Source organism: Haliotis rubra, unplaced genomic scaffold, assembly GCF_003918875.1.
Source record: "Haliotis rubra isolate DU_JTF1 unplaced genomic scaffold, ASM391887v1 Scf3, whole genome shotgun sequence".
Taxonomy (NCBI): domain Eukaryota; kingdom Metazoa; phylum Mollusca; class Gastropoda; order Lepetellida; family Haliotidae; genus Haliotis; species Haliotis rubra.
Genome location: NW_025766968.1, coordinates 5,533,676 through 5,644,240, shown reverse-complemented (window position 1 = coordinate 5,644,240; position 110,565 = coordinate 5,533,676). Strand labels below are relative to the sequence as shown.

Here is a 110,565-nt window from a genome sequence, read left to right as displayed (position 1 = left end):
TCATCACATGATGTGCATAAGTCACTAACAAATTTAATGTCGCCATGGAAACATGTTGAGTCATGCTGATTTCAATGTGCGTGCTGCACATGATCTGAAGCTCTGTCGGGTTAAATCATCGGTATGTAAGTGCTGAACCTCCAACCTTAAGATTTTTGTATATGTATCACAACTCAAACTGTTAAACGTTTATCAATGCGTGAAGGTATTCTAATGAGATGAATCATGAATAATAATGCTCGGTAATGAAAAATATAGATCTACTGAAATTACCACGTGGCTTTCGTATTAACGTAAATTATAGTAGCTGTAACGTAAAATACAAAGATTGTACTGGCGACAAATGAACAGAAATGCCTATAGAATCCAACGTTTGTCGCTAAACGTTTGTTAAAGATATGTAATAAATTTATATGCATTTGCAGTGTTCTGAAAATGGCAAAACCTGCAGCCGTCATGTTCGACAGCATTTACGTAACAGTTGTATTGTATGTTCATTACCTTACAATGATACATTTTATAACTACTGTGGGACAAATAGATATGTTTCCAGGTCACATAACTCCATGATGATGTTCTTTAAATATAGAAATGCCAGTGAAAGGCTTTCAGTATTACTTTAGATGAACTAGAGATTCTATTTGGAAAACCTGTTTGAAGTTTCAACAATTGTCAATATAACGGTCAAATTCTAAATAACATCTGATTACTCTTTTGATTTATTTGTGTTGAAATTAACTTGAGTTTGATAAAGGATTTTAGCTGCTAGTCACTGCCGTTTATTAACAAACCATAAGACATTGTGTCCTATCATTCTGCACATAGGGCAGGTGAATATACTTGTTGTCATATCGAAGAAATTGTGTTGAGATGCAATGTTTTTCTTCCGATTTCTATGATCACAGATGTGCACGCTGACTGAGAATCGGTGATTAATGTGAAAATGGGTTTCAGTCTTTTATAATGTTATTCACTCTAATTTGTTAATAAATGGAAACATGTCATCTCAGATTTCTGTTCAGCTGGGTTGTAGACAAGGTGATCCTCTCTCAACATACATTTTTTTAGCTGTGTGCTGAAATACTTGCAAACTTATAGTTCCAAACAACAAAGATATAACTGGAATTACCACTGACCAAATCACTTGCATTTTTTCCCAATATGCAGATGATACTGATTTTATGTTAGACGAAGGGTTAAAAATTAATTATAATAAGTCACAAGTTGTTTGCATTGGTTCACAAAGAAATAGCAATGGAAGGCGCAGGGCCCAGTCGATTTTGGTGACCTTCCAATAGTTTTCAAGGTCACGACGACACTTTGAAGATTTCAGCATGTTAAGCTGCATGTTTAGCTTGTCAGCGAGATAGCTCAAGAACCGTTTACTGGATTTTCATCATATTTGACACTAAGCTTCATATAGGGAAGGTGCAGGGCCCAGTCGAGTTTAGTGACCTTCACGTAATTGTCAAGGTCACAACGACACTTTGAAGATTTCAGTATGTTAAGATTGTCAGCCAGATATCTCAAGAACGGTTCACTGGATTTTCTACATATATTTTCAAGACTTCTCTTGAATGTTTTTTGATAAGCAATTTCTCTATTACCATTTTTTGCATATTTCATACACCATGACATTCATGTGAAGGTCAAAGTGTGTTTGAACAGCTAAAGAGCAAGATATCAAGAGAGGTTGACTGGTCATGATTTTGTTGACATTTAACTTCATCTTAAACTACGACCTTCACTTTCATTACTCTTTACGTTTGATTTGATAATATGCGGCGGGGGATTATGTCACCTTAGTGGCAACTGCTTGTTTATATTATTTTTATAATCCAATATTGTTATTGGTAAACTGACTTTCTTTAACAAAAGCATCAGCGAAAAAGGCATAACTCAAATAATTGATATTCTTAATGATCGTAATACTTTTGTGTTTTAAAGATTTTAAAGAAAGTATTTTTTTGGAAGATTATGGTGTGATAAGTTCTGTGAAAATTTTTCTGAAGAAAAAAAGGAATTTGATTTACCAAGTGATCCTGCTGCCCCTGGTGAAAAATAAGTTTCAACAAACTTACATCTATTAAAAAGGGCTCGAAAAGATATTATTTCATATTGCTATATTAAATCACAGATAAAATGGCAAAACGACACAATGTTATTTCAAACTTTGGATTGGCCGAACACTTATCTAAATCCTTTCAAGACTACATAAAATTACGATGGCTTCAATATAGACTGCAGCACAGAATAATTGCAACAAAATATTAATGTATATCTACTTAAAATTGGTAAGTCAGAGTCCTCTGAGCAGTTTCTGTAACTCGGAAAAAGAAAGTGTTGTGCATCTTTACTGGCAGTGTCATGAAGTCAAGGCCTTTTGAAATAATTTGCTTTTTGGGACTACTGTTAGCTGTGATCACATTGATAACATGAATTTAAGTGCAGAACTCATTTGTTTGGTATAAAAGGAAATGTAATTACTGAGGGAGTTTTTGATTTGATTTTACTTCTTTAAAAGTGTTTTTTATTTATTAATGTAAATTGAAGAAGGTGAAATTATCCCTCAAGATTTTTAACATGAATTAAAAAAATAGATATACAATATGAAAAACACATTTTCAGTGATAAATGTGAACAGAATAAATTTTATTCACAGTGGATGTCCTACCACTCTCTGTTATAAGACTTCAGTTAAATTGTAGATAACTGAATTTTTTATATGTTTTTTTTTACTACACTGCTTCTGCCAGGTCTAACTTTGGATATTATTCTATATATAGAGTTGACATATTTTCCATTTTACTTGCAAAAGTGTGAATGTGCGAATGGACGTTTTGTAAAGATTATAGAGTCTCTGATCCTCTTCATGCTCTATCATTCATTTCATTGTATCACAAAGTTCAGGCACACGTTTGTACAACAAGAATGAAAATCAATCCTGTTTAGCTCCAAGAACACACATTTCCCTGGGTGTGTGCCTCAAACTGTAACAGGGACTCTTGAAATAAATAATGTCACTTACAAAAATCAATATCCCCCGCAATGGTAAAATACTCTTCATGAATATGTTAACTAGTTATGACTATGTCCAATGTTTTGGTGTGTATATGGCAAATTCTTTATGAAAAGGTTTTAGATCAGAAACACTTTTGAAAGCATTTTTGTGACTTTGTTATTTCTGAATCTTCAATACCTATGTTGGATTATTAGATAAGGGCACTTGTAACAGATAACAACCTTGTACACTCCTCATACATTCTATCTTTTCTGAACCAGGTTTCACTATTTATAACATTCATTCATTCAGTTTGATCATTATGTGGGTAGGTTTCCAGTTTTATACACTACCACTTGTAATGGATATGTGTGAAGAGTTAGTACACATACAGCACCGCACAAGCATCTCAACCCGAGGCTCAATCAGCACACTACATATGCTTGTATGGTGGATAATCTTCATTGGCATAAAACACATTTTGAAATATCTTTGCAGGAATTACCATATAAACTCTAAAAGGCAAACATTTGAAAAAGAAACAAAGAGAATGAGAGATATTGAGCTTTTATTAGAAAAATGAAGAAGGGTTTATTTTTGTATAAAGGCCATACGACCCATCATACAAGGTGGTACAATAGTGATTTTGGTTACCATTTTCATACAACAACGCTAACAGGAGCAGAATAAACATGTTCTAAGAACTTGACAAAATTATTTATGATGTTATTGTCGGATGATGTACATATGCTGCGGTGTGAATAATAATATCCATGGACCGTTTTCGGAATGTAACGCCGACGCATATCCTCATAGCGTTTACAAATATAGACAATATGGATTTCATCCTCAATACTTTTACAGTGTTTACATAATACAATATCATCATTGCAGGAGGCAGTACCTCTTCTAATATATTTGATACCTAGTGCATTACACCCTGATCTAAATAATGTGAACAGACGCTTGCACTTATTACTTATGTTCAATGATAAATATTTTTCACAGGTCAACAGAGATTTATGGGACTTATATAAGGACAGCGAAGGAAAAATGGACATATGTAAATACTGACCAATTTCAGTTAAAGTCAAACTTGTTGCCATGGAAACGCCAATCAAACTTGTTGCCATGGAAACGGCAAAAATATTTTATTCAGAAATCCAAAACTACCAAAAGGCATTAGTTCACCACCAGATCTATCTATGTGCCAAGTTTGGTGAAGAAACATTTAACGGTTCTAGAGTTCTGCTCCGGATAAAAACAACAATCCGGATAAAAACAACAATATGAGCAATGAGCATCGAACTACACATTTGGGATACGATGATGTGTGTCAACCCAGTCAGCGAGCCTGACCACCTGAGCCCCTTAATCACCTCTTACGACTCTTATGACATGATAATTCTCATCTTGACAAGAAATAAGGATTGGTTTGTCCCGAGGTGTCAGACCTGGCTGATTGCGTACCACTCAGTTAAAGCAAACTTGCTCACATCATGATTTGTTGTTGCAGGTTGTGGCAGGACTCTAGTATACTATTCTGCACTGGCAATGGTGGTGGACTGACCCTGAACTTGCAATCTAGATGCTAATGAATTGAAACAAAGTTGACAAGATGCCATGTGAAAGTCGATGTAGGGATCAAAGAACTTCTGTACTGTAACCCCCTTCCCACAAAACATGGGGACTGAAATGGTCTTCAGCAGCATATAACTGCAAAATTAAATAATAATAATAATAATGGCAATTTATAAGCCCAAAACAGTGAACTGCCACCACTAATTGAAAGTGATGATCAAAGCCATTACGCAACATATTGTTGAAGTTGTCTGTGTTGATAACTCGAAATATCAACATAGAACGATCTTCCAACTTTGTAATGTACATTTTAACTGCATATACATGTTTTGCATTTAATATAGAAAAGACACCAAATGATGTTTTAGAGATCCAGAAGATTTTTATTTAAGACTATGCACGTTAAAAGCAATTTAAAAAGTAAGTTTGCAACCAAATCCATTAAAAAATGACACAAGTAGGTGAATAAGTTTAAGAATTCAAATTAGCATGGCACTGAAAATTAAAGACTACCAATACAAAATACATTTTTTCGGTTAAAAACCTGTCTACAAAAGGCAATAAAAATAAGTAGACGAATCACAGATTTATATACCAGTTACCAGAAAGAGATATCACTATACACAAGAAGACACAACAAAGATTTGGAATGTAAAAATATTTTAAGTTTAACAACACCAAATGACCCACATTTTCAAAAAGATGATATGAAATACTATAGCTTGGCATGAAATGCATGTGGACCCAGTTTTTTGTAAATATCTCTTCATCCAATCGATCTCAAACTGTGCAAGTGGATGTTTTGTCAGACAACCTAATCACATTGTAAATCACCGATTTTATGCATTTGTATTATAGAATCTGTCTATGTAACTGTCAAAAAAATAAACAGCAGAAGACAGACGGCTTGCAGAGGGAGGGAGCCAATGACCTGTAACAGCGGCAGTGTTAGGTCATAATGGTCAACGTTCGTCAATGTAGGTCAGCTATGCACGAGACAGGTATGAAGAGGTGTCACAGGTCGTGAATAAGGTAAGGTGGGTGCCAACTGTTAACCATCATACGGAGTTTGTTTCTCTGAGTTGTTCAACATTAACCACAAAACCCATTAGTGAGAATTATTCTGTAGGTTAAAATCTTTAAATTTGTAATGTTAATGTCATATTTTGTTTATGCAGTACCTAAGTGGAAATGCATTTAAAAAACACAGAAAGTATATTTACACTAAATCATTAATCGGACCACCTATGGTTAGAACTCAACAACTGTTAAAGCCCGGTTCCCTCAGACACAAGCACACACAATCATGCACACTCATTGAAGAAAAGATAGAATGAAGACAAAAGTGTTATGTTTTGATATGGTTCACATTCCAAATTAAGCAATGCATTTCTAATAGCTTTAAGCATATAGATAGTTAATATTTATATTTTCATGATAATTTTATGTGAAATGAGTGTTTCATGTTACACTATAAGTCGTTGGAATTAGTCAGTGCTGTCATTGTTAAAAGAAGTCATATTTCTTTGAGCATATCTGGCTGGATACTATTATTATCTGTAAATATAATAACAGTATTAAACTTCATCAAGTTCACTCCATTCTCTTCCACAGAGAGTCATCAGTGTCCAGACGAATGACAACTGGATTAACTGTTTGCTCCTTCAAAGCCATCTTTGAGCCAGTACTCTTTCTCCACCTTCTTGACATGTTCAACACATGCATGCCAGCGTGCAATGTCAATGTCACATATAGCAGTGTTGACAATGTGCTTGACATCATTCAACTTGAATGATTGATTTTTCGGGCCACTGTACTTTTAAAGGTCTCCCCAGATAAGTTCGATTGGGTTGAGATCACAGTGGTGCGGTGGTAATCTCAAGACCTTATGGCGTGTTGGGTAGCATGTTGTCAATATTATATATGTGGGTGGAGGTTTGTTAGGTTTAATCAAAGAATACAACTGTGGTTTAGTGGCCTTAATTGAAAATTGTATATTGTTATTTGTTAGCCATTACTGCATATCTGACTTCCATGTATTGGAAGTTGGGCACCTATTGTTTGGATCTCGAACACTGTGATAGGGAGCATTGTCCATGACAACAAGACTTTTGTAAGGCAGAGCTGGCAACAATTGTTCCTCAACATACTGTGTGAAAACCGTTGAGTTCATTTCTGTATGATAGTCCCTACCATCTGTGCTCTTTGACCGAAATACCAGATCACACCCAGGTAGGAATCCACGGTGGGAACCTGCATGAAGAACGATTAAACGTTCACCTTTGCCTGTTGGTATTTTCCTACCATCACTGGGATCAGTGGGTAGCCACTGTCTGGCAGCAGTATGGTTTGCATTGACCCAGGTATCATCCAGATATATGGGTTCGAACCCATCCTCTCTTGCCTGCTTAATTTCTCTCAGATAGTTACACCTTATTTTCACAATATCAGATCTCTCACACATTACAAGTTTCTGGTTTGCTACCTTCTTGTACTTGTCCAAATTTGAGCAGTAGTTTGCTTAGCATAAACCTAGAAACATTAATGTCGTGATCCTCTGCAAGGATGTGTTTTAACTTTCTTGTGGCAAGGTGTTCATTTCTAGCAAATAGCCCGCGAATGACATCTCTGATGACCCTGATGTCAAAAGAATCTAACTTTGGATGCCTACCTTTTTGTACAAGGTTTTGTTTATTGGTTGTTGGTTTATTTTTCACAATTTTTAGCACGATGTTCTTTTCATGCCAAGAGCAAAAGTTTATGCGTTTCATGTAATCCGACACCTTATAAATCGGTTTGCTACGTTTGCTTTCTTTAAAAAAAAAATTCAACACATTTCTAATTAAACGTTTAGCATCATCTGAATAAGCTTTCATGATGACAGCTAGAAGTAGTCAATGTGAATGATCCAAACGGTCTATCACTGTGCAGTGCACAGGTAACTATCATGAACTGCACGTGCATTTACCTTTATGACCCAACACTGCCGCTGTTACAGGTCATTGGCTCCCTCCCTCTGCAAGCAGTCTGCGTTCTGCTGTTTATTTTGTTGACAGTTACATAGACAGACTCTTTAATACAAATGCATAAAATCGGTGATTACAATGTGATTAGGTTGTCTGACAAAACATCCACTTGCACAGTTTGAGATCGATTGGGTCATTGGATGAAGAGATATTTACAAAAAACGGGTCCACATGCATTTCATGCCAAACTATATACCCTGTGATGGAATAATCAATAGCCAAAGAAGACATGCTTGACTGTGATTCTGTCATGACAAGGGATACAGAATGGAAGATCTTCATCCATCCGTTTGTAACCACTTTTTGGGATAAATGGTGTGTCAATTTCCTTGAATGCAGCAAGTGAATAGTCATTATTATTCTCATTGTGCTTTCTGGGCTTCAGCACCTTCCGCATCCCCAGAAACACCACCACAACCACCACCACCAGAAACAGCAACAGGATACTGATTAAGCTGCAACAAAAAGAGCCTCACATTAGATAATGTAATTTTCTGAATAAAATTGATATTTTATATTTATCATGACTCATGCTTTTTTGCTTGTCTTCTTCTTCTTCTTGCGAACATAGTGGAACACTTGTATCTCCCTAATTGAAGCTCCCTTCAATGTAAAATCACTAATTAGTACACACCAAGAGTTGCTTCCCTTTCCGAAATGCACGGGAAAGGAGGCGCCACCTCTTCCCACATGCTTCACTCTCTCCTGTTTAACGAGCCCAACACTTGAATTTACAGGGAAATCCAAAGTGTTATGTGGGGAGGATGGGAGGGCTTACCTCATGAGTCAGGATAAGTATAAAATATCAATTTTATTCAGAAAATTACATATTTTTCCTTATCCTGACTCATGCTCTTTTGCTTGTAGAATCCTACGGAAACGGAGGTGGGACACAGAATACTTTGGATTTAAATAATTAGTGATTTATATATGTAATAACCCCCTACGGGAACTTCATAATGGCACTGCAAATAAGATAATTCCTGCTGCTATAATACATAAGTTCTACCAGCTGCCATAGATGGGGGTACTACAATATTTAGATAATATGATAATAATAATAATAATAGTATAAAAGCGACTCCAAAGTGGAGAAGCGACCCAATGTACATGTAACATCAGTACTGGGCTTAAGACTAATGTAGACTTAAGATATGTATATAATTAGCACAAAACTCTGTAGAGTTATAAGCTAGATAATACTGGTATGATATATACAGAATAATCTTGTGAGACTATGTCTCATCGTCTACGAGGGACTGTCAACTGCTGTGCGAGGACCATGGGACCGAAATGGTGAATACCTGAGACGTCCTCAGTGGTGATATCTCTCAGATAGTGGTTAGCAAACACCATGTCGGATTTTCCAAAAGCAGCCCTCCATAATGGTATTCAACGAGCAATTTCCGTGTAGAGCGAGTGTCGAAGCCAGTGCTCTGATTTCATTTGGATTAGATGCTCTTGGAGGGTCGAGTCCTGCAGCCTTGTAGGCACGAAGTATGACAGTTCTGATCCATATCGATATCGTGGTACGAGAGACTTCGGTCTGAGTCGCTGTCGATAGAGGGGTGAATAACCGCTTGAGTTGTCGTCGCCTCGTTTTGGATCGTTGTAGATAGATTCTGAGTGCTCTCACTGGGCATAATGATAGGTCAAGCGTATCATGAGGTCCGAGAATTGAGGAAAGTGCAGGGACATGGAATAATCTGTCTGGTTGACCTGGCAATTGATTCTTGGTGATAAAGTCCCATCGCAGTCCCATACGCACTATGTTTTGATTGTCATCGAAACGTGTTCTCTCATAATCTAGAGTGTGAATTTCTGACATCCTGGCTGCCATTGCTAGGGATAACAGGAACAATGTTTTCTGTGTCAGAAATTCAAACGATGCTGATTCCAGTGGTTCATAGGCCTCACTTGTGAGGTGTTGGAGCACTACATTTAGATCCCATGCTGGAGCGCGAAATCTGTTTCTGATCCTCCAATTGGAATGAACGTAGTAAGGCCAGTAACTCTGGCGTTTTCGTTAGCTTGACACCCGTTCTCATAGTTATCACAGAACTTAGAGCTGCAAAATATGTTGACAATGTTGAGCCTTTTAGACGTTTAGTTTGTCGTAGGTAACAAAGGTAGTCAGCCACTTGTGGATGAGTAGCATTTCTAGCTGTAAATCCCTTTTTAACAGCGTATGTTTCAAAACTGTGCTACTTGTCGTCATACAAGTTGCTTGGCATGAAGATTGCGATAAAGCAAAAGCGTGACTGCTTTCGCGCTCTGGCTGAATAACCTCTCTTGTTTAGACACACTTTAATACAGTCCATACGTGAAGTTGGAATGCTTCTGGGTTTCCGCGCGCTTGTTTGGTGTGAGGATGTACTAGTAGATTCGAGCGCTTTGGTAGTTGTAGTGTTGGTTGTCTGATTTCTTGAATTAGAATGGGAAACCACGTCCTCGCTGGCCAGTAGGGCGCGACCAAAATCAGTTGGAGGCTCTGCGTTTGTCTGATTTTCTGTAACACCTTTGGAATTAGCGCTGGCGGCGGAACCGCGTACGCGTTGAGGTTTCGTTGAGGTTGACGATAGGTTTCGTTACTCTTGTGAACAACCAGGGGGCCGATGATATTCGAAATGACAGTACTCTCCATTGGTAATGCAGCCCGTCTAGTGTAAACCGTAGGTATTTCCTGGATTCGGGATGTATCGGGATATGTAGATAAGCATCCTGCAGACCTATACTGGCCATGTAGTCCATGGGACGAACTAGGTGCAGTAGTTGAGGTAGATGTATCATGCGAAACGTTGGCGGTTTGCGTAGATAATCTCTGTTGAACGTGCTCATGCTGTAGATGAGTCGGAACTTTTCCTTGGAGTTTTTCTTGGGCACTAGGAAAACTGGGGAGTAGAAGCCTGGTTCGATGTTTACTTGATCCAGTACTTCTATGGCCTGCTTGGTTAGGAGAGATGAAACAGCTTCGTAACTTTGGTAGTTGTTGGGCCTGGAAGTCGAACTTGTGAGGGTTGACTGTAGCCGGGCGTGGCCTGTAGTTGGATTCGATATCCCTGTTGTAGGATGTTGGAGACATATGGATCCTGTAGAATTCCCCAGTTCTCCCAGTGCAGTTGAAGGCGCCCACCCACTTGTGATGGTTGTACTGGAACAGCTGGGGTGGAAGACTCCAGTCGTTCGAACCCGTCTTTCATCGTTTATAGTTGCGAGGAGCCTCTGGGTGCCCTGCCTCTTCCAGATCCTCCCCTGCAGTTGCCGTATGGGCTTACTTTAAAAGAATCTTTTCTCCTCTTGAACCGCCATCTTCCTGTCCGTGCTTTCTGTAAGCCATTAAACTTTGATCTTCCTGAATATCTCTGTGATGTCTGCCTGATGCGCTAGCTAGCGTGTCCATCGACTTTATCATAAGGACTTCCCTTGAATCCTTGGTGACTTCTTTAGAGACTTTATCTATTCCTCCAGCGAAGATTGACGCGTGAGACAACGAGGCTGTGTAGAGTGAAGATGTGAACTGTTCACCCCAACTGCAGGAAGCGAGGAGACCTTGACGACGAGCCAGAGTTAGCGCGCGAGGAGACTGATGTAAGATGATCCGTTAAAAACTGCTGGTCCTTCTTCTGCATAAGGAGGGCGAGTATATCATTCTGTCGTCTTCTGATGTAGAATCTCGAAATCTGGTGATGAGAGTTTCATTAATCGTTCTTGATCTTTTAAGGCCGAAGAACATTCTTCTTGTCATGGTTTCGATCTGAACCAGCTTGCGGTCGTCTATCTTGTACGTCTTAGTCTTGGCATCGTTGATGACTTTGAAGTTATCGTCGATTTCTTGTGCCCTGAAAAATGGGTCAATATTATGGGCTGAGAACTTTTTGGCGTTGAACTGTGGTAAGTGCGGCACCTGGGCTTTAGTGGCTTTATGGAAGGCTGTGTCCAGATTCTGTGGGACCGTTGTTATCGGGTCGATCGGAGGTAGGGAGATCGACATGGAGAACGGCCTGGCGAGCTGCGTCTGTATGGTGACCTTCGCGAAGCTCTTGGGGAATCCCTTGTTGACCTTCTAGACGAAAATGACTTGGAGCCTGTAACTGGTGCCCTTCGCGAAGACCTTCGCGAAGCTTCATCTGAGTCCGGTCCTGGGGAGTGACGACTTGACCTTCGCTAAGGCTGGGGGTCCGAGTCAGAGTCCGGGGATGAGAGGATCTTCCTTCGCGAACCTCTTCGTGAGCATTGATCATCGGAGTCCGAGGTAGGTGACGATCTAGATGTCCTTCGCGAAGGCTTTCGCGACGGCGAGCGCGAACGCTGAACATCTGGGTCCTTCGCAGAGGTGGGCTGTGACGTCCTTCGCGCAGGTGGGTTCCTCAGCGATGACTTGGTAGCAGCCGCTACGTTGACGGGGAGTCCCTCTGGGGTGACGTCTACGTTGGAGCCTTCGCTCAGGCTCAGGCTCTGGGCTGGTTGTCTCTCCAGTCCGTAGCGGTCTTCCATCATCTTCATAATCTGAAGAACCAGGTCGTCTGGGACGGTCCGCGAAGATGTAGTTGCTGCCCTATCTGCGTTGGTAGCGACGGGACCCTCAGGAAGATCGTCAGACATCAGCGTTAGTACATCAAGCTGTGTGTAGATCTGCGCTGACGTCAGTGTTGCCGACACTGGTCGTTTCTCGTGATGCACATCAGGTATGATGATCGGCTGATCATCATACAGGCCCAGTTCTGCGGCGGGAACAATCTCAGCTGAGAAAGTCCTTGTAGACTTCTGGCCGATTTCCCCTTGGAGGTAGACGCTGCCCTGGGGGTGCGGAGTCTGCGTTGAGTTGGAAGTAGAAGCCCTCTTAGTCTTCGGCTGCGACGAAGGGATGTCTGGGGATGCAGGACGCTTCTTGGAGACGGCGGACAGCATCCCACGCCTCTCCTCGGGTAACTCTAGCGAACACCAGGACGGGAGGGTCAGTCCGACAGCAGTTGACTGGCGAGGGGTTCAGATGTATCAGCCATGGCTAGACTCTGCTTATGTGACCTATCTGCTGCGCGTCTCAAAACGCAAAGTAAATATTTGTTAAAACCAGAATTAGACAAATTATTACAGTAACTGCAATGTGAAGAAAATGAACATGGTGCAGTACAGCTAGGGCATATTAAATGCGGATCAGCAGCAGAAAAAAGTAACCTGCAAACAGTACAGATTTTCATCAACGTAAACTACTGAACAATCATGGCGTCCCGTGAATAAACAGCAGAAATACGAATAAATATCAATACATAATGTTGAAGGATACTAGCTAAACCTCTATAGATGACTAAAAGAGGTAACTAAATAAGAATAATCAAAGGATATAGTGTGTAGGGAGACACAGGCCCTCTCACATCCTGCTCACTGGGCGGAGAAGGAGAGAGTGAAGCATGTGGGAAGAGGTGGCGCCTCCTTTCCCTCGCATTTCGGAAAGGGAAGCAACTCTTGGTGAGTACTAATTAGTGATTTTACATTGAAGGGAGCTTCAATTAGGGAGATACAAGTGTTCCACTATGTTCGCAAGAAGAAGAAGACAAGCAAAAGAGCATGAGTCAGGATAAGGAAAAATTATAGACTTCTTCACCAGCCTGATAAGCTACCATGTAGTACAAAAAGCATGTGCTTACACTTTGAACTTCAATAAAAGCATTTATAAGAGATATATTGAGGTTCTTGTGAAATGTTTCTCTATTTTACTGGTGACAGTAGTCAGAACGCACTGTTCTTCACAAAAACGATTTTATCCAATCACACACAATCACTAGTACAATGTTTATAGAAGTGAAAAAAATGTTATATTTAGTTTTGTGGCATTAGCGTGTTTTACTTGTGTCAGACCAAACGCTTACGCCGTATTGTCAAGTTGTTAAAATATATTCGCATCAAAATACAAGTATCTTAACAAATTAACGTTTAGGAAACTACAGTTAATATAGATAACAAATGAGATTAAATTATCAGTCATTTGGTCTCCTTTGGAAATATCATGAGTAAAAAGTTTAAAAGTGAGAACTGTAAAACAATTGATTCTTTTATTGTAAAATTGCAGTCAGAAACAGAGGTTCCATCTGCTAGTTCAACTAACACGAATTCCAATAACTGTTTTTCGTGCTCTGTCAAGGAAGAAGGTGCAACTTGTAAGACTTCACTAGCATCAAATTCACCAAAACTATCTTACAGTTTCTCTGGTACTGATATTGGCTTGTACAGAGAAAGTGAACTAAAATCAGAACAAATTCGTTCTACTCTCCTGAAACATTTACATTCAACAGATGTAAGGGCTGACAAAACACTAAAATATCCTTAAATGGAAATTAGAGGTGTAAAACAGAAAATTAATCCAACACATCTTGATATCAATGATTGGCTGAGATATTCTCCTTCAAAAGATGGCGTCGTTTGCTCACCATGTGCTCTTTTTGCTCATTATTATTCTCATTGTGCTTCCTGGACTTCAGCACCCCCAGAAACACCACCACCACCACCACCACAACCAGAAACACCAGCCCTCCCGGCACCAGGATACTGATTAAGATTGTAGTAGGCCCTGCAACAAAAAGAGCCTCACATTAGACATATAGACTTCTTCACCAACCTTATAAGCTACCATGTAGTACAAAAAGCATGTGCTTACACTTTGAACTTCAATAAAAGCATTTATAAGAGATATATTGAGGTTCTTGTGAAATGTTTCTCTATTTTACTGGTGACAGTAGTCAGAATGCACTGTTCTTCACAAAAACGATTTTATCCAATCACACACAATCACTAGTACAATGTTTATAGAAGTGAAAAAAATGTTATATTTAGTTTTGTGGCATTAGCGTGTTTTACTTGTGTCAGACCAAACGCTTACGCCGTATTGTCAAGTTGTTAAAATATATTCGCATCAAAATACAAGTATCTTAACAAATTAACGTTTAGGAAACTACAGTTAATATAGATAACAAATGAGATTAAATTATCAGTCATTTGGTCTCCTTTGGAAATATCATGAGTAAAAAGTTTAAAAGTGAGAACTGTAAAACAATTGATTCTTTTATTGTAAAATTGCAGTCAGAAACAGAGGTTCCATCTGCTAGTTCAACTAACACGAATTCCAATAACTGTTTTTAGGTGCTCTGTCAAGGGAAGAAGGTGCAACTTGTAAGACTTCACTAGCATCAAATTCACCAAAACTATCTTACAGTTTCTCTGGTACTGATATTGGCTTGTACAGAGAAAGTGAACTAAAATCAGAACAAATTCGTTCTACTCTCCTGAAACATTTACATTCAACAGATGTAAGGGCTGACAAAACACTAAAATATCCTTAAATGGAAATTAGAGGTGTAAAACAGAAAATTAATCCAACACATCTTGATATCAATGATTGGCTGAGATATTCTCCTTCAAAAGATGGCGTCGTTTGCTCACCATGTGCTCTTTTTGCTCATTATTATTCTCATTGTGCTTCCTGGACTTCAGCACCCCCAGAAACACCACCACCACCACCACCACAACCAGAAACACCAGCCCTCCCGGCACCAGGATACTGATTAAGATTGTAGTAGGCCCTGCAACAAAAAGAGCCTCACATTAGACATATAGACTTCTTCACCAACCTTATAAGCTACCATGTAGTACAAAAAGCATGTGCTTACACTTTGAACTTCAATAAAAGCATTTATAAGAGATATATTGAGGTTCTTGTGAAATGTTTCTCTATTTTACTGGTGACAGTCGTCAGAATGCACTGTTCTTCACGAAAACGATTTTATCCAATCACACACAATCACTTGTACAATGTTTATAGAAGTGAAAAATATGTAATTTTCTGAATAAAATTGATATTTTATACTTATCCTGACTCATGCTCTTTTGCTTGTCTCCTTCCTCTTGCGAACGCTAGGGGAACACTTGTATCTCCTATTGAAGCTCCCTTCAATAAAAACAGACGTAAAATCCCTACTCACAACGAGTTATCTGTGTGGCCGTTTTGGCGGGAAAGCAACGACACCGTACTCCCATGCGTCACTCTCTCCGAATTATGAGACCAACACTTTAATTTACAGGGAAATCCAAAGTGTCTAGCGGGAGGTTGGGAGGGCTTACCTCATGAGTCAGGATAAGTATAAAATATCAATTTTATTCAGAAAATTACATATTTTTCCTTATCCTGACTCATGCTCTTTTGCTTGTAGAATCCGACGGATTTGGTGGTGGGTCAAGCTACTTCTGGATTTCATGTAGTGATTTACGTCTTGCATACCCCTATGGGAACTTCATGGTAGCACTTCTTTTACTGCTAGGCTCTGCTGCTGCTGTAACCCTTCACTTCCAGCTTTCTCTGATGGGGGGACCACAATTGTTAACTTTTGGTACTTGCTTCTGTTAACATTTCATGTGGATTTTGCAACTCCATCTCTTGATGCGAGCATCAAGTGGAGAAGCGACCCTTTCCTGTGTGCAGTATGTCCTTACAAGTACTGGGTCATATCACTTATGCTAGTCTGTCCTAGACGTGCATATAGACTCTAAAGCTGAAATCTCCAGAGTGTAGGCTTTTGCAAGTCATGTGATAAAAGGGGCGAGACTCCGTCTCAGCGCCTTTGTGGGGCTGTCAATTGTTGTGTTACAACAAGTGGGCCGAAATGGTGAATGCCAGAGCCGTCCTCGGTGGCAATGTCCCTCAGGTAGTGGTTGGCAAACACCATGTCCCATTTCCAGAAGCAGCCCTCCATTATCGTCTAGATAGAGCGATTCCCATGTAGAGCGAGCGTTGACGCCAGAGCTCTAACTTCATGTGGGTTGGAGGCTCTTGGAGGATCAAATCCTGCTGCTTTGTAGGCCCGTAGTATGACAGTTCTGATCCAGATTGATATCTTAGTGTGGAAGACCTCCGTCTGTGTCGCTGTCGATATCGAGACGAAAAGACGCTTGAATTTCCGTCTCCTGGACCTGGATCTTTGTAGGTAGACTTTCAATGCTCTCACTGGGCACAAGGATAGGTCCTGCGTATCCTGTGGTCCAAGGACTGATGATAGTGTTGGGACGTGGAACTGTCTGGCTGGATGACCTGGCAGTTAATTCTTTGCTATGAAGTCCCATCTCAGTCCCATATGCACGATGTTTTGATTTTCATCAAATCGTGTTCTCTCGAAGTCCAGAGCATGTATTTCCGACATCCTTGCTGCTGTTGCTAAGGTTATCAGGAACAGCGTCTTCTGCGTCAAGAACTCGAATGATGTTCTCTATAATGGTTCGTAGATGTCACTAGTGAGATGTCGTAGAACTACGTTGAGGTCCCACACCGGAGCTTTAAATCTCTGTTGTTGGTCCTCCAATTAAAAGGGCATAGTAAGGCCAGTAACTCTGGTCCTTTCGTCAGTTGCACACGTCCTCATGGCGATAACTGACCTCAATGCCGCTAGGTTGTTGAGAGTGTTGACCCTTTTAACCGCTTCGTTTGTCTAGGTGACAAAGGTAGTCCGCCACTTGAGGATGTGTCGCTTTCATGGCTGTGAAGCTGGTCCTCGAAGCGTATGTCTCGAAGCGTCGCCACTTGTCGTCATACAAGTTGCGTGTAGACTTGCGTAAAGCTAGTGTGACTGCTGTCGCTGCTCTGGCGGAAAATCCTCACTTGTTCAAGCATGCCTTGATACAGTCCACACGTGTAGCCGGAACACCTCTGGGTTGCCGTGCGCCTGCTTTGTGTGAGGATGTACTAGTAGATTCGTCCACTCTGGTAGTTGCAGGTGAGGCAGTCCTAGGTCTTGTATGAGAATAGGGAACCATATTCTCGCTGGGCAGTAAGGCGTGCCCCAAGTAGTTGGAGGTCTCTCGTCTGACTGATTTTCTGCAACACCCTCGGTATTAGAGCTGGTGGTGGAAACGCGTAAGCGTTTAGTCCTTACAAGGAGATGCTTAGCGTGTCCGTTGCCCATGCCGATGGATCTGGTATTGGTGGGGCGAATGTTATCAGTTGACCCTTGTGGCGAAGAGGTCTATTAATGGTGCTCCCATCTCTTGTATGATCTGCTTGAAGATCTCTGGATGTAGCATCCAGTCTGTTGAGAATGGCTGTGTTTGACAGGATAGTGCATCTGCTATCACATTCTTGGCTCTTGGAATGTGGCATGCTCTGATGTGGACATTCAGGTTGACTGTTATGCTGACCAGTTGAAAGCAGAGGTCCAGAAGGTTCGCCGACCTTGTTGATCCTTCTGTGGATGTAGAACGCCACTGTGGAGGTGACTGTATGTACCCTCAGATGAGCATTCTTCAAAATGCTGGTCCAGTGGAGTATGGCATTTATCACTGCTTTCATTTCCAGCATGTGGAAGTGCAGATCTTCTCTGCTATGGTCCATATCCCAGCTGACACATCGCTGTCGAGGTGTGCTCCCCAATCTTGGAGAGATTCGTCCACATAGAGATGCGTCTTGTACTCCGGCTCTGCTAAATAGGTGCGTCTGCGACCATCCGATCTCTGAGTCCACCATATTGGATATGGATTTAATCTGTCCGGGAGTCGAAGGAGTCGGATGGTCAGTTTGTACATTCACGAAGACCTGTAGTGGGTAGTTGTAGACTCCCTCTGCGTGTCATGTCTTGTGCTGGCGTGAGAGAGGAACCAACAGACTCTGCCACCGTAGTAATAGCGGAGAGAGTAGTGCTTGAGATACAAGGACTTGTATCTATATCCTACGATCTTGAAACCTTTGCCGTGTTCGTAAGGGAAATGAAGCGATGTCCGACTCTGTGACTGCGATCGTTGTGAAGTCTATATAAAGTCGTCTGGCTGCCGTCACCCAAAGTCCGATAGCGTATGTTGCTGCAAGCCGACTGATGAATCGTCTTCAATGATGACGGGAAGGTCTCTAACCTCGTGAAGGCAGCCAAATCCAATGAGGTCCCGTCTAACTGGACTGTAATTGAGGCCTTCCTCTCTCGCTGACAGGTTGTTGTCACTAGTAACCCATTTCTTGACCTGTGAACTACGTCCGACCTCTGCGCAGGTCGTTGTCTCTCGTGGTCCAATAAAAATAAAGCATTTTGATTCCTTTGGCTTGCGGCTGTGGCGTCACCGGTGTAGCAGGAAAAAGGTCCTTGTAGAATCTAGTGCCGCCGTTGATATCTGATCACCTCGGTCTTGTCCGTAGCCTTCCAGAGTTACAGTGACCCGTGTATCGAGGGTTGAATGGTAACCAGCGAAATATTTTAGCGTAATACTGATGTAGGTAGGCTGTTTTCCTGGCTGCTGTGACTGTTACTTCAGTCCTGAAGATAATGTCGTCGCCCTTTATACAGATGATCAGCTGAAATCTGCACGTTGTCAGTGCTGCTCTTGTAGACTGCATACATCTATCTCAATGAAGCGTCGTAATTGTAGAATTAATGCTGAACTTTGTTGGAAATTCTACTCAGGGAATCGGTGACGAGTATGTAGTTACCTAGCCTTAGCAAGGCTGCTGTTGAACCACGCCAGTGAGAATATCTGCAGATCTGTACGGAAGTGAAGATCTCTATAAGGCCATGAGTCTTCTAAAGTAGATATATCAATCTATGTGAATCCCGTCCTGGATTCAGTCTGAAGATCCGTGCCGGTGATGAATTCGGACAAGAGTACCCCTCTTGAACGTGTAGGTAATCGTCTCGTAGTCCGGGATTGCCTTCCTGGCAATATATTCCGAAATGGTCAGCGAGGCGTCGTTGATGCCTTGATGTAGGTAGTCGGCCTGAAGATCCTTTATTAGGCTCATCATCTGTTATTAGGCTCATTATCTCTGAAGATAGCGCCGTCCTTCGCGCAAGTTGTAGACGACATGTAGCGTTCTGTTGAGAAGCTAAGTACTGCGACGTCTCTGCGTTGTAGATGGCCTGTGCGAATGCCTTCGCGCAGGCTCGGTGACGACATGTAGCGTTCTGTTGAGAAGCTAAGTACTGCGACGTCTCTGCTTTGTAGATGGCCTGTGCGAATGCCTTTGCACAGGCTCGGTGACGGCATGTAGCGTTCTGTTGAGAATCTAAGTACTCTGGCGGCGTTGTAGATGGCCTCTTGCCGAATGCCGCCGCGCAAGCTTGTTGACGGCATGTAGCGTTCAGTTGAGAGACTAAGTACTGCGATGTCTCTGCTTCGCTGGGGATCTGCGTGGAGACCTGCGTGGAGACCTGCGTGGAGATCAGCATGGAGAGGAGCCGGGTGAACTGCATCTGTAAGGTGACCTGCGGGGAGACCTGCGTGGAGGTGAGCATCTCTTGGTTCGCGAATGCCTCGGTGAATCCCTTGACGATCTATGCGATGTTGAAGATGTCTTTGAGGCTGTGTCCGAAGTCCTTCGCGAGTGCCTTCGCGAATGCTGATCATCTGATTTGGCATCTGGGTATAGGCATGTCGTCCTTCTCGAGTGCCTTCGCGAATGCTAATCATCTGATTCGGCATCTGGGGATAGGCGTGTCGTCCTTCGCACAGGCTGGTTGACGACCTGAAGCGTAGATCTGTTCCCGGTCGTCACGTAGCTGGAGGGCCTCTCTGAAGCATCGTCTGCATTTGATCCTTCGCGAAGGTCGGGTCCGTTCTGCGGGCTGGTTGTTGATCATGCGATGCTCTTCTCAGTGTGAAAGCCTCTCCATCATCTCCAGGGCTGCATGAAGTCCCTGGGTTGAATGTCTGCGGTGAGAGATGAGCTGCCCTCTCTGCCTTGGTAGCGATATGGCCCAGGGATCTCTCATCTGCCGTCAGTGTAGATACTTCGGACTGTGTAGACAACTGTGCTGACGTTACCGTTGCTGAGGCCCGCTTCTACTGGTGATGTCGGGGATGATGAGCGGCTCATCATAGAGTCCTCTTTCCGTCATCGGGACAATCTCGGCTGAGAAAGTCCTTGTAGTCTGCGCAGGCGTCCCGTAGAGTTGGTGCGTCATCTGAGGGGTGTGTAGCCTTCTCTGGGTAGAGGATGGCTTCTTTTCTTAGATCTCGCGAAGATTGTAGAGCTGCCCTCTCTGCGTTGATAGCGATATGGTCCAGGGATGCGGCTCATCTGTCGCCCTCGGACTGCGTGCTGTATCTCTTGGATGATCAGCAGCGGCTCATCATGAAGTCATCTCACTGCCATCGGGGCGATGTCTGCGAAAAGGTCCCTGTAGTCTCGCGCCAGGAGTCCCTGTAGAGCTTCTAGGCATCGTAGGGGTGTGAGGCTTCATTCTGCGTAGAGGATGGCTTCTTCTTCGTCTGCGTTGAGGGGTTGTCCGATGTAGAAGCCAACGTCTTCGAAGTAATGGCGGACAACATCCCACGCCCATCCTCCGAGGACACCTCCGGCAGGTCACTTGATGGTAGTAAGTCGTCTGACAGCAGTAGACAGCTCGTGAGGGACTCAGCCAGTTTATCCATGACTTGTAAAGTCACCTGGATTTGTCGGTAGTGCATCTAAGTACAGAGAAAAAATTATTTATTAAATTGAATTTCTGTTCAATGCTGATAAAGATTACAGCTATAGCTGGAAATACATGTTGTTGTGCAGCTAGGGGACAGTCAATGCGGGTTTGCAGCAGCGAACCTAAACCTACAACGAAAATAGGTTTTCATGAAATGTACACAACTGAACAAACACGGACAATTCCGTGAATAAACAGTGCTAAATACGATTAAATATCAAACCATATTGTTGAAGAATACTAACTAAACCTCTATAAAAGTAGTATAGAGGAGAATAACTAAGTAATTAAAGGATATAGTGCCGTATAGGAGACACAGGCACTCTCACAACCTGCCCAAAGAGGGAGAAGGAGAGAGAGTGAAGCATGGGAGTACGGTGGCGCCGCTTTCCCGCCAAAACGGCCACACAGTTAACTCGTGGTGAGTAGGGATTTTACGTCTGTTTTTATTGAAGGGAGCTTCAATAGGAGATACAAGTGTTCCACTAACGTTCGCAAGAGGAAGGAGACAAGCAAAAGAGCATGAGTCAGGATAAGGAAAAATATGTTATATTTAGTTTTGTGGCATTTGCGTGTTTTACTTGTGTCAGACCAAACACTTACGCCGTATTGTCAAGTTGTTAAAATATATTCGCATCAAAATACAAGTATCTTAACAAATTAACGTTTAGGAAACTACAGTTAATATAGATAACAAATGAGATTAAATTATCAGTCATTTGGTCTCCTTTGGAAATATCATGAGTAAAAAGTTTAAAAGTGAGAACTGTAAAACAATTGATTCTTTTATTGTAAAATTGCAGTCAGAAACAGAGGTTCCATCTGCTAGTTGAACTAACACGAATTCCAATAACTGTTTTTCGTGCTCTGTCAAGGAAGAAGGTGCAACTTGTAAGACTTCACTAGCATCAAATTCACCAAAACTATCTTACAGTTTCTCTGGTACTGATATTGGCTGGTACAGAGAAAGTGAACTAAAATCAGAACAAATTCGGTCTACTCTCCTGAAACATTTACATTCAACAGATGTAAGGGCTGACAAAACACTAAAATATCCTTAAACGGAAATTAGAGGTGTAAAACAGAAAATTAATCCAACACATCTTAATACCAATGATTGGCTGAGATATTCTCCTTCAAAAGATGGCGTCGTTTACTTACCATGTGCTCTTTTTGCAAATGACAATCAAAAAGGTGCATTTGTTACATCGTACATTCATGATGGGCAAATATTGGGACACTTTTTAAGAGACATATGAAACTTGATTCCCATCACTTTTGTGGCGAGAAATCTTTGAATTATAGAACAATTGTCAGTCATAAACAGGATGATATTTGTTGCCAACTTTCTAACGCACACAAGAAAACTGTTGAAAGAAATCGTTCAATTCTCAAAACACTAGTTGAGACACTAGTTTTGTGCCTGCTTACCTTTTTCGATGGACAAGATTCCCCTAGAGCTATTCACAGATAGCACCTGTCCATAGTCACTGTTGGTCGCTCTACAGTGGTATTCTCCCTCATCAGATAGAGCTGCCCCAATGATGAGAATACTGGTATAGGAATTGTTCTGCACTGTTTTACCAAGGTCAACTGGAATATCATTCTTGAACCAAGTGAAATTGACCCGTGGACTTGTGCTGTTAATGGAGCACTCCAAAGAAACATTCATGCCTTCTTTAATGGTCTTGTTTTTAGGCGATGTCAGGAAACCTTCCAGTTCTGAAAATTATTAGGAAAAATTCAACAGAATGTGAATATTAAATGCTGCAAGTGGAAGCAGCTTAAAAATCAAAGAAGCTTTCATGCTTGGTCTGAAGGAAGTAATTACACATTTAGACTGACTGAGTGAGTTTGGTTTTACGCCGCCGCTTTTAGCAATATTCCAGCAACATCACGGCGGGGGACACCAGAAATGGGCTTCACACATTGTGCCCATGTGGGGACACATTTAGACATTTGTTGTGAGAAGGCAATGTGATCTAACAGTTTTTTGACACAGAATAACATGATTAACTAGAATGCAGGGCCTCATTTCACAAAACGATCATAACTCCCATACTTTAACACAGACTCACGATAGTCATAGTGGTACAATCGCTTTATGAAACAGGGCCCTGGGTCCACTTCCACAGAACGATCTTAGCGCTACAATTATTGTAAGTCCTTAAGATCACGATCTTAGGCTTCGGCTACAATCGCCATCCACTTGCACAAAGCAATTGTAGGCTAAGATCATTGTAAGTTACAATCGAAACTTAAAATTGGTCCGGACCAATTGTAAGGAGCTAAGATCATAGTAGTCTGTGACAAAATGGCGTTCAAGTTAGTGTCTGTTTCACGCAAATAATCAGTTTTACGTTTAGAGATTGCTTTTATATTGCATAAAACTGTGTGGTTCGCCTCAACACTTCAACAACACAGAGAATGCAAAACCGATTTACATCGGATACATTGTTATTTGCTGTAGTGAACCACAGAACTATCGAGTCGATATCACAAAGTACTATTCCCACCCGATTCAATGTTGGAGTAAGTGTGAAACAACATACCTTTCTGATAATCAAGAAAAGGATAATAGCGAATGGTGTCCGCATGCGATTAACAATGGCTGTGACCTTTTCATTTACTCAAGAGCAGATAATTTTAGTTTATGCGTAAGATGGGAGTGGTTTCCCCTGGCCTTTGCCGTTGCCGTAGAATCTGTCATGCCCAATCACAGAGCTCAACATATTTTCTTTTCGGTCATGGAGTGATTTTGTCTCAGTTAATCATTAAAGTAATCAAAAATTAGATACAAGTTAACGTGCAAAATCAAAATTCAATTTTAATTTCACTTTTAGAAAATATTTATCAATGCATTAGGGTTATATCATTAATATACTGTGAATAAGTATTTAACGAACGCTCTCTCGAATGATATTCGTATTTTCCTGTCAAGCCATATCACATTTTCTTATTATATTGTGAGAAAACCAATACTTCTAGGATAAATTTAGGATTTTACACAAAAAAAACCCCAAACAGCTGTGCATTAAACAATGTCTCATTGACAACCATTGGCATTGGCAAATCATGCATTTAGGTGTTATATCATAAGGAAATATTGTCTATATTTGATATTTTAATTTTAATTTTCATAAGTATTAAGTCACTAAATCTAGACCCAAATTTATGAATGTATTTTTCGCAGGTCAATATTTTCATAAAACATGGGTAGGTATTTCCGTGGTTGCAATATCACATTCTCAGTTCATAAATCAAGACAGTTTGAATGTAGAAAAATATATGCTATAGTCTCGTAATCGTTTCCTTCAAAGATTTCTGGGAATGTTTTTCATGAAAATTCTGCAAGGTGCGATTGAGGGAGGTATGTATTGTGTGCACCTTGTCGAAATTTAACCTGATATGAGGTTTCGAAACTTGTTCTTCAAAACCTAGGTTTAGAAATGATCAGTGCAAAGTTACAGCAGAGGTCTACCTGATTCTGGAAGGAACCTACTTTACTACAGACAAAATCGGAGATAGGCTTATAAGTATGGAAGAAAACCAAAAGCTTAATGCAGCCAGGGTTTATATTAGAAATGGATATGGATTCAAATGACCACTACAATTGGGCCATAGAACGATATTTACAGAACACAAAGTGAATTCACAATGAGGAATGCTGAGAGCCATTTATGTTTATAAACTCACAGCCAAAGGTGACACTTATTTGTTCTACAGAAACAAAATAAGTAAGAAACCCTTGTGACGAACAGCTGTGTCTCCAATTGGTGCATATCACTTAAGGCAAAGGAACAGATAACTAGGTAACTGTTGCATGCTAGGGTGTGGTTGGATGTGTTTGGGTGAATGTTCTACATTGTTGTACACTGTTTTATGATCATAGCAAGAAGGAACACCACATGCTGTTGTGGATGGATCTATACCAGTAATTCCTTTCTCTTGTCTCAGATACAAGCTCGCAGCTGAGTACCTTCATCAAACTGTCTCACATGACCCAAAGCATGGACTTTTAAAATATATGATTTGAAAGTAGAAAAAGTACCATGATTACAGTTTCACAGTTATGTAGAAAATACAAAGTCATCTGATTTTAGGGAGCAAATTGACTAGTGAAGAGAAACAATATATCTTACCTGGTGTCCGGGAGTAGTAGCAGGTGAATGGGCATTTGTTCCTGAATTCTTCTGCTGGTGGTCGTTGTAGACATTCCGAATCATATTGGAATGTTATGCAAGCTTGGTTTTTGTCAGTGGTGTTTTCTTTTGTCAGTTCTGTTTAACAGAGATATGAACTATCTTTATGAGCAACCTAAAGGTAAATTCTGGACAGATGATGTTACCTTGGAACTACATAACATGGAAAGAGAGACTGGTTTCTGATCAACCTATCATGACCAAGTATTCACAAACCAAATGTTATCAACATCTATTGCTAACTGTCAAAGAGGACAATGGCTGATGCATCAAAGATGTATGCTTTACTGATTCATGTTAGGTCCCGATGACTTGAAAGATGTTATAATACATGCTAAAGTGGGGTGACCGACCGACATAATTCTTGAATGCAAAAAAACATTGCCACAAGAATATTGTATCCTGGACCATTTCTTTCTACCTACCATACATTTTTAAAAAGCATGGTATTGTGTTAGTACTTACTATCACAGATGCAAGTCCTCTGGCAGTTTTTAAATAACCATGGTACTTTCTCATTGATATCCTTATCAATCCCTGGTTTGCAAAATTTATCATCTTTATATCTTGAGCAGTTTGATTGTAAATCCCAGCAAACTGCAAAATAATACAAAAATACCTGATTAACATGGTAAAACAAAGTTTCTATGTAAGTGTACCATATATTGCCATGATTACTGCGAGTACAGGATACATAAATGTGAATTGCCTTTGACAATTTCTAAAGGGAGCAGATTATAGATCTACAGTAATAATAAAGGCTGACTATCGATGTAGATCATAAGAATCAATAATCATTAACTAAATATTGATTGATTAGGAAATAAAGTTCGCTCTACCCCAATGTGTTTTGTAATAAAGTATAGTTTTGCCCTGAACTATTATAATTAAAACTACGAGGACGGTAGTAGTTAGTGCTTTGATGTTATAATAGTTCAGGGCAAAACTATACTTTATTACAAAACACATTGGGGTAGAGCTTAACTTTACATCTTTCTAAGATGCTAAATTTAATACTTTCTAAGGATAATTGCAATTAATTTAAGGCAGAAAACAAACGACGGTGTCGGTGACCTAAATTAAGAATCCTCGCACAGGGCTAACTGGCGCGCTGTTCTATTGATGTGTCTGCCCCCCTACGTTAAGACGAACGTTACCAGAAAAAAAGAAATGATAACAGTTTGATGACGGTTTACGTTCGGATTAAATATCTTCTCTGAATTATTTTAAGTACATCTGTCATTAACGTAAACCATATGGGGCAATATGAACGTTGCATTTCTACTACCAGCGTAAGTTTAGATCAGTACATCCAGAGGAAGTTGAGTAGTCAAGCGACATTCCACAATTGCATTGTGGGAATGTAAACATTACGAACGTTACTGTGTCGCTGAAAACTTGTGAGTCGAAATTACACATTTTAACTGTCGTAAAACATAAAGGTAATGTTTCCACCAGTGATGTTAGCTGCGTGAAGCAACAGCAAACCAAGAAACTGGATGCAACGGTGTAGTATACTGTAGGAGGCCGTACGAGGCGATGACAACTGACATGCATCGTGACGTCGCTTACATTGTGACGTAATGTAAAATGGTTCGATTACGAGGGGGCACACTAGAATGGCGCAATGACGGGATAACGTCATTCAATTGTTACGTCATCAAAAAACTATACCTTTATTGTCTGATAATGTATTTTTTTTCCGATTGTTCTCACCGCTAGGCATCTTAGAATTATAGATAAAAAAAAATAAAAAATCAAAGAAGCTTTCATGCTTGGTCTGAAGGAAGTAATTACACATTTAGACTGACTGACTTTGGTTTTACACCACTTTTAGCAATATTCCAGCAACATCACGGCGGGGGACACCAGAAATGGGCTTCACACATTGTGCCCATGTGGGGACACATTTAGACATTTGTTGTGAGAAGGCAATGTGATCTGACAGTTTTTGACACAGAATAACATGATTGACTAGAATGCAGGGCCCCATTTCACAAAACAATCATAACTCCCATACTTTAACACAGACTCACGATAGTCGTAGTGGTACAATCGCTTTATGAAACAGGGCCCTGGGTCCACTTCCATAGAACGATCTTAGCGCTACAATTATTGTAAGTCCTTAAGATCGCGATCTTAGGCTTCGGCTACAATCGCCATCCACTTGCACAAAGCAATTGTAGGCTAAGATCATTGTAAGTTACAATCGAAACTTAAAATTGGTCCGGACCAATTGTAAGGAGCTAAGATCATTGTAGTCTGTGACAAAATGGCGTTCAAGTTAGTGTCTGTTTCACGCAAATTAATCAGTTTTACGTTTAGAGATTGCTTTTATATTGCATAAAACTGTGTGGTTCGCCTCAACACTTCAACAACACAGAGAATGCAAAACCGATTTACATCGGATACATTGTTATTTGCTGTAGTGAACCACAGAACTATCGAGTCAAGTCAAGTCAAGTCAAAGTGTTTATTGTATTTAAGGCCTCCGGCCCACATACAAGGAGAATACATGATATTCATATATTAATGATCACAATAATACAAGGATGAAAGGAATAAAGTTAATCAATGCTTAGCAGTTCATTTCTTAAAGATAACGCATGTTTTACATATAAGGCAAGTTGGAGAATAACGTTTTCATTATTTCAGGATAAAATTGACACAAAGGCAGTTTCGGGATATTTTGACTGATATTGCACTGGTATATATTTGGTTCTTAGATCAACATAAAATGGACAGACAAATGTAAAATGGATTTCATTTTCAATGGCTGAATGACAAAGGACATAATCTTAAACATTTCTCTATTGACAATCTTCTACCCTTATTTACAAATAGGTCTGAAAGACCAAGTCGATACTGAATAAAATTGCGCCTGAGATTTTTGGATGTTAGCACAGATAAGTATTTTTCTGGTTGTATGAGACTCTTGAAGGATCTATATAGATCATAAGGTGAACTTGTTTCTAATGTGAAATGCCATTCTTGATGATACATGTTAATTGATTGTTCTCGAAATTGGTTAAGAAATAGGGCAACATTGCCAAATGTTTGATTTAACCAGACAAACCCAAAACCGTGAGAAAATAAAAGGTTTCTTATATGTGAATCCCATGTTGTTTTACCAATATTATCTAGATTGAGAAGCATATTATAAGCTAATTTTGGAATTCGTCGTTCTTGCATTCCGAGAATCTTAAACCAATACTTTAAGCATCTTATTTTTGAGTTGATAAAAAGAGGGTATCTACCACACTCGCCATATATCATGCAATTTGGCGTTGATTTACCAACGGATAAAAATCTTTTACAAGCTAAAAGATGCAATTTTTCATTACAATCATGTTTTTGGAACCCCCAAATTTCTGAGGCATATAGCATTATGGGTTGAATTTGAGAATCAAACAATTTAAAGTATATACTAAGTGTTAAAACGCCTAAGTTCTGGGATACAGTCATGAGGCTGATTAATGCTTTCTTGGCTCGTGATGTCAAATCAGTAACACTTTTCTTGAAATTCATTGTATGGGTAAACAGTACACCAAGATAATTATAGTGATTAGCAATAGTAATCAACTTTCCATTTAGGGACCATTTCTCATTTTTTGCAACAGGGCCTCCTCTTCTAAAAATGACATTTGTTTTGTCATAATTAACTGACAGTTTCCAATCATGTGTATAACGTTCTAGGATGTTAAGTTGATTTTGTAGTCCAACAATAGTATCTGATACTAGGATAATATCGACGGCAAATAGCAAAATTAATATTTCAATCATGTCAGGAAACATTTGTATTCCATGTTTACGCATGAATTTGTAATTTCAAAATACAATTCACTTATAAAGAAAGAGAACAAAATTGGACTTAAAATACAGCCTTGTCGAAGTCCAACTGGGCAATCAAAATAGTCGGTGGTATCATCCCCACAACGCATTACCGCGTGATTTTATATTGGAATACATAGATTTTAGAATATTATACATTTTGCCTTTAAAACCAGCCTTTAAGTAAACATAACCATAATTTATGCCGATAAACAGAATCAAGCGCCTTTTAAAATCAACAAAAGCCACATACAATTTATGTTTACGGTAGCGTTAAGCATTTTGGATAATTGCGTATAAGGTGAATATATGGTCACAAGTAGAATAGTTTTTTCTGAAGCCAGCCTGAGCCTCTGGAATTAGATCATGCAGATTAGACCATTTTGTAATTCTTGTATTCAATATTGATGTAAATATTTTTCCAAGGATGCTCATTAAGGAGATTCCTCTATAATTATCTGGATTATCAAAACAGCCTTTCTTGTGTATTGGAATTATAATTGAGCACGACCAGCTTTTTGGAAATATGCAACTTTCGAATATGGTATTATAACATTTTTGGAGAAAAAGGTAAAAGCTCTGTCGTTCGAACATTTTATCATTTCAATTATAATTTGATCAGGACCTGGCGATTTACCATTCTTTAAGTTAGATATAGCTTCCCTTATTTCGATTTCTGAAATGGGGGTGTCTAAAATATGCATATCTAAATCATTATCGGGGTCAGGCAAATCGTCCATAAAATCATGCTGTGTATCAATGCCATTAAAAACTGATTCATTCGAGAAAACATTCTTGAAATGAGTAAGCCATTCTGTTTTCGAAATGTTTGATCTTGGACTTGGCAATTTCCAAAATTTAGAAGGAGAGTGTATGGAGTCAGTAAGTTTTTGCACCTTTTGTATAGAAATATCAGTCTTATATTTTCTGTAACAAGCTTTATACTTGTTTCTCATTTTGCAAAAATGTTTTCTGTTATGGTCTGTTCGTCTACACTGAAAAACCCTCAAGGTTTTACGGGCGTCTCTCCTGGCAGTTTTACATTCCTTACTTAATTGTATTTTACTTGGGTGCTGAGATGACCTGAGTTGTTTCTTCATACAATCTGCTGAGTCTAATAACACATGAACAAGATCATCAATAGCTCCATTAACATCAAAATCAAGTTTCTCGAGGATATGTTCATAGCAAGGAGTTATCAGTTTCTTTAGGTTACTCAAAAATGTTGTTGAAAATGAATCGCTCCAAAAAAGTTTTTCTTTGACATTGTTGACTGAATCATTGACTTTAGAGTTGACATTACTGAATTGACAAGTCATTTCCAAAGGAAAATGATCAGAATCTACTCGATCTCCAACATTAAACATGTTTATAAATTGGGAAAAATCTGGTGAACAAATAAAATTGAAAATTTTAACTATAAATTGTATATTTATATACTTATCCTATCTCACGACTTGCACCTCTCTGTCTTCATTCGACCATGAGTGGAAACGAATTAAAACTTTGCTCCAAGGCCTACCTTGCCCCTCTCCCGTGCTGTGCGTGCCTTCTGTGTCAGTCGTGCTCACTAGTCCATGACAGCACGAGGCATGCGCAGTCCTCACCCACGTGATCACCTCACATACTCATTCTCGATCTTGGAGCCATAAAAGGACAAAACCGGAACGGTGGTAATCTATGTAGTGGGGAGGTAGGGAGGGACTTTATCGCGTGAGATAGGATAAGTATATTAATATACAATTTATATTTAAAATTTTCAAATTTTTAAACTTATCCTATCTCACGACTTGCACTTATCCCACGGTAGGAAGGTGGGTCATAGATTACCCGAAATTCAAGCGATAACAGCTAAGTGTTATGCCCAAACAACCGTAGGAAGCAACTACAAGGTAGGCCAATAACTACCAAGTTACTACCTCGCGAGGGTTAGTTCGAACCCATTGACTTACTAAGCACAATTACTCCCAGGGACCGGATTCCGAGCAATGTGGTGTTCAGTCACTACCTTCACAAAGTGAAAGGACGAGCTTAACGAGTGTAATCAGTCGCATCGCCACGCGATTTCCAAGGTACCCCGTAATAAAAGTCTAACGACTAGTATCCGGCCAGCCCCTGCTTCAAACAACCCCCACAGACACCGGCCCCGAGGAGGGTGAAAGAGAAATTGAATCGGTAAAACTCACAATTTTAACGCTCAGTACCACAACATCATCTTATGACTTCCATTACTTACCACAATAAGATCACATAGATGTGCATAGGCACTTAGGAGCATGAACGCCACGGTGTAACACTCGAAGGACTCACTTCACTGACTTAATTACTCCGCGGAGCAGAGGACAGTAAGTGAGGTGGCGACTCTCTGTAGTCTCAAACAAATGAGAGGAGAAATCTAAATCCCGAAGACGTAAATCAGAAAAAGTTTTCAGATTTATTCAGATTGTACACAAGCAGAAACGATCGCGACTTGGGATCAACTGCACAGTGGGATCCATATAGCATCGGAGCACAAGGAAGTTCATTATCTCGCGATGTTGTGCCGCTGATAACTGCTGGGCAAGGACGAAAGTGGTCCAAACTGATGAAGGCCTTGAATATCCGTCACCGACACATCTCTGAGGTAATGAGACGAAAATACTGTGTCAGATCGCCAAAACAACCCTCCATTATGGCAGTTAACGAGCAGTTGCTATGCAACGCCATAGTAGAAGCCAATGCCCTGGTTTCATGAGGGTTGACTGCCATAGGTGGTGGCAAACCCGGTAAAAGTGTAGGCTCGTAGTATTGTAGCTCGTGAGCCAATATGAGAGTGTTGTGCGAGAGACTTCCGCCTTGGAAGCAGTAGACAAGGGTATAAACAGTCTCTTACGCAGACGGGCGGCGCTCTTGGCGATGATTTAAGGTAACGCCACGAAGTGTAACACTTCGGGGAATGACTCACTTTACTGACGTAATTAATCCGTGGAGCAGAGGACAGTAAGTGAGGTGGCGACCCTCCAGCGCCTCAAAAGCGGTGACCTGCAATGGTCAGTTCGAACCCATTGACTTACTAAACACAAGTGCTCCAGGGACCGGGATTCCCGAGCAATGTGGTGTTCAGTCACTACCTTCATGAAAGTGAAAGGACGCAGCTTAGCGAAAGTGTAAACAGTCGATTACCACGATTTCCAAGGTCTGACGACCAGTATCGGGCCAGCCCCTGCTTCGACACAACCCCACAGACACCGCCCCGTGGAGAGTGAAAGGGTAATTGAATCGAAACTCACAAGTCCCAGAAGAATCGAAGACACAAATCAGAAATAAAATTCAGAATTTTATTCAGATTGTACACAAAGCAGAAATGATCGCGAACTGGTGATCATCTGGCGCTGAAGCTGATGGTTGTCCCGAAAGTGCCTAACAGGCGATAATGACAATGCTGAATTCCAATTGTTGTGATGAAGGGCCCTTTCTCCTGATGACCACTGCTAGGCCACTTGATGGAGAAAGTGAGCTTCCAGCTTGCAAGATGTGCCAACGAATAGGTGTTGAGTCGGTATGAAGGGCACCCTAGAGACTCCAACACAAAAATTCCACTTGTTGAGCCACCAACGAAAGACTGAATGTAGTTGTGCGGAAGACGAATCAACTCCCTGGGGTTGTCGTCCCCGATGTATGGGCACAGAACCATCTGAAGAGGGCAAGCTGCAGCTGGCCCCTGTCAGTCAGCACTTGTGCCGACGCCAACCACCCTAGTAACTTCTGCCACTGGCTTAAAAGGTGTGGGTTGGACCAACACTAGTGGTGCGTTGCACTGAATCTTGTCCCACCTCTCCTGGGGCACAAACATCATGACCTGGCGGTTGAATATTGTCCCAATAAGAAGAAACAGCTGGTCGGTGTTACCCCTGATTGTTCGAATTTAGCAGCCATCCTAATTGCGTGGAGCAACTTGATGATTAACTGTCTGTGGAAAGGAAGGACGACTGGATCCTGCTGGGCTTGAACACAGTCGCCGATATTGTTGTCAATTGTCACGCTTCGACAATGCAGGTACCAGGTTAACAGAATGGGTATCTGAGTAAAACCCACGGGCTGCGATATGCCCATACAGCAGGATCCTCCATTGGTATCAATGACCCATAAAAGTAAATCGAAGATACTTCCAATAGTCTGGATGTATCCGGATGTGAAGGTAGCGCTCTCACAGGTCGAGGGACTGACTGACTGACTGAGTTTAGTTTTACAATCGCCTTTAGCAATAATCCAACAAAATCACGGGCGGGGCACCAGAAATGGGCTTAACACATTGTGCCCATGTGGGGATCGAACCGGGTCTTGGGCGTGACGAAGTCAACGCTTTAACCACTAGGCTACCCCATCGCCATCGCGAGGTCGAGGGAAATGAGAGGTCTAACCACTCTTACCTCTGACAAAAGATATCTCCTGATATAAGAACGTTCAATAAGTCGAGCAACTACGCCAGTTCTGACGGAGTGCTCAATGTAGTATGTTCGGGCGATGGAGATTGTCAGTCAATCTACAAGAACGCTCACATTATAAACAAATTGTAGAAATTGTGAGGATCGGTGACCTCAGGAACGCTTCTTTGGCCGAACAAAATAATGGTGCGCCAGGTGGAGTGATATAGGTAGTAGATCGCTGCCTGGTGACAATCCTTGCATAATGCAGTGACCTCTGAACTCGGTGCTTGACTAGGCAAACCGCTCACGGGTGTTTCTGTCCGTGACCCTCAATAAGCAGTCTCTCTCGACTGGCTGTCAAAATCCCGACACAGTCACTCTTATCGGAATGGCAGCGCTCGTTGTTACTTGCATTTATAGGCTGGACTTGGTATCCGATTCGTGGGACCAAGAGAATTCTGCAAGGGCACTTCATAGTCACTCTAATCATCAAAATTCCGTAAACTAACAGTAGTCCGCCATTTGCAAACGCTACACACGAAAGTGACAAAAATACGGACAACATGGTCTTTGGTTAACCGGGCGAAGTCGCAACTCATAAATTCGGCTGAGCTATGCTGGCTATTTGACAAAACATTGCCGGTACCATGCGCAAGAACTTCATCCATTTGTTATCTGTCCAGAAACTTGCTTATCATGTAAAACAAAGGGAGCTGAAGATGACGAGCCGTCTGCAACAATTGCACCAAGGGATACACAAACACGCTGTTATGAGTAGTCTGTAGTAACAAGACTCATCGGAGCCGTCAGAGAGTATTCCTGGCTCGCAAGTTTATCTAGTTATGCCATATCGGTGGTTGCAGAACTGATATCTACAATCAAGGGTAGAATCGTTGAACCGAATCATTCATCAAAAGTGAAGATCGGATGGTAGATTAAATCTGAATGAGATGAGCTCCGTCACGGAGGACTCTTGAGAACTGGGATCGCCAGGCCGCCAAGTGCCGAAAGCGTGATATCTCTAGATGACTGCGCTACTAACAACACATGTAAATCAAATCGACATGGTGAAGCACATAGCTACTACCTCTGTACATTGATCTTGAACGCCAGGTGAACTGGTTCGACGATAGGGAGCTTTCGACCTGGTGAAACGATACGAGCCGGCTGGTAAATCAGTTCAGGGTGGTGAGCCGGAAAGTTGACGTGATCTGAATCAGTCTGATGTGATCTGAATCGCGGACTGATCTGGATCGGTTCGGTAATCCGAACGGTTAAATGATCTCAGCTGATGGAGAGATCTAGAACGCCAGATGAACCAGTGAGGCGAGGTGAAATGTTCCGCCGAGGTGAATCGCTTCGGTGCTGTGAATTGAATCGATGATGTGAACTGTTTCGCGATAAGAAACAGTCTTAATATTATGGCAAACTGAGTCAATGTCGATTCACATAACGGGCGCATAAACGGTTCGGTCTGGTGAATCCATTCGTATGGCTTAACCGATTCAGTGTGGTGAATTGGTTCGGTCTGGTGAATCCATTTGGTATGGCTTAACTGATTCGGCGTGGTGAACCGGTTCGGCAATTTGATGGTACGGTCTGGTGAAACCATTCGGTATGGCGAGCCGATTGGGTGTGGTGAATCCATTCGGTATGGCGAACCGATTGGTGTGGTGAATCCCTTCGGTATGGCAAACCGATTGGGTGTGGTGAATCCATTCGGTATGGCTAAACGGTTCGGTCTGGTGAATCCATTCGAGATGTATGGTATATGGCTTAACCGGTTCGGCGATTTGACGGCGTAGATCGATGTGTGAGTCAACTGGCAACACAGAGCGCTTTGATGAGGCGGAACCACGAAGAAGACATCTAATGATGCTTCCATTAAATTATCACCGTCCGACATGGGAAACTGCGGACGACGACGAGCAGTTAATACCGGTCGTTAAAAACGGGGTTTGTCGGGTGATCAACTGTTGAAGTGTAACGAGCTCTGTCTGCCAGCCATCGGGAGCAAGTATGTCTACATGCTCTAAAAACGCCCTTAATAAGGGAGCACATTCCCGACAACGTTTGCTCCAGGAACATGACGATTGGGGATCCGAGGAAGTAAATATTGTTACAGTGTGCTCAAAATTACGCTACTGAGTCTAGACTGACAAGACGGGATATCCTGATTCACCTAAAGTGAATGAGACCGACTTCGAGAATCACTCTGACGAAAACACACCTTACGGCTAGGTGAACCGGATCGAAATGGCCAACCACCTCGACCAGGCGAGACTGAACGACTACGGGAATCAAAACGCTGATGGTGTGTCGAACTGAAACCTATGTTGAGGTGAACTGAGTCGGGATTTGTGAACCTCGGTCAGGTGAACCCATTCGATCACGTGCATCAGTTCGGTCAGGTGAACCCATTCGAAGATGTACTGGTGAGCCGGCTCGGCCGTGTGAGCCGGCTCGGCCATGTGAGCCGGTTCGGCATGGTGAGCCGGCTCGGCTGTGTGAGCCGGTTCGGCCATGTGAGCCGGTTCGGCGGGGTGAGCCGGCTCGGGAAAGTGAACGAGACCTAGAACAACTCCTCCCAGCCGTGGAAATAGGAGAGCGGGTACGTTCCAACCATGCCGATCCCCGCTTCAACGATGAATGCTTAGAAGTTCTCGAAGTCTGTGATCGTTCCGAAGAAGCAGACCTACGAGATAATGTAGATCGCAGGTCTGGCGAGAGAAGAAATATCGGTCATTACCACCCTGGTACGCCTCATGAGAACTTAAACTGGGTGAGGGAAGCTCCCCTAAAAGCCTTCTAACGTTCTCAGATAAATAGGAATCCGACGAAGCCTCCATAAAATCTTCGTCAGGCGAGACGGGCGATTGAGAACGGTGAGCAGTGAGGGTGGGGCGATCTAAGCATTGTTTTTTAGCGGGAGATGGATCAGACCCTGCAGAATTAGTCCTAGCCCTATCTGCCAAACGTCTGGCACAAGCATGTTTGTAAAATTTAAACGCCTCATTAGACAGACCTGAACACTTCGGACAGCGTGTGTCCCAGTCACAAACACCCACATACTCAACACACGATGTGTGTGGGTCCCATGCTGAAAATACTTTATTACAACGGGCGCAAAACATCCGTTTACTGGCCTGAACAGGCTTAACCATTGAGCAAATCTCAGAGGAAAAAATTTTCACGTCCACTCAGTGGAGCGACAAGAAAGAAGAATGAGTATGTGAGGTGATCACGTGGGTGAGGACTGCGCATGCCTCGTGCTGTCATGGACTAGTGAGCACGACTGACACAGAAGGCACGCACAGCACGGGAGAGGGGCAAGGTAGGCCTTGGAGCAAAGTTTTAATTCGTTTCCACTCATGGTCGAATGAAGAGAGAGAGGTGCAAGTCGTGAGATAGGATAAGTTTAAAAATTAATCATTCACACTAGACCCTTGTTGGCCACAATATGTAAATTCACCACTAATATCACCGTATACTTAGGAGATAAACCTAGTGTGTTTGAAAATCAGAGACATGCTTTACTGAATTGATGGCGACTAAATTTCAATTGGAACCGAATGCGTAGCATGAGGTTTCAATTGATATATTTAGTCGCCATCAATTCAGTAAAGCATGTCTCTGATTTTCAAACACACTAGGGTTATCTCCATTCTACCATGAACCATTTAAAATCGAACTTCCTCGCTTCTGCGGAAGACGCCTGGCGTAATCGGCATGGGACGAGAGGTAATTGAACTCGTCTGTGAAGGGAGCGGTAGGTGCCGTTAAGTATTTTCTTAACATTACAACATAACAATATTCTGTCCAAAGAAATCAAACTGCTGTTTATTCAATGCAATTATGTAATACCCGAGATCTTGGGGTTTTTTCATCCCAACTCCAAACGACTAAAACCAGCCTATTGTTTTGTGTGCCGTGAAACTGTACCCCCCTGGCCACACTATAATGGAATCGTCTGACCTACTTATTTTCTTCGAAGTAGACAGTTACGCAACAGTTTAATGGTGGACGAGCCAGTGTTTACATTTTGCGAAAGGTTGAAATTTGAAGTGACAGTGGGCAATACTTGACTGACTGTCGAATCCGAACCCTGCAGAATCGAAGAATAGATCCTTTCCTGATCAACCTCACGACCTGTAACTCACCAAAGACTGTTGATTTTTATGACCGGCCGATCATCATGATTTCACGTGTACTGCCTCCACCCCGCATGCGACAAAAGGGTGACAGTGCTGCTGCTTAGTGTACATGCGACTAACTTGTGATTCCTTGGAACTTTGTTTTCATCGTTTGGGACTGGACTGTGTCCAAGCGTTTTTCAAAGTAGATGAACATAACAGTGACAACCTTGAGGGGAAGCTGGCAGAGAGCAGAATTATTTTGTGAACGATGCAACGGGATATGATGGAGTATGACTATGAGTGGCATAAATGTGGTGTTTCGCCAGACCGTTAGATCTATCTTGCAAATTTCCCATTCTAAACGGAATTAAATATACCATTTACCAGGTAGGTAAATGTTTACTAATGTTTTGCTGCATATTTTGTATAGATAGGGATGTATTTTTACAAGGCTTTCTGATTTATATGTTAGATATTGTTTTGTTTATGTTTGGGGCTGTGTATTGTAACTGAGTTTGAATATTTTTATAATAGAAGGTAATATGATAGTGAGGTTCCCTCATAATTGTGGGGGGAAAATCATATAATTGTATTTTTCGAGTTTAAATAAATGTTTTATCAGCATTTCCATCACGTCTGTTGTGTTGATATTAGTCATGTTGGTGGTCAAGCTGAAGTAGTGCGGCAGTGTTCTATTCGTGCGCAGTGAAGCGCAATGAAATCAAACGCATTTTTAATCCAAAAATTTCCAATTGCCTATGTGGAATATTCGAAAGTCAGCGTCAAAATCCATGGAGTTGTTGTTATGATCCGCCATCATTGTGGTCAAACGGAAGTAGTTCTCACAATAAGATTTGTCAATGCGCGGTGAAGCGGCCTTACAATCAGATGAGCGTCAATCCACAATTGATGCCGTCTGATTTTTCTGAACAACCAATCAGAATCTAGTATTTTCTTGATTCATGGTAGAATCTACCATTCACTATATACAACTGGAGTGCATAACACACATCTAATAGCATTTGACCAAAGCTGTTAACAACAGTGTCATGAGATTTACGATCATCAATAGGATAATATTCTTCATCAATAAAATGCATGTTATTGTTTGTGTTATCATCATCATCATCAACTGTGACAGGTACATTGTTCAACTCACCCGTACGTGCATTCATATCTCCACATAAAACGTTATATGAATAAGATAGTTCTTGTATATTGTCTAAAAAGAATTGTTCAAGCTGTTCGATGTTACATTTGGAAGTTTTGTTCTTATAATACGTTGAACCTGTTGGTGGGATATAAGTGCAAAATAGATTGACATCTTTGTTAGTGGAAAACAATTGTTTTGACAGTTTTAACCAAATAAAATTATCTACGTCACATGTCATTTGTTTGTACATCTTTCTAAAACGTTTATGAATACATATACATACGCCACCTGAAAGACGTCCATATTTAGACAATTTGATTGCAGGGCTATAAAATATATCATAACCATCTAACTAATTAATATTTAACATATCCTGGACAAATGTCTCCATGAGACAAATAATATGAAACTTGCGAAGATATGAAATAAAATCAGTGTCATCGATTTTATCAGATAACCCATTGATATTCCAACACAAAAACGTGAAGCTTGAGTCGTTATCATCATCCGAACTATAGCCAGTGTTACCGGTGTTCGCGTTCTGCGAGCCCTGTGATAAATTATCCGGGCCTAGGCCGCTATCCTATTGAGTCCAGTTCATGCTAGTGCCAGTTTCTTTTTGGGGTCGACGTTGTGTCGTTCTAAGTGGGGGACGGACTGAACCCTGGTTATTATCACTTTGAACTGTCACAAGCTTTCCATTCTTAAAATAGCCGAATTGTCCTGTCTCCTTAAGGGCTTGAAGTTGTTGGCGTTGGCTTAATTGTAAGGTCGCTTGATATGCCGCACTCCAATCTCCCTTAGCACCGGTCTGGCTTTGAGGGCTCGAACCTTGTCCTCGAAACTTGCAGTTTAACGATAATAGGGCGTGGCTTTGTCGCACCATGACGCTTAATTCCAAGGTGGTGGGCTCTAATGACGTCAGAAGTTTGCCAGGTTTTAAAGGTCAAGTACTTAGTAAATAAAGACATAATTGTGTCCTTACACGCCATCGACTTTTCGCCTTCTGCTTCAGGAACACCGTGTATTACAATGTTGTCCACGGCGACTAAAAGATTCGAGTTTATCAATTTCATCATCCATCTTGGATAGACGTTCCTGAAAACTCTCAACTCTTTCGAGACAGCATCGAGATCATCGTACATAACGCCATAGTCATGTTTGGTTGTTTCAACAGTTGTTTTAGTTCTTTCACAGAATCTTCCAACCTGTCACATCTCGATCCTATAGTTTTCACTTCACATTTCAAATCGTTCATTTGCGAGGATAGATCTGATTTAACGTCACGTAATTCTGACAAGATAGCGTCCCTAACTTCTTCAAGTGAGGTAGGCCCGGTGTTCGACTCAACATCGTTTGCACACATGATAATCTGTGTTACAACACTCCCTGGTCGCGTGTCACCTCCGAGGAGACACATTCCACGTGCAATCCGAGTGTGGTGTATAGACAAAACCGGGTCACAGGTGGAAGTGGTGACGTCACATGGGGTACACAAAAGGATATTTTCTTTGGGTAAAAATCTGCCAAAGTTCACTTTTTCAAGACAGTCAATTACAGCATATGATGTCAAAAGATGTATAGAAAACAGAAATGCACAAATGAGTATTCTGAAGTGGACATCTGTCCCCGACACGAAAGGCAAGTACTCACTCTCATGTTGTAGCATTACTTGTCGAGTTCCCCTGGGGTGGGAGAAAGATCCAATTCTGGCCCGATAGACATCAATAGACACCATTTTTGCACAAAGAATGTTCACTGTGCACCAAGAGCAACTTTGTCGTCAGTTTCAGTCTTCATAAATCATATATGAGAATATATTTTTCGAAAATTGTCCTCAGCTTTGAGATCGTTTTGTCGTTACCAAGGGACGTTACTCTCTCTGAGTCGATATCACAAAGTACTATTCCCACCCGATTCAATGTTGGAGTAAGTGTGAAACAACATACCTTTCTGATAATCAAGAAAAGGATAATAGCGAATGGTGTCTGCATGCGATTAACAATGGCTGTGACCTTTTCGTTTACTCAAGAGCAGATAATTTTAGTTTATGCGCAAGATGGGAGTGGTTTCCCCTGGCCTTTGCCGTTGCCATAGAATCTGTCATGCCCAATCACAGAGCTCAACATATTTTTTTTTCGGTCATGGAGTGATTTTGTCTCAGTTAATCATTAAAGTAATCAAAAACAAGTGTTTGCCACTGATGTGGCAATGTCCCCCGCCGCTAAAGAATGGAATATCTATATTTACTAATTTTTATTTTTGGGTCACATACAAGATGCCTGAAATGACTGGTGTCTGCATAATCACCCAATGTAGGCTGTCAACATACTTGAAAACATTGGGTGAAATGTTTTATGAGACATCGCCTTTAAAAAGTGGCAAAGTATCGTGGTGACCTTGAAGATAAGGTCAAGGTCACCCCAAATCAACTGGTGTCTGCGTAATCCCCCAATGTAGGCTGTCACCAAATTTGAAGACACTGGGTACAACAGTGCATGAGATATCACGTTAACAGTTTGAAAAGTGGTCAGTGTTGTGGTGACCTTGAAAATTAGGGTCAAGGTCACCAAAATCGTCTGGTGTCTTTGTAATCCCCTAATGTAGGCTGTCACCATATTTCAAGACATTGGGTGCAACAGTTCATGAGATATCGCGTTAACAAGAATCGTGACGTACGGAAGCCGCTGAATATATAGTCCCCCGTTCTGCGTTGCGGCGGGGGACAATTAGATACAAGTAACGTACAAAATCAAAATTCAATTTTAATTTCACTTTTAGAAAATATTTATCAATGCATTAGGGTTATATCATTAATATACTGTGAATAAGTATTTAACGAATGCTCTCTCGAAGGATATTCGTATTTTCCTGTCATGCATTCTTTACAACACTTCTGTAGCCATATCACATTTTCTGATTATATTGTGAGAAAACCAATAATTCTAGGATATATTTAGGATTTTACACACAAAAAAACAAAAAAAAACCCAAACAGCTGTGCATTAAACAATGTCTCACTGACAACCATTGGCATTGGCAAATCATGCATTTAGGTGTTATGTCATAAGGAAATATTGTCTATATTTGATATTTTAATTTTAATTTTCATAATTATTAAGTAACTAAATCTAGACCCAAATTTATGAATGTATTTTTCGCAGGTCAATATTTTCATAAAACATGGGTAGGTATTTCCGTGGTTGCAATATCACATTCTCAGTTCATAAATCAAGACAGTTAGAATGTAGAAAAATATATGCTATCGTCTACGTAATCGTTTCCTTCAAAGATTTCTGGGAATGTTTTTCATGAAAATTCTGCAAGGTGCGATTGAAGGAGGTATGTATTGTGTGCAGGGACCAGTATCACTTTTTATTTCCGCAGCATGCTTTGTGCACTTGCAGACAACTGTAGACAGGAGTCGAGTTTAAGAAATTCGTACCTCCACCGTTAAAGAGTTCGATCTTAGCTAAGATCGCGATCTTAAATACATGCCGTCTTACAATCGCACTAAGATCGTGTTTGTGCAAGTGGATTAGCGTAATTGAATGGTGATTGTAAAGTTGATTGTAGGGGCCTAAGATCGATTGTAACTAAGACTGTTCTGTGCAAGTGGACCCAGCGCCCCGTTCCTCAAAGCGATCGTAGCCCTACGACAGTCGTAACTCCCATACTTTAACATTGACTTACGACTGTCGTAGCGCTACCATCGCTTTGAGGAACGGGGCCCTGAACTGCAAATATCAGTGGTGGAGGGGGATGAGGACAGTGGAGCAGCAATAGAGGCAGGCTTGGGTGGGGGGCACACAGGCTGGTGTTGACCTTTAGCCTGACAAGGTAATCTCTAAAGAGATCAGCAGACAGGGGAGGATACCCAGCACATCGCTGGTCCACGGTGCCATCGACTCGTCAACCAGATCAAAGACTGGGCATCCAAGGGGACATTCTATGAAAGTGTGGGAGGCCATCATAAATGGCTGACACACGACATCCATAGTATTTATCAAAAACAATAGCATGAGAAATAAGTAAAGGATAAAACACGACTCCGAGGTTTTGGTAGCAAATGTAAACCCGCAGAGGAGGTTTACATTTGCTACCAAAACTGACAAGTGTTTTATCAGACTTATGAACCGTCATATACGTATTATTTTCAATTTGTGCAAATGTTTTGTGTACATGAACTGAGCAGAACAACATTGATAGAACAGCCAGCAAATGATGGAACAGCCGATGTCAACTGGGATGTGACTGGTAGCCAATACAGTCATCCCTCGCAATAACGCTCTTCGCGATACCTCGGATTCGGTTAAACCGTGGGGTAATCCGTGGCTCCCAAAAAATAAAGTCTGGACCAGACAATCCAGTGATCAACAGAATGAGCATTGATCTGCGGAATTGGGAACCGATGACATGTGTCAACCAAGCCAGCGAGCCTGACCAGCCGATCCCATTAGTTGCCTCTTACGACAAGCATGGGATACTGAAGGTTCATTCTAACCCGGACCTTCACAGGCTCGAGGGATTGAAATGAATTCACACATTGTACCCATGTGGGGAATTTAACACAGGCAGGGCAGAGCACTAAGTGAATGCTCCATTTGTACACCCTTTTCAGAAGTCCTCTGCTGCATTTACTTGTGGATATGTTTGTTTGTTGTGTAACATCATACTCAGAAGTATTCCAGCTATATGGCAGCAGTCTGTAGCAGGTCTGGACTAGACAATCCAATGATCAACAGCATGAGTATTAATCTACGCAATTGGGATACAATGATATGTGTCAACCAAGTCAGCGAGTCTGACCACCTAATCCTGTTCGTCGTCTCTTTCGACAAGCATGGGTTGGTGAAGACCAATTTTAACCCGGATCTTCACAGGTAATCTTCGTTACAAGCCATCATACATCTATTGTGGAATATAGATCTGTACACCCAAACCAGGCAGTATGCGTTTGAATTAAGCATTTGACATCCTTGCCCTGCTTATGGATAAGAAAATGTAATTTTTAGAGTAAAATTGATATTTTATACTTATCCTGACTCATGCTCTTTTGCTTGTCTTCTTCTTCTTGCGAACATAGTGGAAACACTTGTATCTCCTTAATTGAAGCTCCCTTCAATGTAAAATCACTAATTAGTACTCACCACGAGTTGCTCCCCTTTAATCCCTCTGGCGGGAAAGGTGTCGCCACCTTATACCTCGTGCTTCACTCTCTCCTGATTTTGCGAGCCCAACACTTGAATTTACGGGGAAATCCAAAGTGTTATGTGGGGAGGATGGGAGGGCTGACCTCATGAGTCAGGATAAGTATAAAATATCAATTTTACTCTAAAAATTACATATTTTTCCTTATCCTGACTCATGCTCTTTTGCTCGTAGAATCCTACGGAACGGTGGAGGGAGTAATAGAATACTTTGGATTTATAATTAGTGATTTTGTATAAATATAACTGTAATAACCGGTATGGGAACTTCATGAAGGCATTGACTTAGGATATTTCCTGTATATAAACCATAGGTTATATAATGCCATAAATGGGTATTACATTGATATATACTGAAAAACCATTACATATATTATATATATATATATAAGTGACTCTGATAGAGTCGCTGTACAACTAAACATAATGTCAATATATACTTAGGGGTGAATAACCTAAGCTAAATATATACATAGCTCTAGAACTCCTTAGAGTTATAAGCTAGCTAAATTATGTATATAATACATATTAAACTTGTGATGATAATATTTAGCTTCTCTGAGGGACTGTCAGCTGTTGAGCAAGGACCAAAAGGGCGAAATGGTGAATGCCAGAGACATCTTCTGTGGTGATGTCTCTCAGGTAGTGATTCGCAAACACCATGTTCGATTTCCAAAAGCATCCTTCCATAATTGTGTTCAAAGAACAGTTACCGTGCAGGGCGAGGGTGGAAGCCAGTGCCCTAATCTCATGCGGATTTGATGCTGTTGGTGGGTCCAAGCCTGCTGCCTTGTAGGTGAAAGTATGACAGTCCTTATCCAAATAGATATGGTAGTACGCGAGACTTCAGTTTGATTCGTTGGCGATAAGGGGATGAATAATCTTTTGAGAAATCTTCAGCCTTGTTTTGGATCGTCGTAAAGTAAGTAAACTTTGAGAGCTCTGACTGGACACAGTGATAAGTCTTGTGTATCTTGTGATCCGAGAATCGAGGATAGCGTTGGTACATGGAATAACCTGTCTGGTTGACCTGGTAGTTGATTTTTGGCGATGAAATCCCATCTTAATCCCAGGTGCGCTATGTTTTGATTGTCATCAAACTGTATCCTCGTAATCCAGAGCGTGAATTTCAGATATTCTTGCTGCCGTGGCTAGAGATAGCAGAAATAGTGTTTTCTGTGAGAGAAATTCAAAGTTTGTCGATTCCAAAGGTTCATAGGCCTCACTAGTGAGGTGTTGTAACACTATATTCAGATCCCAAGCTGGAAGTGGAACTTCCGCTTTGGTCCTCCAATCGGAAAGCACGTAGTAAGGCCAGTAACTCTGGAGATTTTGTCAGCTTGACACCCGTTCTCATAGTGATCACAGAGCTAAGAGCGGCAAGATATGTTGATATCGTCGAACCTCTTAAATGTTTGTTTTGCCGCAGGTAACACAAATAGTCTGCCACTTGAGGATGTGAAGCATCTCTCGCTGTAAATCCTTTATTAGCTGCATAATTTTCGAAACTGTGCCACTTGTCGTCATTACAAGCCACGAAGTCGAAAGTGTCGTAAGGCAAAGCGTGACCGCTTTTGCCGCCCTGGCAGAATATCCTCTCTTGTTTAAACACATTTGTATACAGTCCATACGTGAAGTTGGTAAACTTCTGGGTTTCCGTGCACCTGTTTCGTGTGTGGATGTATTAACAGGTTTGAGCGCTTGGGTAGCTCTAATACTGGTTGACCGATTTCTTGAATTAGAATGGGAAACCATACTCTGGCTGGCCAGTAGGGCGCGACCAAAGTGAGTTGTAGACTCTGTGTTTGTTTGATTTTCTGTAATACTTGAGGTATTATTGCTGGCGGCGGAAACGGCGCACGCCGCGTTGAGGCCTTCCCATGATATATACTTAGAGCGTCCGTTTCCCAAGCTTGTGGATCTGGGATTGGTGACACGAATGTCGGTAGCTGATTGTTGAATCTTGTGGCGAATAGATCTATTAGCGGCGCTGCTAACGGCTTGATTATCTGTGCAAATATTTCCGTATTGAGCATCCATTCTGTCGGTGATGGTAAATGAGGCTGAGAGAGCGCGTCTGCTAGTACATTTCTGGCTCCCGGAATGTGAACTGCTCTGATCTGTAGATTTAGATCGTGGGTTAGATCGAATAGTTGAAAGCTTAAGTTCAAAAGGTTCAGTGATCTCGTTGAGCCTTGCTTGTTCACGTAGAATGCTGTGGAATTGTCGGTATGAATCATAAGGTGCGCATTTTGTAGAAATGTGCTCCAATGTAGAATGGCGTTGATTACAGCTTTCATCTCTAGGATGTTTATATGGAGTTTGCTTTCTTGTTGGTTCCATAATCCCGATGTCGTCTGGTTGGCGAGATGAGCTCCCCAACCTTGAAGTGACGCGTCCACATATAGATGGGTTTTGAATTCCTGCTCTGCTAAACAAATCCCTTCGCAGACATTCGATTTCTTTGTCCACCATAGTAGATGAGGTCTGATATGTTTCGGTAGACTGAATGGCTGTAAATCGTCGAGATGTGCATTGATGAAGACATGTAAGGGATGTAACTGTAACCTGCCTCTGACTGTCATGTCTTGGGCTGATGTGAGGAGACCTAGGAGGCTCTGCCATTGTCGAAGTGGTAACGGAGAGAGTAGAGCTGGTGGAATGGTCTGTTGGATCTTGATCCAACGGTCTTCTGGTACGACGATACGGTTGAGATTTGTGATAAATCGAATGCCTAGGAACTGTAGGTCTTGTGACGGTACTAGGTCAGACTTGAGTAAGTTTACTAACCATCCTAGCTGTGTTAGTAGCCTCTGATGTAGTTTAACTGTAGTTTGAGATGCTGTGGATCTTGATCTACTTGTATCCCGTTGTCGAGGTAAAACGCACTGCGTAACCCTTGATGATGAAGATAGGTGATAATCGGTTTCGTTATCCTCGCATTGAAAAGCCAGGGGCTGATGATATTCAATGGGAGCACTTTCCACTGGTAATGTTGCCCGCCTAAAGTAAACCGTAGGTATTTCCTGGCTTTGGAGTGTATCGGGATGTGCAGGTAAGCGTCCTGTAGATCGATACTGCCCATGTAGTCCATGGGGCGAATCAACTGCCGTAACTGAGGTAAATGTAGCATGCGGAACTTCGGAGTTTTGCGTAGATAGTTCTTGTTGAAAAAGCTCATGTTGTAGATGAGTCTGTATTTCTCCTTGGAGTTTTTCTTGGGAACTAGGAAAACTGGGGAGTAGAAACCTGGTTCTATGTTGTCTTGGTCTAGTACTTCTATGGCCTGCTTTATTTGGAGTGATGTAACAGCCTCTCTTAACTTCGGTAGTTGTTGTGCCTGTAAGTCGAACTTGTGAGGGTTGACTGTCAGCGGAGGCTTGGCCTTAGTGGGATCTGAGAAATCCGTGGACGAAGAATGTTGGAGACATAAGGGTCTTGTAACATTCCCCAGTTTTCCCAGTATAGTTGGAGGCGTCCACCCACTTGAGATGGTTGTACTGGAACGGCTGGGGGTGGAAGACTCCAGTCGTTCCAACCTGTCTTTCAGCGTTTATAGTTAAGGGAACCTCTGGGTGTCCTGCCTCTTCCTGATCCTCCTCTATAGTTGCCGAATGGGCTTATTTAAAAGAATCTTTTCCTCTAGAGCTGGCTATCTTCCTGTCTCTCGTGCTCTCTGTAGGCACGTGAATTTAGATCTTCCTGAGTATCTTTGTGAAGTCTGTCGAATGACGCTGGCTAGTGTGTCCATCGATTTAATCATAAGGACTTCTCTGGAATCCTTAGTGACTTCCTTGGAAACTTTGTCTATTTCTCCGTTAAAGATGGATGTTGAAGACCACGGGGCTGTATACAGTGGGGCTGTAAAGTTCTCACCCCAGTTGCAGGAAGCGAGGAGGCCTTGACGACGAGCTAAGGTCAGTGCTGCTGAAATAGATGTAAGATGATCTGTTAGGAACTGCTGGTCTTTCTTTTGCATAAGTAAGGCAGAATAAATCATTCTATCATCCTCAGAAGTAAGTCGACACGAAATCTGGTGATAAGAGTCTCATTGATCGTTCTAGATCTATTTAAACCAAAAAACATACGTCTCGTCATGGTTTCTATCTGGACTAACTTGCGATCATCAATCTTGTAATTCTTGTACTTGACGTCGTTGATCAACTTATAGTTCTCATCGATGTCTTGAGCTTTGAAGAAGGGGTCCATGTTATGCGTGGAGAACTTCTTGGCATGAAAGTTTGGTAGATGTGGTGTCTGAACTTTCGTGGCTTTGTGGAATGCTGCATCTAGATTCTGTGGGACTGCTGCAATCGGGTCGATCGGTGGTAGTGTGATAGCATCTGCATCGTCTTCTTTCATCAGATATGTCTGCGCCACATTGCCATTTTTAGATGGTGATGAGAGATCTAGGTTATTGACCATCCAATACCGTATCTCAGCATCGGAGAAAATAACTCCTCCATCATCCTCTTCACCATCATCATTGATGAGAGGTTGGTGCTGCTCTGGACTGCGTGCTTCTGTCTCTACGTCCGGCGATGCTTGTGCAGCTCTGTATGGTGACCTGTAAGGTGATCTATGTGGTGATGAACGAGGAGGAGATCGTCTAGGTGATCTACGTCTATGGGTTGATCTTCTCGGTGACCTGTGAGGAGAACGTTGATAGCTTCGCGAAGCTCTTGTGTAGTCCCTCGATGTCCTTCTAGATGATGCTGATCTGGATTCAGCTGCCCTTCGCGAATGCCTTCGCGAAGCTTCCTCTGCGTCCGGTCCGGGGGAATTACGATAAGACCTTCGCGAAGGCTTTCGTGATGTCTGATGGTCCGAGTCCACATCTTGGGATGAAAGTGACGAGGGTGATGATCTATCCCGCCTGCGCGAAGGCTGTACATCTAGGTCCTTCGTGGAGGTGGTCCGTGCCTTCCTTCGCGAAGGTGACATCGTCCTGGCTGCTACGTTGACGGGGGGTGCCTCTGGGGTGCTGTCTACGTTGGAGCCTTCGCGAAGGCTCGGTCCTTGCTTCTGCAGTCTATATCGGTCTTCCATCATCGTCATAATTTGCTGCATCAGGTCATCAGGGATGGTCTGCGACGATGTCGTCTGAGCCTTCTCTGCGGTGTTAATGATGGGGTCCACAGCAATAACGTCTGACATCAGTGTAGAGGCATCAGGCTGCATGGAGATCTCTGCTGAAGTCACTGTCGCTGACACCGGTCGCTTCTTGTGCCGTATGTCGGGGATGATAATCGGCTGGTCATCGTAGAGGCCCATTTCTTCGGCTGGAACGATCTCGGCTGAGAAAGTTCTCGCTGTCTTCGTAGACTTTCCTTTGGATGTCGACGCTGCCCTGGGGGTACGAAGTCTGTGTTGAGAAGACGTCGAGGCCCTCTTGGACTTTAGCTGCGATGACGGGATGTCTGGGGAGGCCGGTCGCTTCTTAGAGGTGACGGACTGCGCCCCGTCCCTCTTCCGATGGGGTCTCTAGCAGAACACCAGACGGTAGGGGGTCGTCGCCAGCAGCTGACTAGATGGAGTATCTGGAGTATCAGCCATATTTAGCCCTTGTTTGCGTGACCTATCTGCAGCACGCCTTAAGACGCTTAAAAGATAATATTTATTAAATGCAGAATTAGATAAATTAATGCAATAACTGCAACGTGAATCAAACGCGACACGGGTAGAACAACTAGGGCATATTACATGGATCTGAGGCAGAAAACGTAATCTACAAATAGTACAGATTTTCATCAACGTAATACTAGCTGAACAATCACGAATACACGTGAATAAACAGTAGAAATACGATAAATAATCAATACAAATTACTGAAGGATACTAGCTATACCTCTATAGTAAACTATAAGAGGTAATAAACTAAGAAATATCAAAGGATATGTTGTGTAAGGAGACACAGGCGCTCTCGCATCCTGCTCACTGGGTGAAGAAGGAGAGAGTGAAGCACGAGGTATAAGGTGGCGACACCTTTCCCGCCAGAGGGATTAAAGGGGAGCAACTCGTGGTGAGTACTAATTAGTGATTTTACATTGAAGGGAGCTTCAATTAAGGAGGTACAAGTGTTTCCACTATGTTCGCAAGAAGAAGAAGACAAGCAAAAGAGCATGAGTCAGGATAAGGAAAAATGTGGGAAATACATACTTAGTCAAATTATTTCGAGAGTGTTTTCCATCATCTGCTTTAAAATTGTAATGTGTATTGCATTTTTACAAGCCTATTTTGAACTGGATATTACACTTGTGAGTTCATAACAAATATTCATGATCTCTAACTTTTCATCAATAGTAATAACTGTCTACCATTTTCTGTACACCTGCTATGAAACAACATTCATGGTCTTGACATTAACATTAATTAAAAAAACTGAAGACATAACTAAAAACATTGTGACTTGAAATTAGAACAAGCATTGTCACTAAGGTGACATAATCCCCCGCCGCAAATTATCAAATCAAACTTATAAAGTAATGAAAGTTTAGATGAAGTTAAATGTCAACAAAAACATGACCAGTCAACCTCTCTTGATATCTTGCTCTTTAGTCGTTCAAACACACACATATTTTCAAGACTGACTTTGACCTTGACATGAATGTCAAAGTGTATGAAATACTGTAAACATACTTATTTTCGCGGAATTGACAGTTTAGACTACATCGCGTGGTCAATTATTCGAGCAATCAGTAATTGCCGGAACTGCCAGCTGTCTCTTTGGCCGCCACTAATAGCAGTGAAAACAAACAGAGTGGCTTAACCTGTCAGGCGGCGTTTATTGCTTACTCACAGGAAATCCTTATCTGTGCAATATACTAGTACACAGTAATCTGTTTACTCACGGAAGAGATGAAAAACACATCAGTCTTATGTTCCGAATTCTGACGATCTGACGAATTAACTTCTACTGTATATGAAGCTCTTTGTGATTTCAAACAAGCCGGGTTGTTGTGAATGAGATGATTGAGTGTTAAGTGACTATTCGCTTCATGATGTACTGGTAAATAAAATCTTAATGAATAAATATAATACTGCTGTATTATTTCTTTCCGAAGTCGCTTCATGGTAATCTGTTTTGTATCAAACCATCTGTCATGTGACCAATTTCCATGGTATGCCACAACACACATTGCTGTTTTTCGCTAATTCGGCGATGGGATTTCGCTCATTATTTAATTATGTTTTGGGAAATCCATTACAGCGACAGTTAAGTATGATTCTTTATGCTACTGTCAGTCGTCATTTTAAGATTCCCGTAGATTTCTGTCTTCAAACTTGATGTGTTATGGTAACAACTCAGGGGCGAGCGTGGCTAGACTGAACGAATGACAGGTTTATCCGCGGTGTATAAATTTCCGCGTTAAAATGTATGCAACAAGAAGACAAAGTCATCAATATCCCCTGCAATGGCAAAATACTCTTCATGATTATGTCTACGAGTTATGATTATGTCAAATATTTAGGTGTGTATGTAGAAAAGTGGAAGGAGCCAAAAAATATTTTATTCAGAATTCCAAAACTAGCAAAACACACCAGTACACCTCCAGATCTATCTATGTGCCAAGTTTGGTAAAGAAACATTGAACGGTTTTAGACTTCTGCTCCGGAAAAGAGCACTACCACTAATTTCAGTTTAAGTCGAACTTGTTGCCACGGAAACGCCAAAAATATTTTATTCAGAATTCCAAAACTACCAAAAGGCACCAGTACACTACCAGACCTATCTATGTGTCAAGTTTGGTGAAGAAATATTGAACGGTTTTAGAATTCTGCTCCGGAAAAGACACATGTGCATGGACGGACGGATGCACGCACGCACGGACGGAGTCCATTTTAATACCCCCTGCAAAACGTGTTGCGGGGGATAAAAAGAATCACATGTGCCCAAGTGCACTAGACATGTTTTTCAGGTGTGCCATTTTTAAGTGTGCCACGTCTATTTTACCCAATAATTAAAGCAAAAGGCAGCTAAATACATTAGATCAAAGTTTTTGTAATAAATGATAGGTTTGGGGGCAGGGGGATGTCTTTCCACTGTCAATGACAAAGTTGAACATTCGATTGCAAAAATATCAACAATAAGACAGATGATCTCCTTGTTTACAGATCAACATGACCAAATGTAGTAGAATAATCAGTATATCAATACGTGTTGCCTACCAAATGTACCAACAAAGCACTCTTTGTTATATTCTTGGGTGCCATTATATATTTTATGTGTCGTGGGCACAGCAGCACTAGTAATTTTAGCAACATTAATCTTCAATTTGTTACCACAAAAAAACTGAATAAAGGAATACACAGTAGTGTGATACAAAGAAAGCACATGTTGAAAGTTGAGGGTTTCACAATACTGTGTAAAGTAGGTTCCATAATTATTTCTGATTTCCTATAGATTCAGTTAATTCCTAGCTGTTTTTAAGTTATCTCACCCTTTTGTGGAGACGGTCCTGTCACACTTGGAACACAGAAGAGCGCCCAAATCACTATAGCACTGAAAATATAAAAACATCAGTGATATATACAATAACTGAGGAAGATTCTTCTCTGGGATGACTCATTTCATTTATTTTCTAAAATTGTATGCTTGTGACAGACCTGTATTAAATAGTTAGAATGATATAACCATTAAAGAGAGAAAAGCACCTTAGTGGCATTATTAACAATGATAATTCATAACAAGAGTCATCAGGAGATGACATATCAGCCTGGTCTGGTGCAATGTGAAAATGGAGTTTGGCTACTTATTACCCAGTGTTGGCACTGAATTCCTTCAGTATTTTCAAAAGATGAAGGTAATTGAAGGCACCTGTTCACCACTACAATGTTCTGTAAAGCTAGTTTAAACAAAAAATATTTCAGCTGTTTAGGAGTTCTTCTGGAGCTATGAGCACTATCCTCATTTTCAGGAAAGTTGTCAAGAAAAAATACATCACACACCAAAAACTATCCTAACTCATCAAAAGGCACCAGTTCACCACTGGACTGATGTCTATAGAAGGTTTCAACTAAAAATATTTAAGGACATTCTGGGAAACAGACAGGGCACACACTGATACTCTGATTGTCACTACTGTCATTTTAATCTCAGTCTAATCATTACCACGGAAACTTAAAAAATAGATGTTTTCCAATACTCCAATACTATCAAAAGGCACCAGTTTACCACTGGACCCATCCATATTCATCTATGTGATAACACACATGATACAATGTGAAAACAAAGAAAAAAATTGGAAATTTTAACTATAAATTGTATTTTTAATATGCTTATCCTATCTCATGTTATGCACTTCTCTCTCTGGGATACGGTGAAAACGTTTTTAACTGAATCACCGGTACATTGGACCAAAACATCTTAACTGAATGCTATTTCCGGCTTGGTTGAATAACAGGTAGCATAACAGGAACAACAAATGAATTATCATGTCTAGTGATGTTTGATTGCAAGGTTCCTGTACATACATCTATTTTCATTTACAAAGTTTGTTTTTTTCACGTCCAACAATACGATACAGTTTCGACAGGGCACAATACACGAAATAGCAGTTTTGTTATGTCCATGGAAAATACGAATTTACCATAGGTGCCCGACTCTAATATATCTATAAGTATGACCTAGAAAATCTATATATATAAGATATAAGAAAGGCGTGTCAGTAAATCAAAACAAAATGGCGGCCCGGCTCGGCTCGGCTCGGCTCGGTTAGGTTTCGGTCTGACAAATGCTTCCATCGCTTTGACCGTTGAACAAACTGCACAATTTATACTCAGTTGACCTCTGTAAAGTACCTTGCGTATAACTAACCTGGTGATTTTATTCATATTTAAAGCTTTCAATAATTTTGACGTCCATTAAATTAAAAAGTCAGGACATATGCCCGGAAGTAAACAAATCTCAGGCTACAGACCCGCACTGAATAGTAGAGAGAGTTTCTGATTGGATAATATATTAGCACGTTAAAAGAGGTGGGAATAGTAGAAGACTATATCCAATCAGAGACTCGCTCTACTATTCGGTCCAGAGTGTCCTGAGAGGGGAGTTTTGGAGGGCTGACCTTATGAGTCAGGATAAGTATAAAATATCAATTTTAATCAGAAAATTACATATTTTTCCTTATCCTGACTCATGCTAAATGCTTGCAGAATCTGTCGGAACCAGTGGTGGGTCAGGCCAGTGGATTCACTGGCTGTTGTTTTACGTCCTGTATTACCCCCCATGGGAACTTATGATGGCGCTGTGACCATCCTGTACTTCTAACTTTTATCTGATGAGTCTGGGGGGACCACAGCTTGTCAGATTTCTTCCGAAAATTCTCCTGTCATTTTCGTGTGGATTTTAGATATACTAATGTTCCATTAGTTATCTATTGCAACTCCATATCTTGATGCGTGCATCAAGTGGAGATGCGACCCTTCTTCATATACGAGTAATTCCTATACAAGTACAGGGTCTTATCACTCATGCTAGTCTGTCCTAGATGTGCGCATGGACTTTCAGCCATTTACTCTCCAGAGTGTTGGTTTTCACAAGTCACGTGATCAAGGGTGAGATCCTTCTCAGCGCCTTTGTGGAACCGTTAGTCGTTGTGCTACAACAAGTGGCCCAAATTGGTGAATGCCTGAGACGTCTTCGGTGGCAATGTAGTGGTTGGCAAACACCATGTCAGACTTCAAAAAGCATCCCTCCATTATAGATGAGATCATGCAGTTTCCGTGCAGAGCGAGTGTGGACGTCAGTGCTCTGACTTCGTGCGGGTTGGAAGCTCGTGGAGGTTCTAGTCATCCTGCTTTGTAGGCCCTCAGCATAACGGCTCTAATCCAAAATGATATTGTCGTTCTTGAGACTTGTACAGATGTCTCTGCTGACAAGGGGATGAATAGGCGCTTGAATTTTCTTCTCCTTGTTTTAGTCTTTTGAAGATATATCTTCAGGGCTCTGACAGGACACAAGGATAAGTCCTGGGTGTCCTCTGGTCCAAAGATCATACATAGCGCTGGGACGTGGAACTGTCTGTCCGGTCGGCCAGGTAACTGATTCTTTGCAATGAAGTCCCTTCTAAGTCATAGATGTACTGCAGCACGGTCTCCCGTGTCGAATCTAGTTCGTCCAAAGTTCAGCACATGTATCTCTGACATCCGAGCTGCTGTGGCTAGGGCAAGGAGGAACAAAGTTTCCTGAGTGAGTAGCTCAAAGGTGGTCTGCTCTAGTGGTTTGTAAACATCACTCGGGAGATGTTTGAGAACTATGTTCAGATCCCAGGCTGGTGCTCTGAATTTCTTCTGCTAGTCTTCCAGCTTGAAGGAGTGTAGTAAAGCAAGTAGTTCTGGCACTTTCGTCAGCTTGATGCCTGTCTTCATGGTGACGACTGTACTGATAGCTGCCAGGTATGTAGATTGTGTCGAACCTTTCAATCGTCTCGTATATCTAAGGTGACACAGATATTCCGCCACTTGAGGATGGGTTGCTTTCATTGCTGTGAAGCCTTTCCGCGCTGCATACTGTTCAAATCTCTGCCACTTGTCGTCGTACAAGTTGCAAGTTGATCTGCGTAGAGCTAGAGTTACTGCTTTCGCTGCTCTGGCGGAGTACCCTCAAGCTTGATACAGTCCATATGTGTAGTTGGAACAATGCCGGATTCCCGTGAGCTTGCTTGGTGTGTGGATGGACGAGCAGGTTCGACTACTCTGGTAGTTTCAGGGTTGGACTTTCGAAATCTTGCCTGAGGACGGGAAATCATACGCTCGCTGGCCAATAGGGCGCGACCAAAATCAGTTGCAACAGTGTCGTCTGCTTGATTTTCTCTATCAGCGGGGATCCTACTGTCTGTATGATGAACTGAATTACTTCTGGATGTAACATTCATTCCGTCGGGGATGGTTGTAGTGGACGAGATAGAGCGCCTGCTATGACATTCTTTGCTCCTGGAATGTGACATGCCTTTATGTAGATGTTCAGGTCGTCAACGATGCTGAACAGGAGAAGGCTGAGCTTTAGCAGACTTATTTATCCTTGTCTGTTGATGTAGACTGCTACTGTGGAGTTGTCTGTGTGGACCGTGAGCATTGCATTCCTTAGTACGCTCGACCAGTGTTGTAAAGCGTTGATCACTGCTTTCATCTCCAACAGGTTGATGTGAAGAAGTTGACCCTGGCTCGACCACTTTCCTGCTGCCACTTCGTTGTCAAGGTGAGCACCCCATCCCTGTAGCGATGCATCCACGTAAAGATGAGTGTTGCAGGCCAGCTCTGTTAAATAGGTTCCTCTGCAAATATTCAACTTCTGGGTCCACCACAAGAGATATGAGTTCAGGTTGTCCGGTAGTACAATCAGGCCCATACTGTTCAGGTGAACATTCACAAATCTTGTAGTGGGCGCAACTGTAACCTCCCTCTGAGGGTCATGTCTTGAGCTGAGGTCAGTAGACTGAGAAGACATTGTCAAGTTCGTAGTGTCAACGGAGAGAGTATTGCTTGAGATACCTTGGCTTGTATCTTGACCCAACGATCCTCTGGGACGACTGTGTGATTCTGGGGTGTGATGAGCCATATTCCCAGAAATTGAAGATCCTGTTTTGGTTCCAACTCCGATTTAGGAGATTACTAGCCATCTACTGCAATCATGTCCTACGTTGTAGGTAAGTGGATCTAGGAACCCTTGCCATGTCCATCATGGAAGTGGAGAGATGATCGATTCTGGAATCATGGCTTGAAGCTTGTCTCATCAATCTTCCGTTAGTACGTAATGACGATGTTGTCACCAGAATCCCAACAATGTGCAGCGATGATGCATAATTCGTCGTCTCTAGATCAGCAAAATCTATGATGTACTGGGACTGCAATCGATGTGAAGTCTATTTATAGTCGACTGGCTGCCGTGAGGAGAAACTGTCTAACGCTTGTCAATGCAAGTCCCCAGATAACCAATATTAAATCTGCTGACAGGGGAAGTCCTCTATGACCCGTGAAGACAGTTGAACCACGCTGTACCCTGCTAACTGGACTGTAAATGGAGCCTTTCCCACGTTGAAAGAGTTGTTTACAACTGTCAACGACTTCCTGAAGCGTGACTATGACCGAGTTCTGCGCAGGGCGATGTCTCTCATGGACCAATCAGATGTGACGTCACCGTTTTGCAGGTAAATGATCATCGTAGAATCTTGTGCAGTCATTGATTTCTTCACCAACACTCGGCCTTCTCCGTAACCTCTCTGTTCGGCTTGTGCCGGAGTTACACGAGTGAACACGTGTATAGATGGCTGAGTGGAAGCGTGCGAAAACTTCGTCGCGTAGTACCGATGTAAACAGACTGTTCCGTCATCTGTTGTGACTATTCTTCAACTTTATAATCTTTACTGCAGTCGTCATCCTTCCTTCAGCCACGCGTTGATCCAACATAGCCAACATCTAGTTGTAGTGTCCAGTTGCGTTATCTTCTTATCTTCCACCTTGAAAGATCTACTACGGGATTCACTGATGATCTTGTAATCTCAAACCCTGATGTTGTCATGAAGGGCTCCGTATGATGAAGGGGAAATCTGTGAGCGTTGAACGGCGGGACATGCTGACTCTGATATTCTGTTGCATTATGACAATCTACGCTGAGACTTGTGAACACCTTATTCATCCGAGACCATCCTGTCAAATATCTCCCGATCCGGAGAGCCATGTCGACGTGTATTTATGAGCGGATGTCTGCGCTAAGGTGAGTGCTCCTGAAGCGTATCCCTCCTACAGTCTTCCATACCAGTATGCTCCAACAGGTGGTCCCTCCAAGAGTCCTGCTCATGCTCCCTGCACTTTCACGAAGGCTGTTCTTTTGATTATATTCCTCCCCGTGAGTGCCTACGCGCAAGTTGATGAAGGTCCAAGTTCGAAGATCCCTATCTGCACAGTCTGTAGAATCCTGGAGAACGACTGGATCTACTTCTGTGTTAGAATCCTTCCTGCTGAGATGCTGAAACTGCGTGGAGGCTCTATCGTGGACTGCTAATGCTAAGCTGGCGTTCGTTGAATCCTCCAGGCTTCTAACTGCTGATACTTCTGACGGGAAAGATCTTCGCGAACGTACCCGTTCGTGCAGGCCTTCATCCGAGAGAGCATGCATACCGTATATGACCGTCTATAAGCCGAATTTTGAGGACCAAAAAAAGCAGTCTGGAGAAGGGGGTCGTCTTATCCATGGGTTACGCTTTCGTCAAACTTTTTTCCAGGGGTAAGAAAAGAACATCGTATCACTTCGTGTGAACAAACAACAGAAGACGACTTTGTCAGTAGAGACGTCAAATTTGCAATTAAACATCACAAGACAAGATTCTTTACCTTTTAAGTTACTAGTATAAGTTGTTTTTGCTGGGCATTGTATTATTTGCAGGGATTAAGATTACCCGTATGATTTGTCTCGCATTACACAAAGCCGGAAATAGCAATCAGCTGTGCACACGTTTCCCGGCGAACAAGTTCAAACATGCACAATAATATAACGGGATGAATTCTGACGCAGTCGTCAGTAAAATATAATACAGAATACTATTATTTAACCAAAAGAAATATATCCTAGCATTGTGTAATTTTAGTTAGTTTTTGCTCTATAAATTAATTAAGATTACCGTGTGTATTTGAGCCGGAAATAGCAATCAGCTGCATTTTTGCACATGTTTCTCGCTTAACAAGTTCAAACATGCACAATAATATAACGGATGAATTCTGACGCAGTCGTCAGTAAAATATAATACAGAATACTATTATTTAACCCAAAGAAATATATCCTAGCATTGTGTAATTTTATTTACAGTTTTTATGTAAAATATATATAATCAACACTAAGGTTATACGGACCATCATGAACGTGGTAAGCACATGGAATGGGGTAAAATACGGACGCTATTTAAATTCACACATTTTTACCGATGTTACTGTAAACTAGCAGTCAATGGAAAACGAGGCGGTAATCAGTTCGTGATTGTTGAATGGGGTAAAATAAGCTGACTGACTGAGTTTAGTTTTACGCCGCTTTTAGCAATATTCCAGCAATATCACGGCGGGGGACACCAGAAATGGGCTTAACACATTGTGCCCATGTATGGAATCGAACCCGGGTCTTCGGCGTGACGAGCCAACGCTTTAACCACTAGGCTACCCCACCGCCCTGGTAAAATAAGCAAGCCAGTTTGTTGCTACAATAAATATGATATTTAGAGAAGCAAAATATATTATGCATTTTCTGTCAACTACACTTCGTTTCGATCCGTGAGTAGACACAATATATATGACAGTGAATTCTTTGAATAATGTGGACCAAAGTTATAACTATTGGTAACTGCCAGTTGTCTGTGGTCTGTGTTTGCCGCGATTAGGACCCCATCGCGGGGGGATCGACTTATGCACGAAACATACCATTTTGACACTGATTTTAAGGGTCAAGTTTGGGGGTCGTCTTATCCATGGGGTCGTCTTATAGACGGTCATATACGGTAGCTAATATTCCTTCGCGCAGGGCGACTGTCATCAGAGGGGTCTGCTATGCTGAGCTTACGTTAGTAGAGTTCTCCAGACTTCTAACTTCAGACGGTGAAGTTGGACATTTCCCTATCTGAGGATCCATAATGACGTGAGTCTCTGTATGTAGATCTGTACGTAGAGCTGCGTGCAGGTGTGACCGTGTATCCCTCCTGGAGTCTTGAGATATCTCTCTAGGCCTTCACAAAGGCTGATTGACGTAATCTCTCCTCTGTGTGATGTGGAGTGCCTGCGTGCAGGTTCCTGATGTGAGTCTAAGTCCAACGGTGATGACGATCCATATCTGCGGCGTCTGTAGGGTTCTGGAGAACGCTTCGATCTGCTTCTGTGTGGATAATTCTTAGAGGCTCTTTCAGGGACGTCTAAGGCTGAGCTGATGTTGGTAGTGTTGTCCAGGCTCCTAGCTTCAGACGGTGAAGATCGTCGGGTGCGTGAGCCTTCGTGCAGACTTCCCTCTTCATCCAGGTGCGTTGGAGAGGCTGCTGAACCTTCGCGTAGTCATCATAGTGGTCGTCGTAGCAGCTTTCTCCTGTGCGAAGCGACGTTCCATTATCGACATCATCTGATCTGTAAACTGTCGCATAAACAGCCCCGGGTTGAAGTTCTGCGACGTATGTTGAGACTGCCGTAGGGTTGATGATGCTTCTGAGAACGTTGAGGCCTCTTCTAAGAGTTGACACTGCTGCTATCTCTGGTACCCGATGTCTGTGTTGATACGTCTTCTGTCAATGTCTGCGCTGATATAGTTGCCGATGTAGCTGTTGAAGCAAGCTTCGTCTTCTTGCTGACGACTGTGACTTCATGTATGAGGATGGGGGAATCATCATACACGTCTGCTTCTTCCGGAGGTACAATCTCGGCAGAAAAGGATCTCGTCTTCTGCGTAGAGCTGTGAAGAGACTTCGACGAAGTCTTAGGGGCTGTAGACTTCTTCTGCATTGAAGACTATCTAGTCTTCTTCATCTGCGAAGAGGACAGCTCTGTTGACGACGATCTCTTCTTATTCGAGACAGAGTTCATCACTGGAACAGCGACCTGCCCTCGTAAAATGCTCGACACTTCACTGGCATTATGAACACCGGCAGCAGTAGTTAACACACGGTTATCAGCGCAATCACTCGATGTACCAGACATGACTTGTGAATACCTTCTTACCCAGTCCTTTGCACGTCTATGAAGAGAAAAAAAGGTAGTTATTAAATTCAATAGTAGTTAATTTCTGACAATGTTTACAGCCAGCTGGAATAACATGTAGTAGTGCAATCAGGACATAATATATCAGGGTTCCCACAGGCATGGCAGGCCAAAATTCCCTGACTTTTTCCTGACAAGTATTGATTTTTCCCTGACCATTTAAGTGTAAAAACTGGCCTCCTTCCTCCCTTTCAGCCAGTCCTAACCACCCTGTTAAGATATTTCCTTCACACATATCATAAATACACACAGTATTTGTTAATTTATTACATTAACCAAAACATTGATATTTGTGATGAAGAAAATACTATTAGATACATTTTACCGTGACCATCAAATATATATTCTCAGGTGAAGTCAGTAATATATCATCTGAAAACCATGGTATTTTATATTAAAGGCTTTTGACAAAGAGCATAAATGTGAAACTAATGATTTAATTGAATTGTTTCATTCAAAGTCAGGAACACATTTCTTCATTATCACAAAATGTTGTAATTATCAAAGGCGTATTTGGAAAGAATAAACATGCAAGATATAACTTTACATTGAGTACAACCATGACAACTAGATTATGAACACCATTAAACCACTTTCAATTTTGTGAATAAACAGCAAATGTCAGAACATAGGGCATATTATAAACCTATGCTGTACTTTAACAATGAAACTTATATGGGTATTTTTGGCCAAAATGGGCTTTCACAATTTGCAAGAAACCACCATAGCCATCGTACTACTTATAATATTTTGGAACGGTATACAAATGAATGGAAAATTATCTGTGAACATAGTTATCTTTAGAAGAGGTGGATCTGTTGCCTATATAGAAAAATGTTTTTGAATAGCAAACAATTATCTATTGTTAATCACTATGCCTATCTTGGACTAGCGTTTTTCCATACTAAACAAGAGTCATCAGAAGATGACAAATCCCCCCGGCCTCTACAAACATGAAAGAGCAAATCATCTGACAGTTACTTAAAGTTGAACTTCATTTTTTAGACAAAGTCCAAAACGTTTCCATGGAAACCAAGAAAAAAAGATATGACAAATATCTGTAAATAGCAAAAGGCATCACTTAAGGTTCTCTTTGATATATCTGCTAAGTTTCGTTGAAAGATATTAAACGGTTTTCGAGTTGTACTCCGGAAACAAAGCCCACCACTCTCTTTTAAGACTCAGTCAGCCGGTACCTACAACGAATACAAGTTTCCATCAATTGTAAACAAGATGAAAAACATGGCAAACAACGTATAATTTAGACATAATTCCAAAACAAATTGATCATATACAATCAAAAAAACGTATACAGCTGCAATTTAGATGTAAAAGGTCCAAAATAGAAAAGGATATGTGCCGTATAGGGACCCAGGTGCACTCACAACCGTCCTCAAGGGCGAAGAAGGAGAGAGTGACAAACATGGCTGGTCAGGTGACTGAAAAGGGCGCCAAAGGAGGCAAGGGAGACTACTCGTGGGTGAGTGATGATTTTACATCCGCTTTTTAGAGGGAAACTTCAAGGGATTTCAAGTGTTCCACTATCATTCGCAAGAGGAAGGAGACAAGCATTTAGCACGAGTCAGGATAAAGAAAAAGCATGAAATACTAGTATTTGATAGAGTTCTTATTTATTCTGTTTATCTATTTAGTACATGCATCATATTTATTATCAATAACAACAAACTATGTAAAGAAAATATAATATAATATGTGTGTGTGTGTGTGTATAATACATAAATACAACTTGTAGATGTTCAACTTAAAACTTTGCCATGACTATGTTATCATTGTTGTTGCCTTTTTATTATGATATTGATTTTAAGATGATCAAAAACAAAATACAATACATGTAGTTTTCTGTTATATATAATGAGGGTTTTCTCTTGGCCAAGAGGCCATTCTCTCTAGCAGCGGTGGCCGTTTTCTTGAGGGCAGTGGCCGTTTTCTCGAATTTTGTTTTGGCCGTTTTCAATCATCTCTGGAAAGCATGCTAGGCGCTCAGATGGTCACGTGACATCCCACTACTGTCATTCTCGTCTTGGAGCTCCAAGGAATCTGAGATGTTGGGAAGCTCAGGTGGGAATCCATCGTGTGAGATAGGATAAGTATATAAATATACAATTTATAGATAAAATTTCTTAATTTAAAACTTATGCACGGTATGCATTATCCCACGGTTGGATGGTTGGCCGCAGATTACCCTATGTCAACACAACAACCGTGAGGTCGCATAACACAAGGAGGCCTAGAGAAAGCACCAACTCCCGACATGCTTACTCCAATACTTGTGATGGGTTGCTTCTGATTAATAAACCTCTCGGCTTACATAGCACAAATACTCTAGGGAGTGGGCTGTCCCGAATTAATGTGGTTTTCAGATGCAACTTTTGGCAAGCAAAAGGTGACAGTTTGGCAAGTAAGCCCCGCCTCCCCACGATTTTTCAGAAACCCCAGTGAATTAAAGTTGAAGACCTTAATCTGGCCAGCACCTGCTTCGAAACTATCTCCCACAGACAAACACTGGAAGGCGGTGAAAGGGAGAACAGTCCGGTCCGGTTAACTTTCAGTACCAATCCACCATCTTACCAAAGGTGAGAAAAGAACTTAGGAGCGGAACACTTTGAAAACCATATAGGTAATCGGAAATCAACACTTCGCTGACGTAATAGCTCAAAGAGCAGAGGTCAAGTGGAGTGTCGACCACCTCTGCACAAGTAGAAGACTGGCCTCACAGTCTACCGAGTCATGGGTATGACAGTACTAACAAGCCCTAGTCAAGCTAGGTGAGGTTACCTAGGAAAACTTTGGCATGTCATGTCCTCTCAAACTGCACCCTGTTGACATCCAGTGCGTGAAATTCGGAAATGCGGGCAGCTGTCGCAAGAGCTATGAGGAAGAAAGTCTTAAACATAGCATGCTCAAAGGCTTATATTCCCTCTGACGTGAGATGTCTTAAGAACCACAGAAAGATCCCAAACTGGTGGCCAGAACTTCCGAGATTGATCAACAACCTTGTAAGATCGCAGGAGAGACTGGAGTTAAGGGACAGTCGACACTTTGACACCCGAAGCCATGGCAATGACCGTGTTAAGCCCAGCTAAATATGTGACTTCTTGGAAGCACGTAGATGCTGGAGATATTCAGCTACCATCTGTGGTGATGCTGTAGTAGGGGAAGTAATGCCCTTCACCTTACAATATGCTTCAAAGTTCTTCCATTTATCATCGTAGAGTAATCGGGTGGAAACACGATGCGCTGTGGCAATTGGGTGTGGATCCGCCATGTTTTGCAGGTCTACAAACCAACTTCCGGACGACCAGTAAGGCGCAACCAAAAGCAGTGTCATCCGCTGCGTCGTTCGTAACTTGAGCAGTATGCGTGGAGGTAGCGCCACTGGTGGAAACACATACGTGTTGAGGTCTTCCCAGAGGATGGCTAGTGTGTCATGTTCCCATGCCAGAGGACCTGGAATCAGCGACACAAACTTCAGAAGCTGGGTGTTGAAGCGGGTTGCGAATAGATCCACTGTCGGGTTTGACATCGGAAAGCAAAGAGTCTGGAAGATCTGCAGATGCAGTTTCCACTCTGTCAGGGAAGGCCGAGCTGAGCGGGACAGTGAATCGGCAATGATGTTTTTCACACCTGGAATGTGATTGGCCTTGACCGTGATGTTGAGCGAGTCCACCAAGCGGAATAACTATTGGGTCCATTGAAGGAGCTGTGGGGAGCCCGTGGAACCCATCTGATTGATATACAATACTACTGAGGCGTTGTCTGAACGAACCAGAAGGCTGGTTGATTGTAGAAGTCATTGCCAATGAGTGATCGCCAAAATGATTGCCCTGAACTCCAAGATGTTGATGAGACACGTTTGGTCTGCGGGAGACCACAGCCCTGCCACCTGCTGATCTAGTAGGTAAGCTCCCTCCCCGTGTACAGAGGCGTCTACATACAGATGATGAACTGGAGAAAACGGCTTTAAAGAGACTCCGCCGCAAACATTCAACTCGTCCAACCACCATTGGAGATGGGGATGGAGCACTGGAGGAAGAGAGATCAACGCGTGAGGGTCGCCGATCCTGATGTGCAGACACAGAAAAAACTGGAGAGGCCATAGTTGAAGCTGTCCCGAGAGTCAAAGCCTGTGCTGACATCAACAAACCCAGAAGTTGTTGCCACTGACAAAGAGTCCTGGGTTGCGAGAATGCTAGGGCTACCAACCGCTGAATTTTAAGGAACCAATCTCTTGAGACAAAGAGTTTGTTGAGATTGGTGTTGAACACCGCCCCGATGAACTGAAGCCGGTGCGTGGGGACTAGTTCCGACCTGTGCAAATTCACGAGCCAACCTAATTGGCGAAGAAGCTGTATCGTGAAGTCATGTGATAAAGGAGATGACGTTGATCTGTCTGCGCTTGGATGCAATCATCGATATATGCCTTGAAGATGATACCCCTGCGGTGAAGAAATCTTGTGATTGGCTTCGTAACCCGTGTGAATAGCCATGGGGTCATAGAAATGCCAAATAGGAGGACACGCCACTGATGGTAGGTGCCCTCAAAGATGTACATGAAGGTAGGCATCCTGCAAGACTAGACTGATCATGAAGTCGTCTGGCTTGATTTCAGTACGTAACAGCACCACCGAAACCATCTGGTAGTGGGGAGGTTGTTGGAGGATCATCATCGCATTGAATACCTTCATATTGAAGATTAAACACAGCTTGTCTGAGTCTTTCTTCGGAACCAGGAATATTGGAGAATAGAACCCCGGACCGATGGGAGCCGGACCAAGATTTTAGACCGCAAGCTTCTGTATCAATGTGTCGATCGTGGTTTGCAGGACTACTGTCAGGATAGCAGCTGAAGAGTCAATGGAGGAGTACCAACCAGAGGGAGTTGAAATCCCAAGGTCAAAGTGGACTGAACGTAGGCGTCTTCCAAAATGATCCAATTGGGTGCATAGGTTCCAAATCTTCCGCCTACCGGAGAGTCTACTACTCAAAGGGCAGAAAGTCCCAGTCGTGCGGCGATGTCATCAAGTCACTGTTTCGCAGATCCCGATCTGGCAGAGGAGCGTGAAATGGTGAAAGAGCAGCTTTGGCATTCGGGATGTCCTCGAGGGTAACCTTTACCTCGAAAGGAAGTGGAGGACGTGGAGCGTAGGTCAGGGTTGTTGGGAACGTAGTGAGGCAGTAGTCGCAGAGAATCTTCAACCTGAATGTGTTGAATTATGTCATTTTTAATTGATATTTTATACTTATCCTGACTCATGATCTTTGCTTATCTCCCTTTTCCTTGCGAATGGTAGTGGAACACTTGAATCCTTTGTGGTTCCCTGAATTCACTCTCCCCCGAGTTACCTCCCTTTTCCGGCGTAAACAGCCATGTGACTATCCTTACTTGTCACTCGCTCCTTATTTTTCTGCCCATGCACCTGGATCTACTGTGAAATCCGAAGTGTTTACAGCGGGGAGGTTGGGAGGGCTTCTCCTCATGAGTCAGGATAAGTATAAAATATCAATATTTTTCCTTATCCTGACGCATGATCTTTGCTTATAGAATCCTACGGATTGGTGGTGGGTCAAGTCACAGCTCTTCATAGATACGTCCTGTATCCCCCCATGGGAACTGCGTAATGGCATTTCCTAGATCCTATTCTTCCAACTTCCATTATAACTCGGGGGGACCACAATCTTGTCTTACTTCTCTCTCAGACAAGTGAATCTTCTAGATTCATGTGGCCTAAGATATACTAGCATCTTCTTTTTACTAGTTATGAGTTACAACCCATGACTCTTAATCACTCATGCTAGCCTAGTCTAGATTGTGTGCATGGACTTTCAAACTAGAAACTTTTCCATAGTAAAAGTTATCAACAAGTCAACGTGATAAAAGGTGAGATTTCAACTCAGCGCCTTTGAGGAACCGTTAGTTGTTGTGCTACAACAAGAGGCCCAAACTGGTGAATGCCGGAGACGTCTTCAGTGGCTATGTCTCGGAGGTAGTGGTTGGCAAACACCGTATCTGACTTCCAGAAGCAGCCCTCCATAATTGATGATATAGAGCAATTTCCATGCAGAGCAAGAGTTTACGCCAGTGCTCTCACTTTGTGTGGGTTGGAAGCTCTTGGAAGTTCTAATCCTGCTGCTTTGTAGGCTCTTAGTATAACGGCTCTCATCCAGAACGATATTGTCAGCAGCAGAAAAGTTACTCCTGCATTCATCACAATGTTTTCTTTTCCTTGACGAACGACTACTTTTCCCCCATGATGAATACAATGGAGATGAGTGGCAGACAGAGGTAACATCACACATCCACCTCGGTGAGCAACAAGAAAAAGAATGACAGTAGTGGGATGTCACGTGACCATCTGAGCGCCTAGCATGCTTTACAGAGATGAATGACAGGTCCAGCTATAGGAGAGGGGTTAGAGGTCGGGTGGGTGTGAGGCCAGAACATTGGCTTCAACTTAGCCTACAGCACATTTCCACGCCTTGGTCGAAGTAGAGAGAGAAGTGCATACCATGAGGTAGGATAAGTTTAAAAATATTCTATCATAAAAATGAAATTCAATAACTATTAATAGGCAAAAACTAGATCAAACTGTATCGGTGTGCCATCTTCAGTGAAGAAATATTGCACACTTTAAACAAAATCTGCTCACTGTTTTCAGTTGTTTTGTTGTTATGGAAACTCGAAATTTTTACACATTGTGGAAAATAACAAAATGCTGTATCTGATACTAGTGATAGCTACTATTTGACAAGCCTATATAAGAAGTCAATGTAAGTATAACGTACACAACTTCATGCTAGTTGGGGCATGGAAACTTGACAAATGGAGACAGTACTCGATCTCTAATAGTGGTTATGTATATACACACCTGACACAAGAATTCTTTGTGCCTCTCTTTGGTGCTTTTCTGACTGGATCCACTGAATCGCAACCATCTCCTGATTTGATGAATTTGAGAAAGTTATAATGTAAATAAGACATGTAAATGTAACTGTAACAAGCACTATTCAACATATGCAAGTTTGTGAAAAATACAGAAACATTTTTTCAGTGAACAAGCCACTGTCTTGAACTACTATTCAGTATTTAAGTTGCATTACAATGAATTTTGAAAATTACCAGCATATTACTGTTTTTTCATATTGGTGAAGAATCTATACATGCAAATGAAATAAAATCATATCTACCACTGTCAGAGTTAATTTCACTCGCAACTGCTAGGCTGTCTTCAGGAGTGTGGCCTTTAATGAAACAGAAAAGGAAAAGATCATGGCACACATCTTCATGTGATGAATTCATATTAGCAGCACATAACAACCTAACACACTTAATCATCAAAACTGATAAATTAATTTCCGTCCTCGACCAGCAATGTCATGTCACTTCATATGAACTTAAGATACTATCTGAAAGGGAGTCACTCGTACCAGTGACTGCCTCGCCACGGTTGAGTTGAGTTTTACACCGCGCTCAGCAATATTCCAGCTATATGGCGGGCCTCACCAAGGAGTTCTGCATGTCCGACAAAAACGTGTCTACAAATGTTATTGATGAAATTCATGAAGTAAAATTAAGCACAATCATTAATACAAAGCCAAAAAGAAAACTTAAATGGTTTTAGTGGTAATTTCTGTGCAGTTTCACATTAGTAAACTATGTTACAAAGAGAAAGACAATTGTACCCGAGCTTTCCACGTTATCCTTATCTACAGTAGGAATGGAATCTTCAATGAAACCTTTGCTTGTTGTGTCGGATGGCTCATCTGAAAAAAACCCATTCAAGTAGTTGAGTCAAGTAAAATTTGGTTTGGTTTGTAAGCTTGCCTAAAATGTAATTTTTTGAGTAAAATTGATATTTTATACTTATCCTGACTCATGCTCTTTTGCTTGTCCCCTTCCTCTTGCGAACATAGTGGAACACTTGTATCTCCTTAATTGAAGCTCCCTTCAATGTAAAATCACTAATTGGTACTCACCCAAGAGTTGCCACCCTCTGGCCTCATGCTTCACTCTCCCCTGCCGCAAGCGCGGGAACAGGTGTCGCCACCCTCTGGCCTCATGCTTCACTCTCTCCTGATTTTGCGAGCCCAACACTTGAATTTACAGGGAAATCCAAAGTGTTATGTGGGGAGGATGGGAGGGCTAACCTCATGAGTCAGGATAAGTATAAAATATCAATTTTACTCAAAAAATTACATATTTTTCCTTATCCTGACTCATGCTCTTTTGCTTGTAGAATCCACCGGAGTGGTGGTGGGCATAAACAGAATACTTTGGATTAATAATTAGTGATTTAAATAACTTATACTGTAATAACCCCTGCGGGAACTTCATAAAGGCATTGACTTAGGATATTTCCTTTATAATAAGCCATAGGTTATATATACCATAACTGGGGTATTACATTACTAATAGACTAATATACCAATTTATAGATATAACAAGCTACTCTGATAGAGAAGCTGTACAACTGAACATAAAACTCAGTATGAGCTTAAGGTTGAATAACCTAAGCTAAATATATACATAGCCCTAGAACTCCGTGGAGTTATAAGCTAAATAATGTATGTATAATATACATAATAATCTCGTGGGGGTGAATATTAAGGCCCACGAGGGACTGTCAATTGCTGAGCCGAGGACCAAAGGACCGAAATGGTGAATGCCAGAGACGCCCTCGGTGGTGATATCTCTCAGATAGTGATTAGCAAACACCATGTTAGATTTCCAGAAGCATCCTTCCATAATTGTATTCAATGAACAGTTACCGTGAAGGGCGAGGGTGGAGGCCAATGCCCTGATTTCATGTGGATTTGATGCTGTTGGAGGGTCCAGTCCTGCTGCCTTGTAGGCGTGAGAATGACAGTTCTTATCCATATAGATATGGTGGTACGAGAGACTTCTGTCTGATTAGTAGGCGATAACGGGATGAACAATCTTCTGAGCGATCTTAAGCCTTGTTTTGGAATCCACGTAAATAGATTTTGAGAGCTCGTACTGGGCATAGAGATAAGTCCAATGTATCTTGAGATCGAGAATCGAGGATAGCGAGGGACGGAAATAACCTGTCTGGTTGTCCTGGTAGTTGATTTTGGCGATGAAATCCCATCTTAATCCCAGGTGCTGTGTTTTGATTGTCATCAAACTGTATCCTCTCATAATCTAGAGCTGAATTTCAGATATTCTGGCTGCCGTGGCTAGCGATAACAGGAAAATTGTTTTCTGTGAGAGAAATTCAAAGGTTGTCGATTCCAATGGTTCATAATCCTCACTTGTGAGGTGTTGTAGCACTACATTCAGATCCCAAGCTGGAAGCGGAACTTCGCGCTTTGGTCCTCCAATCGAAAGCACGTAGTAAGGCCAGTAACTCTGGTGTTTTTGTCAATTTAACACCCGTTCTCATAGAAATCACAGAACTAAGCTGCAAGATATGTTGACAATGTCGAGCCTTTTAAATGTTTGTTTTGCGTAGAAGTAACACAAATAGTCTGCTACTTGAGGATGCGTAGCATCTCTTGCTGTAAAACCCTTGTTTGCTGCATAATTTTGAAACTGTGCCACTTGTCGTCGTACAAGTTTCGCGTTGAGTATCGTAAAGGCAAGCTGACCGCTTTTGCCGCCCTGGTAGAATATCCTCTCTTGTTTAAACACATTTTAATACAGTCCATACGTGAAGTTTGAATACTTCTGGGTTTCTGTGCACCTGTTTGGTGTGTGGATGTATTAACAGCTTTGAGCGCTTGGGTAGCTCTAGTGCGGTTGACCCGATTTCTTGTATTAGAGCCGGAAACATCACGTTCTAACCGGCCAGTAGGGCTGACCAAAATGAGTTGTAGGCTCTGTGTTTGGCTGATTTTCTGTAATACTTGAGGTATTATTGCTGGGGGCGGAAACGCTGCACGCATTGAGGCCTTCCATGATATGCTTAGAGCCGTCCGTTGCCCATGCTTGTGGGTCTGGAACTGGTGACACCTAATGTCGGTAGTTGATTGTTGAATCTTGTGGCTTAATAGATCTACTACGCGGCTCCTATTTGCTTGATTATCTGTGCAAATATCTCTGTATTGAGCATCCATTCTGTCGGGTGACGGTAGATGTGGCCGAGAGTCGCCTGCTAGCTAGTATATTCCTGGCTCGGGAATGTGGCATGCTTTGACATGTAGATTTAGATCTTGGATTAATTCGAACAGTTGAAAGGTTAAAGTCAAAAGGTTGGCGATCTCGTTGAGCCTTGCCTGTTCACATAGAACGCCACTGTCGAAGTTGTCGGTATGTATCATCAGGTGCGCATTCTGTAGAATGTTGCTCCAATGTCTTATGGCGTTGATTACAGCTTTCATCTCTAATGAGTTTATGTGGAGCTTGCTTTCTAGCTGATTCCATAACCCTGATGCCGCCTGGTTGGTGAGATGAGCTCCCCAACCTTGAGGCATCGCGATCTACATATAGATGGGTTTTGAATTCCTGCTCTGCTAAACAGATCCCTTCGCAGACATTCGATTTCTTGGTCCACCATAGTAGATGAGGTCTGAGATGTTCCGCAGACTGAATGGTTGTAGGTCGCCGAGATGTGTGTTGATGAAGACCTGTAAGGGACGTAACTGTAATCTGCCTATGACTGTCAAGTCTTGGGCTGATGTTAGAAGACCTAGTAAACTCTGCCATTGTCAAGTGGTAGCGGAGAGAGTAGGGCTGGAGGAATGATCTGTTGGATCTTGAGCCAACGGTCTTCTGGTCACGACGACTATACGGTTGAGATTGGTGATAAATCGAATGCCTAGGAATTGCAGATCTTTGTGATGGTACTAGGTCCGACTTGTGTAAGTTTACTAACCATCCCAGCTGTGTTAGTAGCTTTATGATGTAGTTTAACTGTAGTTTGAGATGCTGTGGATCTTGATCTACTTGTATCCCGTCGTCGAGGGAAGAACGACTCGTGAGCCCTTGACGATGTAGATAGGTGACAATCGGTTTCGCTTATCCTCGTGAATAACCATGGGGCTGATGTTATTCGAATGGGGAGTACTTTCCACTGGTAATGTAACCCGTCTAGAGTAAACCGTAGGTATTTCCTGGATTCGGGATGTATAGGGATGTGCAGATAGGCATCTTGTAGATCTATACTGCCCATGTAGTCCATGGGACGAATCATGTGCCGTAACTGCGGTAGATGTATCATGTGGAACTTCGGTGGTCTGCGTAGATAAGTCTTGTTGAAGAAGCTCATGTTGTAAATGAGTCTGTATTTCTCCTTGGAGTTTTTCTTGGGTACTAGGAAAACTGGGGAGTAGAAACCTGGTTGATGTTTCCTTGATCTATTACTTCTATGGCCTGCTTGGTTAGGAGTAATGTAACAGCCTCTTAACTTTAGTAGTTGCTGTGCCTGTACCTCGAACTTGGGAGGGTTGACTGTTAGCGGAGGCTTGGCCTGTAGTGGGATCACGAAATCTGCGTTGAAGAATGTTGGAGACATAGGTGTCTTGAAGTATTCCCAGTTTTCCCAGTGTAGTTGGAGACGCCCACCCACTTGTGACGGTTGTACTGGAACGGCTGGGGTGGAAGACTCCAGTCGCTTCGAACCTGTCTTTCAGCGTTTATAGTTGCGGGAACCTCTGGGTGTCCTGCCTCTTCCTGACCCTCCTCTATAGTTGCCATATGGGCTTAATTTTAAAAGAATCTCTTCCCTGGAACTGGCTATCTTCCTGTCTCTTGCTCTTTGTAGGCCCGTGAATTTAGATCTCCTGAGTATCTTTGTGAAGTCTGTCGAATGACACTGGCTAGCTTGTCCATCGATTTAATCATCAGGACTTCTCTGGAATCCTTGGTGACTTCCTTGGAGACTTTGTCTATTCCTCCGCCAAAGATGGATGGGGAAGACCACGGGGCTGTATATAGTGGAGCTGTAAAGTTCTCACCCCAGTTGCAGGAAGCGAGGAGGCCTTGACGACGCAGAAGCTAAGGTCAGTGCTGCTGAGACAGACGTGAGATGATCTGTTAGGAACTGCTGGTCCTTCTTTGCATCAGTAGGGCCGAGTAAATCATTCTACCATCTTCAGAGGTCGTGTGTTACTAAATCTGGTGATAAGTGTCTCATTTATTGTTCTAGATCTATTTAGACCAAAGAACATACGCCTTCGCCATGGTTTCTATCTGAACCAATTTTCGATCATCAATCTTGTAGTACTTGTTCTTGGCATCGGAGATCAGCTTGTAGTTCTCATCGATGTCTTGCTCCTTGAAGAAGGGTCCATATTATGAGTGGAGAACTTCTTGGCGTGGAAAGTTTGGCAGATGTGGTGTTTGAACCTTCGTGGCTTTGTTGAATGCTGTATCTAGGTTCTGTGGTACCGCCGCAATCGGGTCGATTGGGGGTAGTGTAATAGCATCTGCATCGTCTTCTTTCATCAGATAAGTCTGCGCCGAATTGCCACTCTTGGAAGGTGATGAGAGATCTAGATTATTGACCATCCAATATCTTATCTCCGCATCTGAGAAAATAATTCCTCCATCATCTTCCATTCCGTCATCATAAATGAGAGGTTGTTGCTCTTCTGATGTAGGACTGTGTGGCTCTATCTCTATATCGTTTGACGCTTGTGGAGATCTAGTTGTAGGCTTATGTGCAGACCTGTGAGGTGATCGACGTGGTGATGTACGTGGAGATCGGGCGTGGTGATCGGCGTGAGGCGATCGTCTTGGTGATCTACATCGATAGGTTGATCTTCTTGGCGACCTATGAGGGGACCGTTGGTAGCTTCGCGAAGCTCTTGTGTAGTCCCTCGATGTCCTTTTAGATGATGATGACGATCTGGGTTCAGGTGTCCTTCGCGAACGCTTTCGCGAAGCTTCCTCTGCGTCCGGTCCTGGGGAACGGTGATATGACCTTCGCGAAGGCTTCCGTGAGGTCTGATGATCAGATTCCGTATCTGAGTATGACGCCGAAGAGGGTGATGATCTTTCCCGCCTTCGCGAAGGCTGTGCATCTGGGTCCTTCGTGGAGGTGGTCTGTGACTTCCTTCGCGAAGACGGCATCGTCGTGGCTGCTACGTTGACTGGGGGTGCCTCTGGGGTGCTGTCTACGTTGGAGCCTTCGCGAAGGCTCGGACCCTGGGATGGCTGCTTCTCCAGTCTGTAGTGGCCTTCCATCATGATCATGATCTGCTTCATTAGATCGTCTGGGATGATCTGCGGCGTAGTAGATGGTGCCCTCTCTGCGCTGATAGCGGTGGGGCCCTCCGCGATCTCGTCTGACATCAGTGTAGAGGCATCAGGCTGCATGGTGATCTCTGCTGAAGTCACTGTCGCTGTCACTGGTCGCTTCTTGTGGCGTATGTCGGGTATGATGATTGGTTGATCATCGTAGAGGCCCAATTCTGCTGCTGGAACGATCTCTGCTGAGAAAGTTCTCGATGACTTCAGTAGATTTCCCTTTGGAGGATGACGCTGCCCTGGGGTACGAAGTCTGCGCTTGAGAAGAACGTTGTGGCCCTCTTGGACTTTATCTATGGCGACGGGATGTCTGGGGAGGCCGGTCGCTTCTTAGAGGTGACGGACTGCATCCCACGTCCCCTCTTCCGATGGGGTCTCAAGCAGAACACCAAACGGGGAGGGATCGCCGACAGCAGCTGACTGGATGGGGAATCCGATGTATCGGCCATGTCTACACCTAGTTTGGCGTGACCTATCTGCAACACGCCTCAAGACGCAAAGATGGTATTTATTAAAGGCAGAATTGGTTAAATTAATGCAGTAACTGCAACGTGAATCAAACGCACAAGGCGTGTAAGTACAACTAGGGCATACTACATGCGGATCTGCAGCGAAAAACGTAATCTACAAAATAGTAGTTTTTCATCAACGTAATACTAGCTGAACAATCAAACTAACTCACGGAATAAACAGTAGAAATAATGATTAATTATCAATGCAAATTAATGAAGGATACTAGCTATACCTTTATAGTAAACTATAAGAGGTAACTAACTAAGAAAACCAAAGGATATAGTGTGTGTAAGGAGACACAGGCTCTCACATCCTGCTCACTGGGCTAAGGAGGAGAGAGTGAAGCATGACGCCAGAGGGTGGCGACACCTGTTCCCGCCAGCTATGCAGGGGAGGCAACTCTTGGGTGAGTACCAATTAGTGATTTTACATTGAAGGAGCTTCAATTAAGGAGATAAGTGTTCCACATGTTCGCAAGAGGAAGGGGACAATCAAAAGAGCATGAGTCAGGATAAGGAAAATAATAATCCATATAATAGCCAGTACAGAATAGATGCAGCCAATGCTGCTTTTTGGCTTAGGCTGAATGATCAGTATACATGCCAAACTTAACTTCTTACAGTATGCTAAATGGGCAATTTCTGAGAAATTCACAGAGGGACTACTTTGGTAACTAAAATGTGTTTTAGATATGTAGTAGTCTCCCCCGTACTGTAGGCAGCTATCTACCACAAGCTGTGGTTATTACCTCCCTTTGCTACAAGAGCCCAGGCACTTCACCGTCATGTTTTAACCATGCTATGCTCACACACACAAAAAAATTGTATTGTCAAATCTCTCTTTGGTGCTTTGCTGACTGGGTCCACTGAATCGCAACCATCTCCTGATTTGATGAATTTGAGAAAGTTATAATGTAAATAAGACATGTGTAAATGTAACTGTAACAAGCACTATTCAACATATGCAAGTTTGTGAAAAATACAGAAACATTTTTTCAGTGAACAAGCCACTGTCTTGAACTACTATTCAGTATTTAAGTTGCATTACAATGAATTTTGAAAATTACCAGCATATTACTGTTTTTTCATATTGGTGAAGAATCTATACATGCAAATGAAATAAAATCATATCTACCACTGTCAGAGTTAATTTCACTCGCAACTGCTAGGCTGTCTTCAGGAGTGTGGCCTTTAATGAAACAGAAAAGGAAAAGATCATGGCACACATCTTCATGTGATGAATTCATATTAGCAGCACATAACAACCTAACACACTTAATCATCAAAACTGATAAATTAATTTCCGTCCTCGACCAGCAATGTCATGTCACTTCATATGAACTTAAGATACTATCTGAAAGGGAGTCACTTTTACCAGTGACTGCCTCGCCACTCTGTTGAGTTGAGTTTTACATCAGCTCAGCAGTATTCCAGCTATATGGCGGGCCTCACCAAGGAGTTCTGCATGTCCGACAAAAAGCGTGTCTACAAATGTTATTGATGAAATTCATGAAGTAAAATTAAGCACAATCATTAATACAAAGCCAAAAAGAAAACTTAAAGGGCAAGTGTACACGAATAAATCACATTTATTCTTATGTGAACCAAAGTGAACTGTTTTAATTAGTTAATACCAATGTTTGAAAATATACACTCATTTTTTCTTACAAGCGTAAGTATAACCCTCAAAATAAGTGCTGAAATGTTATGCCAATATGAGGTATTTTTTGCCGAGCTAAACAGGCCAGAGTTACAGCACTTTGATTATGGCGTAATTGGTGCCACTTGAATTTAAACTGGTCTCCCTGTCTAGTCCCAAATCAAAAGATAATAATACTGATATTAATCACGTGAAAAAAAGTTAGGTTGAAAATCTGAAGAAGCATAAGAACAGAAAATGTAAGCAGCAGGGCCGGATTGGTCGCGTGTGTATGTTCATTCATAACCTCGCCTCAATGAAAATACCAAATATGTATAACAATGTTGACGTCCATTATGACATCACTATCGGAAGCGACTTTTTCAAAATGGCGTGTTCACTGACACGAGTTTTCGAAGGACATTTTTCGTTGTTTCAAGCAACGTATATGCATAAATGTGACATGTTAGTAGTCGAAACTTCTGACAGTCTGCTGGTTGTTATTTTCTTTTGTTTTCATTGTGACCAAAGGGAAATAGTCAGAAATTAAGAGAAGTACCGATCATCGTTGTGCGTGAGTTTTGCGTCAGTTATGGCGTCATGCTTTCAAAAACTATAATATGTTGTGATGAATCTAGAAAATCATTGGCATACACCTGTTTTATTTAACTATAAGCTTGCTCTGATACCTTTCCCATGCATGTTCTAAAACTAATGAGCAATTGTATGCATGCAACAAGTGGCTAACGGATACACAGTGTAAAATCTGAGATTGGCTTTGTATACATTTCAAACAAGTATTCTTTCACTGAAGCTGCAACTCATATCTTCGATATATTTCGTTAGATTTAAGCTGAAACACTTCGTATTGGTGACAAAGTCCATTTGTCAGTTTATTGCGAACTGTATGAGGAACTCAGGGATTCATGTAAGGAAGGAAGATGGTGTTGAATTTTATGGGCCTAAACATTACCGACATACATGTGGACGTGATTTTATAAACACTATGTAATATGGCTGAAACTTCACTTTGGCGTTTGCGATTTTCCAAAACATTCTCAGCGATTCTCGGTTCATTGATAATGTTTCAGAACGAGCATTGGTGATTCGATCATACAACAACAAATCTACTGCTGATCACAATGATACATCTTTTTCTTTTAAATTCAATTCTCCCAGTAAAATTTGACATTTTACCATAAATTACGCAAAAGCGCGAGTGAATGGTGATTTAGTAATGTGTCAAAACTGGCGAGATTTACGATGCATGTAATTTTCAGTAAATTTTATCTACAATCAGCGGATGCTATCATAGAAAACGAATTTCAAACAGTGTTCAAAACTGCAAATTGCATTTATCTGCGTGATGTAGAGTACTATCGATATAAAATTGAATTAGGTGGAAGAGGAGTGACATATCGCACGATTTATGTAAGAACTTTAGTAACAAACGTAGAATGCCGGCACATTCACCGATGGCAAGCAAGATGTAGTGCATATAACGCTTTATAGGTTTCATGAAAAAAGGTACTGTTGGAAAGATCTAACCTACTCAGGTTGTATATGTTATACAATTTGGTTACGTGGTAACACTCTTAGTACAATGTATACGCTTTTTCAAACTGCAACGCCATTACAGTGTAGAACTGACCACATAGCCAGCTGGACGCCAAGCAACAGGTGGATTAAAACAGTAGCCTGCGCGATCGAGACACAAGAACCACACCTATACCTGCACCACGGAAATGGGTCTAATAAGGTCTGACGACGCCATTCGCTTATCGCTTGGGCACCAATGACGCCATTTCCAAGGGCATAAGCCATGGTGTGTTTATTGTGGACATAGAACTCTTGGTAAATGTTGAGAATATGAATTGATATAACACAAATAATAAATTAGTTACTTCTGATTTATGTAACGGGTTTGATATAAAACGAATCTTGATAAACACTTTTATGAAGAAAACGCGGCAAGACTAAAAGGTTAATTTTTGGTACACTTGCCCTTTAAATGGTTTTAGTGGTAATTTCTGTGCAGTTTCACATTAGTAAACTATGTTACAAAGAGAAAGACAATTGTACCCGAGCTTTCCACGTTATCCTTATCCACAGTAGGAATGGAATCTTCAATGAAACCTTTGCTTGTTGTGTCGGATGGCTCATCTGAAAAAACCCATTCAAGTAGTCGAGTCTAGTAAAATTTGGTTTGGTTTGTAAAGCTTGCCTAAAAATAATCCATATAATCACACAACAATCAGTACAGAATATGATGCTTATAGCCAAGTAGACACAATGCTTTTGGCTTAGGCTGAATGATCAGTATACATGCCAAACTTAACTTAATGGGCAATTCTGAGAAATTCACAGAGGGACTACTTTGGTAACTAAAACATGTTTTAGATATGTAGTAGTCTCCCCCGTACTGTAGGCAGCTATCTACCACAAGCTGTGGTTATTACCTCCCTTTGCTACAAGAGCCCAGGCACTTCACCGTCATGTTTTAACCATGCTATGCTCACACACAAAAAAATTGTATCGTCAAATCTCTCTTTGGTGCTTTGCTGACTGGAACCACTGAATCGCAACCATCTCCTGATTTGATGAATTTGAGAAAGTTATAATGTAAATAAGACATGTAAATGTAACTGTAACAAGCACTATTCAACATATGCAAGTTTGTGAAAAATACAGAAACATTTTTTCAGTGAACAAGCCACTGTCTTGAACTACTATTCAGTATTTAAGTTGCATTACAATGAATTTTGAAAATTACCAGCATATTACTGTTTTTTCATATTGGTGAAGAATCTATACATGCAAATGAAATAAAATCATATCTACCACTGTCAGAGCTAATTTCACTCGCAACTGCTAGGCTGTCTTCAGGAGTGTGACCTTTAATGAAACAGAAAAGGAAAAGATCATGGCACACATCTTCATGTGATGAATTCATATTAGCAGCACATAACAACCTAACACACTTAATCATCAAAACTGATAAATTAATTTCCGTCCTCGACCAGCAATGTCATGTCACTTCATATGAACTTAAGATACTATCTGAAAGGGAGTCACTCGTACCAGTGACTGCCTCGCCACGGTTGAGTTGAGTTTTACACCGCGCTCAGCAATATTCCAGCTATATGGCGGGCCTCACCAAGGAGTTCTGCATGTCCGACAAAAACGTGTCTACAAATGTTATTGATGAAATTCATGAAGTAAAATTAAGCACAATCATTAATACAAAGCCAAAAAGAAAACTTAAATGGTTTTAGTGGTAATTTCTGTGCAGTTTCACATTAGTAAACTATGTTACAAAGAGAAAGACAATTGTACCCGAGCTTTCCACGTTATCCTTATCCACAGTAGGAATGGAATCTTCAATGAAACCTTTGCTTGTTGTGTCGGATGGCTCATCTGAAAAAAACCCATTCAAGTAGTCGAGTCAAGTAAAATTTGGTTTGGTTTGTAAGCTTGCCTAAAAATAATCCATATAATCACACAACAATCAGTACAGAATATGATGCTTATAGCCAAGTAGACACAATGCTTTTGGCTTAGGCTGAATGATCAGTATACATGCCAAACTTAACTTCTTTCAGTATGCTAAATGGGCAATTTCTGAGAAATTCACAGAGGGACTACTTTGGTAACTAAAATGTGTTTTAGATATGTAGTAGTCTCCCCCGTACTGTAGGCAGCTATCTACCACAAGCTGTGGCTATTACCTCCCTTTGCTACAAGAGCCCAGGCACTTCACCGTCATGTTTTGACCATGCTATGCTCACATACACATTAAAATTGTATCGTCAAATCTCTGAAAAGATGATTGCTTGAGAGACAAGAAAAACATTTTGAAAGAACAAGGAAAACATGAATTGTACCTTTGGAATCCCTCACAAGAATTTCTCTAGATCTGTATGGTTGGAAGTCTGAAACAAACCATAAGCATAATTATAATACATTAAAGTAGTATTACGGTTTCAATATGTTAACATTAGATTTTTCAGCCAGCAATAAAAACAGATTTGGCAGGCATTAGAAATCTGTTTACATGAGACTAGTCCTTTCTTCTGGCATTAGACCAGTGATCATCTGGTCATGTAAATTCCATGATGTTGTTGACCTGATTGCAAGGTTCCAATACAAACCAGCATAAACATGTCTCTAAAACAGGTTTCAATCCATTGTCTGCATTTTAAAGGGAAGAAATACAGAAACAGGTGATAAACTTAGTCAATGAAAATGTAGCATGAAACAATAAACAAACTAACAAATCTATGCTGGAAACACTTTAATAGACTTTAGAAGCAGAAGACCCCGACTAAACTCTCCTGGTCCCCATTTAAAACACTGAGGCTTAATGTGACAAACCGGCACTCGCATTCACAGCAGGTATTAAAGAGCCATATCAGCTTGAAAGTTAGGGGCTTACATGAGACTACGGATAGCTGGTTATGTCAATACTGATGCAGGGGTAAATATATTGTCTCCATTTTAAGTCCATGTGTGACAAGCAAGGCTAAAATAAACAAATGACAATGATGTATCTTACCATTGTTTGTTGGACTCCATGATGTAGGCATTGTACACGTTTATAAGTGTCTGGAAAAAAAAAAAAAAATGTTACAGAAAACAGGGTTCAGAAGGAACAGTGAATGGCACTGAAGGTCACTGGAGTATGAGTGATACAGTGACACAACAATTGCACTATAGTGTGATCATTGCTCCACAATGAGCAGGCTGCAAATAGTAAAGTGCATTCTACCACAGATAAGTATTACTTTATCGTATCACATGACATATATATGACACTAAATATGAGCATTAAACTCATATCTGTGAAAATGGTTTGCATGGTAACACCCAAAATTGGAATTTTTTTATTAGTTGAAAACCCACTTCACTTATTGGTTGGATGGTTGTTTAACGCCACACTCAGCAATATTCCAGCTATAGGGTGGCGGTCTGTAAATAATCAAGTCTGGACCAGACAATCCAGTGATCAACAACACAAGCATCAATCTACGCAATTGGGATACGATAAAATGAGTCAACAAAGTAGGCAAGCCTGACCACCCAATCCTGTTTGTCGCCTCTTGACAAAGTCATGATTGAAGATATCTTGAAGACTGTTATTTTCATGACATACTGATTATTATTCATCAGTCTAACTATTTGTTACGAGGGAGGAGTACAGAGAAAGGGACAGCAAGGTGTTAGAGAAGCACGTGCACAAGTACCGACAAAGTTATTGATTCATTAACCTGTGCTGTGCCGTCTCCATCCTTTCTCAAACACCTGGCTGTCCCTTTCTCTGCACTTCTCCCTCGTAACAAATAGTGAACTGTGTCAATATTTTAATGATAGTTTGTTAAACAACTTTTTTATTTTTAGGACATAAATTCTGCAAAAAAACTCAGAGAGTTGGTCTGACGTTTTGATTATGATCAGTGTTTCATTGAGTATTTTCTGTTTATTAGTTTTCGAGTTAAATTGCAATTCATCGGTCCACTTTTGAGCCAAACGGACTATAGACCCAAAGTTCCGAGCACTGAGGTATCAGCTGGCTCGCCAGTGTGATGGTTAGAGTTGTGAACTCGTAATCCAGTGTTTGGAGTTCAAGTCGGGATAGTGACAGGAACTTTTGCAAGTGAGTGGAGGTATATAGGTCATGCCAGCGTTCCTACATGAGCGTTTTACTGACTTAGTTAGCCCCATGTATGTCACGCCAGCGTTTGTGTATGAGCATTCTACTGACATAGTATGTATGTCAAGCCAGCGTTCATGTATGAACGGGTTTACTCGATAGGATGTGAGCTAAGGGTTACGACAGCGTGCTGACGATGACGCTGCATGGGGACATAAGCCACGATCAGCGTTCCGTGGTCTTTGTTTTCCATGAACAGGTGGGGAGAGTCTAGCGCAATGTTGAGATTCCAGTCGATTTGAGAGGGCATGAACACCCATCGGTTGTCGTTGGTAAAGACGTACATATTGAAAAAATACATATACGTAATTATAATAATTCAATATGTTTACACCCAAGTACCAGGCTGGAGTGATTTATTCTAAAAGCGATAATTTAAGTGTTACCGATCTCACGCACATGGAAATCGTGGTGGATGCGAAGGAGGGTTCCCACTTTCGAGCTCGATTTATCGATGTATTTGAAAAGTATAGGCTTTCGGTCACGAACGTCAAGGCAGTCCATGTATGGTTTAACAACCCAATGCAATTCTGGCAGAATCAATTCAATTTGGTGTGTAACAACAGGGTGCAGCGTGAAGTTGAATGACACGAGTCGTGATGCGCTGAGTCGGTCTGTGTTTACGTTTCATGTGTACTACCAAATCAGATGCATCCTGAAAGAAATAAGCACCCCGATTCCGCAGGACAAGGCGTGGAATGCAGTAAACAATCCGTACGATGGGTGGGCTTACGAACGGATTTGCGGCGACGAATTCGAAATCAATCTGAACACGGATTGGCGTATACCGGGTACGAACCACGGGTTGGGTATTCGTATTGTTCACCACATGCCCCTCGTAGAAGCCAGCCAGACGTTGAAAGAATGGGTTGGTAAAAAGTATGCAAATGCTTACATCACATGTAACGAGTGGAGAGATGATCTCATGGCTTTTGATGACAGCAAGGATTATGACGTTTGGAGGTTTGAGCAGGGATCCGCGGACAATTGGATACGATTTATCCTGGACTCGTCAAAGGGGTTTACTCATCCCGGTGTTGTCAGACTGAACGATTCGATTCGAACGCACGTGTGGGCGCTGCAGGGCACGTTCCAACATTGTGGGTCAAGGGATGGCCTATGATGCGCAGAAACAGTTTGTCGAACGTCGAGTACGTCATCGCCAGACCGGTGAATTTACCGAGTGCCATCCGGCGTTACCAGGGCGCGTTGGAATACGCCCGGTCGAAAGTCGACTACGTGTTCGGCGTGGGACTGTACATGGCTCTGAGCGACAAGGACTTTAGCTAAGCGTTTGTTCCGACATCAGTATGCCCGAGAGATGGTCGACCCAGAAAAACGATCGACGGAATGGGTCGTACGCTTACCGCGAGTGGTTTCGGCTATCAACAACGAAGTCACTCGTCTCCTCGATAAAAGACCCGTTGAAGCCATTCGAATGAAATCCGTGACTGAAGCGGCTGCTCCATCGCGTCACGGCCGAGAGAAATAACCACCAGACCGGGTTGCGTGAGGTATCTGTACCAGTCCAGTGAACTCGAAGGATGGGATAAACGTCGCGCCACAGTCCCCGTATGGTCCATGAAAACGTACCACGTCGACCGAGTGGACATCAAAGATGACGAACCGAATGTGTATTACTTGCAAGACGGACCGGGTAGGGGACTCGTCAGAGAGGAATTACAAATTGTCCCTCACGATACGGTATTGCCCCCTTCTTATTAAAGATTCGTCTTATGTCTCTCATTATCAGCATGTGGAGATTGATCGAGAAACGGTTGTTCAGAGGCGTCGGGGTGGACGTCCATGGCCTCGATATTTATGCCGCCCTGCGTCGAGTCATAAGTTGAGGGAAATTTACTAACCTGTACGATAGTTTAGGTCTCGTGGGCACCGAACGGTTACAACACCTCATGTATACGTTAATCGATTATAGCTTCGAGGCCCGAGAATGCAGTGTCCCGTACTCCTTAATCCACTTCGACGAGTTCATGGCAGACCCACTCCATAAAGTCGTCGCCGAATATTACGGCTACATTTAAATCCAGTCCAAACCTTGTTGCTAAGCTCACCCGCCATCTTTGTTTGGCTTAGTTGATTAAACTAATTCCCAACACTATAGCAAGGCCAGAAATGCTTGGAAAATATGCTTTTTGGCAATTATTTGATAATGTTTGATATTTTAGATTCAAAACTCATATATAATCATTCATATCACCTTGACCTAATATGGCATATGAGTAATCACGATGTACCATTCCCAATCATAATGATTACTCGAAAAACTTAGAAAAAATTCCATGGTAGAAACACTTCTAAGAAACAAACTATACTATGACCCACCTGGCAGGCAGACAGGGTGACAGCGTTATGTAACGCACGGGCAGTACATCTCAGGGACCGTCTCAAAATATCAAGTGTCAGTATCACTGCTGGTGGAGGACTCTAGCGGAATTACAACAGGACATTTATTGTATCTTTGATCTCATCTTGTATTTTAGCACACGTCAGTGGGATTTTGCGTTCATACAGTTTATATACTTCACGGCGTATGACACCCGTATCAAAGCCATCCAGTTTGTGTTTCCTACTTGCTTTTGATATGACCCCTGAGGTAACTGATTTGTTTACAACTTTGTAAACCTGACTATATGTCAAATGAAGGGCTTTACACATTCTATAGTAAACCCTGTCATAGCTGACGAGGGGTTTCCCCCTTTGTTTCTCTAGTATGAAATACTGGTATAAATTTGAAATTAATTGTTTTGCAGGGATATCAAGTCGCATGTTGCCAGTTAAATGCTCATACACCAAGTGAAACTACTATGGGTGAACAAGATTATTTATGCGATTTGAATTAAGACATTTTTATGTAATTATTTTGAACATAGCTACAGTCAGTTTGAGTCAGAAACGGACCGATGAATTGCAAAGTTTATCATTGTACAAAATTGCCACATAAATATAAATAATACACATGTTTATCATTTACTAATACCCAACAGCTTTCTTATATTTGAAAATTTTCCGGACTCCACCAAAAAAGTTGTTTAAGAAACTATCACCATTGAAAACGCAAAAGTTGTTATCTGTCGCGGCGGGGTGAAACCGCAGAAATGGAACAGCCACTATCTCGTCGTGCACGGGATACACATGCCTGATGAAAACTTTTTACAATGATTTGTGTAATTTAATTAGTTGAGGCTATATGAATAATTAGTCTGTATTTCAAAACTACAGTTTGTACTTATAATATGTACGATTGTTGTTAAAACGTCAAAATTTCCTCCTGTGAAGTCCCCCCTCAAGTGCATATTTTCATCTGAGCTTTAATATCAAACTAGGTAGAGTCGCGTCATGTATATCCTTTGATCTTGTGTCAAATTCATCATATTGATATTGAAGCCAAAAAGCATTTTCCAAGCATTTCTGGCTATACTTTAGTTTATTCTGTCTGCTTCAGTAAACCAACATTCTTATGCAAGTTTTGTCAAATCCAAGATTCAAAAAGTCAGGGTTTTATCAGTTAATAGTTTGAGCAATGTTTGAGGAACTCAACTGATAATTTCTCGCTTGCCACATTTTCAAGTGCAAATCAAAAACCATTTTGTATTTCTGGGGCAATTTACACAACCTTAAACTTACTCATGAAACAAGAATTAAACCGGTTACCAGTCTATTATTCTCTATGTTTATGGTGATAAAAAATAGGACAGTTACATGTACAGCAGTGTGCCAAAAGTTTATGTACAAATCCCAAATAGTAAGAATCATGAAATTTAACAGTTCATTTAAAATACAAATGAAAAGAGTTCCACTCGTATTCCCACTTAAATGTCATTCTAGTCAAATCATATCACCTGAATATATATTCCTCATTTGAATTTTAATATGTTTCTTTAATTTTGTATCTAAACATACTGAAAGACATATTCAACTTCTAAAAATGCCACCAAAGATATTTTTCTTTATTGTTAAAATCTAGGGGGATACGGGAGGAAGTCTTACCCAACTGTTAAAGTTAGTACAAAACAGTTGGATTTCTCCTTTGTCGGAAATAACCTCAACATTTAATCAGAATAGGATCAGAACTGTCTCCGAAGAAAATTATTCGAAAATAATTATCATAGATGTCCGAATTAGAGATGTGAATGCGAGAAATCGCCTCACTTGAGCCTGAGGAAAACCTCGATGAAGAATTAATGATGAATGGGTAAGAGTCATCTTCAGTGATGAATGTAAAATAGTTATTGGAGAAAACAACCATGTGTATGTGCGGAGAAGGCCTTTCGAAGAGTACACCCCTCAGTGTTTGAGTCCCGGGTGTCATGCACGTCTTTTTTTAATGGTCTCGGGCTGCGTGACTCTGTAACTTGGCATGGTGTTGGAAGTTTATATGTCTTTCAGCATGTTCAGTACGTTCATGCTACCATTAAAGAAACATGTTAAAATTCATCCTTATCAGATGAGGAATATATATTCAGGTGAAATCATTTGAATAGAATGAAATTTAAGTGGGATACGGGCTGAAGTCTTTCCATTTGATAATTTGGTTGTTACGCGAGTTTAGTCGCTGCCGTGCGTCTTGCCAGTGACGTCAGCCATGTTTGTTCATATTCAATCATAAATATATCTGGCACACCGCTGTATGTAAAGGGAAATTATCTCGGAGTACATCAATATCGACTTTTCAGTAAACAAATTTCAAGAAAAATCAAGGGGGTAATCGGGCTGAAGGGGTCATTGTATGCACAGGTACCTTTCTGTATACAGAAATGTACCCTAGCCAGAGTAAATGTACAGAAACATACCCGGTATGCTAAACGGCAGACGAGTTCACTTTTCTCAAGCCAAAACCGAAACCGGTTTGTGGTGGTGTTCCAGATCGCCTGATTTCGAGCGCTTTCACCGCATCGCGGAGTATTCACTTTGTATTCTAACGCAATCGAATATGGAGCTCATACGACAGTATGAGAGTTCTGATCAAGAAGATGATGACGATTTCCCATGTTCATTTACGACAGCTGTTGGTGGGAACGATTTGGAAACGGCCCTTTCAGGACACCCAAAACTTAAAAAGTTTCGCTCCTGAGAGAACAGCGCTGGATATGTACGAAGTACAGCGTCGTGACAAAAGTATTCGCGATTTGGCAAATATGACCGTTCGGCTTTGATTGAAACGTCTCGTATTTTGTCTCTTGCTTCGCAAATACTGAACAGATTTTCATGTTTGATATGTCGCTTGTGAGCTTGATATACGATTAGTGCGCATGTGCAATGACGACATATGTCGTCTCCTTGGAATGCAGAAATCGTCTGCTGTAAACAATGTGCCGAAAATCAAAGGAACTCAACATCAGTATGAAAGAACTAATTGTGGATTTGAAACGGAATGGAAAGAAAACTTCTGACATTGTGAAATTATTAGGTGTACCTGAATCAACAATTCGGTATGTTTGGAAAAATATTTGAATCAGCGGTAATGTTGAAAACAGCCGGCCGAATTGGTAGGCCGAAAAAGTGAGTATTCAGAGTGAACATGTTTTGTTGAGGAGTGTGCGCAAGAATAGATTTAACATTCTAAGAGACATTACCCATGATTATAATGTTGGTCAACATCAACAAGCAAACAGTAGAACAATTCAAAGAGTTTTGCATCGGAATGGTGTTTTTGGTCGGGTTATTAGAAAGCGCCTTGTTGTGAAGGAAGTGAACAGAAGGAAACGACTTCACTGGTGTTTGGAAAGGAGAATTTGGACAGTATAAAATCAGTGGAAACAGGTGATATTCAGTGATGAATCGCAGGTAGTTATTGGTCAGAATGGAAGAGTTTTCGTTTGGAGAAGTGCGCATGAAGCCTATCGTCCCGAATGCATGATTCACTCGAAACAGGCCAGGTTATCAGTTATGATCTGGGGTTCTTTAACTTGGTACGGTGTTGGCACCTTGTGTCGTGTTGATGGTAAGGCCTACCTTTAGAATACAGCACCACAAACTTTAAAAATACGTCATAATATCCTTTTACGTAATGTTATGTGATTTTGTTCGAAAGCACGTTCTCGAAACAATGCCCTATGACGCCTGCATGGCAACACGGTTGTCTGGCTCAGCGAGTGCGTATAAGCTCCGTTCACTGGTGTTTCATCTCTACGAGCTATGTCATTGCATAAGCCCAACGATGTTGAGAGTTTCCAGTAGTTGTATACCGGCGGATGCGTAATATTTTGCAAGCATATATTACGCTCATATTTATTTGTATTACGGGCTGCTGAGGTGTTACGTTTTGTGTATTTTGTATTTTTTTTAATTTACATATATATTTTTGTCATTCAGTAATTTGCACCATTACATAGAAAAGTGTTTTATTAGTATTTTATTTTTCGAAACGGTAATAATGCATTACACTAGACACGTCAGTCGTGTTTGTGCCGGTTTGGTCAATGCATTCTATTTATTAGGATTAATTCAAGGGATTTGGGCTAGGGCTAGGGCTAGGGTTAGGGTTGGGGACCTAATGCAACATAGTAGGTACATGTCCGGTGGTTCGGTCAATGCATTTTATTTATCAGGATTATTTCAAGGGGTTAGGGCTGAGGGTTTAAGGTTAGGGTTGGGGACCTAATCCAATATAGCAGGTACATGTCCGGTGTAATACGTGAGTACCATTTGTTGTTTTTCCTTTTTGCATTTTAATACTTTTTTTCACACAAAAAGGGGAAACCAAAAACGTCGAAAGTACATTATGAAATGGTTTAATGTAGAAATTTTGGGCTAATGGAAATTGGTCTGGAATTTGCACTCAAGCCTCTTTCACACGCAACATAAATTTTGTAAAGTGATGATTCGAAGGCTAACTCACTACACATGCTCATGTCTCCCTCTTTCTTTAGTGCGATCCACATTATCCTTACAGTGTTCCCTACATCACTTTTCTGTCACAAAATCACCGATTTATATAAAAGCGCATCATTCATGCATGCACCGTGAAATCTACGTCTGACGCCTGACGTCAACAACAACAACCCTTTTCAGTTTGAGGCATATCGGCTCATTCCACGCCACACGTTAATTTGTAGATTACGAAATGGGACGAGTGTGCCAAATGGCATCGGATCCATTCGGCAATTGTCCGGAGAATAAAATCATGAGACACCCAGTCTACCCGTAGCATTCGTAATTGTCTGTGACCTATTCGACTCTTTCCGTTCATTTCCGTGACGTCACAGGAATGACTCGATACATTTGCACATTGCGCAACAGTGTGGACGTAGCTCAGTCGGTTAGCTATCGAGGTAACAATCCGAATCGCGGGTTCGCGTCCGACGGGTTATCACAAACTGGTTGCTTGTCTTAATGACACGTGACCTACGGCAGAGATTGTCCTCACGAGATGTTGTGGTGCTGTATTCTAAAGGTGCTCCGATGGTAATATTAATGCTGTCAAGTATCGTGAATACTTGAAGACAACCTCTGGCCCGTTATAGCTCGGCACTTCAACAACAAACCATATCGGTTTCAAGATGACAATGCTCCGGTGCATCGGGCACTAATTATTCAGGAATACAAGCGTGAAAATGCTGTAAATTGCATGACTTGGCCTGCACAGTCTCCCGATATCAATATTATTGAAAATGTATGGCTACACATCAAAAGAACACTACAGCGAGGATCACAAACTATCCTGACCACTGACGAACTGTATGATGCCATCTACGATGTCGTCATATTTTACAGAGTAAAATAGATTTTGATTACGGTATGGTACGAGTAGCGTCCCTTGCTTCTACAACAGTATCGCTGCAGTTATCTCCCTTATATTAGCATCAGAGCCCGCACGGCGTCAGGCTTTCAACACCACAGAGCAGTGATAAATTGTTTTGAAAATGTCATCAAAAGAGGTTTCAGAGCAAACCGACGTAAAACCGAAACGCCAGAGAGCTGGACTAAAGATGATGGAAGCCCTTGAATCGCTAAAACCTTCTCCACGGACGTCTACTGACATTCTCTCACCGCGAGATTCGGCAAAACCATGTCGCCTGGTAGCCCGCCATTGCATCATGCATCAGCCAGCGACATGGAACGGAGCACAATACCCTTAAACGGAATGTGCGAATTAGAAACAGAAATGAAACGTCTCAGGTTGGAAGCTAAAGCGTGTTACTCTGGCGAAGGAAGTGGAGCCTTTAGACAAGAGTTGGATGTTGGTAAATCTACGCGGCAACGCGGTGCAGCCAAACAAGATAGCGGCCAGCGAGATGCCGACGGCAGTCAAGCGGCTCAGGGTGCAGGCGATACACATGCTTCAGAACCTGTTTCGGGTAAGAAGAATACTAAACTAAGGAAATTAACGGACTACTCGTGGGTAGATTCCCTTGATAATATTGACAGAAAAGATGCTTGTATTGGCAATGGCATTATATTAGGCCTTGACAACATCAAAGAATCGGGCGTTTTGGGTCAGTTGTCCAGCTTGTCCCCGGAAAGGTGGACCTACGCCAGTATTGGCACTGTATTGGTGTGCTAAAGGACATGATAAACGCCACAGAACTTGACATGCCCGGTGTTATGGGGTACCTGAAATACATGCAGGACATCTCACGATTAGCATCAAAGTACGAGTGGGCCAGTGTACTTTTGTATGATAATGAGTACCGTGAGAGACAATGTGCTGAAGGATTTCAATGGGGAGCACCTTATCAAGAAATATGTGACTTTCAGTTACGGCCGAAACGAAATTCAAGCACGGAGAGGGCTATGAAACAAATGGACCGTGCACATGACAGCAACACAAATCGACGTCAGAGATCACGTGGTCCGTTCACAAATGACGGTAGAGGAATTTGTCGACGATTCAACTACAGTCGTTGTATGCAAGGGGAGTGGTGCAGACTGGCACATGTATGCAGTATCTGTCAAATGACAGGTCATTCTGCCCACCAACACAATGCAGGTGCTCCTAATTTCAGAAGTCTTCCTGGCCACAGCAGTGGTCACTCAGAGGGTAGAAGTGCTGACCATGAATCAAAAAACTTTCACCAAACCCAATAAACACTCTAAATTATGAGGCTTGGAATCGTATGTTACCACAAGATGACCCATATAGAGAATATATTTTGTCAGGTGTGAAATATGGATTTAAATTAGCGGACGTTAAAAACGTTCCCTTACGCCAAGTGTTTACATATAATCAAAAATCAGCTTTAACAAATTGTCAGGAAACGGGAAAACAGATTAAAGAAGAATTGTCATTGGGTAATTATGTGATATCCAATTCCAAACCCACAATTGTGAGCCCTTTGTGTGCCATCCCTAAAGACAATGGTAATGTTCGTTTGATACACGATGGAAGTGTTCCGCACAATACAGGTATGAACAGTTATATGGTAGATTGTGAGTGTGAGTATATGGACCTCAGACATGCCCTCAAAATAATCAAGACAGGCAGTTACCTAGCAAAGTGGACTTTAAAGAGCTTACAGATCTGTCAACATACACCCCAGTAATTCTGGCGCTGACAGGATTATACTTGGCGCTTCGAGGGCGAAGTCTGATATAACATACATGTATGATAGGAAACTTCCGTTCGGTGCATCTAAGAGTTGTCGAATCTTCCAAACTTTGAGTGCATCTGTGTGTCGAATGATGAAAACACAATATAATGTGGATGTTATTGTGTATATTGACGATTTCCTCATTAACCGTGACTCTCTTGAGGAATGTTCTCAAGCTCTATCTTGTTTATTGGGTTTGTTACGTACACTCGGATTTATGATAAACTGGAACAAGGTCGATGGGCGTGTCAGCGCATTGTGTTCCTTGGAATTGTTATTGACACACAATGTTGTACATTATCCCTCCCACGGATAAGTTGCATTCATTCTATCAAGAAATCGCCTCCTTCTCTAAGAGAACCAGGGCCAGTAGACGGCAGCTAGAAAGATTGGTCGGACAGTTAAGTTGGGCAAGTATGGTCATTCAGGGTGAGCGACATTCATGCGCGCCGTGTATTAGATCTGAAGAATGCTATTAAGTCTCCACATGGAAAATTCAAACTGGATGATAACTTTCATGCTGATGTTGATTGGTGGTTGTGCTATTTGAAGCAATACAACGGCACAACAAAGTTCTTAGACAAACGCCCTTTACAGAGCGTGTTCACGGATGCATGCAATGAAGGTGCTGGAGGTCATTATAATGGGGACTTCTTTCGTCAATTGGAAAGCAGACATGAGAGAGATAAGTGACCTTCACATCAACGTTAAGGAGACTCTCGCCATCATACTGGCTGCGAGTAGATGGTGTCATGACTGGCTGAATAAGAAAATAGTTGTAAAGACTGACAATCAAGTGGCAAAGGCCTTTATAAACAAAGGGTCATGCAAAATACCAATCGTTATGAACTGGTTACGTTATCTTTGGTGGCTAAAAGCGAGCTTCAATTTCTCTCTATGTGCAGATTACATTCCAGGTCATAAAAACACTTCAGCAGACTATTTCCAGACTGCATGAACCAGGCCGATTGTCTGAAGTTTTTGACTTGTTACCACAGTTTTGCTTGTTTAACTTAGATGTACATTTACTACGCTGCCATATGTCTGATGATTTTATTGCTTCTAGATGGGGACGTTGTGAAGGTTCGACTGCAAGAAGCAGTGTCTCGCCTTATATCGCAGGGGTGGTCGGGGTCCACGAAGCGCACATATAAGACTCAGCTGAAGTGCCTACTGAATTTCTGTGATATTACAGGTCTACAACCAGTGCCCATGACTTGTGAACATGTGTATCTATATGTGGCGTTTCTAGTAGATATCAAGAAGGTGAAATACTCCTCAATTAGACAGTATTTGTGTGCTGTAACTAATTTACAATTTTGAAGATCCCCTGTCAGCAGATTGGGGTATATCTCACTTGTTACAAGGAGTCAAACGGGAATTGGGAGACTCCCAGTCTGGTGCCACTCCGATCATAACCCGAACACTTGTTAATTCTAAAGAACAATCTGAACTTACTGACATTGTGTGGCTTATCTGTGTGGGTAGCGTGTGTTTTGGGCTTCTATGGAATGTTGCGCCCAGGAAACTTTGTGTGTGGATCAAACTTTGATCCTTGTAAGCACATAACTGTACTTGATGTGTTTAGGATGCAGAAGGGATACCGTGTGTCCCTGAAATGGACTAAGACGCTGCAGTTCCGAGAGAGGCTGTTGGACGTATTTCTACCAGATACTGGTACACACCCCTTGAACCCAGCGACGGCTATGGAACGTCTATTGCAGCATCATACAAACTTTTCATCATCACAGCCGCTGCTGTGCAACAAGGACGGCTCTCCTCTAGCATACAGTACCTTCATGGAGACCATTCGAGCAATATTGCAGAGACAGGGACTTGCAGCAGACATCACCGGTCACTCGTTCCGGTAGCGGTGGTGCGACCTGAAGCGTTCAACATCGGCATACCTGGAGAGCTGATTCAGGACATTGGGTTCTGGAAGAGCTCAGCATATTTGCACTACCTGGAGTTCAGTTCTCAGCGCGAATTAAAATGCAATGCTCTACTGACTTTTGGTACATGTCTACCTATCCCCTTTCACAAATCCTTAATTAACTTTGAAATCTTCCTGTTAAATTTTGCCTATTTGAATGCACTGTTTTAACTACTTATGCCATGCTTCATTGTATTAAAGTTCCAAAGTTTCTCTTTATATCATCGCATTTGTCGTTTATAGTTCGAGTTTAGGTGAGTATGTTAAATGGACAAATATCACTCTACACTATGTTAGAAACTTATATGAATCAATTCCACGACGGATTATGGCCTGCATACGCTCCAAGGGGAACTTGACCAAGTACTGAGGTGAGACATAATTCTTTTTTTGAAATACCGCTGCTTAAAGTTTTCATACGGTCATGTGTTTACTTCCGACATTTTGAATTGTCGCGAATACTTTTGTCATCACGCTGTATGTCACCCCCATTGTAGACAGCTTTCAATTTTCTGTAAAACGGACAACAGGGGACGTCATGCTCAAGAAAAATCGATTGTCTGATATTTTATAACTGACAGCGGAAGGAAGGTATATATTCTTTCTGACGAACACGCACTGCAATGTTGAATATTTCCGCGGTTTGACAGGCAGGAATAATTTTTAGTACGCGTTCGAGAAACCGGTTTAGCGCTCATCGCGATGCAGAATGGGATCGTCCTAGGGTACGATTCAGTACATTTACTTTGGCTAGGGTACATTTCTGTAGTACCTGTGCCGACAACGACCCCTTCAGCGGTAATCGGCCACTAGCATCTGAATGGGATTTATATAGATGGCGTTCTCCTCCGCGATGCATTGTCATGTCTCGGCTAAACCTAACCCTATTTTAGCATTTACATTTTGACATTTTAAGCAGGGGTTACGGGCGGAACTCTTACCGTTTCGAGAAATAGACGAATAAACCTGATGTAGTGTTCTATGGGTCCTTCACTGCACGACTTGCTGTTCCTAGGAGGAGAGAAGACAACTAAGTGTTCACGATAAGCCTTTTACTTCCCACGTCCCAGAGCAACCGGTCGAGCGCAGCCCAGACCGCAGCCTGGTTCCCTGGGTCTGTTGCGCCTGCGCTAACGCTCCGACACTGTGGAGCGTTAGCGCAGGCGCAACAGATCCAGGTGACCAGGCTGCATTACATCACTAAGCTGGGCCCCGTCTCGCATATCGCCTCAGTGAAGCGTTCGTAAAATATTCCTTATTTGCTTGGGTTAGCCATCCACATTAAATAACCAGGACGTTTGAATACATATGCACCTTTCATGACCCTTATTTGTTTGCTTATCCATCTGCATAAAATGAAAACAAAACCAAGACAACACGAAACAGACAAATGCACACGCTGCAACGAAACAGAAACGTCCTTATACATCCTACTACACTGCATACACTACCAACAACACAGACTGGTGCTCCAGGGTTCACTAGACACTTAAACACACCTAACATTACAAACACTTCTAAGCCCACTAAATAACATCCAAACCTTGAATTTTGTACTGGGGGGTGGGTGTCACCAACTTTGTTCATAAATTCTAGGATGTGTGTGTGTGTCTCGTTATCTTCAATACCTTCAGCATTTATTTTTGATATTTCTAAAATCTATGATCATTTCTTTGTGTGTTTTTTGCACATTAAAAAACAATAAGTTTGATTTACACCATTCTACAACTTTTGAAATTTCAGTTCTGTAACTAACTTCTGGTTCTCAAATAAAGTCTACCAGTGCAGCATTGTCAGCGAATTTAACTGAAAAACATATTACTGCATTTGGATACACAGTCTATGGTGTACAATATAAACAACATTGGTGAAATAACGGAACCTCCTGAGATTTAAGCAACATATACTCGCAGTGAGGTTATTATAGTACACATTTGTGGCGTCTGATTGATTCATTATTTTCAAGGGCGTATGTTCCATCAGGGAGACTGTAGTAGATTGTCCCTGGTTCCATTAATTAAATAGTGCCATGGTTTTCGATAATGGAGAACTTAGCCAGTAATATAGTTTGCCTGCCTTGGCTCTGCCCCGGTGTTAGGCAATCAAACAAAAAACTCCTTTTCAGTTTAAAGGTCACATAAACCCAAGGGGGTACAAATATACATAAATCACTAACTGGCATCGTTATAAATGAAACCCCGTCATTAAAACTACTCATTTCGACCTTTAATTGACTTAAATCGACCTTTTTGACAACAGTGCACAATTCTCACCCGCGAACGAAATTTCAACCAATCAGAGCGGCGCGCCTCTGTGACGTCATATGAGGAATAGCTTTGAGGGCCGATGCAGAATTCATCTACATTTTAGGGGGTAAATTATCGTGTTTACAGGCTTGTATAAACCTGAAATCGTGACAATTGTTGTGGAAAATGAAAGCTATATGTTCTCACAATCTACTGGCATTTAATTTTGTCTCCTGCTTTTGCCTAGTTTCCGAGTTACAACTTGTTTTCATAGACGATTCTGTCAAAATCGATTGGTGTCGTTAGGCCCTATTTGTATAATGACTGATCCAAATTGATCCCATTTCTGTGTTGTTTTACCTCGATATTTAATCATGTCATGTAAAAATCTGTTTGTATTCTCAAAACAGTGTCGGCCCATAAGTTTTCACATGCAATACAGCAATTAATACTCCCTCGTTGTAACCCGTGTTAGGTGGTATAAACCTACACATGTTATTTGTCATCATTCACTTGATGGTCAGTTAATGAATTTATAACAGGTATAATTAGTGGTAACACACTTAGATTACCCGACAAAGGTTCCCATTTGGCATTTCTTGTGTCTGGAGTAAATATTCAACATTATAAACATCGATCAAAGGATTACTTTTATGTTACACAGCGGAATTGTCAAAAGGTAGTGTTTATGTATGTAGATTTACTAATTTATACTGAATACACTCTGTCGTGTCGGTGTCTGCGTAAAAACAACGTCCTTCTTTCAAAGGATTAACCGGCAATACATTGATTGATTGCCCATTATTGGCTAACTAAATTACTGTTTTTAAAGAAAGGCGGACATTATGCAATTAGTTGCCAGGTGTGCTATCTTGGGTGACCAATGAGACTATACACCAATACCTGAAAAGATTTATCACTTTTTCGTATATTAAACTGTTAAAAGACACATCATTTGGAACAGTTTTGTGGATATTGATGGATACATTCCTCGAACAAGGTAATGGCCTGATATTGTTCCTATAACTTTAATCTGTTTTAATTTTAATATTTGCATTTTGTTTTTATGCATTTGTCGTAGCATTCAACAGAATCATTGTTTTCGCCGTTAAGTGTAATGAGACAGACAACATGCACTAGGGTGTGTGTGCGGAATTATGATTCACATTGGCAAACTATAAAATGTCTAGATATTACAGTTCTGTTATAAATTCACTATAAGTATCAGCAGATCGTCTGCTTTTTATTTAGTTTCAAAATGCATACAAGTGTGATAATAAACTAATTAGGGATTATAAGACCAAATATAAAGACGCACATTGACTAGTATCTACATACTGGTGAGTGGACATTAACCATGGGAATGTAGCAAGAAATTTATCGCGCAGTATTGTGACTTCGACCCCCACCTCGCTTCCGTGGAAGATATCGTTATGTTATAAGTTGTGTCATGCAAAATCCGTTTGGTTATGATTCCAATACATATTTAACAACGAGTAGAAAGTAGTCTTGATTTTCTAACTTGATGAAAACAAACTATAATCTCATTAATTCTAACAGATTTTTTATTTTTAAAATGGCGGAGACCCTGTCGGGAACATCCGCCAGTCTGAGGATAAATGGTATTTAGGTTTGTTTTCACCGAGTTACAAAATCCAAACTACTTTCTACTGGTAGTAAAATATGTATTTTATTGATGGCCAATAGGATTTTGCATGCCATAGCGTATATCATAACAATTTCTCTCGTGGCAGCGAGGTGGGTGTCAATATAATACTACTTACAATATTATTGTTACTTCGACCACAACCTCAGTTCCGAGGAAGAAATCGTTATGTTACAAGTTGTGTCATAGAAAATCTTTATGGTCATCAATAGTATGCATATTTTACTACAACTAGTAACTAGTTTTGATTCCTTAACTTCCGTGAAGCGATCTGAACACAAGTAAGATATCGTTTCAGGCTTCCACAACGCTCGCTTCGCACTCACAAACATAACCCATTTAGCACGAACTGTGGGGTCCTGTGGAAATCTGTGCATGGGGACACCATCGCCCGACCCCTAGGAGCAATTGACGACAAAGCAACGATTCGGCATGTCGTCGTTGATGTCGAGAAATCATCAAAATGATGAGCGTGCTACACATTTTCTATACAACTAACTGAAAATCGTTCCTCATATGACGTCACTGCAGTGCTCTGGCGACAGAGTTACGTAACCTGTCTGTGGTTTCGTTGGCGGGCGAGAGGGAAGCAGGCGACTTTTTGGCCACTTTTAATCGCTCGGTATTAATTAACCACAAGTTTTTAAAGAATAAATTTGGTGTTCCGCATAAGACTAAACACAAATCTTTCATATGTAATGGTTAAAAGAGTAACAAAAAACAAAGTTTAGTGGTTCTTTAAAAGGAGCTATTTGTTTCTATCAAAATAATATGTATTCAGAGACTAAGCGTCAGTAACAGACTGTCATACAGAACCTGAAACAAACATACCAACATGGAACCCATGCAAGTCTAGAATGTGTGGCAAGTCTAGATTACCACAGTTTCTGAAAATGAAGAAAATATCTTTTTGGGATAAAATATGTTTTTTTTTTTCAGAGACTAGATGTTAGTCTACGTCAGTATACGAGGGGGCAAGTATGGCAACCCGTTTTTTCACAAGTATGAGAAACCAAATTATTTGGGTATATGGGTCTCTGCATTTAGTAACATATTACTTATACATTCATTTGTTTTAAATATGTCTGTATTATATCTGAAGAGAGCTATTATGTTTTTTAAAGATATTGGTAAATGTTTAAAGATGTCTCTATATAATTTTGGACATTCAAGGTAGAATTAAATTTAATTCAAGATATCTCTGAAATAAGTTATACATATCCACAAACATATGAGGCGCCGTTTTACTAGTTATTCCTTATTTTATGATATCAACAATTCATTTATTGACATACAAATTCGATTTTTAGATTTTAATAATGTATTTATCGATATCACAAATTTACATTTAGATATCAATAATCTTTGGTATTTTCAAATATCACCAAATCGATTTATTGATATCAAAGAAATGAATTACTGATGTCACAAATTGATTTTAGATATCACAAATTCGAAATGTATTATTGACATCGCAAAACGGAACACTTGGTACGATGATAATTTGTTTTGTTTTCAAAAAGTGCAATATATGTAAAAGGTTTCAGCTATTGAAATATTTAAGAACAAGGGGAAATTATGTGAGGAATTATCGCTGAAGGTGTCGTTGTCGTCACAAGTACTACATATATATCCCAGGTAGTATATATAGTACCCGTGCAGACAACGAATCCTTCAGCAGAATTATCTGCCCTTTGATTGAAACTGACCTGCAGACTGCCAAATATACTGAACATCATTGAAAACGCACCACCTGTATCAGTTTGGATTTCCAAGAGCAAGTGGTGTAAATATTACATACTTTTGTAGTCCAGTGATTGGTAAAGAAAAGAAACAAGAACCAATCCAGCAAAAGAGTGAAGTTTTAATTCAGCTGACCATGAAAGAAAGATGGAGTCAAATTGGAAAGTCAGTAACGTGTATGACCACCGTTAGCAGCAACACAAGCTGTGCAACGTCTCCTCATTGAACTGATAAGTCTCTGAATAATGTTTTGAGGCAATGCATTCCACTCTTGTTGCAAGGCGTTCCCAAGTTCCCCAAGGTTGTTGATCTGTGGGCGACGTGAGAGGTGTTGGCCGATGTAATCCCACAAGTGTTCAATGGGAGACAAATCTGGTGACAATGCAGGCCATGGAAGTAGAGGAATGTTGTTGTTTGCCAGAAACTGTGTTGCAATGAGTGCAGTGAGCGCTCGAGCATGGTCCTGCTGGAATGTGTGCAGATGTTGATGTTGGTTAAGGAAGGGAACGACGTTGTTCTGAAGAATGGTGTCACGGTAGTAAAGGGCATTGTGATGATAACTGATCATCCCCACACCATAATGCTTCCTCCACCCCACCGAACTGTTTGCACAACACAGTCCTGATGGTAACGTTCTCCCCGTCGACGCCATACCCGTAGATGCCCGTCAGCATTTCGCAAGTGAAAACGTGACTCGTCGGAGAACACAACACCATGCCAACGTCGTAACAACCACCAACGATGCTGTTCAACCCATCGTCGGCGTTCACGGCGATCAGTCAGGATGGGTCCAACATAAGGGCGTCGACACCGTAATCCTGCCGCACGGAGACGGCGTCGGGCGGTGGAAGCACTGATCAAACCACGTCGGCCTTGGACAGCGTTGGCGGTTCTGGCAGCCGGCAACGTACGATCCCGAATATATCGCCGAACAATGTCTCGATTTTGGCGAGGGGTGGTAACACGTGCCTGGCCAGGACGCTGGCGGTCCCTGGTGGTTCCTGGCATTGCAAAATAAACTTTACTTGCGGAGGTACAGCTAAAATGAGAACGGTTTTTTTGCCGACGGTCATTTACACCCCTAATCAGCATGTTTTACGCATGCAGTTTGTGCTTTTCGTGTGTGTTGTGGATGAATTTTGTTGTTGTCATGTGATGTGTTCCATGATGTGTTCGGCCCATCCGTTCTTTACTGTACAGCATTATTTATTGTCTTTTGTGTTATTAACAACATTTCCAACGTTCATTTTCACTCTCAAAACAATCCTATTACCATATTTTAAACTTTACAGGTGGTGCGTTTTCAATGATGTTCAGTATAGTCAGTATGACCCAATATGGATCGCATCGTACATAAACTAACGGAATAGAGTAACTGTGCATAAAACTGCACAAAATAAAAGTTATTTGAACAGTTATAGAAATAATCCTTAATAAACATGCACATAGCAAAGCACTTTGCATGAAATTTGATGTCACGTATCGCGTGTGGCACGTGCACTTTGTGCATCATTAACTTACTCACGTTTGCATTTTGGCCTGAGATTGTAAAATGAGGAACGGTTGATTATTCTCTAGCCTCAGAATGTTGTGGAAAACACGTTAATTTCAGCCTAAACAGAGCGTACGTCATGCCACGGCTTACAAAAATCAACGCCTTGGATATGCTGGAGACTGGAACGGCCCGAAATGGCCAGACATTTTGGTGTCCACCGAAACACGATTTCATATCTATGGAAATGTTTTAACATAATGGGAACACGAGAGCTTTGCCTCGGACTGGACGTCCGTGCGTGACGTCACTTCAGCAATTCAGCAATTAAGACAACCACATTCGATTCCAGGCTGCCAGTGTGACTGCTCGGATCATTCCTGACTTACGTCCAATCAGTTCCAGGACTGTACGGAACCGACTGAGGGAGCACAACATCCCGATGACCTGCAATACGTCCAACTTTGCTCTAACGTCACCGATAGGCACGTCTTACCTGGTACCGACGGCGTCTACCGTATAAGAGACAAGACTGGGATGATGTTTTGTTCACTGACGAGTCGAGATTTCATCTGGACGGCTCAGAAGGCAGGGCAAGGGTGTACAGACGGCGAGGTGAACAGTACGGCGACGCGTGCGTTGTTCAACGTCGACAGGTTGCTGTCTTCGAAGCGTTATGGTATGGGGAAGCATCACATCTCATGGTCGGACACAACTTGTCATTGTCAGTTACAATCTGACAGGTCAGCGATACAGGGATGAGATCACTGGACCTCATGTGGATCTCATGTACATTCGAGGACAGAGACATAAGTTCACGCTTCAGCAAGATAATGCCTGCCCACATGTCGCTCGTGTTGTGAAAGATTTCCAGAGGGACAGCAGAACATTCCGGTACTCCTTTGGTCAGCTGTTTCCCAAGCACACTTGGGATGGAATCGAGGGACGTTTACGTCAAGCCCAGAATCAGCCATAATTGACGTTAGATGAATTGGGACAAGCATTGGTTCAGACATGGAACAACATTCCCTAAGCTTTCTTCAATCACTTAGTGCCGTCTATGCGTCGTCGATGTCAAGCCTGCGTCAACGCCAGTGGTGGGCACACACGATACTGAATTTGTTAACTGACTTTTGACATCACATCTCTTCAAGGGCATGCCACGTTGTCAAATCATACAGATTTCGATATTATCCTGTCAACAATTAAACAGTGATTCAGGAAACACCACACATGATGTTATTATCGTTTTGCAGCAGAAATGGCATAACATCAATTACTGCACTGCTACTATTTTCCATTTCCATTTATGTCCTTTTTCTTTTGAGGGATCTACTTTCACAAACTAAATCACTGAAATAAAGACAAAGGCAGATTATCTCAGGAGGTAATTTGGTATGAATATACAATATAACTATTTTCACCAATCAATTACCTGCTAATATAACAAATTAAATGTCCTGCTACGTCCTTGCTGTCTGCCGGGACCACGTAATAAAACAAGCAACATGGACAACGATGGACAATTCAAAGAGGAAGATTACAATGCCAGGAGGCAATTGAACTTTATCTGATACCTAACATGTTTAATAACACAACTCAGTCACATATAGGATTTAACAGTGGCATTGAATGTCATGTTTATGAAAAACCGGTCACAAATAATGAAGCCATGACGCGTATGAATACAGTAGCGAGGAATACATAATTCCTGTTGACAAAATAAACAGCAACGCTAGCATCAAATACAATTGTGGGTTCCTCTGTACATAATTCACAAGATTACATAAACTTCACAATGCATAACACTAATCTGAACGAAAAGTGGTAACCTCATTGAGGTTGTCAATAATATGCAGGTACATACCTACAAAACTAATTACAGGATAACTATGATAATTATCATAAACCATCAAGATACAAATGGGAAATACCTAGAAGATATTTCTTGCTGCCTAATTATTTACAAGCTGTCATAATTTATAAAGTTTGCAGTTAAAGTCCAAGAATAATCCCGTAATCTTCGTTATCGGGGGCGGTGGGGTAGCCTAATGGTTAAGGCGTTGCCTCGTCACGCCGAAGACCCGGGTTCGAATCCCCACATGGGTACAATGTGTGAAGCCCATTTCTGGTGTACCCTGCCGTGATGTTGCTGGAATATTGCTAAAAGCGGCGTAAAACCAAACTCAGTCAGTTAGTCGTTATGGCCACGCCAATACTGATTTGCAGATGGTGACTTATAAACAAAAGATTCAAAGGATTTATGCTGTTTAAATAGGCTTGATATAAAATTAATATGCTCATGCCAATAATGGTTGTCACCCCCTCACCACCCCAACCCCTCTCCAATAATAAAATTGAAGGGGTGACAACCATTATTGGCATGAGTACTTGTACCACGCCTGAGTGTCGGTTCCTTTGATCTTACCCGTGGTGTATGTGCTGGAAGACAACAGTTTTGTCTTGAAGGCAGATTTCGTCTGCCATTGGCTCCTAAAAGCTACGCCCCACGGCAAGAGGACTGAACTCAACATTGTTCAACATTGTACACAATTTATGTCAGTCATGGTTTGCAACAAGGAAATGTAACTTCTACAGTTTTAATGATTTCAAATGAATTTACAAGCTGAAATTGACCAACTCTTTTATTTATGAGAACATCGTACTCATTCACTGTTTGTGAAAGAGTGAGCTGGGATAGTCTATCAAATGCATGAAATTCATTTTCCATGACTGATGCGATCTGTGACAGTGTGAAGTCGTCTATGTCCTCGTCACACACTACATGTGCACTCATTTTGGCAACTAGACTGAGAATGAAACGGTCGTTAAAACTTTAAAATTTTCCCGCTTTCCATACATAATAGGCGTGGTACAAGTCAGTTAGCTCATCCAATCCTCGATCTGTGCTCGTATACACCACAGTTTTGCCGGAGTTGATTGACAGGTGTTGGGGAAGCTCGAGCAAAGCTCTCGCGTCTCCCACCTGTCAATCAACTCCGGCAAAACTGTGGTGTATACGAGCACAGATCTCGGTTTGAAATGATCTAACTAATACATATTGCATTCAGTTACACAATTACCCATACGCGCTAACCGTGACTCGCATTCATGATATCAATATATTACTTTGTGATATTCAAAAATTCGACTTTGTGACATCAATAAATCATTTGTGATATTTCAAACAATCAGATTATGATATCACTACTCATTTGTGATAGTTAAAGATTGTGATATCAATAGATCATTTCGTGTTATCTAAACTGGATTGAAACATCCCCATTTATTCGCAGAATCTTGTCATGCAAATGTCACAAAAATGGCCTTTGAACAGAACGAAAGACGCCGTTCCCTCAGAAGATCCCGTGATCTTGGTTATATACAGTATATATAGATATAACACCGTCTTCATCCAAAATGGACAACATATTCTGCTAGTGTAACCATGCTTGCCAAACATAAAGTGCTATGTGGTGTATTCAAGATGTTTAACTATGGCCGGATACAAACACATTAAGTAACGGAGAAAAAATGTTGACGTGGATTGGTATACCCGTGGGGATCGAATTGGCCAGCCCTGCAGAAACTAACGGTATAAACTACCACTCCATAGCCGTTTATATTAGTCGAAATGTCTGGGGGTCATGATAACTACAAGAAAGATGAGGTGAGGTGAGGTGAAATCGGGTTTAACGATTTTCTCTTCCTGGCGTGTCACGCTTAGAAACAGCGTTAGAAACAAGACATATAGGTATATAGACCCTACCCTAGTACTATATAAAAGGAAAGGGATGTAACGACGGAACCACCCTCCTCAATCTAAGTTAGATTTCACCACGTAAACTATTTTAAGGCCCCGTCGAGGCCTACGGATCAAAAAGCGAGATGATTTCCCTACAAAATGAGCTATAAATGGTCACAATCGGATCATTATTTCAAAAGTTATACGCCACGACTCACCGAAAACAGCTACCTCCGCAATTCCAAGCCAAAATCATGGATCACCCAAGACAGCGAAAACTCACCTTTAAATTCGTTTATTAATTCCAGCCACGTTGACAGCACCTATGTAGGGCTAGATTCGACTCGGCAGCGCCATTCCACGGGTCTAAAAACTTATTGCAACATCTACAAATCATTTCCTCGACAGTAAGCAGGCATTTTCTCCAAAACCATCGGCAATCAATCATACGAAAATCGCATAAAACACAGATATTTGACTTGTCGGCCATATTTGCTTATACCTTCTGCTAGGTTTAGACTCAGTATAGCAGTTTACTTAGACTGACTGACTCCGAGCCGACCTGTCCTTGTTGTACCCATTAATACCGAGCGCCAGGCAGGGACCAAAAGGTACGATATATTAACGTGTTTTGGTATGACGCGGTCGGTGATCGAACCCGCGACCTTCCGCTCTCCGGGCGGACGCTCTAACCACTACACCACGGAGGCGGTTCCAAGAAAGATGAAAATACAATGTATGTTCACCCTTAGTGTGTTGTAGTGTTGGGAATTGGTTGAAATCTCACAATTGATGATTGCTTCATTACCAATGAACAATCATCGAAAAATATTGGTTAGCGTCATTTTTCAGAGTTTCCTACCAAGGTTGTTATTGTAGATATGTATAACATGATGCAACTGGCTACTTTAAAGTGATGAGTAATATATCATGAACATAAACTTTCTGGAGTCTTCAAGAAATTTTCAGTCATGACTTTTCAGTTAATGAAGTGAGTTTTCTAAGAATTAAACAAGTTTTCAGGCCCTGACAACTTTGAAGATATGTTCCATCGCCAAGTGTTTCAAACACTAAAACAGCAGTTCCAAAATCGTTTGTGTTCGATTATGAGCAAATGTGATCGATTGCTTGGTCGTTTGGTCACTTCGACCAATCTTCGATTAATCGGAACACCACTAGTGTCTTTAGTCTTTGAGGGGCATTTAGAAGTGATACACATAAAGGCAAGAATTTTATGGATGTCAACTTCTTTATTGTGATGGTCACGACGTTTCGAAGTATATTCTTACTCGATCATCAGGTGAATGAAACAATTAAGAACAGCCCCATTGTCCTTGTATCTATAACTATTAGGCCTGGCTTCCATTGGTTTTCTTACCACCATTGTTACCTCATCAACTATGCCTGGATTAACAATCCCTGGCTTCCTTTTGTCCATCCACCCAGTTAGTGCTAATTATACCCCCCTGCTTCTATTTGTTTTCTTATCAGTTGTTAAATTGCCACCTTTGTTGCCTTAATCATGCCTGGATTAACAATCCCTGGCTTCCACTTGTCCATCTACCAATTAACTACTGGTTTCTCATAACTGTTTTAACATGTACATATATAGCTGTCTGTTCCTAATTGTTTCATTCACCTGATGAAGGACTAAGAAGATACTTCGAAACGTCGTGACCCTTCACAATAAAGAAGTTGACATCCATAAAATTCTTGCCCTTAGTGTGTTGGTTAGGAAAGGAACAAATGAGTGCCTGTGACACTGGCTGGCACACCTCAGCGACAAAATAAAATATACACCAATCGGAGCTGTTCCCAGTTGCATGCTCAAACATTCTGGCGACAAAATGCCACGTTGTTGGAAACAAAGCGTTAACTGTCAAATAAATCCTGTATAAATATAAATTTTTCGGACTTGAATGAAGCAATGATGTGTGGTTCCAGTTAATATTTTATTATTCCAACTGTTTCATTTACTGAAATATTTAAACATGTAAAGGCATGGTTAGACCAGTTAGTCTCTGAAAATGAACATATTTTACTGAGATTAGTTTTTATATCAAACTACAAATAAAGTGTATAGTATTCCTCAGACGAACAGGCCCTGTCTTCAGGTCGCGACTGTGTCAGTTCTGATAAATACACGTAAATGTAGTTATTGAACTCACAACGAAAAACCTGTATCCACATCGTAGTTTGTGCCGTCCAGTTGCGAAGAAAAGATGAAAACTTCCCCATAAAACACCAAGGTGAATAGATCGGCAAGTCATGTTTCTTTGGTAGTGTTACCCATCAAACGATGGGGTAGCGTTCGGTCGTCACGTTGAAAACCCTGGTTCGATTCCCGACTTTGGTACAATGTAGTTATTTGGGTGTGTGTATCTTTGGGTGTGCCTGCCTGGATGGTGAGTGAGTGAGTTTAGTTTAAGCCGCTTTTAGCAATATTCCAACAATGTTACGGCGGGGGATACCCGAAATGGGCTTCACAATTCGTACCCGTGTGGGGAATCGAACCCGGGTGTTCGGCGTGACGAGCTAACGATTATTACCACTAGGCTAAGAAACCGTTAAACCGTTTACAAATATTAAGATTTTGATATGACATGGTTTTAATCCATTTGATATGTAATAGATTTTGTTTGAAGTATAGTATGACCAGAAATTTTTGAGAATTTTAGGAATATATTTAATTGGATTTTTAGTATAAACAACCTTGACCAGCTATCAAGTGCTTGGTTTCATTCAAGAGAGACAACTCCGTTAATCCTTTTTCATTAGTTTGTGAAGAGTTATTCCCCTTTGTTTACTTGCGAGCAGACGACATTTTCAGTGATCCTCAGTATGGATGATTTAGAGAAGAGGAAGTTGATTTTAGAGTATTATAACAAGGACATCGGAACAGCTATTTAAAGTGATTTGGAGTAGAACAGGCATCCCTTTGTCCACTGTTTATCGTGTTTTGAAAAATATTGCAAAGGGATATGGCATTGAGCACCAGGGAGGCGCAGGTAGGCCCAGAAAATTGACTGTCGGTGACAGGAGGCGGCTTGGTATTCTTGTTTAAAAAAAACAAACGAAGGAGTTTAGAAAACATAAGGCTGGATATGATTGATAGAGGAACTGTGGCTGTCTGTAAGGAGACAATTAGAACTGAGCTGCATGCAATGGGTTGGCAGAAAAGTCAAGGAATTCCATCACCGAGCATGAAACCTGAACAAAAGGAACGAAGGTTGAACTGGTGCTTACAGCATAGCATTTTTGTCTGGGACAATGTGATTTTCTCAGATGAAAGTTCTGTGTGTGTGGCTGTTTCCTAATACACTGAAATTCTGGACCAAACACACTGAAAAACCTTTGTATCAGCGCCCAAAGTACAGACCGAAATTTAACGTGTGGGGTGGCATATCTGTGTTAGGGGCAACGCCCCTCTGTGTATTTGAAGGGAATATGAACAGTGAGCGGTACACAGATATTCTCGGGGGACATTTACTTCCATCTGCTCACGTGTTGTATGGAAATTTTTGGATTTTCCAGCAGGACAACGAGCCAAAACATCGTTCAAAGCATTCACAGGCCTGGTTTCGGACCCCAAATATGACATTATTAGATTGGCCAAGCTATAGCCCTGACCTAAATCCAATAGAAAATGTTTGGGGACTTATGAAGGAAAGTGTCAATATTGCTGAAATGAAAGAAGAGGTAGCCCGATATTGGAACAGCATGGACCACGACTTTCTAACTTCTTTGATCAGTAGTATGCCCCGCCGCATTGAAGCCTGCATTGCTGCCCATGGTGACTTGACAAAATACAAACTGTTCATGTGTCTTTGAATTTGGAGTTATGTTCTGTTAATATTCACATTTAATACGTGAGTAATGAGTGAAAAAAAATAAAAATTGCAATCTTGAAATTCTCAAAAATGTCTGGTTGTACTGTAACTGTGTTTCATTTAATTAAGGGGGCGGTGGGGTAGCCTATTGGTTAAAGCGTCACGCCAGAGACCGGGGTTCAATTGCTCACATGGGTACAATGTGTGAAGACCATTGGCTGGTGTTCCCCGCCGTGATATTGTTGGATTATTGCTAAAGGCGGTGTAAAACCAGACTCACTCAATTATTTAATCATGGTAATTGCTAATTAATCTTTCATGTGTTTTTTCAGATTTCCTGACTAATCACCATCCACCCAACAGAAAGGAATCAGTAGAAGATATAACTTTGAGAAGTTATGAGCGTTTGAAAGAAGCACATGACTCCCTTAAGCTGGGGGATTATCCCTTACAAATGAGATCACTGTGCTGACCAATAAAGATGGAACTCTTTGACGGAGATGTTTTGTATGTGACAGAAAATACCATTGATTATGCGTAAACAGTCTGAGCATAAGGGACCTTGAGTATTACATGGGTGGTTTATGGCAGACATTAACCAGACTTTCAACTGTAGACAGCTTAGACAAGATGAGGAAAATAAATGCTGGAACCAGCAAATGTGCTACTGGGATGGATTCACATAGTGCACAAAGCACATACGAAAGCTGTGAAACTGCGGCACACAAGGAATGCGATATTGCACACTCCAATTATGAGTCTGATTTCAATTAAATCGATCGCTCAGAAGACAGTTTTGATTTCGATAGTGATTTGTAAAGAAACTAAGTCCGACCAAGGTGTAAAGGCACAGAAGCAGTGACAGCGGTGTCAGTTCTTTTGAAAGGCCAAAACAAGAGGAAAACAGAAGAATAAGGCCAAGCAAACAATTTGGCCAAACCAATAATTAAAAGTACACAAAAACAAGAGAAAAGAAAACGAGATATAGGAGGGGAGGGGTGTCCTCTAAAAGAGTTAGAAAGACAAAGGAAGGAAAATCTGTACAACATGTGACACGACCACCACGTGCACGGGCTATTCGTCCCGAATGTTCAAAAGAGGCTTGTCAAAAATAGATTTCATCGGAAATGCATTTCCTTCAGTAGAGAAGACGAGAGAGAGGAAACCTTTTCATATGAAAAAGGAGAACTTGAAGGTTATTAGAGTACTAAGCTGTGTGAGAGTTGGATTCGTTGTATAAACATATTTGTTATTTTGTTGTATTGTACAGAAATGATGTTTAAATAAACAACTTCTCTCTGTATTGGAAGCATGGATGTTAGTGTTTACAATGCCCCATGCCACCAATGAGATGGTTATGTATCCTACTGTGAAACCCGTGAAGATCCGGGTTAGAATTGGTCTTCAGCACTTCATGCTTGTCGTAAGAGGCTACTAACGAGATCGGGTTGTCAGGCTCGCTGACTTGGTTGATACATGTCATTGTATCCCAATTGCGTAGATCGATGCTCTTGACGTCAATCAACGGATTGTCTGGTCCATACTTAGGCCGCCGTCTTATAGCTGGAGTGAGTGAGTGAGTTTAGTTTTACGCCGCACTCAGCAATATCCCAGCTATATGGCGGCGGTCTGTAAATAATCGAGTCTGGACCAGACAATCCAGTGATCAACAGCACGAGCATCGATCTGCGCAATTGGGAACCGATGACATGTGTCAACCAAATCAGCGAAACTGACCACCCGATCCCGTTAGTCGCCTCTTACGACAAGCATAGTCGCCTTTTATGGCAAGCACATGGGTTGCTGAAGACCTATTCTACCCCGGATCTTCACGGGTCCATATAGCTGGATATTTGCTGAATGTAGCGTTAAACAACAAACCAACAAAATCCTACATTGCTTCTATGAAACATGATAAACTACAATCATTTTCAATTTCTAAATTTCAAAAGGCTAAATGTCATAAATACAAATCCTTTGAAATATGTTTTGGTACGACCACGATTTGAGAAATATATGTATGGCTTGTCCATGTTCTAACATCACAATAAACTTTAAAGAAGCTTCAAATAATTTGACGCTTTGAAAGACCCATGACTTTGGGGGTTCGATGGTTCGTATGGTGGAAGCGTTCGCTGGTCATGTCGAACACCCGGGTTCGATTCCCTACATGAGTACAATGTGTAATGATTATTTCTACGTTTCCCCCTGCTGTGATATTACTGGAATATTGTTCGGTGCGGCGTGAAACACTACTCACTCATTTATTCTTTTCATCAATAAATGGATCAATGCTTCATATCCCCGGAACGTATAAAGGAATTACAGGTACGTAAATAGATTGGTTGTAAACTGGAGTACCCTCTTGTCTTGTACCATGCAAGGACTCAAGAACCTTAGCTGGGGGATAAGGACGGGCTTCTTTGAGAGAAAATAGTATCCGTAATATTTGTTCAGCATTAGGTTCATTAATACTTGAATCATTAACACGTGAGTTTAACTAAGAACTTGAAATAGAGGTCAAGTTCCACAAATATATGTGAGTGAGTTTAGTTTTACCCCGCTC

At 41.5% G+C, this 110,565-nt stretch overlaps 1 protein-coding gene and 1 long non-coding RNA gene across 3 annotated transcripts; both read right to left on the bottom strand.

The window, feature by feature from the left end:
* Positions 1-4,939: 4,939 nt before the first annotated feature.
* On the bottom strand, positions 4,940-8,043 carry LOC124282459. The gene is made up of 2 exons (XR_006900160.1): positions 7,805-8,043; positions 4,940-5,303 (listed from the first exon to the last, which is right to left on the bottom strand). It is a non-coding gene; the product is annotated as an uncharacterized LOC124282459 (long non-coding RNA).
* Positions 8,044-14,038: 5,995 nt separating this feature from the next.
* Positions 14,039-94,388, bottom strand: LOC124282458. 2 transcript variants are annotated; one of them, XM_046718445.1, is made up of 16 exons: positions 94,219-94,388; positions 80,639-80,688; positions 79,968-80,015; positions 79,420-79,500; positions 78,925-78,978; positions 78,166-78,246; positions 75,580-75,633; positions 68,406-68,486; positions 67,911-67,964; positions 67,592-67,661; positions 52,424-52,485; positions 25,712-25,843; positions 25,187-25,324; positions 22,476-22,766; positions 15,043-15,182; positions 14,039-14,173 (listed from the first exon to the last, which is right to left on the bottom strand). In XM_046718445.1, the coding sequence occupies exons 2-16, from the start codon at positions 80,667-80,669 to the stop codon at positions 14,156-14,158; spliced, it is 1,335 nt and encodes a 444-aa protein (XP_046574401.1). In that variant the 5' UTR covers positions 80,670-80,688; positions 94,219-94,388; the 3' UTR covers positions 14,039-14,155. The 2 variants fall into 2 exon arrangements, with proteins under 2 accessions (XP_046574401.1, XP_046574403.1); XM_046718447.1 differs by lacking the exons at positions 78,166-78,246; positions 78,925-78,978.
* Positions 94,389-110,565: the final 16,177 nt, after the last annotated feature.

Excerpts from the sequence above, each read along its gene's own strand:
- LOC124282458 (XM_046718445.1), bottom strand. The coding sequence starts at position 80,669 with ATGCCTACATCATGGAGTCCAACAAACAATG. Across the intron at positions 75,634-78,165 it reads GGATAACGTGGAAAGCTCGG|GCCACACTCCTGAAGACAGC; the intron begins GTACAATTGTCT and ends GTTTCATTAAAG. Across the intron at positions 15,183-22,475 it reads AATCTTGTCCATCGAAAAAG|GGCCTACTACAATCTTAATC; the intron begins GTAAGCAGGCAC and ends TTTTTGTTGCAG.